The sequence below is a fragment of the Pan paniscus genome, chromosome 14 (assembly GCF_029289425.2).
Source record: "Pan paniscus chromosome 14, NHGRI_mPanPan1-v2.0_pri, whole genome shotgun sequence".
Lineage (NCBI taxonomy): Eukaryota > Metazoa > Chordata > Mammalia > Primates > Hominidae > Pan > Pan paniscus.
In genome coordinates this window covers 39,186,353-39,330,531 of record NC_073263.2, presented here as the reverse complement: position 1 = coordinate 39,330,531, position 144,179 = coordinate 39,186,353, and the positions used below count along the sequence as shown (strand labels likewise).

The 144,179-nt window shown below is 35.3% G+C and overlaps 1 protein-coding gene across 1 annotated transcript; it reads right to left on the bottom strand.

Moving 5' to 3' along the window:
- Positions 1-47,342: 47,342 nt before the first annotated feature.
- Positions 47,343-143,909, bottom strand: COG6 (component of oligomeric golgi complex 6). Its single transcript, XM_003806907.5, has 19 exons — positions 143,647-143,909; positions 140,023-140,166; positions 138,645-138,716; positions 134,358-134,416; positions 121,942-122,053; positions 119,897-119,979; positions 119,472-119,542; positions 117,261-117,354; positions 112,220-112,348; positions 112,052-112,143; positions 110,036-110,100; positions 105,142-105,233; positions 100,236-100,353; positions 80,491-80,622; positions 80,031-80,198; positions 76,387-76,494; positions 75,268-75,321; positions 72,281-72,360; positions 47,343-48,901 (listed from the first exon to the last, which is right to left on the bottom strand). The coding sequence occupies exons 1-19, from the start codon at positions 143,896-143,898 to the stop codon at positions 48,754-48,756; spliced, it is 2,073 nt and encodes a 690-aa protein (XP_003806955.3). The 5' UTR covers positions 143,899-143,909; the 3' UTR covers positions 47,343-48,753.
- Between the last annotated feature and the right edge of the window lie 270 nt (positions 143,910-144,179).

Below are 144,179 nucleotides of genomic sequence, written 5' to 3'. Positions count from 1 at the left end.
AGTTAGTTGGATGATTTATGTTCCAGATCCCTGAGGAATCGCCACACTGACTTCCACAATGGTTGAACTAGTTTACAGTCCCACCAACAGTGTAAAAGTGTTCCTATTTCTCCACATCCTCTCCAGCACCTGTTGTTTCCTGACTTTTTAATGATCGCCATTCTAACTGGTGTGAGATGGTATCTCACTGTGGTTTTGATTTGCATTTCTCTGAAGGCCAGTGATGATGAGCATTTTTTCATGTTTTTTGGCTGCATAAATGTCTTCTTTTGAGAAGTGTCTGTTCATATCCTTTGCCCACTTTTTGATGGGTTTGTTTTTTTCTTGTAAATTTGTTTGAGTTCATTGTAGATTCTGGATATTAGCCCTTTGTCAGATGAGTAGGTTGCAAAAATTTTTTCCCATTCTGTAGGTTGCCTGTTCACTCTGATGGTAGTTTCTTTTGCTGTGCAGAAGGTCTTTAGTTTAATTATAAATCATGCTGCTATAAAGACACATGCACACGTATGTTTATTGTGGCACTGTTCACAATAGCAAAGACTTGGAACCAACCCAAATGTCCAGCAATGATAGACTGGATTAAGCAAATGTGGCACATATACACCATGGAATACTATGAAGCCATAAAAAATGATGAGTTCATGTCCTTTGTAGGGACATGGATGAAGCTGGAAACCATCATTCTCAGCAAACTATCGCAAGGACAAAAAACCAAACACTGCATGTTCTCACTCATAGGTGGGAATTGAACAATGAGAGCACATGGACACAGGAAGGGGAACATCACACACCGGGGACTGTTGTGGGGTGGGGGGAGTGGGGAGGGATAGCATTAGGAGATATACCTAATGCTAAATGACAAGTTAATGGGTGCAGCACACCAACATGGCACATGTATATATATGTAACAAACCTGCACGTTGTGCACATGTACCCTAAAACTTAAACTATAATAATAATAAAATAAAATAAATTAGTTGGGCGTGGTGGCACATGCCTGTGTTTCCAGCCTCTAGGGAGGCTGAGGTGGGAGGATTACTTGAGCCTGGGAGGCGGAGGTTGCAGGAAGCTGAGATCACGCCACTGCACTCCAGTCTGGGTCACAGAGTGAGACTCTGTTTCAGGAAAAAAAACACAAAAATCCCACAAACAAACAAAAACCTTACATATTATTTCTTTCTTCTATACTCTTTTCATTACTACTTCTGCTGTTTTCCGTGTACCTCCATTTCCAAAAAAAAGATTTCCTAAGTAAAAGTAAAAATACTTGGGATAAGTTATACCCCAAATAAAACATGGCTGTTTACTAAATATAATAAACCACTTAGGAAAACCATTTTGGTAAACCATTGATTTTTGAAATTTAAACATTGGAATCAAGAAGGAAACAAACCTCTAAGAGGCTACATTCAGGTGAACCTCTCCAGCTTATTTGAGCTCAAACCAAAGTGATAGATTAGCTTAACAACAATCTTTCCAGAAAGTTGTATAGTTTCCCAATTACATTTTATTAGTTTGATTGAAATCTACTCTCTTTTTAACTACTTTTCTTCATTTGTTGAATATGTATTTGTTATGAACTGAATGTTTATATTCTCCTAAATTCATATGTTGAATTCCCAATGTGATGGTATTTGAAGATGGGACTTTTGGGAGACACTTAGGTTTAGATAATATCATGAGGGTGGGGCTTTCATGATGGAATTAATGCCCTTCTAAGAAGAAATATGAGAGCTTGCTCTCTCTCCAAGGCCACCACCTCACCTGCCATGTAAGGACACGGCAATAAGGTGGCCATCTACAAGCCAGCAACAAAAGCCATGCTGGTACCTTGGGCTGAGATTTCTAGCCTCCAGGAATGTGAGAAAGTAAATTTCTGTTGTTTAAGCTGCCTAATCCATGGTATTTTGTTATGGCAGCCTGAGCAAATTAAGAAGTATTTACTGAGCACTTTCTATGTGCCCAGTATTGGGGTAAATGCTGAATGTGAAATAAAAGTAAGACACAGTCATTGATCTTAAGAATCAGAGTCTGTCTTGGGCAACTGACATATAAACCAGTAATTTAATACCAAATGATCGGTGCTGCAGTAGGCCAAAACACAGAGCCCTGTGTGAGTACAGAAGAGAAAGCCTTCATATCTGCTATCATCCAGTGGCTCTATTTCATGTTCGAAAATGTCCTTAAGCCTCTTATAATTCAAAAATTCTGAGGTCCTGCCTGCATGATGGTGAGTTTTCATGTTGTGTGTTTGGGACTCATCTCCTATCTTTTAATGCAAGATGCATCAGTGCGTGAGTTAATGTCTCTGTATTTTCTTCCCAGTTTGGCATTTGACCAGACTTTGGGATAGTCACACCTCTCCAGCTTTTTGTCAGTTTTTCCATCTGTAAATTGAAATGTTAATATTTATCATAAACTTCTGTACATGGATAAATTAAACAATAGGATAGTGCTCAAAGTGGGAAGGGTAAAAACAAGCAAGAAGATTCGTATTCCATTAAGGTGATAAAAATGATGTAGGGCAATAAATAACAAATAAAATTGATAAGGCTAATTCTCTTAAGTCAGTGTTTGTTAGATTACAATGGGCACATAAAGCACATGCAGATCTTGTTAAAATGCAGGTTTTGATTCAGAAAATCTGGGATCGTCTCAAGATTCTGTGTTTCTAACAGGCTCCCCAGGTAGGCCGATGCTTCTGCCAGGTAGACTACACTATGAGCAGCAAGATTTCAATGATTTCAGGCCCTACTGTAAGTGCAGGTATAATTTTCACAATTTCTAAATGTTTATTTACTTACCAGAGCCACTAAGGCATCACTTAAGATGGTGGTTCTCAAACTTTTTGGTTTCAGAACCCCTTTTACAATCTTAAAAACTACTGTGGAGCGCTTATATCTACCTGTACTTACCACATTTGAAATTAAAATTGAGAAAATTTTAGAACACAAGAGTATATCACCACATATCGTATTATTTTTCAGACTCATCATGTTATTCCATATCCTGTAGCCTCAAGAAAACACTACTCTACACTCATGAGAGACTGAGAATGAAAAAGCAAATGGTGTTTACTACTATTATGAAAATTCTTTTGACCTCCCTGATCCCTTGAAAGAAATGGCTGATTAAGACATTTTCCTTCCTTCCTCCCTTCCTCCCATCCTCCCTTCCTCCCTTCCTCCCTTCCTCCCTCCTTCCCTCTCTCCCTTCCTCCCTTCCCTTCCTCTCTGCCCCCCTCCCTCCCTCCCTCTCTGCCCCCGTCTCTCTTTCTTTGTTTTTTGTTTCTTTCTACATAAGATCTCATTCTGTCACCCAGGCTGCAGTGTAGAGGTGCAATCGCAGCTCACTGTAGCCTAGAACACCTAAACACAAGTGATTCTCCTGCCTGAACCTCCTGAGTAGCTGGGACTACAGGTGTGTGCCACCATGCCTGGCTAATTTAAAAAAAAAAAAATGTTTTTTTTTTTGTTTTTTTTTTTTAATAGATAGGATCTCACTATATTGCTCAGGATGGTCTCAAACTCCTGGCCTCAAGTGATTCATCTGCCTGGGCCTCCCAAAATGCTGGGTTTACAGGTGTGAGCCACTGCACCTGGCCAAGACATTGTTCTTTCAATATACATAGCTGTACCACAAACACTACTAAATTAATCAGAAAACAATCTATGGTCATTTAATTAACTTAAAGATGCCTTTCTTGAGAACCTAGTATATACAAATCAAGGTATCCAAGTTTTCCCATTAAAAATGTATGATTAAAGCTGTAGTTCTTATCTCTGGGAGCTTTTAAAAAATATCAATCTGATCTCCATCCAAATCAATTAAATTAATATCCCTGGAAATTAATATTGTTTAAAAAACTAAGAGGTGATTCTAATTTGCAGCCAGAATTAAAAACCACCACTAGGTTAAGGAAGCAGGATATAAAGTACAGAGGCCCAAAGTAGAAGAAAGTGCGCACATGGGGTCAACATTGCTTAGGGGTCAGATGGACCAGGTCAGAGTCTCGGTACTATTGTTATCTATCTGTGTGATCTTACACAATATGCTTATCATCTCTCACTTTCAATTTCTTTAACTATAACTTGGGATAGTAATGGTTCAAACTTATATAGGGTTGTTGTGAGGATTAAATGAGGAAAAGCATGGAAAGCACATGGTAAATATTCATCAAATATTAGCATTATTAATAGAGACATTAAGCACTGCAAAATCTAACCAGACAAACTATGAATTAAACACGTTATGTTGGGATGGAAGGTAGGTTGCAAACATTTGATATGGACCTGGAAGGAAGATAAAATTAATCTGAAGGCAATTGCCACTCTTACTATCACCCCTGGCACAAATTGGCTTAACACAGCTTGGGGTATGATTGAATAGCGTGTTTTTGTTTTTGCTTCTTTAATCCTTGATGGAGAAAAGGAGCCAAAGTAGTAGATTTAGCAGCAAGGATTTTTGGCTACCGCTGATGGGTTCTGAAAGGGTTTGTTGATCTCCAACACTAGATCTTTCACATCCTGAGAAAGGAGCTCCCCTGAAACCATAATAAACCAGCCAGGCTATACTGCATAAACAGTCCCATTTACTGTTAGTATATAAACATTGCTTTGGCATTAATATAGAAAATATGAATCAGAGGGTCCTATTCATAAATACAATATTTGGATAAGAAGAAAAGCCACCGTAGAGTTAATTTGCCTGTAAAGTCAAAGGGAAAAAAGAGGTGGAAGTAGAAATTCTGCTGTCAGCTTCAAGTAATACTTTGGATACACGGCAATTATCTGGTTAATCTGGTCAGTGTGGAAAAATTCAAGAACTCTTTCAAATTGGCTAGCCACACCGACCAAAGTATTCAAATAAGTAACAAATCTCTACTTTGTATTGGGGAGGGGGGTAATGTTAAAAATATGTAATAAAATGGTACAATATGAAAAAATGGTACAGTATAGGAACTAACAATCAGAGCAGATAATTGCCCAAGCAGACCCAATGTCAACTGTAAATATATGGTTCCTCTGTACTTAGGTGTACCCACTAACTATCAGCTTTAGGGTGGGTGTCATCTCTTGTCTCTTTTTTCTTAGCACTCTTTCATGAAAATTAACTCTTCAAGATATGTTACCTAAATATTTAAGGATCCCAGCTGGTTTTATGTACTCATCATTTTAACCACTTAAAAACAACAAACATTCTTTATTTTTTATTGTAGAGACATCTGAAGCAAAACAAAGAATTTTAATGCTCTGTGTCTTTTCAAAATAAATCATTTAGAATATTGTTAAGATTGTTTTGCTGGGCATGGTGGCTCTCACCTGTAATCCTAGCACTTTGGGAGGCCAAGACGGGTGGATCATGAGGTCAGGAGTTCAAGACCAGCCTGGCCAAGATGGTGAAACCCCGTCTCTACTAAAAATACAAAAAATTAGCTGGGCACGGTGGCAGGCACCTGTAATCTCAGCTAGTCGGGAGGCTGAGGCAGGAGAATTGCTTGAACTCGGAGGGTGGAGGTTGCAGTGAGCCGAGATTGCACCACTGCACTCCAGCCTGGGCAACAGAGACTCTGTCTCAAATTGTTTTTTAAAATGGCAGAGTAAAACAACAAGGAAAGGTAATAGAAATGCAAGCTCCACCCATGGCAACACTAGGAAGTATATATATAACAATATATAAGAAGAGCTGGCAAAATCAGTGGAGATCAAGATACCAAGAAAAAGTGCTCAAGCTGCCAATCTCAGAGAAACAACAGAATACAGTTTTCCAAGGTTTGTCCCTTAAAGGGATAAAACCAACAATCTCTTGTTTGAAACAACATACATAAGTACTCTTGATAGCTTCAGGAAGCCTGGAAGGTATGGTTGAATGAGGAATCACAGAGAGAAGCCACCTTTGCAGGAAATGACCCATCAATTAGATTAGAAAGCGAAATACTGAGTTTAGTTAAAGAGATATAATGTTTCAGTAACTCATCACATACACACACAACCCTGAATATTAAGAAGAATATTTGCTAGCTTGAAACATGGCACTGATCCCTTTTCCCCACAAACCTCTAACAAATCGCTGATCCAGAAATAATTTATGTCCTTCAAAGATACTGCAAAGAGGAACAAGGGGTGAAACAGAAATTTTAAATACCACAGAAAGCACTTACGTCAGAAAAAAATAAGTTGCATTTAACAAATGAACATTTTGACCAAGTATATATCATTGTAAATTTTAAATCTTTAAGAAGCAACCACTTCTCTAAATCAAGAGCATAAAGCAGAAATGCAAGAGCTCAGAGAAGTTATAGTAGGACAATAGAAAGAGATGAAACATGAATTGATAACATAGGAAAAAGTGAAATGTAAAACTATAATAATTCTACAAACAAAGGTCAAACTGAAGCAAGTGAGAAATACAGTAAGGATTATAGAGAAGAGAATTGAGAAAAGCAAGTAAAAGTATATGAAAATAGAAAATACTATACTATAGTTAACAATACTGTATTGTACACTTAAAAATTTGTTAACAGGGTAGATCTCATATTAAGTGTTCTTACAACAATAAAATAAAGTTTGAAAAGCAAGCAAAAATTAAAATAAGGCTTATAAGAGTTATAAGAAAAATATAAATGGCAGAGAGAAAAGGCATAATTTCTATCTGAAGAAGAGGACAATATAATGAAAGTGGCAAATATTTATTAATATAATTGTTTTTAACTTTCAAGAATTGAGTGAAGATTTGATTCTACAAATAAAGGTGACATGCAATGCTGCAGGAAAAATTGATACAGAAGAATCATTGTTAAGATGGTCTAGTAAAGTCACTGAACTTCAAAGATAAAATATCAAATCAATTAGAGTGGAGGAAAAATACTCATGCTGTTCTCAGACAACTTTAATGCTATATTCACTACTAAAAATGACAGTCTGTAAAACCTACAAAGTTCTCAATGAAAAAAAGTAACCTAAGAATTTTATTCTTAGACAGGGTGAACAACTTGTCCTGGTTTACTCAAGACTGTCTCAGTTTTAGCACTGAAAGTTCTACATCCTAGAAGCCCCCTTAATTCCCGGGCAAACCTTCATTTCAAGTGTCCATACAATGCTTATTACAATGTCATGTATTAGGCTACAGTGAAGAGCTCAGTGAATTTCTACCTGTATAAATAATACACATAACATTCTCTAGTTACTTGAAGTAAACCTAGAAATTAATGTAAAAGCTAAAAAGTAGAAAAATCTCTACCATTGCCAATTTTCTTCCACCTCTGCCACCTTTGAGAGAGCAAGACCAATACCCCCTCTTTCTCCTCCTCCTCAGCCTACTCAGTGTGAAGACAATGAAGATGAAAACCTTTATGATGATCCGCTTCCACTTAATGAATAGTAAATATATTTTCGCTTCTTATGACTTTCTTAATAACATTTTCTTTTCTCTAGCTTACTTCATTGTAGGAGTACAGTATATAACACATATAACGTACAAAATATGTGTTAATGATGTTTATGTTATCATAAGGCTACCAGTCAACAGTAGGCTATTAGTAGTTAAGTCTTGGGGGATTCAAGAGTTATACACGTATGTTCAATTGCACGGGGGTTGACACCTCTAACCCCTGCGTTGTTCTGGAGTCTACTGTATAATGAAATAGTTGGGGGAAGAAAACTGATTTCTTAAACTACTTTGAAATAAGTCAACGCAGTAAGATGGATTGCTGGATAAACAGAGATAAATGTTACAAATGATCATAAAGAAAATGTTATTTGTAGAATCTATGAAATCAATAAATCTATGTGTTCCCTGTATAATTTTTTTCAACTTTGTTGTATGTTTAGAATTTTTCATAGCAAAATATTGACAAAAAATTATCTCAAGAAATTAGAAAGCAAATGACAAAAGGAAATTTTGGTAAGTATGAAAACTGAAATTGATAATGTCAAAACAGAAAAATGATAGAGTTAATAATTCCAAAAACTACTTTAAAAAATAATGAAGTGGATAAACAATTACCTAATTTAATAAAATAAGTATTAAGCAGAAATATGCAACATTTACAAAGATAATAGGAAATGATCATAGACACACAGACTTTGAGTTATTCACAGAAGAGTACTTCAAGTCTGCAAATAAGTTTGGGAACCGAGAGATAATGTATAATTGTTTATGACAATAGAAAATTTCCAAAAAATGACACCACAACAGATATAAAACCTTATTAACCATATATTTAAAATTTTGGTTGCCTCATTTTATTCAGCAGTTTTGTATATGTTCTGTAATGAGAAGGTTTTTTTTTCAGATATATAATCTACCCTATTGTCATAAATAGAAGTTTGCAAAAATCTCTTGTAAACTACAAACACTCTGCAAACATAGCACACAAAAAAGCAAACCCATAGACCATGGTCATTTATTAATATTGATGCAAAATCTTAAATAAAATACCCATAGACATAATCTGCTAGAATCAATGCCTAGATCATTCGATATTAGGAAATCTGTTACTAAAATACTATGGATCACATATTAATTAGTCGAAAGAGAAGAATCATACTTTCATTTCCATAGATGCTTAAGAGCTTCAATACAATATAATAATATCCATTCTAGATTTTTAAAATCTTAAATACCAAAAATAGATTCATCTTAACGGGAATCACACATATATGTCTATCTAAATCTATCTAGATATACATATAGAAAGTGGGTGTCTGTCTGTTTGTATGTATGTATGTAAGTATACCAGCTCCTTGCTAGCGAGATTGTCATTGAAAGCCTTGTTTTTAAAATCTGGAACAAGAAAGCAAGGCTTTTGTAAGCAATCTTATACTGTTCCTGAGGCAACAGTCCATGCAATTAGACAATAGAAAAACATTTTCTTAATTTAAGGTGGCAACATTATTTTTATAGGTGATATAATTGTTTACCTGAAAAACTCAAGAGAATCAACTTAAAAATATAACACAAATGATGTGAGAATTCAGAAAAAAGACTGAGAAAAAATTCATAGTCATTATATATATGAAGAACAACCAGTTAGATGATATATTAACAAAAAGTATCTAGAAATAAGCCTAATATAAAAACGTTAAAATTATACTTAGGGTCATAAACAAAGACTTTAAAATATGGACATAAAGTCCAATCTCGAACAGGAAGATTCAATATTATAAGGATGTCAGTTCTCCTTAAGTCGATATATTTTAATTCACTCTACTCCCAACAAAAATACAAACAATATTTTTTAACTACAGGAGATGATTCTTAGTTTATGAGAATGCAAAATTTATGAAACAGATGAAATAGAAATTTATAAAATAGAAAAGTAATGAGGAAGAAGAGTATCTATGAGATATTAAAACATATTGAAAAGTTACATTAATTAGTTTATAAATCTACAGATACTAGACTCATGCTTTGTGAATAGTAGAAAGATCAATGGGAAAAAGACTACAAAAGCCAGAAATAATAATAAGTAGAAAAGCAATAATAGCTTATGTTATTTAGAGCCTCTTGCATACCAGGCTACACAATTTTAAGCCTTACACAATTTTTACCTTGCATTTTGTTATGAACAATCTCATGGTGTTATTGCTATTTTTATCCTCACTTAGTGCATGAGGGAATTGAGAAAAACAAATTACATAATTTGTTCAAGTTTGTACCACTCGCAAATAAAGGAGATAAACTTCAAACCCAGATAGCTGGACTGCAGAGCCCACACTCTCAAATATTATGCCTTACTGCCTAAACACAAGGGAGAATTTAATAAATGAAAAGTGTATTTCAAATCACTTTCAAAGTGAAGGTTAGTCAATATAACCTACCTGGTTAAAAAATAGCAATGGAACCCTACCTCACATTTATTTAAACAAATTAATACCAGGTGGATAATATATTTAATATTTAAATAAACAAAAATTTAAAATAAAGATCAGGTATGTTATAAATAGTTTTGGTGCCACAAAATAAATAGCACTCAAATATAAAATTTTCTTTTTTTCTTCTCAGCAAGGCAATTTACTTCTATAGAAGGGTGCGCCCTCACAGATGGAGCAATGGTGAGTACACACCTGGACAAGGAAGGGGAAGGTGTTCTTATCCCTGAAGAACGTGGCTCCTGTTGCTGTGTCATTCATCTATTGGCTAGGTTAGACCACACAAGCTAAACTAATTCCGATTAGCTAATTTAAAGAGGGTGAGGGGGTGACTGGTTTGGTGGGAAAAAATGGTTATGGAATGAGTCAGGGTGGAGAATGAGACAGGGTGGAGCAGGTAATTGGAATAAGTCAGGGTGGAGCAGGTAATCGGAATGAGTCAGGGTGGAGCAGGTGATGGGAATGAGTCTGGGCAGAGGAGGTGATCAGAATGAGTCAGGGTGGAGCAGGTGATTGGAATGAGTCAACGTGGAGCAGATGATCGCAAAAGGTTGCTTTATGAGGAAGTGAAGTTTAAAAGTAGAAGGCAAAGAATTGAATGTAGTGACATATTGATTCTTCGAAGAGAAATTAAGAAATTAAGAAATTAAGAAATTAAGGTATATCATTGCCGCATGATTCTTAACAACAAAATCAAAATATCCATTAACTAAGGATTGGATTATAAATTGGAGTAAATTCATACTGTGTATTACTGTTCAGTTATTTTAAAAATCGAGGCAGCATTACTTATACGGCAGTGAAATATGATGCAAAACATATCATTGAGCATAAAAAGGAACAGAACATTGTGTGTAGTGTGCTATCATTTGTTTTAGACGTGTGAGTGGTCTGAGTGCAGATGCACAGATGATCTTTAAAGTATGCAGGGGAATTGGAAATTAGGCAACAGGGATTGCCTATGGGGAAGAGAACTTGATGGCTAAGGTCCAGGGTAAGAGGAACTTAATGTTTACTGTATATCCTTTTTTGCCTTTTGAGATTTTTACAGTGTACATGCTATTACCTAATCATAAATAATAAAATTTAAAACCAACAAGTACAAGTGAGTATATTTTAATCATCCCCTGCATAATGCTATCTCTGCCAGGTGAAGTAAGCAACTTTTGTGAAAACACAAAGAATAGTGAAGTTTAGAAGAAAAGAGTGGTGGAGAAAAAAGTTAATAATGGATTTTTAGGGCTTACTTTTCTTCAGGTCATCTTGTCTTTTAACAATCTATGAACACTAAAGTTATTTAGAAAGTAACACATATTTGAGATAAGAACAACAATAGTGATAACAGCCAACACAATTGGTGTTTACACTTAGACGGACACCATTTTAGTGCTTTGCGTACACATTTACTTATTTAAGCCACACAGCAACTCTACATGCTGTGTGTGTGCGTATTATGATCCGCATTATTCTGAAGAGTAAATCTGAGTTTCCATTTGGTTCATCCCTCACAGCATTTCCACCAGATGAAGAGTCACAGAGTAGACAGGGGAAGATGACAAAGCCATCTGGCCACATTTCTATAGCCAGTCCCCAAGGCAGAGTTTTCCGAGACATCACCTCCCACAACTGGAATGGCTCCAGAAGCACAAGGTCCTGCACTGGTTACAAGATGATGATGGGCCGTTGGGTGGACGCCTGTGAGCAAATGTCAACAATCAAAGACAATGTTGCTGATGGTGCAGTTTCCTGCTTTGAATACCTCACATTCCTGCATATTCACAGGGAGGGCTGAAATAAATATTCATCCAGGACCATATACTGATTACCATGTGGTGGAGTACGTGTGAAGATGGAAAGGGCAATTAAGCACTCTGCTTACCGTTTATTATTTTATAGTGGTAACAGTTGTCACACAGGAAAAGCTCTAAGCATGGCATTTCGAGAAAATTCCATGCCAAAATATAATTGCTCCACACCTCTATCCTAAGTGGCTGAAATTCCATAGCAAGGAAGCATAGTTGCCTTCTGTCTGCCAACTGCAACTTTTTAAAATGAAAATAAAATGAAATATATACAGTTTTCCCTCACTATCCATGGGGGATTGGTTCCAGGATCCCCACAGATACCAAAATCCACAGATGCCCAAGTCACTGATATAAAATGGTATAGTATTTCTATATAACCTACACACATCTTCCCGAATACTTTAAATAATCTCTAGATTACTTACAATACCTAATACAATGTGCTTAGTTGTTACGCTGTATTTTAAAAAATGTTTTAATGTTGTATTGTTGTTTTTTTCCCAAATATTTTCAACTAGCTGTTGGTTGAGTCTGTGAATGCAGAACCTGCACAAATAGAGAACTGATTGTGTGTGTGTGTTGTATGTGTATATATGTATATGTGTGTATGTGCATAAATATATATATAGTTAACACTTAACAAATAAGGTGAATCATATTAAAACAGCAAACACATAGGATTCAGTCAGTTATTTGTTCTGAGCCTCACTATGCCTCTTAGTAACTCTACGCAGCCAGGCAAGATTAGTTAATCTGTTTCTCATCTGTAAAATGGTGAAACATTCTCATTTCTTAGGGTTGTAGGGTGAGTTAATACACACACACACCACACACATCACACGCACACACACATCACTTGATACAGAATCCAGTTAAATGCTAAAGCATGCAGTTAAATGTTCCACTAACATCAGTTTCCTCCCACACTTTCCTACCAATTAACCCCATCTTCTTGGCAGGCAGTGCAAGAACACTTTGCTGAAACTAAATTTGACCATCTTGCCTGGAACTGGCTTTTTGTGCAGTGACCACCCACACTCTCTTTTTCACTCCACTCCCCTGACCCTTGACCCAGTCTGCTCATTATAGTTCACAGCATGATGAGCCAATCTCACAATGAAGAGGGACATTTCCTACCTTTGAGAAAAAAAATGGGCAGAGAACCAGCAGACTTGTGGTGCCTTCCATTTCCCATCTGTAAATTTCTCAAAATCCCTTCCAGTAAGCAATCTCTTGGGGCTCATAATGTGATTAATGGTATTAAGTGTCTCAGTTGTTTTGAGCATTTCAGATGCAAATCTTTCTTAATAATGTATAGTTATTGTATTATGGATGGGAGACAGTTTGATCAGGCTTCTTCCTCTTCTCATGCATGCTAGAATCTGAGGGGGCTTACATGAATCAATCAGTCAACCAACAAGTAAAAGTTTTGCTTCATTTCAGCAATGAGTTAATAGGGTTGCTGTGGGTCAAATCCAAGTGTCCCCTCTGGAATCCAGAGACCTCAAATCAACAGGGCTAGATAGAATTCACATCACAGAGTGGCTCTTCCTGGGAGCCCTATAAAAAATGATTATCAATTTCATATTTGTCTGAAATGCCACCGTTGTAAAGTTGAATCTTAAAAGTGCAAATATAAGTGAGTACCATTTTCTCTCTGCAAACCTTGTTTCAATATCACTTACCCTACTGGGGTTGTCATTTTCTTGAAATGTGATTTCCAAACTGTCCAGTCCTAACAACTGTGCATCTCCTCTCCACTCCCTGCCCATTGACAACAAACTCTGCAGGATCCCACGATCACCTAGAACCACATGCCCTTGTCCGGGCATCCACTATTCTCCTTCCACTCACTGTCAGCTGGATTAAAAGGGGCCGAGCCAGTGTTCAGCTGCCCTCTTTATCTGCCTCCCCATTCCTTCCTCCGCCTATTCATGCTGCTGCAGAGGTCTGGACCAACTTCCTGTAATCTCCTGGAGAGGGAAATTTCTCCCTTTAGCCTGGCCTCCCAAGCCTGGTTGTTTTGGGTCACTGATTTCCTCCTCTCTTCTCACTAGGGTTCAGTAGCTTCCTTTGCTAGCCTGCTAACCCTTCTCCACCAGTGAGGAGTTTTAAGCCCTAGGATTTCAGAGTGCTCCTATGTTTCCTGCTGTTGGAGTGCAGGATTTCCTGAGCCAGGGATGTATATGGTTGAGGCACTGCTGGGCTCTATCCTGACTGTACCTTATAGAGATCTTCCTACTCTCTGTACATCACATTTGTATCCCAGGGCATTGAGTTCTGTCCCTACTTTGATATATCATTTCCTTCACTCCCCAAAGCTGAGCAAAGTGGAAAATCCTCCATCCTCCAAGTACTCTTAACCCCTACTCTCTCCGTTTTGATTTGGGAGTGGTCCTTCTGCTTCAATTCCTCATCTGAAGGATTTAGTTTAAATACAAGATAAACTAGAAAAGCAAGATGTTGTATGAGGTGTAATCTTCCAGCTGAGATCTCTTCTGAATGCCCTATCAAAAATATTAAATAATTCAAAAATAAAAGGATTAGCAGAAATACCTGTTAGGGTAAATTCTCTGATCCTTTTTGTTTCTGATAGAGGAGTGTAAGTAGACACTTAACAATTTAAAGGATGAATTGTGTGTACGAGAGAACTCCTGAAGAGTAACTAGAAAATGACCATAGACATAAGTTAATTTTCAGTCTGAGAAGGGCTGGTCTGATGGTAGTGGGTTATCAGAATTTATTAACATTAGTGTCACCAAAGTTGGTATAAAACCCCCAACTGCTAAATTTGACTGGCTAGAAAAACTAAATAAATCTGAGAAGGTAGTATTTACCAGTGAAGACCCAAAGTAAAATACTTAATTTCTCACATGGCCAGATAACAAGAAATCCAACCCCTTTAATCCCTGCCTTACTACCTTCAGTTTTCTGACATCCTCACTATATACCCTGATATAGCCCAGAATGCCAAGGAGTTTACTAGAATTTCAACAAATTCTCAGTTTTCCAGCTTTATTTCTGGAGCAGGGACTCAGACGCACCTCTTTTGATGACCTTCATTGCTGTTGCAAAGCAAGTATCCTTCTTCCAAAGGTAGAGCTAGCTGAATTCCAGGCATTCAAAAAGGTTCTCTGTTGACTATGCCATAGCCACAAGGCTGAAGCATATTGCGGTTGGCCATGATCAAGGCCAAGGACCTGAGACTGGGCCTTCACTCCAATTCCTGCCTAGTCCCTGGCAGTTCATCAAGTTAGACTTGCTCTTCCCTAATACATTGCTCATTTAGGAGTTCCCACAACCAAATGACACTGAGTTGAACATGTTAGCCCTCAGACACATTTTTTCCAGGCTACCAGACTGTCCCCAGGATGCATGCTCATCTCAGCACCCATACTCTGGGAGCTCCTGAACCACCAGCCTTCAGAGTGGGAGCCCAGAGGTTCCTCTCTTTCTATTCTCTTGAAAAATTTATTTGAAGGACTTCACTGTTCTCCCCTGTTCCTGGGCCTTGGTTAAGGACATTATCTTCATCAAAACAGGTTTCCTTAACTTTGAATCTAAGAGAGCAGGAGCTGGAAATCTCCTTGTAGACATCTGGACAATTGCCACATGAATTATTCACTCCTTTACAGTAAACTAAAAGCTCTGGTTATTTACAGTTTCTAACAAATTCCAACTCAGTGAACTGTCTACTGTGTTCTAAACTACGAACTCCTTGTGAACTTCAGGTCTTGTTGACTTCTATATCCAATGCTTACTGCCCCTGGTGCAGAACAGTGTTCAGCAAATACTAGTTGGACGGATCTGAAGCCCAGAGGCCTCCTGCCTCTTCTAGGTAGTGGTGGTCTCCTCCAAGTCTCTGCTGGAGTTTCCCAACTAATCTAGATTCCACCACTCATTGCTCACAGCTATTCTAGGCCGTGCCATTACCCTCATAGGATGTTCTCCTGACGGGTTCTGCACCTGAGCTATTCTTTGCAGGTGAGGTCAGGTGTGCTGTACTCTGACAAATAGGTATATTCTAAGTGTTCCATGAATAGAAGCTCTTGGCTCATCAATGAAGGTGATGACAGCTTTTCCAGGCACAGCCTTCTCCTTACCCCTTCTTAATGTATTAAATGGGCTGTGTGGAGTGGACCGTGTTATGTGACCAGATGGAGCCGGCCCTGCATCAAACTTTGCAGCAACCAGCTTGCTTCCCTTCTCACCACACTTTCTCCCCCCAGAATCCATGCTGTTTGGGGCCACTTCCAGCCTAGCTTCCACTTCCTGTAGGCTAGAATGAAAAATGATCTCGCTTGCCTTCAGGTTATATGTTTATCAGAAGACCTTCAACAAAAGAGGAATGGAAAATGCCCTCGGTAAACTCAAGTTGGACTTCTATATGAAAATTGTGTTACAGTTGTATTTGGATGGCCACTTAGCTTGAGGAGCTGCCTATAGATAAATGATGTTCAGGTGTGCTGAGATTAAACTGAGACAGATTCTAGGTCATTTGTTGTTTGGGGTCAGAGTCCAAATTAGTGACTATATTTTATAATATTGAATATCTGGTCACTTAAGGTTAGTTTGGATTGGTGTGTAGTCTAACAGGCCTCTGGGAAGTATTGTCCTTTTCAATCTCACAAGCACATTAGTAATACTGCCAACTGTACCATCATTTTAAAATAAAAAAGATACAGTGCTTGACTCTAAGAATTTAACATCAAACAGAGAGAACAATTTTAAAATAAGGCATTGTGTTTATGACATTAGGAATGAAAAAAACAAAACAAAACAAAACAGAACAAAAATGAACAAATATTAGTCATCTGGTAACTAAAAAATCCAGGCTTTTGTGTTGTTGAGCATCATAAGTTTCTAAATAATACCATCCTACTTGCCCAATGGCTGCCACACTCTTGTCAAGGACAATATTTATTTCCATTTAAAAAGTAAATATTTCCTAACAAAGGGCATAGGATTGAATGATATAGCTTTGTCTCCACCTGCAGGAATAAAGAGAATGAATTCTTATTTGTTATTTGAAAATATGTAAGACCTCTAAGATCATCATTAAAAATATGAGGTGAAATCAATACTCGAGTTTTACTAATACATTCTTCTATAATGAAGTAATTGTAAAAAAGACATAATTAATGTGAACCACTATGCTTGTTTAACTTTTTGCTGAACTATAATATATGTATAGAAAAGTTCACAGTCATCAATATACAGCTTGATGAATGATCACAAAATAAACATACTTGTCTAACCATCATCCAGATCAAGGAACAGGACATTCGCAGCACCCTAGAAGCTCCCTCAAGAATCACACTTACTTTTCAAATCAGGATTCAAAGTCCTAGTTTTTAACCTATCCACCAGTCACATCCCATGGGAAAAAGGCATCTTATGGGCACGTGAGCCGCAGACTCCAGACATGCTGTTCCCCCCTGAGCACCGTGGTCTAGGTGCTGCCCCTAAGAAGGCCATTGCTAGCCCCTGTTGTGATGGGGGGAGGCAGCCCCTGACTTCCTATGGCTCCTGTCTTCTACTGTGGCTCCAAACACAATCAGCTTGTGCTCATGTTCAAGGACAGGTGTAGCCCTCATTTTCATTTCATCCTCAGTCTGGATGAAAATGAGGAGAGATTGAGGTTTTCTACTCATCAAAACCCATTTCTGGTGCACTTCTTGAAGATCCATGGCACACAGTATTTAGGGAGGACTCCTGTCTGACCTGGACAAGAGGGGGGCCTCCCACAGGTTACTACAAGCAGCATGTCCAACATTCTACACCTCCACCAAGGAAGAAATTAAACTCTTTTGCTGATTGCCCAAACTACAACTTCTAACTAAAATAGATCTGCATCTGCTTTAGGTTATCTTAAGCTACCTGTTGTCCAGTGTCTTGAAATGATTATTTCATAGTTTTTTCAGATTTTCGGTTGTTTCGGACAGAAGGGTACCTCTAGTCCCTGTTACTTCATATTGGCTGGAAGCAGAAAGCTGAAGAGTTATCCTCTGATGGCCCTCTGGCCTCTTGAAAAGAGCGAGGTTTCTAGAAATACAAAGCATCTGATGATTCCTAGGCTTTTCTGCACAATGGGTAATGTTTTCCCCTTTACCCAATATGTGTGGTTGCTTGTTCTGTGACCACAAAGTCTATAGATATTTTCAGATTTAGATTTAAAATCAATGAATGATATCATCTCCCACTGATTCAGCTGGGAAAGAACAAGTTCACATTGTAAGTTAAGAACCCAAGGGAAAAGGGTTCGAGAAGAGAGGAAATTAGAAAGAAAATTATAAAACAACCAATATAACAGGTTTAATTTTCTTCCCATAAAGTATTAATTAAAATCATTTGTTAGATTATTTCTAATATTTGTTAAAATTATTTGAAAAATATATTTGGATGTTTGTCACTCAAAGAGTTAAGCCAGGCACCATGGGGGGACTTGGGACTGGTGACCCTGCCAGGTGCTTTTGGTAAAAGGGAGGTAACAATGTGTCTAGTGCATACATATTGTGGGCACACTTCAGCTATTCAAACCCAGACAGAGAAAATGGGGGAATTGGGGTGGGAGAAGGATGGGGCTTAGAAAATGAATTAAAAGAGAAAGTGGCCCAAAACTCTTTGCTGTGGCTCTTCATGCAATGAAAGCCTGCATTGTGTCAAGCTGTGAGTCAAAATAAGAAGGTTATTCAGCGATCACAGCCTGCATCTAAAATATGAAATAGTTCTATTCCAGCCATTTAGTTTCTCATACTAAAAAAAAAAAAAACCCCTCCGCATTTGCTCCTACTTTTTTCTGCAGCCCACAGTCATTTCATATTTTCAGGGGAAAAACAAATGTTAACTTTTAAAAACCTCTCTTCTCTAACCTGTCAACTGATTTTGCATGTTCCAGTGAATTGGGATGAATGCTTGGACCTAATTTGATGTTTGCCAAAAAAGAGTCCTCCAGCCCTCTAATAAGCGCCCATGTATTATGTGGGTAGCAGCTCTCACCTCCCCTTCTCTTCTCTAAAACAGCTCCCCTCTGCATCCTTGTCCCCACCCCCAGGCCCTTCACCTCCATTTATTTTCCTTGGATGAGAGTCTCACAGTGAATAGGAAACATCTTTAAGAAGGGGAGAGGAGTTGTGAAAGAGATTTAGAGGCCAAATGGGGCTCTTGGAGAAAAAAGAATTCAGAACCGTTGATATAACTCAATGGCATTCATGCAGAGAGTTGCAGAGAGTAATGAACTTTTTACTTAGTTAGCAACAGTTCATCCAATGTCCTAGACTAATTTGAGGCCATTTTCCAAGAAGAAAAGAAAGCTATGCAGTTCACAGCCACGCATCTGTGCACAGTAACGAGAGCCATCGCCTTTCCTCGTGCAGATTTTTGTGCAAGGAAAAGACTAGCTCTTATCTTTGTTTCTCTGCCCGGGTCCTTGTGTGGCATTCTTTCATATGACTAAACACAAGGGGAAATTAAATGGCTCATATTCCATTCTGAAGGGTAAGTTTTGCCTGAAAAATTATGTGCTATAACTTGAAAATAATATTCTATGTCCAGATGCCCTCAGACCTCCCTAAATAATAGGAGTGTTTATAAAACATACAAGCATTTATCCTAAAGCCAAGTCTTCTATTAAGTTGGCTGAAAGTGTAATACGTTGAGAACCCATGGGGTTTCTTTTGTCATTTCTTCCATATTATTATGGATATTAGGCCAAAAATAGTATTTTTTACTTCTTGTATTAATAAATTAATAAATTACTTCACCCCAGACATTGTCTTTGAATAGAAGGGACATTTCTTTCAGGGAAGGGTCAGCTGCCGGGGCATGCATGCCTGAGGGTAACATTTAGACTACTGGTGGTCTTGCCTTCCTTGGTGCCAGCCATCACGTTGCTTTATATATTCAAAAGCAAAGTTCTGAACATTTAAATTTAATTTGGTCAGATATCAGGAGTTGGGATATTCTGATCCTATCAAACATCTTCTTTTCTCTTTTTGAAAGCAAGCTTGTTGGTGTGACGGCTGTACTTGAGAAAAATAGGCAAAAAAGTAGATTTTGGTTTCTAGTTTGAACTCAATGCATTTGTAAGTCAAAAATTCAAAACTCTTTTCTCAGTCAATTTCCTGACACATGTTCTTGGAATGTCACTGTGGACTTTGACTGGAGCAGATAGCAATTATTTTCTTTAAGTCCTGCATGGGTTAAAATTCTATTCATTCTTCATCCATCAGCAAGTTTCTTCCAATTTAAGAAATACTGTGACTTGCCTAGAGTAGGTGCCTAATAAATGTTTCTTAATTTTATTTAATCTAGGATAATATCTCTATGGACTATTTGGTAGCCAGATTCTTGAGCATTCTTGTAATGTTTGTTCATGATACCTCAATTCTCAGAGGTGAAATTGAGGTGAATGATGCTGAAGTGATTTCTGGCCCTGGGTCCCCTTCCTGTGATGTCAGAGACACAGCTTTCTGAGGTGACTTTAGGACAGAACCCTGGAGAGGTCTTCGTTCAATGAAGCCACGTTAAGAATCTGAAAGGATCTATTCAAGGGTTCCTGAATTGCTCCTCACGCCTGCAGCTGAGATTTATGCCTCTGATTTCAGCAGGACCCTGGGTGCCATTTGGTCTTTCTCATCTCCATGATGTTGAACCTGAGAAGTCACATAGCCTGGCTGGCACTTTTCCAGACCACTTCCTCTGATGAGAAAAGAAAAACAAGGCTTTGTGACACAGAAGAATGCATGCTGCCTGTCCTGGATCTGCAGCCTAGGCAAAACAGTATCCAGGTTCTGCAAAGCCCAATAGGATGATGTGGAGATAACACCGTTGCTTATAGGAATGATCGATTTAAGGGACACACATGACTGATGCCAGCATCTTTTGTTCTTGTCTCTGGATTAGCTCTATCACAGGTCAAACAGACTTAGAATAGAATTAGTAATCAGCATCATTGCTAATACTTACTGAAAGCACTTACCATACACCCTGCACTGTTTTAAGCTCTTTACATTGATTTATTTTATTCTTACAACTCTATAAAGCAGATACTAATGTCATTTCTGGTGAAAAAATTGGAGCATAAAGCTTTTAAATAGATTGCTCAAGGTCACGCAGTGTGACAGTTTACAGTAGCATGCAAATTTTTTGACACTCCTCTCTTCAAAAAGTGGAGTATAATTTTCCTTCTCCCTTGATTTGAACCAGACTTAGAGACTCAATTCTAATAAAAAGCGTATGGTGGAAGTGAGGGCATATGCTTCTTAGGCTAGGATGTAAGACACTACCCCTTCTACCTGGCATTCTCATGGATTTCTCACTTTCAAGGAAGCCAGGCATCATGTGGTGAAGACTCTCAGGCAGCCTGTGTGGAGGCCCACAAGGGGAGGACCAAAACCAGACCAACGTGTCAGCCATGTGGATAAGCCACCCTGGCAGTGGCTCCCCTCCTGCCCCAGTCAAGCCTTCAGATGACAACAACCATGATAGCCCCTGAGGCAAAACTGCCCAACTATGCCACTTCTGAATCTCTGACTTAGAGAAACTGTGAAATAATATTGTTTTAAATAACTAAGTTTGAATAATTTGTTCTGTTTTCACAGATAACTAATACAGCTTCTAAGTGGCAAAGTCAAGATACCAATCCAGGGGGGTCTGAAGGCAGAGTCTACACTTTACTGCTATATCCTCTCCTGATACTAAGGAGATTATCAATAAGCTCACATTCTGGCAATACATGTTCAGTAAATGTTTTATCTAAGCTGCAGCAAATTCTGATGTGTTTTTAGACACTTAGAAATCAATAATGCACATGAGCTACATAGTCCCTTCTTTCATTGGTTGTTATGAATTAATGCTGGTCAAGGCCTTTTGCCCTATGCTGCCTTTTCTAGGCTCTAGGCAGACACTACCTTTCCATTACACATTACTTCAGAGAAGCCTGTTACAATTATAATTAGTCAGATTATAGCATCCTTTAGGGTCCTTCCTGTCCTGAGAATACACCATTGTCACTTTACCCAAATTGGATATGTATTAAATCTATCAACCTCAAGTATTAACTATTTTTTATAAACTATTCCTTTTAGGCTGGGAGGAAAATATAAGTAACTCATCTCTTAGACAGGATAACTTCTGCACATAGTTATTTCCTATAATGTGTTGATTAGGACTGCTTAACTCTCAGAAGATTGACTCTTTGCTGCCACCTTGCTGATACCATGAATGTTAATGCCCATGGCACTGGGCTTTGCACAGAGTGGATATTCAGTAAATGGGTAGTTCTTGTTTCTCTCCCACATATGCAGTTAGGAGCACATTAGTCTTCCCAGAAACTGTTAGACTGCTGTCAGTAAGTAACCATTATTTGACATAACCCCACTGGCCGCAGCAAACATACATTCCCTACTACCCTTTTTTCAGTATCAAGGAAATGGAAATAACTACTCAGAGAGTTAGAAGGCACATGATGAGTAATTTCCTAGTCATTTAGAGTCAGACCAGATGGCCTTAAAGATACTCCAACCAAGAAGAGCTAACCTGACTCTGCGATTGCAACACTGGTGATCCCTCACCAGGAAAGATGCCAATCTCTCTGCTGCCCCTCCTGTGTGTTCTTCACATGGCAGCCTTATTTCTGTTCTTAAAATCCAAAGCAAAGTTCAAGTTTTCCACCAGGTAATACAAACCTGGCCGGTTTCTTCTCCTGGCCTACCTCATCTTCCAACAACTCTCACATTTTTCAACCTAATAACATTAAACTTTATGTAGCTTCCCAAGTAGCTATCCTCTCCAGCTCCATACCCCCTTCTAACCTAGTTAACTCTTATTCTTACAGGAATCAGGTTATGGGTCAACTCACCTGGGGTATCTCTCTCCCACGCCACCTGACCTCTGCCCTCGTTCCTTGCTCTTCACTGCTGGAGTGGACACCCCCCTCTGTGCTCCAGGATGACTCTGAAAATAGCCCCACACACTGAATATGCTGTGTTGACACTATCTATTTGAATGCTTATCTCCCCTACTACATTATAAGGCCCTGCCAACAGTGGCAGGGTCATATTTAACCTTGCCTTCTCAGTGTCTGGCAAAAAGAAGGTGCTTAATAAATTAGATAATGTATGCAAAGTAGTTAGCCTAACACTTGATGTAGCAAGTGTTGTTGTTAATTTGGTGATGGAACCAATTGTTACTTCTCACCTATCTACAAGCCAAAAAGCTGTTTTGGTTTCTTCCTGCTAACAACTAAAGAGAGAAAAGCTGAATGAACAAAAAAGAAAGAAATAGAAAAGACATGTAGAAATCAATTAAGAATCTAAAGACACTAAAAATAAGCAATTAAATAAACAAAATCAAATGAGACTAATGAGAAAACTAAACAAAAGCAAGGGGAATTTGACAAACTTTCCTAGCAGCTAGATAGTCCCCACTACGAAAGCAGCTTTGACAGAAGTGGTAAATTCCCTATAACCTGAGTCACTAAAGACCAGACCAGACAAACTGCTTGAAAGAATACAGCAGTAGACATCAGGGTACTGGCTGAATTAGTGGGCTTTTTTCATCTTCAATTTCTCTGATTCATTCATAAAATATTTATAAGAGGGCTGCAGAACATTTATTACATCTTTTCCCATTTGTTCTCCTTCATTTTCCAAAGGAAAAGTGTACAGTATTAATATTTACTTAGTTAACGTTACCAGGCAAGGGGACTGTGCAAGATCAGAAGGGCTAATATCTAACAATAACAATGGAGAAGACAGAGACAGCTATTTTACTGGAAACTTTTTTGACAAAACCTGATTATTCTGATTAGGTCTATATTGGAAATAAAAAACTTAGGGCAGATTGCTTCTGGGTGTTTGTTGATTTATTCTTTGGATAAAATTGGTCAGAATAAACTTCCTTAAAATAACAACCACACATAGCACACAAGTTGTATCCTCTTGCTCCCCTTCTGCCTACTCCTCCTCCCTCCTCTGCCTCTTTTTTTTCACCTCAGAGTTCCTAGAAACAAAGCCAAACACTGGAAGGAAAGTGCTGATACTACTATTCTTTTGTAGTTGTTTTCTTTATCTTTTAAAATATAGTTACGTTTTTCCAGCTTTTTGCTGATCAGAATTTTGCCTAAAACAAAACTTTCAACCGGGTGCAGTGGCTCACAGCTGTAATCCCAGCACTTTGGGAGACCAAGGCGGGTGGATCACCTGAGGTGGGGAGTTCGAGACCAGACTGACCAACATGGAGAAACCCCATCTCTATTAAAAATATGAAATTAGCCAGGTGTGGTGGCACATGCCTGTAATCCCAGCTACTCGGGAGGCTGAGGTAGGAGAATCACTTGAACCTGGGAGGCAGAGGTCGCAGTGAGCCGAGATCGCACCATTGCACTCCAGCCTAGGCAACAAGAGCAAAACTCCATCTCAAAAAAAAAAAATATTTCAGATGTATCTCTGAAAGATTATTTTAGGATATTTCCAGCTTTTACTGTAGCTGGATTCCAGATGCTTTAATTTGTTTCGGTATTGTATTAAAATGTAAAACTACATGAAAAAGAACTACATTATTAGGGCTTTGTGAGCCACTCAAGCAAGGTCACAGGATGTGAGGGGTGAATGGGAGCAGGGAGCCTTCTGTACAACCCCCCTCAGTTTTAGTGATGAGGAAACCAAAACCCAGGATGTATAGTAAGGTCAAAGGCTAGTGAAAGTCAAAGTCAGGACTGGATCCCAGATGTCCTCGTTCTTCATCTAGAACTTTTCCCATTATACCAAGTGGGTAGAGTGTGTGGAGAAAACTGAGCTGTTGTATACTTTTTCTTTTTCTCAAATCTAATCCTAGAAACATAACTATAATGAAAATAAGAAGAGCTAACATCCAGTGAATGCTGATTTTGTGCCCTCCACTGTTCTACACTTTTTACCTGTCTTAACTTATTTGAGTCACAACATCATTAGCCTCATCTGACCAATGAGGAAACTGAGACAAAATAGGTTATGTTACTTTCCCAGAGTAACTTACCTTAGGTAACAGATGACAAACGAAATGGAACCTCCAGGCCAGGCCTGGCTCCCGAGCAGACACACCCACCCATGATGCCTGACGGCCTCCCAGCAAAAGCAGAACTTCCTCCAAGGCTGGGAGAGCAATGAGCAATGGAAATGCCCATTCCCCTGCCTGAGTGTTGATATTTCATTGTCATTTTTGTAGCTTTGCATTTTTATAGCCTCTTTTAATGTAACTATTAATAATAAATTTGCAATCTCTCGGAATTTTCTGAATACAATCACACTGATTTTGCAATGGTGTGAAAATATAAACTTTGAAATTTCTTTCCAGCCAGGCGCGGTGGCTCACACCTGTAATCCCAGCACTTTGGAAGGATGAGGTGGGCAGATCATGAGATCAGGATTTTGAGACCTGCCTGGCCAATATGGTGAAACCCTGTCTCTACTAAAAATACAAAAATTACCTGGGCATGGTGGCATGCACCTGTAATCCTAGCTACTCGGGAGGCTGAGGCAGAAGAATCGCTTGAACCCGGGAGGTGGAGGTTGCAGTGAGCTGAGATGGCACCACTGCACTCCAGCCTGTGTGACAGAGCGAGACTCTGTCTCAAAAAAAAAAAGAAAAAAGAAATTTTTTTCCAACTTTGTGAACTTCCTAGATGTAGAAATATTTAAAATTCTGCTCCAAACCACTGATAAAAGTAAATTATAAACAAAAAGACTTACAAAAGAACCAGCATAAAAGTCTACAGAAGTGAAAAGAAATTTTTAAATATCCAACACCACCAAAGAGTTTTTGAGCATCAGTTGTAACAAATACTAAATATAGTTCTCAAATTTGTTTTTTAAAACAATGTTTAATAAATATCTTATATTCTTCTGTAAATACCAGAAACAACTGGCCTAACAATTAGGGGAAAAATGATTTTTCACTGGCAAAAAGAAGACTTCAAAATGTGTATTACCTTCATAAAGTTTTAAAATGATATGTGGTTTGGGAAAGAATAATGTGGAAGACTTTGAAAGTCAAGACTAAGGTTTCCTTTGGCAGCTATGAACTTGGAGCTTATTGATGAGCATCCTATAAATAGCACGCTCTCATTTGCCCTTTAAACATAGTCAGGGAAGCAGTCAGCCGGTCATTTCCTGCAATTTGACCATCCTGATCTGTGACTGTGGGGCAGTTTCGAAGCCTGTACAGTCAGCCCACACCACATACTCCTATGGATTTCTAACCAAACGTCTGCCAACCTTCACATTCCCTTGTATGATTAATTTCTAGGTTTATTTTGGTCAGTATTTAGACATGATTGGGTAAAAAAAAAAAAAGCAAAAATGTCAATAGGTTTGTAATTTCCATTTCCATCTGGACCAATTAGAGTACACCATGATAGGTTTTACATGTGCTATCCAAAGCATTTCTTATTCTAAGGAATGCATTGACTTTTAAGCAATAAGTAGCTGATTATGAGGTGGATAGAACTTAAGTCATAAAAAATAATTAACCTATTTCCTCAAAACTACTAGCTTTAAAAGAATCCTGATTGGAGTCAGGCTGGAACAGAGTTTCTACATTCCAGTGATTATTCTCTCTAAATAGAGTAACTCCTAAGTGATAGTGGCCCAGCTCTTTTATTAAATGGGTGCCGCCAATCTAAAATCATTCACTCTTCAGTTCAGGGCTTTTGTTTTCCTCTTGTTCTAATTGAAGCAGAGGTAAAACATACGCAGCTTCTAATAATTGAGAATTATGGTGTCCCTGCCTGTTTGGCTGTTAGTGGAAAAATGTAAAAATGGCATAAATTATCTTTCTCTTTGTCAGGAGTCTCAGAAATAGACAATCTCCAGTGCTTAAGATCATGTAAAGATCTTTCCCCTCACACTACCAAGGAAGTTGATTTGGAAAGTGCCTATTGTGGCTTCCATTTAGGCCTAAGCCTCTTCCTAAGAAATAAGTGTTTGTAAATATCCCAAATGACCTGCACCCTTGGAAGTCATCTCCTCCCTCTGGCTGCCTTGAAGACAGACAGGCTATTTTTCCCTTCCTGGCATTAGGATGGAGGGAAGGTGGAGAGGTAAGAGGAGTGGGGGTGGATAGAAATGGCTTTGATCTTGCTGTGCCACTGGGGCAAGTCCCTCCATCTCTAAAGCCCTTCCGATTCTCGACTAATAAACAGAGACCCAGGTCTACCTTGTCAGTTTGATGTTAGGAGGAGACATAAAATATACAAAGCTCCTGGCCCCAAATTGGTGATCCAAAATGGCAAATGTTCCGAAAGAAGATAGTCCCCAGAGACAGTGGCAGGAGGGCAGGTCTTCACCAGCTAGCAACTGCTTTGCAACTAGAGCCTCTGGCTGGAACATTTGGAGGCTCTGTAAAAGCCTTCAGTTCCTCAATGGGGGCAGGAGAGCCCAAGGTAATTGGAAGAAGGATGTCTGTTTCCTAAAGAGACCATAAGGAAAATCAAGTACTTGGCTACCTGGACCATCCTTAAGAGGTCAAGAACTGAGTTCTCAGGCCAGCACAGTGAGTCTGAGAAGAGCCCCTAGGCCAGGAAACAGATGATACGTGATGTGACTCCATGGTGCCAGAGAACTTTAGGAAAGCCTATGTCAGGTGTTTATTGACAGCTCCTCTAACTTTAAAAGACCAGTTCAACTGATGTTCAGAGGCTGGCGTCCTATAAAGAACACAAAGATGAGAAAGATCCAAACCTCAACCCTCAAACAATGGAGAGCTGAAGAAATAAAGACTACAAGCTCCCTGAGGGCAGGAATCATGTCTGTTTGGCTTAAAATAGAATGCTTAGTGCTGAGCCAAATGCCTGACACATGATAGGACTCAAGAGATGTTTATTGAATAAAATATGCAAAGAATTATGATGTGAAGCAGGTACAATATATTCTGGAGGCTCAGAGGTAGGAGAGTCATCAGTGGGTCAGGAGAGGAAATCAGGAAAAGTTTGACAACTACTGTAAGAGGTTAAGCAAAACTAGAGCAAGGGAAGACATTTCAGGAAACAATGTGAGCAGAGATGAAACACAAGATGTGTTCAGAGAACACATATCTTCCGATACATGCTCTGGGTTCTAATCACACCAAGCTTGCTGTGAGGACCAGCACCAGAACTGGACCAGCAGGACAGGGCCTTGCTGGGGAAGACCTGGAAAGGAGGCCGAGGCCTTTGTACTTAATTTGGGAGGAAGTTTTTGAATGAGACAGCGGTAGTTTTATTTCTACTCTGTGCCAGGCTTCAGCCTTCTCACCCCTACCTTGCACCCTTGGAAGGTATGTATCTTGCTCAGTGCTTTTTCCCCCAGCACCAAGTATAGCGCCAGGAACCTGGCAAGCGTTAGAAAAAGGTGTTGAATGGATAAATGAAAAAGTGAATCAGGCAGGGGGATGAGATGAGAAGGGCCTGTGGCCATTTTTAATAACCATAAGATCATATGTGCTTTTCAGTTACTTTATATGATTAAGCTTTCAAGTCATTACTTTCAGGGATGCTCAAAACAATTTGGTGAGGTGGGTAGACTATATATTTGTATTATCTTCCTCAGGCAAGTAAGAAAAGGCCAGTGGAGTTAAATGTACTTTGCCAAGGCAGCAGCCCAAATGAGAGATGGAACCAAGACTGTCCTCCTGCAGAGGACCATCCTTCTGTGCCAATGCACTTCCTTGACTCTGACTCCAGGGCCCAGTCACAAAGCTTACTGTGAAGACCAAGTGGCAGGACTGAGCAGCAGGGCCGGGTCTCCCTGGGGAGCCCTGGGCAGCGGGTGAGCCACCAGTTACCCCTCACTATAACTCCATCCAGGTGTCTCTGGGACACACACCTGGCTATTCTTGTCCAGTGTGGAGACGATGGACGAAGAAGTGCTTGGAAATCTTACAGGCGGGAAACAAGCCAGAAAGATGGTTGGATCTGTTACCTGCTGAGTGATACACAGAGGACAGGCCCTAAGTTGTTGGGAATTGGTGGCCCTGCCCATCAACCTTGTATGGAATGACCCTAAGCAGTGGCAGGCTTTCTTCCTGCTGATGTGGGAGGGGGTGGCAGTGCTCAGCAGTGCCACACGTGTCTGCATGGACCTGATCTGCAGCTACTTATATGACATGAGGAGCAGCTAATGAGGAGCAGCTAATGCTTGAGCCCCAGAGAATGTAGGATTTTCTTTAATGAAAGTGAACTAAAAAGACAATTAATGTTATCAAGTGAGGTCTTGTAGAAACAAGAAGAGAAGGCAATGAGGCGGTGGAAGTCCTTTTCAAAAAACCTCTTGGCAATAAAGAGTGCGGTAACTACACGCTTCAGCTGTTACTAAACTTTTCAGTAATTAAAACTTGATTGGGAGAAATGAAAGCCCGTGATCTTAGGCCTTTTTCATTTCAAATAAGCCTTTCACAATTAATTCTTGCACCATTCCTCTTTAAGCAAATTTGACAGTGAACTTTGTTCAGTATTCTGACTAATGGCTATAGCCACCTCTGGAGACACAAATGGATTTCTTTCTCTTTTTAATCAAATGGATTAAATTAAATAGCACTGAAAGGAAAAATGAATAAACACGATAAACACGTACTATGGAGCATAATACAGGGGGCAGGGTGAGGCAGTGGAAAAAAATACTGGATCCAGTGACAGAAGACCTGGGCTTCAGTCAAGCTTCTGTCATATAAGACAAATCACTTAATTGTCTCTTACTGTTGCTGCTTTATCTGTAAAAATTGAATGAGAAATAACATGTAACTTTGAGGACCTCAGTGAGGAGGCTAATGAGAGGCCATACATGAATGTGCTTTGTGAAAGCCCTGTGGAAATGTTGGCTGCTCTTAGCATCCCTGTTAGCTGTCTCTAAGGACACCTCTGTCAATGTGAGGGAGTCTTTGTGTGGCATGTGTTGTCTTCTGGAGTGCTGAGGTCAGTGGCATTCCACTGCAGCCCAAAAAGAAAACCCAACTAATATGTGTAAGACAATAGCAGTAGTCGTGGGTGTTAATTAGATAAATTACCAAACTGCCTACCACTTGCAATATGAACTGGAGAATATTTTTACTTCCCGATATTGATTTCTAATTTTCTTTGCAGGACAGATTTAAATTGTGTGTGGTACTATAAGGTAAAGAGTTCAACAGCATGACTGCTAGATGTTAGCTACTTGTTTTAGTTAGTTCAGGCTGCTTAACAAAATACCTTCGACTGGGTAATTTATAAACAGAAATGTATTGCTCACAGTTCTAGGAGCTGGGAAGTCCAAGATCAAAGGCATCAGCAGATTCAGAGTCTGGTGAGGGCTTGTTCTCTGCTTCAAAGATGGGACCTTCCACATGGTGGAAGAGGCAAACAAGCTCTCTCATGCCTATTTTATAAGGGCACAAAACCCTTTCATGAGGGATCCAGCCACGTGACCTAATCACCAACCGAAGGCCCCGCTCTCTTAATACCATTACCTTGGGGGTTAGGTTTCAACATATGAATTTCAGGGGAGACAGAAACTTTCAGACTATAGCAGTACTGTATTCGACTATTTCCCTCTACTCTTAACTTCAGTTTTAACATAAAATAATAATTTCTAATAATTGTTGGACACTATTGTGTATCTAGCTCTGTACTAGATTACCTGGCTTTGCACAGATTATTTTAGTTCTCACAATAAACCTATACCTTAATGCAATTTATAATTCCTACTTTGCAGATGAGAAAACAGGCTTAGAGAGAGCAAGTAATCTTTCCAAGGTCCCACGGCCAACAGCTGGAATTCATTTCTAAATGTACTCTTAATATCACATGGGACACAGAACATGGTAATCTGGAATACTGCAACTGCCTGGCTGGAGAAAGTATAAGTTGGTTCAACCACTCTGAAAAACAATTTGGCACTCTCTTATAATCTTGAACATTCTCATATTCTGTAACCTAGAAATTTCACTCCAAGGTAGGGAAATTCTCATGCATAACACTAGTATGTGTACATAGGAGTGTTATGGAAGCATTGTTCACAATGCTAAAGTAACAAAAGACTTTAGAAAAGCTCAGACATTCTGTTGACAGGAGGGTGACTAACTTGTCGCAGTGGATTATACAGCAATGAAGATAAATGAACTACAACTCCACAGAGGTGCAGAGATGAATCTTAACATTATGTTAAGTGGGGAAAAAACATTACAGAAGGCTACCTACAGAATAATTTTACCTTAATATGCAAAACTAAAAAATAATGAATAGGGATACATACATATGTGATAAAACCTTAAAAAAATCAAGTGAAAGGTCAGGGCAAAATTCAAGCAAATGCTTCCCTCTGATGGTAGGCAGGGGGTGGGATACATATGCACAGGTAGATGCAAGAGTATTTGAAACATTCCAGTTATTAAGTTGAGTAGTGAAGTCTATAGGTGCCTGCATATTATATATATTATGATATATAATAGTATCATATATTATTTTAAATGAAGCAGATATCACGTAATTACAACTTTCTTATTAAAAGTTACCACTGAGCCTTGACTGCAAAGGTAGTATGAAGATAAGTGTATTAGGAGTCTCTGCTTCTGACTCCCACCCCCAGGAACCTAGAGCCTAGATGACTAAAAAGAAAAAACATCAGATTAAGGGCATGGCTATGATTATCCAGGTTTGTTTTTCTGGCCCCTCCAAGCTAGAGGACTACCTGGGGCTCTGAGCCCTGGATAAACAATCCTGCTGGTACAGCAAAGCAGATGAGAAAGATCTAGGCCACCCACACAGCAATCAAGAGCTCCACTGGGTGGGCCAGGAAATTGCAATTGTCCCGCCCTGTGGCAGTGCTAAGCCACCTGTGGAGTGGCAGTAGGGGCCAGGAGGAGTGGCAGTGTTCCGGGTTCAGCTGCCCAGCTGGTCCCCAGGGACCAGCAAGTAAGTGCCAGTGAGATATCAACACCAGGGCACTCCAGCTGAGGCAATTTAAAAGAGTGCATAATTGCACATAATAGAGTTAAAATATAATTGCCTCATTAAAATGGGTTACTAAATCTCATTGTGTGTGAGTGTGAAAGAGATAGACATGTGTGTTAAACTGCAAGAAAGAGAAGTTACATAAATGAATGTGAGCGGGTAAGATCTGAGAGTGCCTGGCAGTGCCACCTAGATAGAAGAGACCCTGGTTCCTAATGGACAGCATGTGGAAACCCCCGGCTTGTGGCTGCTCTTGTGCAATGACAGCTCAGAGTTGGGACTGACTAAATGTAACCAAGTCTCATCTTTTGCCAGCAGGTCTCCATTTTTAAAATCAAAGCTCCAGTTTAGCAATGCTTTTCTATCCCTTTGCTGTCTCTAGCTCACCTTGGCATGGCTACCAGAGCGAGCTGTAAAATTGGGACTTTTCATATCTAGTTGCCTTCATGGCAGATTCAGAGCTGGAGTTGAGACTGTTGGCCTGAGTGACAGGAACATGACTGCAGGGGTGAAATACTTCCAAGCAGCCACACAAGTCTTTATCACCCTGTAAGGGAGCCCATAAAAGTAACATCTTCTGCTCCTTCCCTGAAAGTCTGTACACAATCAGGCTTTGGTTAGATTTAGTAAATGCTCCCACCACTAACACACACAGAGAGAACGCCCTTCTTTGCTAACATGTGGTACATAAACTACAATGTTTCCTGCCATTGCCACCTCCACTTCCACTCCGAAAATCATCAATGCCCCCAGTAAGAACTCCTGAAGGGGGAAAAATGTCACCTACTCACCTCCTTTAAAATATTTTCAAGAAAAAATCCGTAATTTCTGACAATAACCTAAAACTCTCATTATCCCAAGAGCCTCAAGTGGTCATGCTTCACTTTGTTCTCAATTTCCTAACATGAGTACAATCTGGCAATTAGCACAACTTAGTCCGGAAGGAGCAAAATTATTTTTTGTCTCAAAACCCTCACACATTAAAATGTCAAGACTAATGAGTTATTTTCTTTTCTGTTGTAGAAAGCAGATAAACGTTAACAATCTGGTGTCAGTAAGTGTCACTAAGAAGACCCAAAATATGCAGAGTGCTTATTGTAGGCACTTTTTAGGCAAGGAGATGAAGGAAACAAATAGAGAAGGAAGGGGGTAGAGTTCCATACCCCAGCCCTAACCTGTACACAAAACACTGATCATACCCCATCACCCTTTAAAACAAGAAATGTCAAGTCAACATTAGAGAGCTTAACTTCACCCTAACCAGCTTACGTGACTCATCTCTGCTGGTAAGCACCTGCCTTTAAATGCAGATTTTCACTTATATGCACAGATTTGTTTCTATGCATGATTAAATACTCTGTTGATTCTTCAGATAAGTTCAGAAGTGCAAAAAAGTAGGAGGATAAGCTTTTTAATTACAAGCAATTCAGCCTGGCAAATAGAACTCTCAACCTGTCCAAGTCCTGGACTTCCAAACCTTGCCAAGATCCCCATCTGCTTCTTCTGTGGGAGCTTGGGGAGGGGGTGCTGATTCAAGTTCCCACAGAAAGAATTAGAAAATCTTGGACCAAATGCTTAGTTCTAACAAATAAAGAGCCTCAGTTCTGGATAAAAGTCAAATTGTTAAGATATTCCACTGCTCTGGTTTTGGGATGGGGTTAGGAGGGAGTATGGGATGGGGTTAGGAGGGAGTATGGGATGGGGTAGGATGGGGAAATGACAGAACCAGATTTCAGCTCATCTTGATGAAATTTGGAGTTACAAAGGCTACTCTTGTTCCCCCAGGTTTTTTTGGGAATGGGCCAGGGGTGACTGGATGCCCAGAATCCTCTGAGTGGCTCTCCCTACTCCACCTCCATGCCCAGTTTCCTTGAGTGCCAGGATACTCCAGAAGCCTCTGAATGGAAGCCCCTGAAATGTTATGAAACAGAAATTGGCAACCCTTTCCTTTCAAGTTGCCAAGTGGGAGAAGTATTGGTAGGTGGTGGAGGAACAGGGAAGGTGAATGCAATGTGTTAGCTGGGAGTCATGACTCAACATGTAAGGTGTCCCCAACTGTGTAGCCACTGCTCAACTGACAGGCAGATGGAGGGGCAGATGGGCGAGAAGGGTGGAGACAGAGGCAGTACTGGGGAGAGGGTCCAGAAGCCAGAAGTGGCTGGGTGGCAGCTGCTGAGTCTCAGCCAGGCTGGCACAGTTATCAGGAAGCCTGGAGTGCCACCCTCTGGTAAGTGAGCCAAGGGTTGGTTGCTAAATCCTGTAACAGAACCCTCCCTACAGGCACTTGGCATTTGAGCCTTAATGGTTTTGGCACTTGGCCTAATTGCTCAGAATATGTGCTCGGTTAGAGAGTAATTCCTTCATTACACTCAGTAAGTATCTGCACACAGCACAGAAGCTGTGATATTTTTATTCCAGTAATTCCTTTGCCGACCACCAAAATTCTATGAAACCTTAGGCTATTGGATATAAACCAAACTCAGAGTTTTACATTAAGTTTAGGCTCCAGATTATGAATAATTTTTAAAGCAGGATGTCTACCCAGTAAGAAAACTGCTTTATTTTGTTCAAGAAACCACCTAGAAGGAAAGTTGCAACATACAGTTAAAAAAAGGATTCACATTTTATCTTAAAACACCAAAAGCTGGAAATCAATCTGACATACTTGCTTAAACTTGTTAATGTGATTGAGTACCATAACACATTTTGGGATTAAGGTCATTTCAGTGAGTGAAATAAGATTATTTCTAGTATATGAGATATCTAGATCTCTCAGAGATTAAAGTCATATGCTAGTATTCAAAAATCAGCTAGAACCAACAGAATCCCACTCACCCAATCCAGGGTTTGGGAGAGAAGGATAAGTGAACAATATGAATAGGGCCTCAATATGCTGTGAGGATTTGCTTAATTTACCATGGGATCAAAGCAAATGGAACTGCCAGTAATTCATATATCTGTGATTGGCTTAATTGGTAAGTCTACAGTTAATTTTTATAAACTGTGGAATAGGAGACAGAAAGAGAGAGATATCAGAGGGCATGGCAGAAGGAAGTCTCTTAGCGACTCTTTTTTAAGGAACAAATTTGATTGCCTTATTTCCTTGCTAAAAACTTTAATAGCAAAAATGCAAATAACATACTTCTAAGTAACACATAGTTCAAAGAAGAAATCATAATAGATAGAATTTATATATCTAGAAATAGCGTAAAAACATATAAAGCAAAAACTGACAAAACTAAAAATACAGAAAAATCCACAATCATAGTTATTTAACAAGTATCTCTCAGTAGCTGATACACTATGCAGATTAAAAATCAGAAAGGCTATAGATGATTTAAACAAAGATTAACAAAATTTATCCTTTTACCATATGCAGAGCACTGCACCCAATACTACAGAAAACATTTCTAAATCTAGAAAGAACAATTTACTAAAACAAATCATATGTTGGACCATAAAGTACGTATGAATAAATATCAAAAGGTTAATACTAGGAATATATTTTCTGGTTATAGTGGAATTAAGCTTGAAATCAGTAATATAAAAATAACCAGAAAACATTCATATGTTTGAAAATATATTTCTAAGTAATCTATGAGTCAAACAATAAATCACAATGGAAATTAGCAAATACTTCTGAAGTAAAAGGTAATGAAAATATGACATATAAAAGCTTATGGATATAGCTAAACCTGTGCTTAGATGGAAACACAGATGAACACATTAAATATATTTAAATGAATACATTACAACAGAAAAAGGTCTGAAAATCAATAATATAAGCTTCCATTTCAAGAAAAGAAAAAGAGGAGAAAATAAAATACCAAGAAAGTAAAAGGAAGGAAAAATATAGAGCAAAAATAAATGAAATAGAAAACAAATATACAATAAAAAAAAATCAACCAAGTAAAAAATAGGTTCTTTGAAAGGATAAATAAAATCCATAATTCTTCCAAGACTAACCAAGGAAAAAAAGAAAGAAAACACAAATTACCAATATTAGGTCTACAGACCTTAAAAAACTAAAATGATAGAACATTATGACAAAAACGGTTAGTTGAAATGGACATATACCTTGCAAAATAAAATTTACCAAAACTGACACAAGAAGAAATAGAACAACCAAACAGTTTTACATCTATTTAGAAAATGGGATTTTTAATTAAAAACCTTCCCACAAAGGCATCTCCAGGTTTAGTTGGCTCTACTTGAAACTCTTCTAAACATTTAAGAAAGAAGTAATAACAATCTTACATTCTTCCAGATAACAGAGAGAATATGTACCAATTTGCTTTATGAGGCCAGTATTATCCTGTTATCAAAACCTGACAAAGACCTTTAAACAAAGGAAAATTACAGGGCAATCTTTCTCATGAACAAAGATGTAAAAATCCTAAATGAAGTGTTATCATATAAAATAAAAAGATATATAAAAAGGATAGTACATTATGACCACTGGGTTTATTTCAGAAATGCAAGGCTGATGTTTGAAATTCTCCATATTAAGTAAGTAAAAGGGGGGAGGCACAGATATCAATTCTCCCCAAACTGATACTTAGAGTCAAAGTAATCCCAACCATATTCCCAACAGTTGTTGAAGAAATATAAGTGGATTCTCTATTATTTTTCTGTATTGATCTCTAAATAGATACAGAAAAAAATTTGATAAAATTCAATACTTACTTGTTATTTAAAATAATCATGACACACCAGGAACAGAAAGGAACTTTCTTAATTTGATAAAGCTTATCTACAAAATACCTATCTAACAATTGAAAGCTTCCTCTCCTTCCCCACATTTTGGAAAAAGACAAGGGTGACCGCAATTACCATTTCTATTCAACTTTGTAACATTGTAAATGGTTAAACATTATGTAGTGCCACATAGCAAGAAACGATAAAAAGGTAGAAAGAAAACTGTCACTAATTATATAGATTGTGTGCTTGCCAATTTAGAAAATACAAAATAATACACAAATAATGCTTACAATTAATAAGTAAATTTAGCAAGGTCGCTACTAAATATACAAAAACATACAAAACTAAATCCAGTGATTTATACAGAAAGGGAAAATAATATGATCAACTTAGGCTTATTTTGGGAATGCAAGAGTGATTTAATGCCAGGAAAATTATAAATATAATTCATCACATTAACAAATAAAGGAGAAAAGCCAAATGATCATCTCAATAGATTCTGAAAGTCACTTAAAATTCAACGTCCATTCATAATTAATAACAGCATGTGAGAATACAAAATAACTTCCTCTCTGATAAAGATTATCTGCTGAAAACTTAGAGCAAGTATAATTCTTTATGGTGAGATACTGAAATCTGAATTAAGAAAAGTAACCATTATCATTGCTATTAGTTAACATTCTGCTGGAGGTTCTAGCCAGCATAAAAGAAAAGAAAAAGAAATAAAGGGTACATAGGCTTCAAAGAAAAAAAAATACAAAACTCTTATTTTGTCTCAAATAGATCTATATAGAGAAAACTCAAAGAAAAATCATGGAAAATAATATTATGAAGGTGCCTCGATCTATTATAATCAACATATAAAATCAATTCCACTTATTTTTTAATTGTACATATTTATGGGGTACAGTGTGATATTTTGATACATGTATCCATGTGTAATGATCTAACAGGGTAATCAGCATGTCCATCACCTCAAATGTTTATCATTTCTGTAAGACACATTCAAAATCTTCTAGCTATTTGAAAACATACAATAGATTGTTGTTAATTATAGTCACCCTACAGTGCTATAGAACACTAGAACTTATTTCTACTATTTAGCTGTACTTTTGTATCCATTAACCAACCTCTGACTATCCCCACTCCCATCTCCTTACATGTCCCTGCCTCTAATATCAATTATTCTACTTTCTACTTCTATGAGATCAATGTTTTTATCTTCCACCTGAGTGAGAACATGCAGTATTTATATTTCTGTGCCTGGCTTATTTCACTAAATATACAATGTCCTCCAAGTTATCCATGTTGGCACAAATGAGATAATTTTGTTATTTTTTATGGCTAAATAGTATTCCACTGCGTATATATGCCACATTTTCTTTATCTACTCATCTGTTAAAGGACACAAGTTGATTCCATATCTTGGCTATTGTGAATAGTGCTGCAATAAACATCGGAGTAAAAATGAAATAACTCTTCAACATATCCATAATTCCCTTTAGATATATACCCAGTAGTGAGATTGCTGGATCATATGGTAGTTCTATTTTTAGTTTTTAGAGGAATCTCTATACTGTTTTCCATAGTGGCTGGACTAATTTACAACAGCATATGCATTCCCATTTCTGTGCATTCTTGTCAACATTTGTTATTTTTTCTCTTTTTGATAATAGCCAAAATGAGATAATATCTCATTGTGGTATTGGTTTGCATTTCCCTGATGATTAGCGGTGTTCAGCATTTTTTTTTTCATATACCTGTTGGCCACTTGCGTCTGGTTTTCAGAGATGTTTATTTGGCTCTTTCGCCCATTTTTAAAATTGGATATTTTTGTTGTTGTTGCTCAGTTGTTTGAGGTCCTTGTATGTTCTAAATATTAATCCCTTGTCAGATGAATAGTTTGCAAATATCTTCTGAAGGTTGTCTCTTCACTCTATTGATTATTTCTTTTACTGTGCTGAATCTTTTTAGTTTGATATAATCCTATTTGTCCATTTTTGCTTTTGTTGCCTATGCTTTTGAGGTTTTCTCCATAAAATCTTCACCCAGGCCAGGGTACTGAAGTGTTTCCCATATGTTTTCTTCTAGTAGTTTCAAACTTTCAGGTCTTACATTTAAGTCTTTTATCCATTAGGGGTCTAGTTTCACTTTCTGCATATGAATATCAGTTTGCAACTGCTGTACATAGAAGTCAATTCCATTTCTATATACAGCAACAAATAAGTTTAACTTAAGAATAGATATCATTTACACTCTTAACAAGAACTATAAGTTTCTTAGGAATAAACACCAAAGTTTTCTTAGATCTATATGAAGAAAATTACAGTGTTTTTGAAGGACATTAAAACTACCCTAATAAGGAAATTTTGACATGCTGTGATTTGGATTAATCTTATAAAGATATCAATTCTTCTCAAATTGATACATAGAGTTGAAGTAATCCCAACCATATTCCCAATAGCTGTTGAAGAAATATAAGTGGATTCTCTATTATACTGACAAATTTACATTGCTATTTGTGGAACGGCAGAAAGCCAAGAATGGCTAAGGCACTCTAGATGAAAAAAAGAAAATGAAGCACTGTGCCATATATTGAGACTTTCTATAAAGTTATAATAATGACATTCGTTGTTGGTGCAGGAATGAATAAACCTATAAAAAGAGTGCAGTAAAAATACATAAATTTATTCACATATGGGAATTTGATGTATGACAGAGATGGTACTAGCCTTCCCCCACCATTATCACACACAGAAAGAAGGAAGCAATACTAATTCTGCACCATTCCCCAAAGACCTGAGGTTACAAAGAGCAACACTAGAGCTAATGATTTACCACTTGCAGAGAGTCTTTTGGTAAATCATAGTAGTGTGTTTGCACATTTTTTGGTTAATGCAAATTCTATTATGGTTTGTTATTATATGATTCATTATATTAACCTATTAATACTCAGTTCAGTGAAGAAATTATTTTCTTTTTTGTAAGATTTAGAATAAAGGCAGGGTACATTGAGATGTTCTTTCTGTTTTTGTGGTTTATTTTCTTTTTTAGCAGCACCTTTTTGGCTTTTTAATGCTTGGCTTGCTTATATCTTTGTCTGTAAAAGAATCTAATAGTTTAAAGCAAGAAAAATTCCTAGTCTGCAATTAAATACGTATGGCAACTATGTGGAATACTAGTCAAATCTTTGGTGTCCTTTCTAAGGTAAATTCATTTTTCTACCTCAGTTCAATCTTCATTATCATTTTACATTCCACTGGAGGCCCAGCTAGCACAACAATGGCCAGCTCTTGCCTGCATCCCGAAAATTAGACTTATATAAATGATACCCCCAGAAAGACTCAGGGCAATCTCAAAACAGGAGACCAACTTTTAATGCTGACTTGCATTCTTGCTTCTTGTCATTTTGCTTTTAGTAGGCCAAAGCTAATATTTCTCCAGTGGAATTTCAGATGTTGACATTGATGGAAACAAAGAACATATTTAAGTAAATTAATTTCCTGGTAGTAAAGCTATAAACTTTGAAATCCTAGACTGGCTTAAACTTTCACTGTTAAATTCACAATAATGTAACACTTTGCCAAAAGATGCTATATACCCTCAAAGCAAGCAAGTAAAACATATTAATACTTGTGGCCTTATCAACAATTTCCCCAATTCAGCTAATTTTTGTAAGCTTAGTACCATTTATTTTTACTTATTAAATTGTCAGTGCTAAGAAAGTTTTACTTTTAACATTCACTGGCATTAAGGGTAGTTGGATTTGATAGACTAATATGCTGTTATTAATCTGATTATTACTATTACATTCATTTCTCAGCTAGTTGATAGAAATTTCATATTTGGACCTGCAAAAATACATAATTATATTATCTATCTTCCAAAGCACATTCTCTCAGAGGTGAAGTAAGTATGCAAATTCAAGATGATAGGTAATTGTGCTTAATATAATTATAGCCCCAAAGTAACCATCTGTAGGCCTATTTATTATTCTAAATAGCATATTTAACTAAATTAGGAAAGATTAACTGACCTGCAAGTATTCAATATTATTATATGACTCTGCATTTTACTTACATATTTATTTTAAAGTCCATAGTGTATAAAAAAACTGGTAAATATTCCAAGACTGGACAATTATATATCAGTACTATCGCCAGGTTCAAGGAAAATATTCCTCAATTTTTGGTTTTCAAAAGAGGCCATCAGATCACAAAACCACAAAAGATCACAATTAAGACATGAGAACAGGCCTGTTTTAATTCCATTATATTTGCAATTTACTTTAAGAAAAAATTCATATAACATAAAATTTACCATTTTAAAAAGGGCACAATCCAGTGGCTTTTAGTATATTCAATGCTGTGCAATCATCATCACTGTGTAATTCCAGGACATTTCTATCACTCCAAAAAGTACCTGTTAGCTGTCTCTTCCTGATCAGTTCCTCTCCCTGTCCCCTGGAAACTGCTAATCTACTTATACGTCTCTGTGGATTTGCCTATTCTGGAGATTTCATTAAAATAGAATCAAATTATATATAGCCTTTTGTGCTTGGCTTCTAATTAGAATAATGTTTTCAAGATTCATCCATGTTGTAGCATGTTTCAGTAGTCCATTCCTTTTTATAAATGAATAATATTTCATTGTATGGATATACCACATTTTGTTTATCCATTCATTAGCTGATGGATATTTCAGTTGTTTCTAATTTTCAGTTATTATAAATGCTGCCATGAATATTCATGTAAAAGTCTTGGTAGACATAAATTTTCAATTATCTTGGGTAAAAGCCTAGGCATAGAATTGCTAGGTCATATCATAACTCTTTTGAGGAACTGTTTGTTAAACTGTTTTCCACATCAGCTGTACCACTTTATATCCCCACCAGCAACATATGGGAGTTCCAATTTCTCCACATCATACCAGCTTCTAAAATTACTAACATTATAGCCACCTTAGTATGTGCAAAGTAGAATCTCATTGTGATTCTGACTTGCATTTCCCTAATGACTAATGATGCTGATCATTTTTTCATGTTAGGGTTAGGGTTAGCTATCTGTGCATCTTCTTTACCTATTCAAATACTTGGCACACTTTAAAATTTAGTTGTCTTTTGTTTTGTTTTTCAAGGAAGAACTTGATGCCCCAAAATTATTATTTTGTAGAGATGGGGTCTTGCTATGTTTCTCAGGCTGCTCTTGAATTCCTGGCCTCCAGCAATCTTCTCACCTAGTGCTGGGATCACAGGCATGAGCCACCGCGTCCAGCTCGTCTTTTTTTTTTTTTTTTTTTTTTTTTTTGAGAAGGCATCTCGCTCTGTCGCCAGGCCGAAGTGCAGTGGCACAATCTCGACTCACCGAAACCTTCACCTCCCAGGTTCAAGTGATTCTCCTGCCTCAGCCTCCCGAGTAGCTGGGACTACAGGCATCCGCCACCATGCCTAGCTAATTTTTGTATTTTTAGTAGAGACGGGGTTTCACCATGTTGGACAGGATGGTCTCGATCTCCTGACTTCATGATCTGCCTGCCTCGGTCTCCCAAAGTGCTGGGATTACAGGCATGAGCCACTGTGCCAGCCCTCGGTTGTCTTTTTATTGTTGAATTGCAAGAGTTTATTTTGGATACACAGCCGATCCTTGAGCAATACGGGTTTGAACTGTGTGGGTCCACTTATACATGGATGTGAAACCACCAGTGAATTCACCAGGGAAGCAATTCACTGGGCTTTGTTCTTGTTGGGAGTTTTTTGATTACTGACTCCATCTTGTTGCCATAGGTCTATTCAGATTTTATATTTCTTCTTGAGTTGATTTTGGTACTTTGTGTTTTTCATTTGTCCACTTCCACTGGTTTGCATATAATTATTAATAGAATTCTGTTATCCTTATTTCTGTAAGTTCAGTAATGTCCCGTTTCATACTTTAGTAATTTGAGTCTTTTTTTTTTATTGTTCAGTCAGCTAAAGATTAGTCAATGTTTCTATCCTTTCAGAGAATTAACTTTTGGTTTTATTAATCTTCTATATCATTTTTCTAGTCTCTATTTTCTTTGTCTCTGTTATAATCTTTATTATTTCCTTTTTTCTTGCATTAGGTTTAGTTTGCTCTTCTTTTATGTTTCTTAAGGTTATTGATTAGGTTAATTTATTTCTTTCTCTTTAAGGTAGGCTATAAATTTCTCTCAGAACTATTTTTGCTGCATTTCATAAGATTTGGTATGGTGTTTCATTATAAACTTTCATCTCAGAGTATTTTCTAGTTTCCTTTGTGATTTCTTCCTTGGTCCACTGGGTTAAGAGCATCTTGTTTAATTTCCACATTAGTATATTTTAAAAATTTCCTTTTGTTATTAATTTACAATGTCATTGTGGTTGAAAACATACTTTGTATAATTTCAATCTTTTAAAATTTATTGAGACTTGTATTGTGGCCTAACATATGGTCTATCTTGGAAAGTGTTCCCTGTGTATTTGAGAGGAATGTGTATTCTGTTGTTGTTGGGTGGATTGTTCCACTGATGTCTATGGGATTTAGGTGATTTAGAATAGTTACTGAGTGTTCGATTTCCTTGTTATTCTTTAAGTCTTTTGTTGATTTTTTTGTCTAGCGTCCTTTCACTTCAGCTCCAAGTACTCCGCTGAGCAATCACTTAGGGCAGGTTGGCCAACAATGAATTCTCAGTTTTTGTTCATCTGGGAATGTCTTAATTTCTCCTATGTTTTCACAGTTTTGCCAGATACAAATATGTTCCCCCGCCACTGCCACCCCCCGCCCCGCCCAGAGCTCTTTGAATATACCAGCTAATGCCTTTTGGTTTCTACAGTTTCTGATGAGAAATTAGGATATTCATCTTATGGAGGATCACTTGTACATGATGAATTACCTCTCTCTTGGTGTTTTCAAGATTCCCTCTTAGCCTTTGGCTTATAACAGTTTGATTGTGATGTGTCCCAGTGTACATATTTTTAGTTCATCCGACTTGGAGCTCAGTGAACTTCTTGGATGTGTAATGTTTTACACCAAATTTCTAGTATCCTGACAATATTTCTTCAAATATTCTTTCAGACTCTTTCTCTTTTTCTCTGAGACTCCTATTGTCTGTGTATTGTTGATGGTGCTCCACAGGCCTCTGAGGCTATTTTCTTTCATTCATTTTTTTTTCTTCCTTTTCCTCAAACTGGAACATCTCAATTGACCCATCTTTAAGTTTTCTGAGTTTTTTCTCCTGCCTGCTCAAAATTGCTTTTATCCCCTATAATGTATTATTTATTCTGTGTACTAATTCTCATGTCCAAATAAGTTTTTCATAATTTTTATAAAGTGTAACTTTAAATTATAACTTTTAAAATTATAAATTTATTAAAAACTTCCTTTTTATAATTGTATCTCTTTATTATATTCTGTATTTGGTGAGACACTCTTCTCATACTTTAGTTCTTCAGACTTGGTTTCCTTAAATCCTTGAACATATTTAAAATAGTTAAAATCTTTGTCTAATAAGTTCAATATCTGGGCTATCTGTTGGAAATCAGATTAGATTCTCTTGCCCCACCCCGTTTGTTGTTGCTGCCTTTTATAGCTGTGATTATATTTTAGTGACTTTCATGAACTCATTCTGTAAAATCTATATTCTTTGTCCTGTGTGACCACTTATGTGTCCGATTCATTAGCTTAACTGTCAACTAATGATTAGATGAAGAGTTCCTTGAATGCCTAAACCAAAAAATTGCTCAGTCTTTGCTGAAGGACTCTGTGTGTCTGTTGGGACATGTCTTGGACACTCAGCTAGGAGGCTTCTAACTTTCCTTCTGCCTTCATTCCCTGCTTGCTCAGATCCTCAAGGTCAGGCAGAGGTGAGAGATTACGGTCTCTCTGTTCATTCATGAACATGCACACAGTCCTAAACATGCACAGAGCCTTCTAGATTCCCAGAAATATGTAAGAGCTTTTCAAAGTCCTTATGAACATCTCATTCCCAACCTTTCTTCCAAAGCTTTCTGGTTAGTTTATTGTTTGCTCTAACTTTTACCCATTGCTTCATGTAGCAATGACAGGTAAATGTTTTCAATAAATTCCCCACCCCCACCCCAGTAGAGGGTGAGTTCCATAACAGGCAAGATAAAGGCCAGTTTTTTAAATAGGTTTTCCTGGGAGCTATCAGACAGATCAAATAAGGATAATCTGCAAATAAGGTCCATTCTGCTCTTTCCCATACCATGAATGTGGCGTGTTCTTTTCAACACTACTGCTGAACTAGGGAGCAAGGTATGGAAATGGCATAAGTTAAAGCACCAAAATGCTTGCTGTTATTACTAACATTTGGCTTTTTTTTCTCTTTTTTTAAGTAACTCAGGTTACTGTGATCTTTTGATTAGTTTCTCGAGTCCTGAAAAAGTTGACTTTGATCATTTTTTGAAGGCCAGTTTTATTGCTACCTTTATGAAGGGACAAAATTTTAAAATTCCTTAATCCACCATTTTTCCTCTCACCACACTATTACATAATTTTACATCTTAACCAAATAGTTAATAGAACCTAGTCATTATGATAATCTCAGACTGAACAATGTACAGTTGTGGTTTGAAACTTTGTTTTCTGTGCTCTCAACCTCTTATACCAAGGACATCCGGCTGAATTATAAAGGATGATATTAGTTCATTTTTTCTTCTTGCCAACATGCACAAGCACTCTACCAAATTTCATTATGTTTATTTACAATACATGTAAGTAACTATCATTGTGCAAGACAGGGAATTCCTCAACGGGAAACACATAATTTGGTTATATTTTTAAATGCTTATCACAAAGCCTACTACCTAGTAGGTACTTAAGAAATGCGTTTAATGATAAGACTAATGAAAAAAAATAGCTCTCATATATTGAGTTCTAACTTTAGCCCAGGCCCTATGCCAAGCAAATTTCTAAACTATTTTTTAAAATTGTAAAATATATGAACAGAAGTTTATGTAACATATATGAAAAATTTTAAAGAATATTTAAGAGTACTAACAACCTAGCATAAGAATAAAACATTATCAGTAACTTCAACACATCCTGTGTTTCCCTCTCCATAATCTTAAATTGTATTAATCATTTCCTATATTTTCCTTACACCTTTACATGTATCCACATTCTATAAAATGAGTATTATATTATTCTCTTTCTCAACATTATGTACTTGAAAACCATTCATTTTCTCACTGCTGTACTCCATCATATGGATATATCTAAAGACATTTAAGCTAACATTATTCTGGATAGAAAAGGTTGAAGTAACAAATCCCTAAAGGAAGGATTAAAAAAAAAAAGTATCCAGGATCAAGCCCTAGAGTATGCCAACTTTTAGAAATCATATAGAGGCAAAAGAGCCAGGGAAGAAGGTCAAAAGGGGGTTGGGCTAATGAAATGGGAGGAAAATTAGGAGAAAGTGGTGCCATGGAAGACTGGAAAGGATAGAATTTCAAACAGAAATGTGTAGAATGATACTGAGAGTTCAACAAATAGAGATACAGAGGAATCTGCTAGATCTGACAACATATAGCACTGATGAAAAGCTTATCAGGTTAGTTTCGGTGTAGTAGTGAGAGACTGAAACTATATTGGGATACTTTAAAGACAGAATGAGAAATAAGGAAGTAGATGACAGCATGTCTAAACCAGGAAAGGAAGCAGAGAAATGGAGGTGTTAGGATCTGAGTATAGAGTTTTTAAAAATACTATGAACATTACAACATTATTTATGACATTGAGAATAATCCTACAGAGAGGCCAGTTGTTGCTGAAGCAAAATGAAGGGATAACCCAGAGACAGAAGGATCTAATAAGAAGATGAGAGATGTGAGCCAGAGCATAATGGAGGGAATATCCTGTCATAGAAAGAGAGATAACATCTCAAGTGCAAAACAAGGAAGGAGAGGAGATGGGTGTGATGTTTGAGAATAGGAAAATGAGGAAGAATAATCTAATAGTTTCTATTCTTGGTGAATTATGAAGGATATTAACTGAGAATGTGGGTGTAAAAGTCCTCTGGAAACATGGCAAGTTAAGAGTAGAATTACAAAGCAATATTGAATGTCTGTCTTAGTTCATTTAGACTGCTGTACCAAAATACCATAAACTAGCTGGCTTATAAAAACAACAGACATTTATTTCTCCCAGTTCTGGAGGCTGCGAAGCCCAAAATCAAGGCACCAAAAGATGTGGTGTCTAGTGAGGGCCCACTTCCTCATTGATGGCTGTCTTCTCACTGTAACGTCACATGGTAGAAGGGACAAGGATCTCTTGAGCCTCTTGAGTAAGGGTACTAATTCCATTAATGAGGACTTCATCCTGACAACCTAATCACCTCTCTAAGGACCCACCTCCTAATACCATCCTCTGAGGGGTGAGGATTTCAACATGAATTTGGGGAAACATAAACATTCCAACTACAGCAGTGCCCATTTGAACACTGTAATCATGAATTTCGAGTAAAGTCAATTAATCCATTTGTGTCATCTTTTTCCTCAGGTAATATCCACCTGCTCAAATGAAGGCACAGAGAAAGAAATGGAAAAGTTCAACCACATAAGGGTTTTGCCATTCAAACAACTTTCCTCTCTGAAAGAAGGGCAGACATGCCTTTTCCAGGTTATACTTATGCGAAATGAAAATAGTTCAAAATGCAAACTATGGAGTAATAGCAAATTTAGGTGTTATATTAATAGATTATTACTTACAATGTTTTATTTTGCCTTAGCTCTCAAGATCATATATACCACATTTTGCCTGTGAGTCTTTCACTGATTACCTCAGTTTTGCCCTATGTTGTATTTCCTTTTCCATTAGTGCATTTTCTAAAAACACATCAATAGGATATATATCTACAGGACAGCTGCAATAATTGCTGCTCTAGAAATATTTTAATATTTTATTTGAAAAAACCAGGTAAAAAGCACAATAAATTTTCCCTATAAAACAAAGGAATTCACTCATAGCAAGGTATCAATCTTCTTTCTCTGTAGAAATAAATTATATAAAATTTAAGCTCTTGATTTATACTTTATTTTCTGTCTTTATATGTAACACATACTAATCAAAGGGAAAAAACTAAAAATACAGATTTATACCCAAATGGATAACGATTATATAATCATTCTTACTCCAAAAAGAACTGTATTAGGTATAAACAATTATAAACTTCAGATAAATAGGTCATATTCTATAAATACTAATTTGTTATATACAACACATAACCTTCTACAAATACTAGTTTTATGTTATTACTTTTCAAAATATTTCAAACTAGTTATTTTTTTCCTTGTGCTTCAATTTTCTCATTTGTAATTTAGGGACTTACCCGTTTTTATAGATTTACTAGAAATTAAGTTTTTTTTTGCTGACAAGAATGTCAAATCAGGCACACTGGGATTTATTCCTTTAAAAATACAGTCATTTTTAATCTTCCTAATAGGTAATGGTCTAAAGTCAGAGTCCAGTTACAACATGGAGATAAGACACACTGCCAATTGGCAACTCCTCCTCTGGCAGTTTTTTTCTCCAATGTTTGAGTAGATCATTGTTTCTTTGGTTTGAACACCAGATAAAATGTGTAGTTGGTTGGATTTAGGACCCATATTGTATAACAAATACCCATCTTTAAACACCAGACTTAGACACAGCTCAGGCTATCTACATGCTTAGAGCTCATTGGAAAGGCTGAGCTCCACCTTGAGTTCCATCGAAGGCTCCCACAGAGTGGAATCCACCCTGTTTAAATCACTTTTCTCTCTCCTTTTTTTCTAATTATTGCTGAGTGTATACTTAAAATTGCATAAAAATGTACACAGTCAAATATATATAGTATGCTAAAGTAGAACAGAAAGGAGATTCACTGCCGTATACACCAGGAGCACATTCACTGTTATTTTTCTCTCTGCTAACAACTCTTTAAGGGCAGCTATTTTGGGGACAGAGACATAGGCTAGGTTCAGAAAAGCTACTAAGTATGCCTACTCATATTAAAAGAAAGCAAATGAATCTTTAGGTAAGGAGACATTTATTAGGTCATATCCTTATACTAATTATTAAATTTAGACAAATTTTTTATAAGCTGTTAATTTAGAACTAGTCTTGTAAAAAAAAATTCTTCAAACCTTTCATACTACTTTATGCTTCCTGAATACAGTGAAAACTGCAGAGCTGGAGAGATGGCTAGCAAAAAAATAGATCATCTCATTTAGAGTAGATACACAGCAATACTAGCTCAGGTCAACATGTTACTTACTTCCCTGTTACTGAGACCAAAAAAAAAAAAAATTATCGGGACTTACAATCTTATGATACAAAGAAAACTGTAACTATCAAATTATAAAGTAAAAATTCAAAGAATAAAAAATAACCTTCAGTGTTTTAGGGAGGTCATATTTTGCTAACACAATGAAATAAGATAATCAGGAAAGAAGCGTCTGCACTTGCTGCGGCGATCGGTGAAGAATGTTCTCTGGATCTTTGTATTCATTGATTGGATTCATCACGGCTGCATACACTTCACCATAGGCTCTGCAGACTAATTCTGTAGATTGTTTTACGATCTGCTCTCTATTGATAAGCAAACAAAATGTAAACACATCATTTGAAAAAAATATATTTACTAAGAATTGTAAGACAGCTTGACACTTCAATCAATACATTTCATTTTCATTATCATCACACATACACTATTTAAGAATCACTATATGGCTACACAGTTAATCCTGATTTTGGGATAAAATATAATTTTGTATTTATTATTTATTCAATCTTTCTCCATTACTATATAGGTTGCAGAGGGCATGGACTGTGTTTTGTTCCTTATATTGGACTGCTGTATATTTGTGCCTGATATACAGGACTGCTAAATAAGAAACAAAAACTGTGACCCAATGTCAATGTATTGATTTTGCAAAAGTGGTAACACATTAAAGAAAGATGCTTACAATTGTTCCAATTTATCAACACTTTTATCTCTCAGAAAACTTAAAGTAAACTGCTCTTTCACCTTATAGCTTTTACACTAACAACCACATCTCCTAGCTTTCTCTTCATCTCTCTATATCACCCCAAGCTAAAATGTGACACTTGCCTGCAGCAAATCACAGCTTTCTCACAAATATACATTTCTACAAAAGCACATAAAGAATGAGTCCTGCAAATGTTTACAAAATTATCCAGCTAGAAAAAACAGTATTGGTTCATTAAATGTGCAACAACTCTCTGCATAGTTCCATGACATTAACTTCCTGTCATCCCTAGCTACTCATACTATTCATGTATCACCATGAGAAGATGGTACTAACGGTACTCATGGTTCTCATGGTACTGGCCATGAGAACACTGGTACTAATTTTCTGATTTTTACAAAAACTAAAATAAAAATGTGTGTCTAAAGCTTTGCTTCCAAACCTCCTTTTCTTGTAGTTTCCTACTTCTGTTAATGGCATAACAATGTTGTATCACTTCAGCTCAGGTTCTAAAATGACCTCTTGCCTGGAGTACACACAAACTCCTATCTATCCTTCCCTCTTTCAGTCTCTTCAATATTCAATCCATCCTAGGCACTGTTGTTAGATCAATCTTGCTGAGGCATACTTTCTATCACATCTCTCTCTTACCTGGGGCTTTCAAAGAGCTTCAATGGCCTCTTTTGGTTTCAGAGAAGCCCAAATTCCTTCTACCATTCAAAAATTATCTAACACTTTCCCTATCACTATTCTAATTCCAGTGCAACCCTTGACTGTTCTCTGGGCTCTGGTTTGCTGATCTCAGTTCCTTTGCTCCTACTTCATTTTCCTAGAGTGCCTCTTTCACCACTTTTAAATGCTCTTAATGTTCAACAAAAATGTTCTCTCTTATCCATGAAGTCTTGTCTGATCTGTAGAGCTAGAAATAATTACTTCCTTTGTGGACTGTCCATTGCACTTTTTCTGTTCCTTTCATATAGCTTTTACCACTCCTAACTTACAATAAAGCTTCTACATTTTCTTGATGTTCAGATCCCAACAGCTTTGTATTAGGAAGGGGTTAGTTCTGCATCAAATGGATATGACTGCAATATAACCCAATTTCCAAAATGTACTTAAAAAATTGTTTAGGATTACAGAAATACATGTTGTTCATGTCTTACCTGTCCTACAAAATTTCAACTAACTTGACACTGTTTATGTTCACATGTCCCTTAAAACCCAGTATATTTTGAATATGATGGATGCTCAATAAATACATGTTCACTGAATGCTTGATGGAGAAAAAGAACTTTTTCCTTATTTACAGAGTCCTATTCTGGGCTCTTGAGCCACCACTGTTTTCCATAAATGCTGAATCAGTGGCTATTTCAGGAAAACTGTTTCTTCACATAGTCAAGAGTACATGATTGTGACTAGCTAGATTAACGTAATAGTTATAGCAGTAATAGTAATACTGTGTTAAGTTGTCACACAGGTCAATGTCATGAAGTCATCATCAACAGAACACATTCTTTGTTTTTCTAGGAATTATGTTCTTTTTTAATAATAATGGATAGAATAATACATTTTTAAGACTATCTGTGGAAATATATGCATCTGTGGTCTAGAAAAGAAAATAGTTGGATGGAATAAGGAAAGAAGTCCACTTAAGATCTTGGAACATCTGTACACTGTTCTAATGGGGTCCAAACTCTTGATGAGTTGGAGTAACTTGACATTTTCCAAAAATTGCTAAAGCTTCCAAAATGACAGTGAGTAGAAGAAAGACATGCTGAGTAAATTTTCTGAGCAGAGTAGACTGGTGCTACTGGTTGTACTACCTTTCTGCTGAAAGGGAAGGGATGATGGTAGAAACTGGTTTAGAAAACTGCTTAACTAAATGAGGCTTGGGGATTTTTTTTTTTTTTCTTTTTCGAGACAGTCTCACTTCTTTGTCACCCAGGCTGGAGTGCAGTGGCATGATCTTGGCTCACTGCAACTCCTGCCTTCCCGGTTCAAGTGATTCTCCTGCCTCAGCCTCCCGAGTAGCTGGGATTACAGGCATGCACCACCATGCCTGACTAATTTTTGTATTTTTAGTAGAGACGGGGTTTCATCACGTTGACCAGGCTGGTCTCAAAATCCTGACCTCAGGTGATCTGCCCACTGTGGCCTCCCAAAGTGCTGGGATTACAGGCATGAGCCACTGTGCCCAGCCTGGAGATATTTTTTGATCTATTGATTAGTGGTCTTTCCTGTAATTAAATTTGCTTGACAATGAATGTAACAAAATAATGCAAAAATTATTTTTCATTAAAAACTACTAGAAACTAGTATTTTAAAACTTTGTTAGATATAACATACATTTGATATCCACTTTTGCAACAAGTCAGATACTGGATTTTAGAAACAGTGTTCTTAGTTCTTTTCTAAGCGCAATAACATAGATTTCTGAGAAGTGTGTAAAGCATTCATTACTCATGCCTCATACTCAAGTCTATACTCAATCTCAATACAGCATATATTTGATCGTATATACGGAGTACACAAAAATAAGGCTATTTCTTCTCATAAAAAGTATAAAATAAGAATAATGTACAATTATAAATATTGAATATGATTTTTAAAAGTTCAGAGTAACTTGTAAATGTAGTATTTAACTTGTAAATGTAGTATTGTTGAAACTTCTAAAGTAGTGAAATTTAAATTTCATTTTCAAGTAACAGTGAAAAAATTTAAAATTTACTGAAATTTAGTTGTAACTTGACACATTTGTTTCTAAGCTATATAAATTAGCTCACGAATGTCTGTAACTAACAATACAGCTGAAAATCCACTGTAAGTCTGCAATAGATAAAATAAAGCAGTACCACATAAACACAGATAATTAAATAAAATCAAGCCAGTTAAAACTAAACGAGTGTTTAAAATTCATTTTAAATTTTGGTGTTAGATGGTATAGTATGTCTTCAATCTCCGCCTCAGCTTAAAAAGCCACTGAGATATGGAAGGGGTTAAAAAAAGAATATGCATATGGTGGAGAAGATGAAGAAAGCAAAGCCGGTGGATAAAAAGAAATCTTCATGTATTACATGAATGAAGGGGGAAGGAAAAAAAGCAAAGAATAAGGAACTGCTCCTCCTGGCCTGCTAACTGCCTGCTAAAGCCAACAGGATAGAAATAAAATGAAATAAAATAAAAAGAAAAGGGAGATTCTCTAAAGTGAGTCTGAGTCCAACTTAAATTATAAAGACCAAGAACTCTGGCTGACAGTGTGATTCCACATTTCTGAACAAATATGAGTTCATTTATCACTACCAAAGCAACAGGTTCCTACACTCACTTTTATTAAGTATTTTCTAATCAGTTCTATATGGTACAGTACAGATAAAATGGTATAGAGGAGTAAATTACTGTTAGAAGGCTTACATTCTAGTTGAAGCTCTGCCACTTATTGTTGCCTTGAACAAGTAATTTAACCTCTCTAAGACTGCTTTCTCCACTATAAACCAAATATTGAACTAGTTAATCTTTATAAGGTACTTTAAGCTTTTAAGCTATATTATTCCACTGAGAGTTAAGAGTATTTTAATGAGTTATTGTTTTAAAAAAACTACCTACATGAATAAATACATCACATATACATACACATACATTATTTTAGAGAACTAAGTTTCCCAAAATATGATTTATAAAAGCATATCAGTTATTTGTATATAAATGAATGTTTCTATAGTGCTAAAACCATTTTATTCTCTTGCCAGTTTACTATATTTTTATTTACAGTAATAATTACTATGTAAATTCATCCTTTATCTTAAAAAGTATATTAAGTATCTGTCTATCAATCAACTGATCTATCTGTCTATATTGTCTGCCTGGTCTTAGCCCAAATTATTCACTAATTACTAATATCACATATGAAATACACAGTCTCAAACAATAATGAATCATTATAGTAACAAGTAATCAATGTCCAAAATGTAAAAGTTTCAAGGATTCTATGACTAAATCCAAAATGACCAACAAATCATCTCAGTTCAGTCATATGCTTCTGAAAGTTGGGAATGTCCTTATCAACTAAACACCCTATGTACAGGCAGTGAAAACAGTGAATTTTTTTGTTGTTGTTGTTAGCAGTGCATGCTGAACACTGGTTCTAGCATGGGCATGCACTTAATTTTACTTACTTACTATTTTGATCAATCACAGCCTAGCCCATAGCTGACGGGAAGTACTTTCAGGACTGTTTCTGTCCTCTTGCTTTTCACAACACCAAAAGATATGCAAAAAGACCAGTTGAAAGGGGGAAGTAACTTTTTTTTTTTTTTAATGATACTTTAAGTTCTAGGGTACATGTGCACAACATGCCAGTTCGTTACATAGGTATACACGTGCCATGTTGGTTTGCTGCACCCCATTTACTCATCATTTACATTAGGTAGTTCTCCTAATGCTATCCCTCCCCTGCCCCCCACCCCATGACAGGCCCCAGGGTGTGATGTTCCCCGCCCTGTGTTCAAGTGTTCTCATTGTTCAGTTCCCACCTATGAGTGAGAACACGTGGTGTTTGGTTTTCTGTCCTTGGGACAGTGTGTTTAGAATGATGGTTTCCAGCTGTATCCATGTCCCTACAAAGGACATGAACTCATCCTTTTTTATGGCTGCATAGTATTCTATGGTGTATATGTGCCACATTTTCTTAATCCAGTCTATCATTGATGGACATTTGGGTTGGTTCCAAGTCTTTGCTATTGTGAATAGTGCCTCAATAAACATACGTGTGCATGTGTCTTTATAGTAGCATGATTTATAATCCTTTGGGTATATACCCAGTAATGGATTCACTGGGTCAAAAAACTAGTTCTAGATCCTTGAGGATTTGCCACACTGTCTTCCACAATGGTTGAACTAGTTTACACTCCCACCAACAGTGTAAAAGCATTCCCATTTCTCCACATCCTCTCCAGCATCCGTTGTTTCCTGACTTTTTAATGATCACTATTCTAACTGGCGTGAGATGGTATCTCATTGTGGTTTTGATTTGCATTTCTCTGATGACCAGTGAGTGATGATGAGCATTTTTTCATGTGTCTGTTGGCTGCATAAATGTCTTCTTTTGAGAAGTATCTGTTCATATCCTTTGCCCACTTTTTGATGGTTTTTTTTTTTCTTGTAAATTTGTTTAAGTTCTTTGTAGATTCTGGATATTAGCCCTTTGTCAGATGGGTAGATTGCAAACATTTTTTCCCATTCTGTAGGTTGCCTGTTCACTCTGATGGTAGTTTCTTTTGCTGTGCAGAAGCTCTTTAATTAGATCCCATTTTCCTACTTTGGCTTTTGTTGCCATTGCTTTTGGTGTTTTTGTCATGAAGTCCTTGCCCATGCCTATGCCCTGAATGGTATTGGCTAGGTTTTCTTCTAGGGTTTTTATGGTTTTACGTCTAACGTTTAAGTCTTTAATCCGTCTTGAATTAATTTTTGTATAAGGTGTAAGGAAGGGATCCAGGTTCAGCTTTCTACATTTGGCTAGCCAGTTTTCCCAGTACCATTTATTAAATAGGGAATCCTTACCCCTTGTCAGGTTTGTCAAAGATCAGATGGTTGTAGATGTGTGGTGTTATTTCTGAGGCCTCTGTTCTGTTCCATTGGTCTATATCTCTGTTTTGAAACCAGTACCATGATATTTTGGTTACTGTAGCCTTGTAGTATAGTTTGAAGTCAGGTAGCGTGATGCCTCCAGCTTTGTTCTTTTGGCTTAGGATTGTCTTGGCAATGTGGGCTCTTTTTTGGTTCCATATGAACTTTAAAGTAGTTTTTTCCAATTCGAAAGTCATTGGTACCTTGATGGGGATGGCACTGAATCTCCAAATTATCTTGGGCAGTATGGCCATTTTCACAATATTGATTCTTCCTATCTATAAGCATGAAATGTTCTTCCATTTGTTTGTGTCCTCTTTTATTTTGTTGAGCAGTGGTTTGTAGTTCTCCTTGAAGAGGTCCTTCACATCCCTTGTAAGTTGGATTCCTAGGTTATTTTATTCTCTTTGTAGCAATTGTGAATGGGAGTTCACTCATGATTTGGCTCTCTGTTTGTCTGTTATTGGTGTATAGGAATGCTTGTGATTTCTGCACATTGATTTTGTATCCTGAGACTTTGCTGAAGTTGCTTGTCAGCGTAAGGAGATTTGGGGCTGAGACAATGGGGTTTTCTAAATATGCAATCATGTCATCTGCAAACAGGGATGATTTGACTTCCACTTTTCCTAATTAAATATCCTTTATTTCTCTCTCTTGCCTGATTGCCCTGGCCAGAACTTCCAACACTATGTTGAATAGGAGTGGTGAGAGAGGGCATCCCTGTCTTGTGCCAGTTTTCAAAGGGAATGCTTCCAGTTTTTGCCCATTCAGTATGATATTGGCTGTGGGTTTGTCATAAATAGCTCTTATTATTTTAAGATACATTCCATCAATACCTAGTTTATTGAGAGTTTTTAGCATGAAGGGCTGTGGAATTTTGTCGAAGGCCCTTTCTGCATTTATTGAGATAATCATGTGGCTTTTGTCATTGGTTCTGTTTATGTGATAGGTTATGTTTATTGATTTGCGTAGGTTGAACCAGCCTTGCATCCCAGGGATGAAGCCAACTTGATCTTGGTGGGTAAGTTTTTTGATGTGCTGCTGGATTCGGTTTGCCAGTATTTTATTGAGGATTTTTGCATCGATGTTCATCAGGGATATTGGTCTAAAATTCTCTTTTTTTGTTGTGTCTCTGCCAGGCTTTGGTATCAGGATGATGCTGGCCTCATAAAATGAGTTAGGGAGGATTCCCTCTTTTTCTATTGATTGGAAGTTTCAGAAAGGATGGTACCAGCTCCTCTTTGTACCTCTGGTAGAATTCACCTGTGAATCCATCTGGTCCTGGACTTTTTTTTGGTTGGTAATCTATTAATTATTGCCTCAATTTCAGAGCCTGTTATTGGTCTATTCAGAGATTCAACTTCTTCTTGGTTTAGTCTTGGGAGGGTGTATGTGTCAAGGAATTTATTCATTTCTTCTAGGTTTTCTAGATTATTTGCATAGAGGTGTTTATAGTATTCTCTGATGGTAGTTTGTATTTCTGTGGGATCAGTGGTGATATTCCCTTTATCATTTTTTATTGCATCTATTTGATTCTTCTCTCTTTTCTTCTTTATTAGTCTTGCTAGCCGTCTATCAATTTTGTTGATCTTTTCAAAAAACCAGCTCCTGGATTCATTGATTTTTTTAAGGGTTTTTTGTGTCTCTATGTCCTTCAGTTCTGCTCTGATCTTAGTTATTTCTTGCCTTCTGCTAGCTTTTCAATTTGTTTGCTCTTGCTTCTCTAGTTCTTTTAATTGTGATGTTAGGGTGTCAATTTTAGATCTTTCCTGCTTTCTCTTGTGGGCATTTAGTGCTATAAATTTCCCTCACACACTGCTTTAAATGTGTCCCAGAGATTCTGGTATGTTGTGTCTTTGTTCTCATTAGTTTCAGAGAACATCTTTATTTCTGCCTTGATTTCGTTATGTACCCAGTAGTCATTCAGGAGCAGGTTGTTCAGTTTCCATGTAGTTGTGCAGTTTTGAGTGAGTTTCTTAATCCTGAGTTCTAGTTTGATTGCACTGTGGTCTGAGAGACAGTTTGTTGTGATTTCTGTTCTTTTATATTTGCTGAGGAGTGCTTTACTTCCAACTATGTGGTCAATTTTGGAATAAGTGCGATGTGGTGCTGAGAAGAATGTGTATTCTGTTGATTTGGGGTGGAGAGTTCTGTAGATGTCTATTAGGTCTGCTTGCTGCAGAGGTGAGTTCAAGTCCTGGATATCCTTGTTAACTTTCTGTCTCGTTGATCTGTCTAATGTTGACAGTGGGGTGTTAAAATCTCCCATTATTATTGTGTGGGAGTCTAAGTCTCTTTGTAGGTCTCTAAGGACTTGCTTTATGAATCTGGGTGCTCCTGTATTGGGTGCATATATATTTAGGATAGTTAGCTCTTCTTGTTGAATTGATCCCTTTACCATTATGTAATGGCCTTCTTTGTCTCTTTTGATCTTTGTTGGTTTAAAGTCTGTTTTATCAGAGACTAGGATTGCAACCCCTGCCTTTTTTTGTTTTCCATTTGCTTGGTAGATCTTCCTCCATCCCTTTATTTTGAGCCTATGTGTGTCTCTGCATGTGAGATGGGTCTCCTGAATACAGCACACTGATGTGTCTTGACTCTTTATCCAATTTGCCAGTCTGTGTCTTTTAATTGGGGCATTTAGCCCATTTACATTTAAGGTTAATATTGTTATGTGTGAATCTGATCCTGTCATTATGATGTTAGCTGGTTATTTTGCCCGTTAGTTGATGCCGTTTCTTCCCAGCATCAATGGCGTTTACAGTTCGGCATGTTTTTGCAGTGGCTGGTACCGGCTGTTCCTTTCCATGTTTAGTGCTTCCTTCAGGAGCTCTTATAAGGCAGGCCTGGTAGTAACAAAATCTCTCAGCATTTGCTTGTCTGTAAAGGATTTTATTTCTCCTTCACTTATGAAGCTTAGTTTGTCTGGATATGAAATTCTAGGTTGAAAATTCTTTTCTTTAAGAATGTTGAATATTGACCCCACTCTCTTCTGGCTTGTAGAGTTTCTGCTGACAGATATGCGGTTAGTCTGATGGGCTTCCCTTTGTGGGTAACCCAACCTTTCTCTCTGGCTGCTCTTAACATTTTTTCCTTCATTTCAACCTTGGTGAATCTGACAATTATATGTCTTGGGGTTGCTTTTCTCGAGGAGTATCTTGGTGGTGTTCTTTGCATTTCCTGAATTTGAATGTTGGCCTGCCTTGCTAGGTTGGGGAAGTTCTCCTGGATAACATCCTGAAGAGTGTTTTCCAACTTGGTTCCACTCTCCCTGTCACTTTCAGGTACACCAATCAAACGTAGATTTGGTCTTTTCACATAGTCCCATATTTCTTGGAGGCTTTGTTTGTTTCTTTTTACTCTTTTTTCTCTAAACTTCTCTTCTTGATTTCATTAATTTGATCTTCAATCACTGATACCCTTTCTTCCACTTGATCAAATCGACTATTGAAGCTTGTGCATGCGTCACATAGTTCTCGTGCCATGGTTTTCAGCTCCATCAGGTCATTTAAGGTCTTCTCTACACTGTTAATTCTAGTTAGACATTCATCTAATCTTTTTTCAAGGTTTTTAGCTTCCTTGCAATGGGTTCGAACATCCTCCTTTAGCTCAGAGAAGTTTGTTATTATCGACTTTCTGAAGCCTACTTCTGTCAGCTTGTCAAAGTCATTCTCTATCCAGCTTTGTTCCATTGCTGGCGAGGAGCTGTGATCCTTTGAAGAAGAGAATCTCTAGATATGTAACTAAATTAAGATATTATTCTCATTTTAAAATATGTTCAAAGAAATTTACTGTATTCTAAATAATTATTTAAAACTGAACTGAGATAAGAAATGAACTGCTTACTTCCAAAAATCAGTGAGCTTGTCATTAATCTGTACTTTAGGATTTTGGTTGCCATAACAACATGATACAACTTTCATCATTACCATAAACCCAGCATTTCCAGAAATAGACTATTTCAACATCAGATTCTGTGATCACTAAAATTGAGTTGTATTTTAGCACCGCAGTTAAGAGTGCAATCAAATGTGCCACAGGAGAAAAAAAGGCGTTAAGCCTATAAGCCCAAGAAGAAAAGACGATAATATCCTTATGAAAAACAGATTAGTTAAAATTTTGATTTTTCTTCATTACCATATAAATATAAGAAATGTCACAATGGGTCAAGACAATTTTTCATCCTAGGTCAGCTATGTGTCTATAAATGAAATTAAAGCATATTTTTTATGAGGCCAAGCTACATATTTCAGATAAGCGTCATCTATCATCATATATGCCAGACGTCTATGAGCATTCTTTAAAAATAATAAAATAATCTCAACACAGAAAGAGCTAATAAAATACAGTATAGTCTAGTGTTGAAGAGAATAGGGTCTAGAATCAGAAATGTTGGATTAAAATCATGGCTCTACTTCTTACAAATTTTTTGACCTTGATTCAATTACTTAATCTTTCTAAACAATATCCTCTTTTAAATTCATCGAAAGAATTGAACTAAGTAATCTATTAAAGGATCACTCTGAGTGTTCAGTTTAGGCTGCAGGGCTTGGGTGGATGGTGGTGGAGAGGGCAAGTGTGAAAATGGAAAAGTTCAGAGGTTAATGTGATAAACCAGGCACAGATGATGCCACCTTGGGCCAGAGTGCTAATTGTGGAGATGTTCAGAAGTATGAGTCCTCTCTCATATACTTCTTAGATAATTATTTAATGAAATGATTCCATGAGAATTTTGATTAAAGTTGGAGTTATTTACAGATTAACCTGTTACACTAGTAAATTTTTCAGTCTATGAACAGAGTATGCCTATTTAGTCAGATCTTTTAGAATTTTCAATAAATTTTTATAAGTTTCATTATATAATTTTCCACGTATATTATCAAATTTATTTCTAGGAAACAATCCTGTGACTATTATAATAAAGTCTTTTACTTTTCATTGTTATAATTAGATATTGCTGGTATACAGAAGAGGTACTAATTTTAGTATGTTAATTTTGAATCTGGCCAAGTAACAACTCTATTTTAGTTCTATTCGTTTGTTAATTGCTTGCCTTTTTTGTTTTTGGTACAGACATTTAAAATTAATAAGTTTTATTAATTCTTTTCAATATTTATGACTCAATTCATTACAATGGCTAGAAGCTCCAAGGTAAACAGATGTGACAGTAACTATGCATATCTTGTTTTGAACTTTAATGAAAAGGTTTCTAATGTTTCATCATTAAGTATTATGTTTGCTGTAGATTTTCAATATTCCAACATAGTGTCATGGTACTCTTCTCTAACTGGTTTATGTAGTAAATTCAAGTAAGATTTTTCTTTGTATGCTTTGGCTATAGTGTTTCCTCTCTTGATGCAACAGAATGTTTGGTTTTTTTAAATGATTTTTTATATCTTTCAGGCTTTTTACCTAAGACCTACTTAAGCATGACTTTTATCAATATAAAACATTTCCCTTTGACCTTTTATTGACTTACACCCTGAATTCAATTTTGCCTGTTAATATTGCAACTCTTTCTTTCTTTGTATGCCACTTTGTTGTAAATGGTCTCTTGTAAAGGGCATATAGGTGAACTGTGGTTTGTTTTTTTTTTAAAATCTAAACTGACACTCTTGTATGTTAAAATAGGGTAACTTAAGTTATCCACATTCATTGTAAAAACTGATTTAGCTTGGAATTTATAAAGAAAAACTTGCTATGACTTTTCTAGTTCTTGCTATGAACTTTCTAGAACTAGAAATATCTAGTTTGAGTTCTTACGTTCATCTACTTAGGATTTCTTATTTCCTTTTTTGCTCATTCTTACATTAGTTTCATGAATGTTTTATCCGTACTTAAAAACAATGTGTATTTTCTATAGTTTGTGTGTAGTATTTTAAATATTTCTATTAGGTAAAGATTGGTAGTACTGTTCAACTATGAAGCATCATGTTAATTTCCTATGTTTTTGTATCAATTACTGAGAGGAGTATGTAGAAATATCTAACTGTATTTCTTGATATAGCTATTCCTCATCAATCCTGTAAGCTTATATTTCATGTTATTTGCAGCTCTGCTATTAAATGCACAGATATACTACTATATTTTCTTCATGTATTAATCCTATTATAAAATGTCACGTTTTATCTCTGGTATTATTATCTGTCTGTAGTCTAATTTTTCTTATAGTAATATAGCTACTCCAGCTTTAGGATTAGTGCTTGCATGGTATATCTTTTGTCATCCTTTTAAACTATCTCCACCTTTATATTTAAAATGGACTTTTTTATAGATAGCAGATAGTTGTACCATGCTTTTTCATCCAGTCTAACAATTTTGTCTTTTAGTTCAAATGTGTAGTACTTTCACATTTAGTACAGTTACCTATTAGGCTGCAATTAAGTCTATCTTCCTGCTACTTGTTTCATACTTGTCTCATTTGTTCTTTTACCCTCCTTTTTCACCTTCTTTTGATACAATTACTTTTTAAAAATTCTATTTGTTCTTATCTATTGGTATGCTAAATAACTTTATTTGTTTCAATGGTTGTGGGAAGGTTTACAATCTACCTCCAATCAATATTATATATTTCATGGATAACTTAATATCCTTACAATATTAAAACACCAAACTTCCACTTCCCTCCCACTGCATCTTTTGCACTTTCGTTGTCATATGTTTTATGTGTTTAAAATTCCACAATTAGAAGATGAGCAAATAGAAGCCTCCAGAGATCGTCCCCCAAGCAGGAACGCCAAATCTATCCACACAAAAAATCACCTTCCTAAGAACCAAAAATCAGGTGAGCAATCATAGTACTTGGTTTTAACATCATATTAAGGAAAGAGGAACTAAAGAGGATAAGAAAGATAGTCTTGAATTGCCTACACCATCCTTCCCCTAATCCCTGGCACTGGCAGCATGGCGCGGAGAGAGAATTTATGTGCTTGTGGAAGGGAGAAAAAAGAGTGATTGTGGAACGTAGCACTGGAATTTAGTGCTGCCCTGTCACAGCAGAAAGCAACACCAGGCAGAACTCAGCCAGCATCCACAGAGGGAGCATTTAGACCAGCACTAGTCAGAAGGGAAGCCTCCATCCCAGTGGTCAGAACCAGAGTTCTGGCAAGCCCCACCACCATGGGATAAGGTGCTCTGGGATCTGAAATAAACTGAAGGGCAAGTTTTGGGCCATAAGGGCTCTAATTCCTGGGCAAGCTTCTGTGCTGTGCTGGGCTTAGAGCCAGTGGACTTGGGGTGCACGTGATCTAGTGAGACACCAGCTAGGGCAGCCACGGGAGTACTTGCATCACTCCTCCCACAACCCCAGGTGATGCAGCTTGTAGCTCTGGGTAAGACTCCTTCCTTCTGCTTGAGACAGAAGCATGGGAAGGACTTTGTTTTGTATCTTGGATGCCAGCTCAGCCACCTCAGAACAGAACACCACATATAATAGATTCCTAAGGTTCCTGACTCCAGGTCCTGCATCCCAGACAACTTCTCTGGACCCACTCGGAGACAAGGGAAACTCACTGCCCTGAAGGGAAGGACACAAGCCTCACTGATTCATCACTTGCGGACTGCAGAGCCCTTGGACCTTGAGGGAACATAGGCAGTAGTCATGCAGTGATCCCTGTGGGCCTTGGGCAAGACCCAGTGCTATACTTGCTTTGGATCTCACCCAGCGCAGTACCAGTGGTGGTGCCACGAAGAGGCATGTATCACCACTCCCCCAGCTCCGAGGCAGCTCAGTACAGAGAGGGAGACTCTATTTGCTTGGGGGAAAGTAAGGGAAGAGAACAAGAGTCTACACCTGGTAATCCAGGAAGTTCTCCTGGATCTCACCCAAGACCACCAATGTAGTACCCTCATTGAGTCTGCAAGAGCCACAGGGCTTGAGGTGTTCCCTAATGTAGATATGGCTGCAGTGACCAAAGACTTAATTCACAAGTCCCCTTGAATACTTGGAAAGCCTTCATAAGAAGGACAGGTACAAGGCTCAGACTATGAAGACTATAACACCCACCTCTTCAATGCCCACTGATGAACATCTAGAAGCATCAAGACCATCCAGGAAAACATGACTTCCCCAAACAAATTAAACAAGGCACCAGTGACCAACCCTAGAGTGACAGACATATGTGACCTTTCAGACAGAGAAATCAAAATAGTTGTGCCGAGGAAGTGCAAAGAAATTCAAGATAACACAAAGAAGAAATTCAGAATCTTGTTTTTTGTTTTTTTGAAATGGAGTTTTGCTCTTCTTGCCCAAGCTGGAGTACAATGGCATGATCTCAGCTCACCGTAACCTCCGCCTCCCAGGTTCAAGCGATTCTCCTGCCTCAGTCTCCTGAGTAGCTGGGATTACAGGCATGCACCACTACGCCTGGCTAATTTTGTATTTTTATAGAGACAGGGTTTCTCCATGTTGGTTAGGCTGGTCTTGAACTCCTGACCTCAGGTGATCCAAGTGTCTCGGCCTCCCAAAGTGTTGGGATTACAGGCGTGAGACACTGCGCCTGGCCAAAATTCAGAACCTTATCAGATAACTTTAACAAAGAGCTTGAAATAATCAAAAGGAATCAAGCAGAAAGTCCGAAGCTGAAAAATACAAGTGACATGCTAAAGAATGCATCAGAGTCTCTTAGCTGCAGAACTAATCAAACAGAAGAAAGAACTACTGAGCTTGAAGACAGGATATTTGAAAATACACAGTAAGAGGAGACAAAAGAAAAAGGAATAAAAAAAAATGAAGCACACATACAAGATCTAGAAAATAGCCTCCAAGGAGCAAATCCAAGAGTTGTTGGCCTTAAAGAGGAGGCAGAGAGAGATTAGTGTAGAAAGTTTATTTGACAGGATAACAGAGAACTTTCCGAACCTAGAGAAAGATATCAATATTCAAGTAGAAGAAGGTTACAGACCACTAAGCAGATGTAATCCAAATAAGGCTACCTCAAGACCTTTAATAATCAAACTCCCAAAGGCCAAAGAAAAAGAACGTAAAAGCAGCAAGAGAAAAGAAACAACCTACAAAGGAGCTCCAATAATTCTGGCAGCAGACTTTTCAGTGGAAACCTTACAGGACAGGAGAGAGTGGCATGACACATTTAAAGTGCTGAAGGAAAAAAAAACTTTTATCCTAGAATACCATATCCAGTGAAAAGATCTTATAAACATGAAGGACAAATAAAGGCTTTCCCAGACCAAAAAAAAAAAGGGACTTCATCAACACCACATCTGTCCTACAAGAAATGCTAAAGAGAGTTCTTCAATCTGAAAGAAAAGGACATTAATGAGCAATAAGAAATCATCTGAAGGAACTAAACACACTGGTAATACTAGGTATACAGAAAAACACAGAATGTTGTAAACTGTAACCATGGTGTGTAAACTACTCATATCTTGAGTAGACAGAATAAAAAGATGAACCTAGCAAAAATAACTACAGTAACATTTCAAGTGACAGACAATATAATAAGATATAAGTAGAAAAAACAAATATTAGAAAGCAGGGCAATGAAGTTAAAGGGTAAAGAGTTTTTATTAGTTTTCTCTTGGCTTGTTTGTTTACACAATCAATGTTAAGTTGTTGTCAGTTTAAAATAATGCAGCATAAGATATTATTTGGAAGCTTCATGGTAACCTCAAGTCAAAAAACATACAACAGATATACAAAAAATAAAAAGAAATTTAAAATATACCACCAGAGAAAATCACCTTCACTAAAAAAGAGACAAGAAGGAAGGAAAGAAGGAAGTGAAAATCACAGAACAACAAGAAAGCAAGTTTTTAAATGGCAGAGTAAGTCCTTATCAGTAATAACACAATGTAAATGGACTATGGTCTCCAATAAAAAGTCACAGAGTGGTTGAATGGATTAAAAAAACAAGACCCAAAGATCTGTTGCCTACAAAAAAAATACTTCATCTACAAAAGCAGACATAGACTGAAAAAAAGAGAGATAGAAAAAGATACTCCATGCCAGTGGAAACAAACAAAAAAATAGGAGTAGCTATACTTATTTATATCAGAAAAAATAGATTCGAAGGCAAACATAAAAAGAGACAAACAAGTTCAGTATATAATGATAAAGGGGTAAATTCAGCAAGAGGATATAACAATTGTAAATATATATGCACCCAACATTGGAGCACCCAGATATACAAAGCAAGCATTATTAGAGATAATGAGAGAGACAGACTCCAAAACAATAATAGCTGGAGGCTTCAACCCTCTACTTTGAGCACTGGACAGACTTCCCAGAGAGAAAATTAAAAAAGAAATATTGGACTTAATCTGCACTACAGACCAAATGCACCTAATCAATATTTGTAGAGTATTTCATCCAATGGCTGCAGAATAAACATTTTCTCTTCAGCACATAGATCATTCTCAAGGACAGACCATATGTTAGGACACAATAAAAGTCCATAAAATTTTTTTAAAAATGAAATTATATCAAGTATCTTCTCTGACCACAATGGAATAAAACTAAAAATCAGTAACAATAATAATTTTGGAAAGTATACAAACACATGGAAATTTAACAATATGTTCCTGAATAACCAGTGGGCCAATGAAGAAATTAAGAAGGAAATTAAAAAATTTATTGAAACAACTGAAAATGGAAACAACATACCAAAACCAATGGGATACAGCAAAAGCAGTACTAAAAGGAAAGTTTGTAGCTGTAAGTGCCTACAAAAAAAAGTAGAAAAGCTTCAAATAAACAACCTAATGATACATTTTAAAGAACTAGAAAAGCAAGAAGAAACCAAACCCAAAATTAGTAGAATAAAATAAAGATCAGAGCAGAAATATATGAAATTGAAACAAAAGTACAAAAGAGTGATGAAACAAAAGGTGATTTTTTGAAAAGATAGACAAAATTGACAAACCTTTAGCTAGACTAAGAACCAGAAGATCCAAATAAATAAAATCAGAGATGAAAAAGGAGACATCACAGCCAATACCCCAGAAATTCAAAGGCTCATTATAGGCTACTATGAGCAACTATAAGCTTAGAAGAAATGAATAAATTCCTAGACACATGCAATCTGCCAAGACTGAACCATGAAGAAATTCAAAACCTGAAGAGACCAATAACAAGTAATGAGATCAAAGCCATAATAAAAAGTCTCTCAGCAAAGAAAAAGCCAGGAACTGATGGCTTCACTTCTGAATTTTACCAAATAATTAAGGAAGAACTAATGCTAATTCTACTCAAACTATTCCAAGAAATAGATGAGAAGGGAATACTTCCACGTTCATTCTATGAGGCCAGTATTTAACCCTGATATCAAAACCAAAGACAGATTAAGAAAAAAAAAAAAAGTACAACAAAAATACAGGCCAATATCCCTGATGAGCAATGATGTAAAAATTCTCAAAATAATAGAGAAAAGCATAGAAAATGATTTTAAAGAATTCTTCCTTTTTGGCCGGGCACAGTGGCTCACACCTGTAATCCCAGCACTTTGGGAGGACGAGGTGGGCAGATCACAAGGTCAGGAGTTTGAGATCAGCCGGGCCAACATGGTGAAACCCCGTCTCTACTAAAACTACAAAAATTAGCCGGGCACATTGGCAGGTGTCCATATTCCCACCTACTCAGGAGGCTGAGGCAGAAGAGTTGCTTGAACCCAGGACGCAGAGGTTGCAGTGAGCCAAGATCGCGCCACTCCACTCCAGCCTGGGTGACACAGCAAGACTCCGTCTCCAAAAAAAAAAAAAAAAAAAAAAAAAAAAAGAATTCTTTCTTTTTGTACCCATTTCTTACAGTGCATTATGCTGGGGATAAACCTTCTCTACTTTCGTTTATTTCAAAACATTTATTTCACTTTCAGTTTGAAAGACACTTTTTTTTTTGATCGATCATTTAAAGTTGACGTTTTTATACTTAGCTTTTCAAAGGTGATGATATTCTACTGTGTTCTGGTCTGCGCTGTTTCTGACAGGAAGTCAGTAATGCCACTGTTCCCTGCAATGTCTTTAAAAATTTTTCTCTTTATCACTGGTTTTCAATAATTTGATTATGGTATACTTTGGCATTTAATTTCTTGGGTCTGAGGGTTCCTATTTGCCATAACATTTAGAAAAAATTCCCCTTTTATTCAAATTTTTCTGCTTCAATTACACTATGATATCTAATTATACAGGTTAGACTGCTTAGTATTATCTCACAATTCTCTAAGACTCCATCTATTTTCCAGCCTTTTAATTTTTTTTCTATCTGTGCTTCAGTTTCTATTGTCCTCTCTTCAAGTTAACTGATCTTTCCCTCTGGAGTGTTCAACTGGCCTATAAGACAATCCAGTGAATTTTTCATTTTATATACTGCATCTCTGAATTCTAAAATTCTAATTTTGTAAAATCCCCTATTCTCTCAGGGTCATGTTTTCCTTTACATTCTTGAACATATTTTTAACAGCTTTTTAAAACACCTTATCTGCTAATTCTGTAAACTTTACCATTTGTAAGTATGTTTTTACTGACTGATTTTTTCTCTAGGTTTGGCTCATATTTTCCTGCTTCCTCACTGCAATAGCATTTTATCACATGCTTAGCATTATAGATGTTACACTGTTGATTGTCTGTAACTGTCATCTTTAAGTATGTATGTTTTGTTCCGGAAGGCAGTTAATTTAATTACAGATCAAGTTGATAATTTAGAGGCTTGATTTTAAGCTTAATTAGTATGAATCTAAATTAGCTCTGATAGTTAATCTTAAGGGTTAACTTGACTGGATAAGGGATACCTAGTTAGTTGATAAAGCATAATTTCCGGGTGTGTCTGTGAGGGTGTTTCCACAGGAGATTGGCATGTAAGTTGGAAGACTGAGTGAAGAAGATTCACCGTCAATGGGGCGGGCTCCATCCAATCAGCTGAAGGCCTGAATGGAACAAAAAGGCAGAGGAACAGCAAATTGCTCTTTTTCTCTCCTGCAGCTAAGATACTCATTCTTTTCCTTCCTTTGACATAAGAATTCCAGGTTCTCCAGCCTTTGGAGATTAATCCTGCTTTTAAGGTTTGGACTTTCTGAGGTCTCTAAAGCATTCAGTTCACAGCTATCCAGTAGTTCTCTTCCTGGTAGTATTTTTTTTTAATTTTACCCCAAACTTGCTTTATTTTTGTCTATATGGATATTCCTGATAGTACAAGTGAATAAAAGAAGGTACTTAAAAGAAAAAAAAATGTTCAATTTCTCTCAAAAAAATTACTCCATTATAGGTACATGCTTTATTTCTAGCATATTATTTCTATAATGGAGGAAAAACCTTGAATAAAAGAGTTATCAAAACTTACCCATTTTCCCATATGCTCACTTTAGGAAGCATCTGCATTCTCTTTATTTCTTAAGTTATTATGGAAGTAACTGTGACTCAATAAGCAAAGATTTATTGAGAACATTTTATATATGCACAACTGTGGTTTCTGTAGTCCAAACTCTATTTTTGTATTGCTATAAGGTGAATATTGGAGATTTTGCATTGAAAATAGAACAAGAAGCTTCAAATTCACTCCAAAGGGAAGAATTCTTTAAAACCATTTTCTTTCTCTATTCTTTTCCCTATTTCCTATACCACCTTGTTTCCTAGCTACTTAAATGTATTCAATAGCTTATTCCAAGGCTGAAGTGCTAAATCAAAATCTCCTTTGAAAGTCAGTCAAACTAAGACAAGACAAGAAAAAGGGAGACACAGGTTATAGGTGTCCCAAAGGTATTGCAACTATGAAGATAAACAAAGTTCAGGAGAAGAGAACAGGAAAAAACCAAAAACAGATAGTAGGAGCGCAATTTAAAAATTTGCTTTAGGCCGGGAGTGCTATCAAGCCTGTCACCCCAGCACTTTGGAAGGTCAAGGCAGGTGTATAATTTGAGGTCAGGAGTTCGAGACCAGCCTGGCCAACATGGTGAGGCCCCATCTCTACTAAAAATACAAAAATCAGCCAGGCGTGGTGGCATGCACCTGTAGTCCCAACTACTCAGGAAGCTAAGGCAGGAGAATCACTTGAATCCAGGAGATGGAGGCTGTAGTGAGCTGAGATCATGCCACTGCACTCCAGCCTGGGTGACAATGCCAGACTCTGTCTCAAAAAAATAAAAATAAGAAAATCTCCTTTAATGTTAAATCTTTTTTTTTTTTTTGAGATGGAGTCTTGCTCTGTTGCCCAGGCTGGAGTGCAGTGGTGCGACTGCGGCTCACTGCAACCTCCACCTCCCGGGTTCAAGCGATTCTCCTTCCTCAGCCTCCTAAGTAGCTGGGACTACAGGCACGCACCACCACACCAAGCTAATTTTTGTATTTTCAGTAGAGACAGGGTTTCACCATATTGGTAAGGCTGGTCTTGAACTCCTGACCTCATGATCTGCCTGCCTCGACCTCCCAAAGTGCTGGGATTACAGGCATTCAGTGAACCACCACGCCCGGCCTGACGTTAAATCTTAAATGTGTAAAATGCCCTATATTTTCAAAGCAATCCTGATTTGAAAATAAGTAGCTAAATTTATACCATAATTTCTGTTCGTCTAAACAAATATTGAAAATTATGTTGCAGATCACATTTAATTTTCCAATACTTTGCATATAACATTTAAAAATATTTCTGAATGAAAACAGAGGTAAATAGGTACTAAGAAATTTCAAATTCTTGTTTGTAGTATTAATACTTATATAAATAATATGCATATCTCAATTTTAAATGCCATTATAAATAGTAAGAATTCATAATAGGATGTTAGGCACATATCATAAAATAATTTTAAAAACTAAATTAAAAATTCACATTTAAAAAAAGTATCAAAACTTGTTCATTTGTCTGATAATAAAATAACAAAGTTTACATTGTTACCGTTAGACAACAGGACAATAAAAGTAAAGGAGAAACTAAAATATTGTCTTCAATAATGGAAGACAAACATTTAATTTCAAAAATGATTTAAGCTTAGGAAATCTGACAGGTTTCTGAGGCAAAGGACTCAAATAGATCCATACACAATACTCAATCCCACTGCTGGTTCAACAGTTTTTTTAAACTATTACCAAGACTAAGAAAGAAAAATAAAATTTTAGAAGAGCCTAAGAATGTATAATTTTGAAATTTTGTGGAATGTTGCCAAACTGCTCTTTGAAAAGATTGTACTAATTTATACTCTCATTCAAAAAAGTCTGAAAATGCCCACTTTCTCAGACCTGTTCCATTAGTATGTAATAAATGTTTTATTGTCAGCAGTCTGATAGACAAAAGTTCTCGTTGTTTCAGTTTGCATTTTTTGATAATTACTATTTCCTCATATATTTACTTGCCATTTCCATTACTTCTGTGAGTTGTTCAAATATTCAGTGCCTGTTTTTCTACAATTTGTATGAATTTATAGGATCTTACTATATATTAAGGATAATATATTAACAATAATTTATCTGTTACATATTTTGCAAACATTTTTCCATATTATTGTTTATATTTCAACTTAGTTTATATTATCTTTTTCTGTAAAAACCTTAAAATGTTACAGAGCCAAATCTGTCCATCTGTTTCCTTTACAGCAGCAGTTCCCAGTGTTTTTGGCAGCAGGGACTGGTTTTGTGGAAGACAATTTTTCCGTGGACAAGAAGTTGGGGGATGGTTTTGGGATGAAACTGTTCCATCTCATAAGGAGCACACAACCTAGATCCTTCCAGGCGCAGTTCACAGTAGGGTTCGTGCTCCCAACAGGCCACAGACCGGGGTCCCTGGCCCAGGATTGGGGACCCCTGCTTCACAGCATCTGAGCTACATGTCATCTTTTAAAGTACATTAAAATCTCTCTTCAATCATTATATTATGAAAAGAATAACAGTATATTTCACATGTAGTGACATGGCTAACAACATTCTAATATTACGTACTGAGACACAGTTAAGTTAAAAATAATTACAGGTATTCAGTTAAAAATTTAATAATTTAAGAAGCACATTGGCCGGGCGCAGTGGCTCACACCTGTAATCCCAGCACTTTGGGAGGCCGAGGCAGGTGGATCACGAGGTCAGGAGTTCAAGAACAGCCTGGCCAATATGGTGACACCCCATCTCTACTAAAAATACAAAAATTAGCCAGGTGTGGAGGTGGGCGCCTGTACTCCCAGTTACTCAGGAGGCTGAGGCAGGAGAATCGCTTGAACCTGGGAGGCAGAGATTGCACTGAGCCAAGATCACTGCACTCTAGCCTGGGAGAAAGAGCAAGACACCGTCTCAAAAAAAAAAAAAAGAAGTACCTACAAACAACCTGAGTCACAGCATAACAGTTTCTTTGGTAATCTCTTAAGTCTTTAGAATTCTGGTTATGTAAATAGTATAATATCTTTTAGAATAATACAATATAAAGGTCACAAAAAAAATTAAATTCATTTACTCTAGTCACTCACCTAAAATGGAACTTTCCTAACTCTGTGTCTGAGAAAAAAAAAAAAGTGGTCCATCGATTTCCAGCCAATTCTAATTGATACCAAATTCTGCATGGTGAGTTAAAAAGCTGCTTCTTTGCTCTATTTTCTGCTGTAGTTCTATACTCAAGAACAGAAAATAAGTATATCACCTCTATAACATTACATTCTTTTAGATATCTGAAATGTTTTGTTCAATAGTTCTTTCCTTACTGTACATTTCAATGTAAATATTTGTTCGCATGTTTAACTGACCTATTAGGTTATAAGCTCCGTGAAAACAGTGCAAATGTCTTTTAAGCCTTAACTCCTAGTGCCTGTTATGTAGAAAACACTTACTGCACTGCTGTTTGAATAGAAAGAAAAAAAAATATGTAGATAATGTTGCCTAATTTCTTACCTATAGACAATTTTGCCAATATTTTTCTTAAAATCAAGAAAGATCATATAATCTCTCCGCTTCTTCTAATTGTTATAGTCTAATATTTTAATGTATGATTTGGTGTCCTGAATACATTCCTGATAAATGATATTGAGTAATTTTATATCTACAGAACACTACCTTAGATTCAAAAGAGTCTATAAATCAGTTCATCTGCATTGCATAATGAATATATTATTGATTTTCCATAACATATTCAACATTATTCTGACATGTTTGTTAACATAAGGGAATTTGGTATTACAGCTATATAGCTTCAATTATATTCAAAGTAATTTTAACAATCATGTACTAATTAGAGATTTTGGAGTGACATATAGACATGGAATAAGTACAGACATGTTCAGATCTCATCCTTTGGCATGCCAAGGCAGAAGAAAGGTTGAGAACTATAGATTTTCAATGGTAAATCATTTATTCTTGAAAATAAATTTTTTTCCAAAAAAATGTACTTGATATTTAAAAATATGTGAATCTTTACCAACTACTTGGGACCAAAAATACTTACTTCACTGTGGCACTTAGAAGAAAGTTCAGCTGTGGTATCAATAGGTTGTCTGGGGCTGACAGATAACGATCAAACTGAACCTAAATGAAACAGAGAAATACAAAATATAAAGTACATACATGTGCTAACAAACGTCTCAAATATAAACATCTCTTTTAAGAATTAAATACTTGAGAAAAATTCCATACTCTAAATAACTAGATTGTTGTGTTCAAATTGTGTATTTTCTAAACATTCTAACTAAAACTCCCTAAAACTGTCAAATCTGTAATATAGTCAATATTAGCAATACTTACTTTCAAAATCCTGAATCCAAACCATTCATTTTAGTCTTCCTCACAAAGCTTTTAAGTAATAATATTAACAAGAAGTCAAGTCATCAGGTTTCAGGTCTACCTGTTTCTTGATTTTACTATATTTGTTCATTTGTTCATTAATGCATTCATTAGTTCAACTAATACCTACCATTGAAAAGGTACTATATTAAGTAATGGAAGTATAAAAATGAGCAAAAAAAGGATAGTCCCTAGCTTCACAGAGCTTATGGCCTAGCAAGAGAGGTGTTAAACAGATAATAATATAAATAAATATATAATTACAAACTTTGTTAAATGCTATTAAGGAATAAAACAAGGTACTATAAAGCATAAATCAAGGACCTAGTCTGTGGATTTGGCAAAAGCATCTCTCAGGAAAGGACATTTGAAGTGAAACGTTAAAGATGAATATACATTAAGTAAGTGGATTGATGGGTGGGGAGGTTCAGGGAGAGGAGACAGCATGAAGACTTGAGGTGGGAAGGAAAACATATAAGTAGAGATCATGTAGGACTGGCATGCTTATTTAAGGACTTTAATTATTTCAAAAGCATTAGTAAACCATTGAATTTAAGTAAGGGAGAAATCTGATTTAAGTTTTAAGAAGCTAAATCTGGCCATAGGAAGACAGAATGGAAGATTGCAATAATAGATACAAAGACACCAGTTAGGTACCTTAGGTACCTACTGCAGCATTTTTAGACTATAGGGGCAATCAAGGTGAAAGACGTAAAGATATTTGAGGACCATCAGGACTTGGTTACTGACAGAATGAAGGGATGGACTCCCAGATTTTGGATATGTATAAATTAATTCACCATATTATCATAACACATAACTGTACTCTTCATTCATTTATTTGTGTAGTAGCTGCATCCCTTACTAGATCATATCTGTTTTCATCCCAATTCTTAGCATGATGCCTAGAAAATAGCAGAAACTCGGTTAATAACTATTTAAATGATAAATGGATAGAAGGTCTTACAATTTTCTGAGTTAATAATGCCTGGAAGAGGACTTAGGTTTAGGCTGGAATGCGCAGAGTTAGTTTTGGACATGCTGAATTGAAGTGCCTTAGAAACCCCTAAATGGAGACAACAAATGGTTGTATAATCACGTATTAAATAGAAAACTCAAGCAAGATTTGTTTCTTTAGAGACATCGTATATTCATATTCACCTTAATTGTTCTGAAAATTAACACCAGGAACATGAAGAATTTTTAATGGCATTTCAAATATTTTATGAGTTGTATTACAGACTGGATATGTGTCAAGAGAGAAGGAGAAACAGAGGAAGGGAACATATATTTGGTACTAACTAATGTTACAGATCTAAGTGTGAGCATAGATCTTCATTTTTGGGGGGTAAATATCTTGAAGTGGAATTGTACTGGACAGTATGGTAAGTGTATATATAACTTTCTGAAAACATATCTTTTAATGAATCTAAAATTCATTTTCATCTATTTTTATTTAAACTTTTTAATATCGAATTTTTTTTGCATTTCTAATTTTTGCTACTATGTTTTTGTTTTATATATAGAAGTTATAACTGTTGCTTCTATATAGTGTCTTTTATCACGACATAATGTTTCTTATTTGTCTCATTTAGTCTTTTTAAATTCTACTTTATCTAATAATCATATAGATAGCTCTACCTTCTTCTTTGCATTTGTTAGGTATCTTATGAGCCTATCCTTTTGTTTTCAGTTAAACTGAGTTCTGGAAGATAATATATAGGAAAGCCTTGGCATCAAAAATTGTTGGAAAATTTAAAAACCTTCCTACAAGACTATCTATGAAAGTCAGGCCATTGTGGTAGTGAGTATACGTGAGTATTTTAAATACTTAGGATCACTAGTTTAGTACAGTAGTTAAACCCACAAGCTCTGTAGGCCAGCTTCCTGGATTGAATGGGGTTGTCATGAGGATTAAAGAGTTAATACACGGAAAACACTTGCTATGCTAATGTTAATGGCTGTTGTTCTTCCATATTATTATTACTATTACTAGTAGTACTATCATAAAACTTCCAAAAGGGATCATTCCTATGAGGGATAGAGCTATATGACTTAAATATCATACAATGAATGGTTATGCATATGAACACTATGCATATGAGGAAAGTATATACATTTAAGACACAGAAACACACTACAAAAAGTAGTGATCATGCAAAAAGGAAGGTACAAGATCTTCACCTGTAAAGAAGGAAGGTAATAAAGTGGAAATTCAGTGAGTCTCAAACTAAAGAGTAACATACTGTTTTAAGAGTGGAATCTAATTTCGATTTTCACGTCAGGAACTTTAAACGAAGGATCAAGGTAGTAACAAGTTTATAATGATATACAGCCTAATTTCTTCATATCTGTCATTCCTGTTTCTCACTTAAATTAGGAACAAAACTCTAAAAATAAAGAGTAAACAGTAATCCTAAACAGTAATGATGAGACTATCAGAGCATAGTGGAACACTACTATGAATGTAAGACTTGGCCAGAACTGTTCAATTAAAGTAATACAGGCTCAGTCATTATTATTGGACCCAACGTTCATACAGCACATCAAGAGATAAAAAGTGTCACCCAGAATGAAATTATCACACAGCAAAAAATGAAGACTATCGATCCATAAGGAAATCTAAATTAAAATGTTTTATTATACACTTACCATTGCAGCCTTCAGTGTCACAGAATCTAGGTTGGGCATATTAGCTAAAGAGCCCTATTTTAAAAAAAAAAAAAAAGCAGATCCAAGATGTAAAAAAGGAGATATTCATTTCATTTCACTTACTGAATATAGTTCATTAGTGCACTGCCCAAATTTGGAAAATCATTTAGCTTATTTCCAAAGAACTCAAGTGTAATTTCTTCAACCTCAATAAGATCAGGGACTATGATTTGTTGGAGGGAGCAAGAGGTGCTCAAGTTTATTAACAACAGAAATATCATGATACTTCAAGTTTACGCATACCCAAGAAAATGAAGGCAATGAAGCACTGGAAGATGCCAGTGACACATGGAGGCTTGAACAGTTTCACTTTGATACTTTTAGAAAGTACAGAAAGGCAGTAAAATTGGTTCCTACTGGTAGAAATTTGCTTACCACTTCAGCAAAGAAAGAATTGAAAAGTTGTGTTTTAAGAGCTTCATTTAAGAGTTTCTGGGCCATAACATAGTCTTCATGTTAATGCTGTTTGAATGAGTTCTTTGCTTTCTTAAGAAAGATGGCTTACATGGTTTTCTAAGGTTCCCACCACTCCTTTATTTCTACTAGGGTTCTATAATTTAACAAGATCATATGCTGGCCCCAGAAGTGACTACCTTCTCAAAGTAATGGGCAACAATTTGCTAAATTAAAAAGAAGATGACTGCTATTTATACAGTAATCTATGCATTCAATTAACTAATAGTGATATAGGAATCTGAAAAACTTACCAGTATGAATATTCTTTAGACATTTTATAATACTAATTTTTGTATATTTTCATTACTTTTAACAAAAACTATTTTTAATAAAAAGGATTGTTAATACTGTGGGGCACTCTACCATATTTTAGGAAGTCATCTAAGAACTATGCATGTATTATGTCTTAAGAACAACCCTATGACACAGATACTATTATTACCCCCAATCCACAGGTAAGGAAACAGATACAGAAAAATAAGTCACTTTCCCAGGAAAACACAGCTAATATGTGGTAGAGCCAAGAATCCAGAGTGCAGCTCTAGAAGCCATACTCTAAACTGGCATGTTCTTAGAATTAGGAAGGAACATCTATGCACTTACCTGTTCAGGTTTATGTTGCTGTACATTGTTATAGATGTAACTCAAGCCTACCCTAGTTAAAACATAAGAGGCTTGCTCATTTATAAGTGTGTCCAAATGTGCTTCGATCTAAAATAAAACACAAAGAAAACATTTTAAAAGAAGAATGACACTGATGAGAGTAGATGCAGTGCCTTGCATTGGCACTGATGATGAGGCACAGGGATCACCTCTGTAACAAAGCCTCTTTCTTCCCCCAAACAGTAAGTCTTTCTATGAAAGGGGGAAAAAGTCTTACTTTAAAAATTATAAACAAGGAGGATTCTAGGACTATCCTCCAGTCACAAAATTTGGGTTGCTTCTCAGCCCTTTTAAAAGCTGGTAATAAACAAAACACAAACAAAAAACACTAGTAAACAACAACAGTATAAAATAAAATATTTAGGAAGAATTCCAAGATAAGGGCCTGATGTTCCTGACCTCCTGTCCTCCTCATGCTCCCAACTTTCTAGACTGACTTAACAAATCAAATATACCATCTGGAGAAGCCTAGAGGAAATCCCACTACAGCTCAGGTAGTAAATTCTCCTGAGGATAAGGCAGGTCTGTGACAAGTAGGGAAGAGCTGAGGGCCCAGTAGAAACTTGACTAAAGATTTCAGGTTCAGGAACTGCCTAAGAAGATGCAGCTAACAGATGTGAGTAGTATGGGCTCCCCAGCTTTGTGCTATTTTGGGGGATTCCAACTAATGCTAATGGAGATAAAAACCACAGAAGAGAACTACCTTGATGGGTTGAAACATTCCCTGGTGAGAAAAAATCTTGTTCTTTTTTTTTTTTTTTTGTGCCAGTACAATCCTGAGTCTAGAGGTCTTCCTTCTATTCCTCACCAGAATGTTCCCCCAGATTTTACCAGTTTCCTTGCTAATGACACAGTACACTGTCAACTATGGTATCTGTTACCATCTAAATGATTGCCATTTTCCAAGCAACTCCAATAGCTCTGCTCGTCCCCCTAAAAAACTTAGAACTGATTTAAAAGAGGTGAGGAAGCTAAAAGAAAGCCCTTGTGAATAATCAGAACAAGTATGGTTTCTTTCCTGAGGCAACACTACTGAAAGACATAAAGTACTTTCATTTTTTTTTTTTAAATAAATGCCCAAGGAAGTACAATTAGAGCCCTTACTTGCTGGATTTACTAGAAACCAAAGAAAAACAAAGTGCGCAAAGGTAAACACTCAATGAAGGTGAAAAAGAGTTACTGCGAAGCATCAAATCAGCGATCTGAAAGAAAAATGGAAGGAAAGTAATATAGAGCAAATATCAAAGAAATAGATTAAAGTGAAGAGATTTAAAAAGAAATTAGATGGCAGATCCGTGAGATAAAACCAACCAAGGACAGGGGCTTCAAAATATAAAAAGTAACACATAGAAAAGTGATGATTAAAGAAATAGAACTCTTTACTAAGCAAAAGAAAGGTTTGAATCTTTACATTGAAATGGTTCTCTGAAGTCCAAGATGCAAATAGTTTTTAAAAAGAGACATACCAAAAATATCCTGGGAAAACATATAAACTCAAAGGAAAATCCCTGTAAGTTTCCAGATGAAGGGACTAGATTACTAAAAACAAGAGAATCTGACTAGCCTGGACTTCTTGCTTGAAACACTGGAAGAAGCTATATAAGAGTGGGAAAAAAATAATAGGTTATTGGTAGTAAAGGTCCTAAAATCAAGACTCCTTTACCCAACAAGGTAAATTGTTACTTTGGAGAAACGTGATAAACCACACCTTCACATATCCACACCTTTGTATTGTCCTCTATCACACTGAATCCAGGCTGTTCTATGTGGCCAGTCTTGGCTGACAGCACACTGACAAGCATAATGCAAGAACAGGCCAATAAGCACTTCCACACTGTGATTTGTCCACTTGGAATACCCACTCAAGAGACTGCCAGTGGGGTCTGAAAGGGCACTGGGAAAATTGCTACTGGAGTCTGGAGAAAGCGGAGCCTGAATTATCTGCTGACAGAACAATTACTGAAAATGCTGCCAGGACTAATAAAGATCTGGCTCAAGAGATCTCTGGAGAATGTTGAAACACATGTAAAAGTCCAGTTGACACATCCAATGGTGGCAAAAATAAGCAAGGACATAGATAACTTGAATAAACTAATAAGCTTAATTTAGCACATAGACCAAGAAGAATTTTTACCATGCATAAAATAGCTATGGAACACATAAGAAACATAGATAATTGGTGATAAAGCAAATTGATAAACACCTGACATATCTTAACATCTTAAGATTTAGATAAATGGCAGGGATTTGGGCTTGAATTAGTGACAAATACAGAAAAAAGTGACATTTCTTAAATAAAAATGTTATTAATTCCACAGAAAATGAAGAAGTTATCCAAGAAAGGTAAATTAACCATTCTTCATTACATGGCTCAGTCACCAATAATGTTTACATAGGAATAATAATTCAGCAAAACATTGATCTAACCAAAATTTATAATATAGCTACATTGGGAGGATGGGAAAACTCTTAAGTATGACCATATTCTTATCCAGGGGGGTTGGGGGAGTGGCAGTAGATAACTAAATTTTCATTGTTCATTTCATTTCACAATGTATTAGAACATTTCACAATATTCATTTCATTTCACATAAATGTATCTAATTTAATACATTAGATAAAAAACTAAAAAAAATCTATACGTGGCAATACATGTAAGTGTTTAGAATTACAAATATAAATAGCAAAAGAAGCAACTATAAAAACTGAAAGAAATTGTGCTTTTGAGGGAGAAATGAGAAAGAGATGTTGGGGGTGGAGAGGATGGTACACTGGTGGCTTTTCATAAGAAGTTCTGTAGAATTATTTGACTTTAAACCACAAATATGGAAAATTCTGATACATTTATTTTAAAAGAAAAAATTAAAAATTAGAAAATATGAATTTAGATATATCAAAACTCATTCCTATACCCACTGTCAAACTGTTGATATATGTGTGATAGCACAGAACATTCAGAGTTGTTTTTTTAAAAAACAGTATATTTACCAATAATCACTGCTTAAAATTGGAATCCAACTATCTACTAAATTTTACAACTGGCTTTGTTTTAGTCATCATATACTCTCTTAAGTGATAACCATTTGCTTTATAGGACTCAAGAACTCAAGTGATTGGTATAGCAATTTGTAATGTTTTGCCTAACACTGGTTTACACATAGATAAAAATATATCTGTCCTCTGTAACACATTTTGCATTAACTATGCAGCTTGAAAAATATAGCATATTATTCACAGTTCAGAAACTAAAATCCACATACAGACTAACTGTTCAAATTAATCAGAAAGCTTCAATCTACTATCACATATTATGGTATGAATCAAGTATTTTAAACATTACACATTCTGGTTCCTCTAAAGCTGAAAACTGAAATACTGAATTTGTGTGTGTGTGTGTGTGTGTGTGTGTGTGTGTGTTGTGTATGTGCGTGTGTTGTGTATGTGCATGTGTGTCCTTTCATCAGATGATATCAAGGGATCTATAGGAATTAGGTCATTAAAATTAGTTAAGCCAATAACTTAAAGCTATCACATAGAGAAAAAGATTCAATCATAGTCAATAGTCATTTTATAGAAAAATTTACCTGAAACTGTAGCATTTCCAGACGTCTGTCAGTGAATTCAAATAGAGCTAATGTTGTCTTCATCATATATAGTGAATTGACCATGAAAGTGGCCATGTCAGCTGTGCCTAAATTGCTGGCTGATACAGTACACATCTGTAGGAGAGGATCCAAGACACATGATAAAACCTACAAATGAAAAATAAAATGAATTCTTTATTTCTCAATCACTGATATGGTCTTGGGTTAATGATATTTAATGCCAAACTAATTGGAAGGAAGCCAATTTATAGAAGCACGTAGGAAAAGATTAAACATAAATCAATGCTTTTTAAGTTATGATAACTGGTTTAATATTTGATGGAAAATCAACAGTAAGAAAGAGACTGTCAAAGTATATGAATTACAAAATTCCAGAATTGAAACACAGTGTACAATAGAAGAGCAAAAAACAATCATTAAAAATGAATTTATAACATACCTGCACAAAATCAGCTTGACGAGCATCTAATGGTACAACTGAAGAATCGTGAGATGCTAAAACTTCACGCAGCAACATGAGTGTCTGATTTAGTGCAGAACTTGGTCCAAGATCAGGTGGTGGGAGTTCAACCTAAAACAAGAGATGATTTACCCACTCCTTATATTTTTTCCACTAAATTTTAATGTATAAATGTAAGTTCATAGTAAAAAAATGTAAAAGTTATAAAGCACAGACTCACACATTAGAAACCTATAATTTATCAATAGCTTACTTTGAACTATATTAACAGCACACAAAGTGAGAGAAAAGTTCTTTGTCAGATTATCTCAGAATATGTCACCTTGTACTCTAAAATTCAAAAAATTAATTTGAAAAGTTAGTGTTCAATTGAATTGTAGAATTACATTTTAATATGGATTTAAAATGGCCTACTGTTTTATTTTTTAGCCCAAATCATAAGAAAAAAGCAGTCTATAGACCAGCACTATCCCAACTATAATATAATTGAGAAACGTCACCTACTCTCAGGCCCAAATTTCAGAGATTTTAGTTCAATATGTATAGGTTAGGGGTTCAGGAATTGACAGTTCAACAAGCACCCCAGGAGTCTCTCAAGAAGGTAACCCATGGGTCCCACATTTTGAAAATCACTTCACAGAAACAGTATAACATTACCATTAATATCTTGGGCTCTAGAGTTAAACACATTAAGTTCAAATCTTGGATCTATCACTTACTAGTTGTGTAATCTTCAGCAAGTTACTTAAGTTTTCAGAGCTTCAGAGGGACTCTGTAAATATTAAATGAGATTGTTGCATGGCTGAGTAACATGCCTTGCACTTACTAAGTAGAAGGTATGCCAAGTTCACTATCCTTATTTGGTGGCACCATGATACATAAAAAGAAGTGCCTATGAATTTCTTTAAAAATATTTTCAGAATACTTACAATGTTAATAAAGTAACATTTTGTAAATTTTTTAAAAATAGCACTTAGAAGACAAAGTAAGAGACTACATCTTAGTGGCAGGTAGGCAGAAAGGTGTAAGAATTTTCACATATCGGCATTTATTATAAGATTGTTTCATGTAGAAAGTTAATACATAAGTGACATCACCAGGAATAGCAAAGTAAGCATGTCCAAAAATACTCTCTCCTTCATAAAAACAAGAACAAAAAAATCATAAAACATGCAAACAAACAAGAAAATACAGTCCATGCACAGCATGCACAGAAAAACACCTCAACAGAAACATTCTCTGAAGTCCAGATGTTAGATTTACTAGACAAAGACTTTAAACAAGCTATTTTAGATATGTTCAAAGACTGAAGAAAATCATGTCTGAAGAACTAAAGTATGAAAACAATGTCTCACCAAATAGAGAATATCAATAAAGAGACAGGAATAATAAAATACAACCAAAGAGAAATTCTGGAGTCAAAAAGTACACAACTGAAATGAAAAATTAACTATAGGGTTTTGTTTTTGTTTTTGTTTTTTGTTTTTGACAGGGTCTTTCTCTGTCACTCAGGATAAAGTGCAGTGGTGCAATCACAGCTCACTGCATGCTCGAGTGATCATCCCACCTCAGTTTCCCAAGTATTAACAGCTAGGACTACAGGCACATGCCACCAAGCCTCGCTAATTTTCTTTTTTGTAGAGATGGTAGTCTTGCTATGTTGCCCAGGCTGGTCTCAAACTCCTGGGCTCAAGTGATCCTCCTGCCTTAGCCTCCCAAAATGCTATCATTACAGGTGTGAACTGCTGTGCTTGGCCTTACAGCAGATTTGAGCAGGTGGAATAAATAATCAGTGAACTTAAAGACAGGAACTTAAAGATTATTGAGTCTGAGAAATAGAAAGAAAAAGAATTTGAAAAAATGAACAGAACATCAGAGATAAGACACCATTTAACAGTATAAGTATAAAGGGGAAGCCCAGAAGGAAAGAACAAAGAAAAAAAGGCAGTGAAGAAACAATGACAGAAAGATTACCAATTTTGATTTTAAAAAACATTAATCAACATCCAAGAAGCTAAATGACCCCAAGAAGGATAAACTCAAGAGACCTACAGTAACACACATCATAATCAAACTGTCAAAAGACAGATAATCCTGAAAGCAACTAAAAAGAAATAACTCACTATGAACAAGGATTTTTGACAAGATCAATAGCTGATTTCTTACCAGAAAACATGCAGGCCAGAAGTCTGCATATTGGATGACATATTCACAGGCTGAAATAAACTGTCAACCAAGTATTTCAAATTCAGCAAAACTATTCTTCAAGAATAAGGGGGAAATTAAGACACTCCAAATAAAGGCAAAAATTCTTCACTAGCATACCTGCCCTACAAGACATACTAAGGAAAACTGGACACTAGAAAGTAACTCGATCCACATAAAGAAATAGAGCACTGGTCAAGGCTCCAACAAAGATAACTATAAACAACAGTTTTAATGTATTTTTTGTTCATAACTCTAATTTAAAAGAAAACTGCATGAGGCAATAATTATAAGTCTATGTTGATGGGCATACAATGTAATAAGATTTAACTGTATTAATAACGGCATAAAGGAAGAGGAGAATGGAGCAATGTAGGAGCAAAGTTTTTGTATACTATTCAAAGTATGTTGTTATAAATTAAGATGCTAATTGTAATTCCCAGGGCACCACTCAGGAAATATAACTAACCCTATACCCACATACATATATGTTTAAATAAGGGAATTAAATTAGTAGACTAGAAAGTATCTACTCAGTGTAAAAGAAGTAACAGGGACACAGAGAAAAAAAAAATCATTTAAGACATACAGAAAACAAAAGGGCAAATTGCAGACATAAATCCTACTCTACCCTCAATTAAATTAAGTGTAAATGGATTAAACATGACAATCAAAAAGCAGAGACTAGCAGATTAATTTGAAAAACCACACCATGTACCAACTATATGCCAACTTCAAGAGACACACTTTTAAGACAAAAATAAATTAGATGTACAAGGATATAAAAAGATATACCTTGCACACAATAACTGAAAGAAAGCTAGATTAAATTAGCTACACTAATATACTAATATCAGACAAAACAGACTTTAAAACAAAATTACTAGAAATAAAAGATTCTGATAATGATAAAAGGGTCAATCCATCAAGAAAATAAAATAATTATAAACATATATGCACCCAACAAAAAAGCCCCAAAACACATAAAGCCAAAACTTACAAAATTGAAGGAAAATATTTCTTGGGTGAAGAGATACATATTTCAAGTTCCACAGTTTCTTCAGTTTTGTCTCCTTTTCTTTCATTAGATTCAAATAAATGTGAACTTTAAAAAACCTCCAGAATATGATCTTTTCTTCACAAAAGTATTCTATTTATCATTCCTACTTCAAATGATATCCAGACTGTTGTTAAACTGATTATAATAAAGTTAACTAATGTTATTTCCAAGAAGAGGGTTTTTTAAAATTTTTCATCTTTGTGCTCTTCTCCATGGTTTAAATTATGCATAAATATATGCATATCAGTTTTACAAAATTAATAGAGTGATCTCTGCCCCCTAAAAGAAACAACCAACTACCAAGCAGTTAATAACAGTCAATTCAGGGTGACAGGATGTAGATGAGTGTTATTTTCTTGTGTTTCCATTTGTTTTTAAAAATAAATATACATTTAATAGAAATCAACATACTCATAATTCCAAAAATTTAAATATAAAGCTATTCCATATATGTGCATGCATATACATAAGAAATATAAACTGAAGATACTCAAATTTTTTTCAGTGGAATCTTTAGCTTAGAACAAATCAGAAAGATCTGCTAGCATTCTAATAGCTATAATATAGAAATAGACAGCTATAGAAACCAGAGCAAACACGTTATGTGTCAGTTCCCAATACCTTTCATAAACAGAAAAAAAAAATCTAATAAATCCTCCAGGGAAGCTAGATGAGGAGTACAGCTCTAGTAGAACTACAAACCTTGTATGATTAAGAACCTAAATGTTTAATGTGTAATTTTCTCTTCTAAGTTATAAACTATAATATATAGTGTGTGTGTGTGTGTGTGTGTGTGTGTGTGTATACAGAGAGAGAGAGAGAGAGAGAGAGAGAAGAGTATATAGTGTCTTTTGGAAGCAATAAATCTTAAAAAATTTTTTTTTAAATTTTAATAGCTTTTGGTGTACAAGTGGTTTCTAGTTACATGGATGATTGTACTGTGGCGAAGTCTGAGATTTTAGTGCACCCATCATCCAAGTAGTGTATATCGTGCCCAATATGTAATTTTTCATCCCTCACTCCTCATCCTCTCCCCCTTCTGAGTCTCCATAGTACATTATATCACTCTGTGTGCCTTTGTGTACCCATAGCTTAGCTCCCACTTATAACTAAGAACATACAGTTTTTGGTTTCCTATTCCTGAGTTGCTTCACTTAGAATAATGGCCTCCTGCTCCATTCAAGTTGTTGCAATTTCTTTATCGACTGATTAGTTGATGGGCACTTAGGCTGGTTCCATATCTTTACAACTGCAACCGTGCTGCAATAAACACATGTGTGCAAGTGTCTTTTTGATACAATGACTTCTATTCCTTTGGGTAGATACCCAGTAGTGGGATTGCTGGATTGAATGGTAGATCTTTTAGTTCTTTAAGAAATCTTCCTACTGTTTTCCATAGAGGTTGTACTAATTTACATTCCCACCAGCAGTATATAAGCATTCCCTTTCACCATATCCACATCAACATGTTTTTTTTTTTTTCACTTTTTAATAATGGCCATTCTTACAAGAGTAAGGTGGTGTCTCACTGTGGTTTTAATTTGCATTTCCTTGATTAGTGATGTTGAGCATTTTTCATATGTTTGTTAGCCATCTGTATATCTTCTTTTGAGAAATGGCTGTTCATCTCATTTGCCCACTTTTTGATGGGATTATTTGTTTTTTTCTTGCTGATTTGTTTGTGTTCCTTCTATTCTGGATATCAGTCCTTTTTCAGATACGTAGTTTGCAAATATTTTCTCTGTGGGTTGTGTGTTTCCTCTGATGGTTATTTCTTTGGCTATACAGAAGCATTTTAGTTTAATTAGGTCCCATTTATTTATTTTTATTTTTGTTGCACTTGGAAGCAATAAATCTTAAAAAAAAAAACTTTCAAAAATTAACACAAGAGATTTTTAATTGCCAAACAAAACAGAAGACCAATGATGTAAAACTTACACACAGATGGGAGAAAGTTGAAAGGAAATTTTTTTCTCCCTTGAAATAAGGTCTTTAAGGAGTTTAAATTTAAGGCTAAAGTCACACTTTGCCACAGTTAGAGTTGATGGTAAATCATTGCAAGCGAGTGCTACTTGAACTCAAGTCATTCAACAAACTGCCATTCTATGAGGTGTTTTTACACACATCCATTAGATCGGCAACAAGGTAAGAACCACACTTCTAAAGCTAAGTGAAAATTATGGCAGTTTTTCAGATAAACAAACTTTGTGACTATAAAATCCTGTAGCAGAATAACAGAAAGAAAATCTAAGGAGGAGAAATAGCTCACTTTTGTCACTTTAGTTTCATTTTGTAAAATTCATTTCTAATGGTTAAACTTTGTAAGAGACAAGTCTATATTTCTTTTTCTTTTTTTTTGAGACGGAGTCTCACTCTGTTGCCTAGGCTGGAGTGCAGTGGCATGATCTCGGCTCACTGCAAGCTCCACCTCCCAGGTTCATGCCATTCTCCTGCCTCGGCCTCTCGAGTAGCTGGTACTACAGGCGCCTGCCACCACGCCCGGCTAATTTTTTTGTATTTTTAGTAGAGACGGGGTTTCACCTTGTTAGCCAGGATGGTTTTGATCTCTTGACCTCGTGATCCACCCGCCTTGACCTCCCAAAGTGCTGGGATTACAGGCGTGAGCCACCGCACCTGGCCAAGTCTATATTTCTTTTGAAGTCCCTCCAATGCATTCTTGCACTTACTTTATACTAACCATAATCTCCCTTAGGGAAGAGACCCTCTTTACTATGTCTTTCATATCTCCATATAAGGCTGTGGAGGCCAAATACTAGAATTAAGTGGGCTTTTTTATTTAGAGAGCCTAAAACAAGTAGTAGCAACCATTAGAAACAAACAATTTATGAACTTCATGTAAAACAATAATCATAATACAGAAATTCCTATAAGCTTTAAGCTGTGTAGAAAATCCAAGTTTATTCACACTCCACTTCCTTGGAAACCAGTCAGCACCAGTAAGTGAGTGGCAGATGCATCCTCAGAATGATGTGACTGGGAGAAAGAGGTGTTAATATTATCACTGCTACTTATGCCAGGACTTGAGCTATTCATAGAAATCTTACATACTGACAGAAAGTTGAAGAAAATGTGAACTTTTGCCTTACAAATAAAGATTTCCCTCTTTCTTATTCTGTATGTTTGACTTTTCCCTCTATTTTTGTCATGATCTTAAACTCTCAAAAATCTTAAGTAGAGTTGTAACCTGACGTTGGCCACATGACACTTCGCTGAATATCTACAGCAGGCATGCAAGTACTTGCTCAGGCAGGTAAGCTTTGTTGCAAACATGGCCACATTACTTCCAAATACCTATATCATGGATATGTACCACTAACCTAAGTACGTTCACGTGAATGAATGGATACAAAATAACTGGTTATATTCAAAGCATACTCCCTTAGGGACAATAAGCAAACATCTTTGCTTGTTTTTAAATCCAAAGTACAAGGCTACTAAAATGACATGTGAGAACGTCTACTTCAAATAGATTAGACTCCTTATTTCAGGCACATATCTTCTTAACTGCTCTTTCACAATGTTTTAAGCATAATGGATATCAATAAAAACTGTTGACTATGGTCACTTACATTCAATTTATGTTCCTGCAGAATAGTTACAACATAAAACATATACATATACCACTATATATTTAATCAATTGTTTTGAAATACCAAGGGACTAAACAGTAAGTCATTTCTTAATAAGCCTCTGGACAATAGACATGTTCCAACAGTACTATGAGGGAATATTTTTGGCATTATAAATGCTATTTAATAGGGAAAATGAACCAAAATAATTCATCTAAAACTGGCTTCTACGTGGAAGAATGGGATCCATAAGTACAGTATTAAAGATGTTTCCAAAAAAAAGAATTAAGATTTTATTAAGCCCCAATAATATGTTAAATGAAAAATGCAAGATACACATCAGGGCTGGGCATGGTGACTCACGCCTGTAGTCTCAGCACTGGGAGGCCGAGGCGGGCAGATCGCCTGAGGTCAGGAGTTCGAGACCAACCTGGCCAATATGGCGAAACCCCGTCTCTACTAAAAATACAAAAATTAGCTGGGCATGGTGGCGCATATCTGTAATCGTAGCCACTCGGGAGGCTGAGGCTGGAGAATCGCTTGAACCCAGGAGGTGGAGGTTGTAGTGAGGTGAGATTGCACCACTGTACTCCAGCCTGGGCCACAGAGCGAGACTCGATCTCAAAAACAAAAACAAAGACAAAACTGTATGCACATCATGTGTACAGGTGTGTGTACACTCATATTTTTAAAAAATTGAAATATTAAAAATGCTGAATGTTACCTATAGTCATGTTTAAACTTTCTTTATATTTCTATCTTCAAAATGAGTATTTTGTAATGTGAAAAAATAATCTAAAAACTGTACCATGTACTTTACATGTGATCTTCATTTAATCCTAATGAGCCTAAGGTATATATCATTCCCATTTTACAGAAGATGAGTAAGACTGATGAGAAGGAGGAGGAAGGAATAATATCAAATTTTATATATGAGGAAACTAAAGTAGGGACAGATTAAATAACCTTCCAAAGGTCCCACTGTTCTTAGAAGGGGCAGAGCTTAGACTCTCACCCAAGCATTGACTCCAAAGGTCACGCTTATAACCACTACACCAAAGTGTTAATTTTGATTTTCATAGGTGATATTTTTACTTGAATTCTATAAAGTTAATTTTTTCAGAGAGGATGCTGTAGATCTTAGATTCTTCTGTAGGGAATCTATGATAAGGTGCTATTAACAGCTGTTTCTTAAGATCATGACCACATTGAAGTCTATGAGCACTAATGGCCCCAGTATCTTACAACCTATTTGAGGCCTTCTTCAAGTTTACATAAAGCATCCTTTCTTCCTAAATGTTTTGCTACATTGAAATTTTGCTAGCTAATTTTATATCCTTGTGACTCATATGCTTTAAACTTTTCAAACCGGTGATTCTTACATGTTACAGGTGGAGGAGGAAGGCAGACATCTTTAAGAATATCATTGAGTTTACCATTTGTTTCTCAAAAAAAAAAGATAAACATGGAAAATTACAGAAACAATTATAGATTAATAGAAGCCCACTCATGGGCTCCAATGTAATCTTAAACAAAAGTAAAATTAGATATACTGTTTTATAAGTTAATATTTTTTAAAAGACAGAAATTAGCATTATATGGTAAAGTTAAAATTTTTCTTTCATCAAAAACAAAAGCTAATGTCAAAAAAAAAAAGAAAAGAAAGAACCAGCTAATGTCTTCACTGCCCTATTTAAAAAAGAAAAATCTTCTAAAGAACTTAGAGTTTGTATGAAATACAAAAGGGAGTAGGAACAATAGTTATCACTTTTTGTTTTACAAACATTAAATGGGGGTATTTAAGCACTAATGATATCCAGTTAATCAGATCAACAACTGAAAAGTATTTGTTGATTTTTTTCTTTTCTTCATTTCCCTCATTTAATTTACTGAATTATCTCTAAACCATTAAAATATATTCCAAATGCAAATGCTCCAAATCATCCTATGCTACTACTCTATAGTAGGCCACTTTTGCCAGGTTTACTTACTCTAAGAGTCTCCTAAGTGGTCTCCTTTCTTCCAAATTTGCTCCTCCATACCCACTTTCCATTCTCCATACAGCAGTCCCAATGATATTTTTAAAATGCTTTCAAAAATGAAGATGTGAGACCAAATCTTCAATGGCTTACTCTTGCACTCAAAAACAAACTGCCTTAAAGGTATGTGGAAACAGAATCAACGATCAAAATCAACTCTATACTAGAAATACATATGTGTAAAATAAAATTTAAAAAGAAAAATAAGTTTCAAAAGCATCAAAAAAACCACTCAATAACTGGGAATAAATCTAACAAAAGATGTGCAAGGCCTGAACACTATAAAAGGTTAGTGAGAGAAACTAAAGACCTAAGTAAATGGAGAGATATATGATATTCATAAATTGGAAATCTTGGTATCATTAAGATATTAATTTCTCCTCAACTGATCTATAGATTTAATCAAAGCCTCAGAAAGCTTTTTTATTTTAAAAATGCACAAGTTGATTCTAAATAAAATGAAATCAATGGAATAAATAAATAATCTAAAATAAATCAATGGAATACACAATTACCAAACAAATCCACATACATGGTCATGTAATTTATGACCATTTCCACTTCACTGCAGTGAGAATGGATGGCCTTTACAATAAATGGTGCTGGATCAAGTGTATATCCATATGAAAATATGCACAATAGCGAAGATACGGAATCAACCTAAGTGCCCATCAACAGATGACTGGATAAAGAAAATGTGGTGTGTGTGTACATATAACACATATATATTTGTGGACACACACATATATGTGTTACATATCACATATACACACACACCACACATATACACACACACATATATATACACATACATACACATACACTCACACCATGGAATACTATTCAGCCATGAAAAAGAATGAAATCATTTCTTTTGCAACAACATGAGTGGAACTTCAGGCCATAATCTTAGGTGAAATAAACAAAGTCAAATATTGCATGTTCTTATAAGTGGGAGCTAAATAATGTGTACACATGGACACAGAGTAGAATAATAGACACTGGAGACTCAGACAGGTTGGGAGGGTGGGAGGGGAATGGGGGATGAGAAATTACCTACTGGGTGCAATATACAGTACTCAGGTGATGATTACACTAAAAGCCCAGACTTCACCATTACATAATATATAAATGTAACATGACTGCATTAGTATCTCATAAATTTATAAAAATTAAAAATAAATAAAAGGAAAATGTTAAAAGGAACTATTATATATGGAACATCCACCAGGAAGTAGGCACAGGCTTAGCAATTAGGCAGACCTGGATATATATTCACCCTTAGTGACTATGTGACCTAGGGCAGGTTAATCTACGTTGACTGTGCCGTAATTCTTTGTTTTACATTTAGTAAAAACTCAATTACATAGTGACAACTTATTGAAAGTCATAATGATTGGAAAAGTTAGAATTTGAGTACAGCTCTATCAGACTCCAAAGCCCAGGATTTCCCCTTGAGCCATATATTGCCTTTCTAATGCGGAGCCCCATCAATTGCTCACCCGAGATAAGTATCCCCAACAAACTCAGACTGAATCTTTAATTTAAGAAAGGCTATACCTGCATCGCAGCACAAAAACCACCTGCAACTACACTACTGGTACTAAGACAACCAATTATTAAATATCAACTTAACTGGAAAAAAACATAAAAGTCTCAGGTAACCTAAGAAATACATATGTAGCTAAGGACAAAGATGACTGAGAAGATTAGCTTCTAAGGCTCTTCTAGTTTTTCAATCTATCAAACATCTGTTGAAGACCTACTATGAGAACATGGTATTAGGTATCGTTATATTTTACCAGACATTACAACACGGATCAAGGCCAAAGGCAAGAAAAATTGAAAGCAAGGAAAATAAAGTAATTTAAACAAGACACACACACACACCAATTAAACTTGACCCCTACCTTCATACCATACTCAAAAATTTGAGATGGATTGAAGGCCTAAATGTGGAAGCTAAAATAATCAAGCTTCTTAGAGAAAAATACAGAAGAATGTCCTCATGACCTTGAGATAGCCAAAGATTTCTTAAACAGGACACAAAAGGAACTAATCATGAAATAAAAGCTTGTTATACAAGACTGAATTAAAAATTGAGAATTTCTGTTAATCTAATACATGACTAAGAGAGTGAAAAGACAGTTCAAAAAGTGATAGAAAATATCTGTGATGCTTATTATTCCATAAAGGACTTGTATCCAAACACATGTTTGAAAACTCTTATAAGTCAATAAGAAAAAGGTAACAACCCAGTAAGGACTCTCTGCAACAGTCTTTAAAAGACAACTTCAAAAGAAAGTACATCCAGCAGCCAATAAACATGAAAAATTGTTCATCACCATTAATCTTGAGAAAAATGCAAACTACAAGCAAATGAAATACCACCACACACTTTCTACAATGCCTAAAATTAAAAAGACTAACAACATCACGTACTGGAGAGAATGTGGAACAACTGAAACTCCCACATTTCTGGTGAAGTGATCTAGGACAATTACTTTGGAAAAATACTTAGCAATATCTAGTAAAGCTAATCAATCTTATAATCCAGATATTCCATTTCTAGGCCTACATACAAGAGAAATAAAAACTTATGTCCACCAACACATGTATAAGACTATTAATAATAGCTTTAGTTACAATATCCAAGAACTAGAAACATCCCAAATGTCCATCAGTAACAGAATGAGTAAATTGTGGTGAATATATATAATGAAATTAATACACAACAATTAAAAAATGAACTACTGAACATGCAAAATATATGAATCTTACAGATATGTTAAGTCAGGGCCAAAAAAGTATACACTGTATGAATCTATTTACATGAAGTTAATAGCAGGCAAAACAAGAGACAGTAGTCAGACAGCAGTTTACACCAGGGTTAGATATTGACTGGGAAGGGGAAAGAGGATGCCTTCTGAGGGGCTAGAAATGTTTTATATCTTATCTAGGTGATAGCTAATGAGCATATGCAAATACAAACATTCAACTAACTGTATACTTTAGACTTGGGTACTATATCTGCAGTTAAAAATAAAGCTTGGCTGGGTGCAGTGGCTCAGGCCTGTAATCCCAGCACTTTGGAAGGCTGAGGCGGGCGGATCACGAGGTCAAGAGATAGAGACCATCCTGGCCAACATGGTGAAACCCCATCTCTACTAAAAATACAAAAATTAGCTGGGTGTGGTGGTGCATGCCTGTAGTCCCAGCTACTCAGGAGGCTGAGGCAGGAGAATCACTTGAACCCAGGAGGCAGAAGCTGCAGTGAGCAGAGAGATTGTGCATTACACTCCAGCCTGGTGACAGAGCGAGACTCTGTCTCAAAAAAAAAAAAAAAGTGAGCTCATTTGTTCTTCTTCTTCTTTATATTATTGTACATACTAAACATCAAGTCATTATTATTACTTATTTCAAAATTTGAATATTTTCTAAGTGACAAAGTTGAAGTATACAGAAAAATTTCACATTTAAAAGCATTTAAAGGCCGGGCATGGTGGCTCATGCCTGTAATATCAGCACTTTGGGAGGCTGAGGTGGGTGGATTGCTTGAGACCAGGAAATCAAGGCCAGTCTGGCCAACATGGTGAAACCCTGTCTCTACTAAAAATACAAAAATTAGTTGGAGATGGTGGCGGATGCCTGTAACCCCAGCTACTCGGGAGGCTGAGACAGGAGAATCGCTTGAACCCAGGAGGAGGAGGTTGCAGTGAGCCAAGATCACACCACTGAACTCCAGCCTGGACGACAGAGACAGACTCTGACTCAATCAATTAATCAATCAATACATTTTTAAAAAAAAGCATTTAAGCTATTGAAAACTTCATATTCCATATATTAGAACCTCTCTTTTTTTAAATGTGTAGAGCTGTACACAAAAGTCCTCATTGTTCTTGTGACTATTTACTTTTTATCCCTTCTGTAGTTTAGGTGCTCTGACTTTTACTAGAGAAAAATAAAAGGGTTGCACCATAAAAATTCCAAAAGCTGTTCCTACAACTTCATCCCACTACCAACTTTAGTTTTATTCTTTCAGCTATCTTCCATTTAAGGTCCTATAATTTTCTGCTGTGTAGCTTCTTAGAAGGCCCTTCGCCCATTTGCTTTCAAAAAATAAAGACTAGCCAACCAAACACAAAGTCCTCATATTTTTAAACTAATTTCCTCATTCTCTCTCTATATATATTTAAATATATATATACACATATATAAAGGAGTATATATATAAAAGAAGTGTGTGTGTGTATACATATATATAAATATATACATTCCTTTTGCTCTAAATACGTACATTCTAGTAATTGACAATATGTGGAATTTAAGTTTTTAAGTCAATAAAATTGTCCAAGATAAATTTAGGACTACAAACTAACATGTTTGAAATAATTTCAAATTACAACTTATTTTACACACTTTTATTTTTTTAAATATTAAAGCATTTCAGATAAAAAAAATTTGGTTTTTTGTTTGTTTTTCCTGGCAGAATCATCTGTAAGGAATAATGTAAAACTCAAACTATTCAACCAGAACAGCACCTCTCAAACTATAATGAGCACATGAACCTCCTGGGAATCTTATTAAAATGCATAATTCAATTCAGTAGGTCTGGAGCAGGACCTGAGATATCTGCATGTCTAGTAAGTTCCCATATAATGCCCAAGCTGCTAATCCACATACTATGCTATGAGTAGTAAAAAGAGATTCAAAGCAGTAACCATATCCTAGAATTTAAATGACAATTTATTTAAAGAATCATTTGGGGTTTGTTTTTTTTTTCTCCAGAGGACTGGGCAAATCAATCCTGACTACTATTAACTTGATATGGGTTTCATTTAAGACAGGCTATATCCTTGCAATTAGAACTGCACTATTACTATAGTGAGAAATAATTTTAGAAAATGTCAGTCTAGCCTAAATTGACACAACACTGTGTCTTTTGCAGTATAGATACATATTCTCTTTAAACTTCACTAGATTTGTAGTTATGAATATTTCAGGAGAGCTTGATAAGGAAGGGAGTATGCCTACTTGAATACTCAAGTGCTTCAAACTGCTTTGTTAGGGAAAAGGTACATCTTTCAATAAAATTATGTCCTTGAATTTCCTTTTTCTCATGCTAGATAAAGAATTAGCTCCCAAGTATGTCCTTTTAAAAGCACAAAAGCAATCATATTTTTAAAAATTCCTCTCTGGCTATACCTTTATTTTAAAAGCTATTCTTTCTAACAATTATACTATTCACTTAAAATTCTATTAACAAAAATTTCCACTTGGGTGCTTTGCTAATGAAGAACATTCTACAATAAATATTGTTTTCTTCATAAAGCTACAGTGTTTTTAGAGGAAGTGAAATCATTTACAAGAAGCAGAATAAGTAAAAGATATAACTAATATAAAATTATGGAACATTAAAATTTGATGAAAGGAAGATATTCTTGCAAAAAACCTGAAATGGTTGTAGATACAAGCAACATATGAGTTGTAAAGAGAATCATAATACAGTCGCAATCTAATGTAAAAATAACTCTAAATATGGCCCAGTTCATATCTGAGAAAAACATCCAGGGTTCAATTAGTAATAATGACAACAAAAACAACAACAATAATGATCAGAGCCCATTCACTGCTATAAACTCATATAAGCTGCAATATTGATTGGTAATTAATAAATTCAGATTACAATTACTTTCTTTCCTCATTTTCATCCCATTCTGTTCAAAGTTTTAATTGGAAGATGTCATCCTTCAGTTGCCTTTTACTATCCATTACAGATGACCCTTAAACAACACATGTTTAAACCACAAAGGTCCACATTTACATAGATTGTCTTCTCCCTCTGCTACTCTCTGAGACAGCAAGACCAGTCTCTCTTCTTCCTCCTCCTCAGCCTACTCAATGTGAAGACAATGAGGATAAAGACCTTTATGATGATTCACTTCCATTTAATGAATAGTAGATATATTTTCTCTCCCTTATGATTTTCTTAATAACATTTTCCTTTCACTAGCTTACTTTATTGTAAGAATACAGTATATAATACATACAACAAAAAATGTGTTGACTGCTTATGTTATTAGCAAGGCTTCCAGTCAATAGCTAATTAGCAGTTAGATTTTGAGAGTCGAAAGTCACACGCAGATTTTTTCAACTTCACAGGGGTCAGCATCATAACTCCCATGTTGTTCAGGAGTCAACTGTATGTTTTCCTGTTTTGTTGCAACTTTCATTTTAACTTTTACATGACTAATAAAATATATAGAAATTTACTATTAGGGGAATAAAATAAAATAAATGGATAACCACTTGGGAAAGAATAAGATACTAACTTCTCAGTCTGAACAATAATAAACTTCAGTAGATTAAAAATTTGTTGCAAAAGTGAAACCAAGACTAGGGCCAGGTGTGATGGCTCACACCTGTAATTCCTGCACTTTGGGAGGCTGAGGCAGGAGGATCACCTGAGGCCAGTAGTTTGAGACAAGCCTGGGCAACATAGTGAGACCATGTCTCTACAAAAAAAAAAAAAAAAAAATTTAAATTAGCTGGGCATGATGGCATGCACCTATAGTCCCAGCTACTTGGAAGGCTGAGGCAGAAGGATGGCTTGAGCTTCAAGGCTGCAGTGAGCTACGATCCTGGGCAACAACAGTAAGACCCTGTTGCTTAAAAAAATAAATAAAGTGAAAACATAGAAACACCTAAGAAAATACATCTAAATAAATGTATTAAACAATCTATCATTTCCCCACTAATAGATGCTAACTTTAATATATATTAAATTCTAAATGTTTTTTCTTGTGGGAATACTTTCAAGCATGGAATGCTCCCAAGGGAAAAAAACTATAAAAAAAGTTCTATTGAACTATAAAAAAATTAAAAGTTGATGTGTCAGAAAATACTACAGGCAAATTTTAAAGGCAAATGATAACGTGGAGAAAATGTCTGTAATATATATGATGGAGTTAATATTCTTAACGCATAAAGAATATCAGAAATGAACAAGACAACCCAATAGGAAAATGGCAAAGGACTTGAACAAGCAATTCACAAACAGCCAAAAACATATCTTAAAATGTTCATTCTCACTAGAATCACAGAAATCCAAATGAGAAAAACAACAAAATGTTGCTTTTGCTTGTCATGTTGGTAAAGATTTTTTTTTAATGTCCATTATCCAGTTTTAGCAAGAGTTGGCACTTTTTCAGTAGGAGGTAGTATGGTAGATTTGAGGAAATGGGTGAAAATAAGTGAGGTAAATGTGAGTGGCTGCCAAAGGACAATCAGTATTTGCTGGACCTCCTGGAGGGCTTTCCTGATGTTGGAGACAATTTTTAGTGATTCCTGTCTGTATGATGTAATTTTCTTTAGCAGAGCTCAGGAAAAATTGAAAAATTGAATTAACTCAAGGTGGTTTTGCAAAGTGAATGTGGTAAAATGGCAAGGGTGCAAGAGATTTAAAGCTAATGGCAAGATAGTGATGGAATATAGGCCAGCAGAAAATGAACTGAACCATTCATGTTACCAGTATTTATTGAGCACCTCATGAGCTGGTATATAAGAAAATTAATTACATTTGTATATTGATCTTTTCACCAATGACTTCACTAGAATTCATTTTCTGGTTGTATAGCTTTTTAGTTGATTCTCCTAGGTCTTCAAAATAGACTATCATAACATCCATAAATAATCTAATGTCTCCTCCTTTAAAATATTTACAATTCATTTCTTTATCTCATCTTTCTACCGTGGTTACTATTTAAAAGTATTGGCAAGCATTCTTGTTCTTCACTTAAATAGAAGAACCACTAGTGTGTCAATATTAATTATGATGTTGGCTGTTAGTTTTATCTCTCTTTATATGGTTAAGGAAGTATTCATCAATGACTTGTTTTAATATTAAGATTTTCCCCAACGTGATCAAATATGAGAATATAAAATTTATTTTATATACTCATTTAGTATATTTCCTAACACTGAAACATTCTTATATTCATGTAATAAACCATTCTTGGTTTTAATATATAAATGCTGAATTTTGAAGTTTTAAAACTTAAAAAGTGACTAATCTATGGTTTCCACTACTATCTTTAAAAGGTTTTATGTTGGTGTTATACTACCTAAAACAAACTGGGAAGCTTTCCATATTTTTTCATGTTCTGGAGAATTATCTGTTCCTCCTAAGGATGAATGAAGTTCTCTATATAATCTGAACTAGGCTAGGCTAGGCTAGGCCTGGCAACACGTTCTTTAATAACTTTTCTTCCTTCCTTAGGTATATTCACACTTTCCACTTCCTTTTGACTCACATTTTACCAATTTATGTCACCTTAAAAAGCATTCATCTTATTCTGATTTTCAGATGATTAGCACAAAACTGCACATGGTACTCTCTACGTTTTAATTCTCATCTGTGGATTGTCTCTAATTTCTAAAAACTTCTAATTTTCTTTTTTTCTTGATTAGACTTGCTAGAAGTTTGTCAATTTTGTTTATCTTTTCAACAAATAATTCTGCTTTTGTTTTCTAATTTGTCACGGAAATTTAATTCCATCCTTTCCATATATCTTTATTTTATTGCTCTGTTTCAAATTTCTTAATACAAACGCCTAATGCATCTATTTTCAGTCTTGAGGCCCATATGTTTTCTAATTGGTAAAGCTTTGGGTAATATGCTTACCCATGAACTTTTCTAAGTACTACAATCTGGCTCCTATCTCCACCACAGGACTAAAATTGCCCATTTAGGTCACCTATCACATATATATTGCCAAAGATAACAAGCCTCCTACTTGAACTCTTTAAAAGCATCTGTCATTATTAACCATGCCCTCCTTCTAGAAACTGTCTTCTCTTGGCTTTTCTGATAAAACCTTATCCTAATTTTTGTCCTGCCTCTCTGGCCATCCTCTCTCAGCATCATACTGTTGATGTTTTTCCTTCTCTTAAACGTCAGTGTTTCCCAAGACTGTGTCCTGGTAGCTCTACTCATAAAAAAGAATTATTCCTAGTGACTTCATCCAAACCCATGAATTCAACTATCTCTTATATGTAAAACTCTCTAAATCCAAATGTATCACTCCCTTTTAGATTAGACCAATTCCAGAGGGATCTCTCATAGGCACCTCAAACTCAACTTATCTAACTTAGATGATACCATCTTTATCTCCCAAATTGTACCCTCTTTCTGCATTCTAGATATTCGTGATTAGCCTAGGAATTATTCTAGATGACTCCCTCTCACTAACCCACATTCAGTCATCAAGTTTTGAAGATTTTACCTTTACCCTTCACGAATCTGTCCCCTCTTGCCTATTCCCAGAGTCTTTCCCTTAGATCATGTATGAATAAAAACAGTTTCAATACTCCTTTAATTTTCCTATTTCCAACCTAGCCTCCCCACTTATATATATAAAACACATCACTTTACAAGTGATATTTTTTAATAAATGAAAAAATTTTTTATAGGTAACTCATACTCATGTTCTAGCATATTCTATTTCTTTCTTCTATTTAAGATGACCTCTATGCACTCCTTTCCTCACCTATCTAAAGCCTACCTGTCCTTCAAAGTTCAACTCTATTACATCTCTCTATGGAAAGCTTCCTCTCTGTAAAGGAGTACAGATAGTTTGCTAAATATACTCCTCCTTTGCTGCTAGCATATACCCTAGGCACATGTCTTTCATAAATCATAGAATTCTATAATAACCAGACTTATTTGGTCATTTTCCACTAAAGGAAAAGCAACCTTAATGAGGCCAACAGATGTTGAGTGTTCATCCTTGTACTCTCAACAGCTAGCACATATTTGTTCATGTTTAATGTTTGTGTATCATGTATAAATTATTTTAGAAGAGTTCTGTCTAAATAAGAACTCATAATAACAAATATAACCAGAAATGATTGTTAGTAAACTGTTGATACAAACAAAAATACACAAGGCAAGAAAAATTAAGGTAGATATTCCAGCTCCACAAATTCATGTTGCTTTTCCAAATGAATCTGAGTCATGCATGTGGGTCAGGAAGTAGACTCCTATTAAGGCTTAGGAAAGTGAAGACTGAACTTAGGAAAGTGAAGATTGACCAGGTATTCTGGACTAAATTGCTACTGACTATTTTATACCATATTACAAAATCTGGGCCTAATATAGCTAGCCTATTAGATAGAGTAGTACAATTAAAAAGCCAGCATGGTGATTGTGACACATCCTTGAAAAACTCATGTTCTCAATAATGAAACAAAAATAAAGAAGGATTTGATCATTGTAAGTCTATTCCTTAAGGTCCTGCCAAAATACCCTGCTCAATTTAAGATATTAGATCTTACAGGACTCTTTGAGGATTTTGTTGTTTGTTTTTTTGTGGGATGTTTTCCCTTGTTTGTTTTCATAAATAATTATATAACTCAGAGGAGCATACATTTCATAAGGACAAAACTGTAACATCAGGGGTAAAAATATAAGCTGTTTGGAAAAAATATTTTGTAAGAGTTCTGGTTTTCCAATCTGTATGTCATCTTAGCCCCCAGCTAAATACAGTAAGTTTGCTTTAATTATACAACTTCTGTGATAGAAAAAAATGGTAGTAAAATTGGAGCCTGAGATGCCATCTCCAATTATAACTCAATGTTATACTGTTTCAGGAACAAAGACTATCAACTTAGGTCCAGTAAGCCATCTCAAAATGAAAGTTGTTGGTGACAGGAAGAACTCAAAAGAACAAAGAATGTAATGGGAAAAGTTATCAATCAATACAAAAATCATTAAAACATCTTTAATGTGAAACATTCACATAATTTAATAATTACATTTTTCAAACATACCTTGTCCATTAATTTACTTGCATGAAGACTCAAGCTATTGAAGAATATTTTTTTGCTTAGCAAATGCATTTCTTCAATGGTAGTCAATAATGCAGTTGCACTATTTCCAACAATACCACTAAAAGCAAAGAATATTTCAGGTTGCAAAACAGAAACTGAAATAAAACAGTTCCTTAACTGAGTAGAATGCTTTAAAAGGATCTAGATTTAAATAAAAGTTTTTATGTAAAATATAACCTGTGAATTAAAAATACTCTAGTTTCATATTTTAAAAATCAGGATTTTTGTTTTTCTTTTGAGTTAGGTGATGAAAAAATAAAAACAAACTACTATGTTTTCAATATTTCACAATCTCTTTTAGCAAAACCGTGGGTCAGAACAGATATTTGTGATATATAAAACCCTATCTCTATTTTTCCTCTATTAGAGTAAATATATGTCTCAATTATCTAAGACAGTTAATTTTAATTTTAAGAAGAGCACTGAATCAACAGCTCTATTGATAAAATATTTAAATTGTATAAATACTGTTATTCTTTTAATTAAAACTGTTATACTATATCAACAACACACCTATAAATCAGTTTCTCAATTTTTATACAGCTGCCTACAGAGCAGTATATTTAGACTAATTGAAAAGTCTGATAGCATTTTGAAATGGCTAATTACATTAGTACATTCCATAATCCTCAATTTGCTATTGTATAAGGCTATTTCTTAGACCCATTCAAGGAGGTTTCCCATTTTTGCCAAGATCTAAGACAAGTATGTATATAAAACAATTCCCATTTTTTTCCTCCTAATTCACATACTAAAAGTGATTTTAACAACCTTCTAGAGGAAAAGTTTCATGTGGTTATGAAAATATGCTGTAATCCAGTAGGGAATTATAATTTCTAAAGGCATAACAACATCTTCCATGCCTAAAAAATTTTAGATTGTTAAAGATGAATATAATGGCATTAAATACTACTAAACAGTAAGCTAAAACACAGCAAATTTACTGATAAATCATATACCACATGTATTATAAAAGCAAATACTAATATTTGCAAATGTAATATTTCAGTACAATTCCGAAACCAAAATAAATTAGGTAAATTCTTACATAGTTCATGAAAACAATGTAAATTATTAGTAAAGTGCATATATATAGCAAACAGCAAAATACTAGCAAATTACTAAACCAGTAGCCATAATACTTATATTTTAAAGAAACAATAAGTATTTCAGTTAAAAATATTGTAAGCCAAATACTAAAATAAACTGGATAGAATTCCCACACATGCCTGCACATGCAATAAAAACAAGTATTTCTCCGAATAAAAGTGTACATCAAGCAACAGAGGAAGCAAATTAAATGAAAACAAATGGAAATAATTTAATGAAAAATTTGGAGAGAACTCAACATACATTTACATTCATTTTTTTTTTAATTTGGAGTTATCAGCTGTACTTTGCAGTTATTCAGATCTAGAATTTACTGTTTATTGAACACTCATTATGTTCCAGTAACTGGTACAGATAATTGTAGATGTTTCTTCTGACATTTCATTCCATATTTCTATCCAACATGCTTATACTCCCATTACTTGATTTTTCAGTTTTAGGTATTATCTACAAATTCCCTGATGTAGAAGATGAGAGTTAAACTCTCTTATACAATTCTCCTCCTCCACCACAACACACCCAAACTTCACCTTCCCCAGGCTTCCTAATATAGCCAAGGGCACAGAGTTCTGGTAAATAACTATTCAATATTTACATCATTACACTCATGTAAATACTATTCAGAGCTGACCAAAGAATCAGGGATACCCAAAACAAGCCAGTGAACAGGCTAGTGAAGAAGATAAATCCCAGTGTGACAGCCAAACAGCTTGCAGTAGGCCTAAAGGGCAACACATCTAGACTGGAGGGGAATGAGGGCTCCAAGAAGGGTATCAGACAGGGGCAGGAGAGAGGCGGATTACTTGTTGGACTACATGGTGAGACAATGCAATGTTGAGTTCTCTTAAATAGCTTGGATCCAAAATAGTGATAAGGGCATAGGAAAGTAAACAAGTACAAAAGCCAAGTGTTTATTAATTCCAGGGAGAAAAGTTTTACAGGAAAGGATATATAATCCAAGCATACTCGAGTCCCTGTTTCCTGGATTCTATATCTTCCTTTTGTTAGGAGTTTTAATGTATGAGAGGTAAATTTTTTGAGATCTTGCATGCTTCCTGCTTCTTCCCCAACTTCACCGCTATTCCTTCCCAGTTTTCTTTGTCATTTCTCCTCTTCTTGACCTCAAAATATTGGAGTTTCCCAGGACTCAGTCCTTAGCAACCATTCTTTATCTATACTCATTTCTTAAGTGATCTTACCTACTCCCATGGCATCGTGTCATCTATTTTCTGAAAACTAAGACATTTTTAGCTTCAGCCCTGATTTCTCTCTGTATTATTTGATCACTCATAATCTCCTGTATATTCACAGATACATCAAATCTGACAAGGCCAAAACTGAACGGAACTCTTCATTACCCACCACTCCCATCAACCAGTTCCTTTCCAGCATTCCCCATCTCAGCAAACAATACCATTCACCCAGCTGTTCAAACCAAAAGCCAAAAATTCATCCTTGACTCCTCATACCTCACCTATCTAGTATGTATACATGTCCTATTGGCTGTGACATAAATTATCTCCAAAATCAACTACTGTTTACCATTTCTAAGACCATCACCCTAGTCTAAACATCATCATCTCTTCTCAGGAGCACAAACTGCTTTCTAAATATCTTCCTTATTTTCCCTTTTGTCTCACTACACTACATGATTCACAGAATATACACAGTAACCTTATAACACAAATCTGCTCAGGTCACTCAAAACCCTCACATTTTCCCCAATCTTATCCACTCAGTATAAAATCGAAATATCCACTATCGCCTTCAAAATCCTGTGTGAGCTGGCCTCTCTCTACCTTTCTGATTTCATCTCCCCCTACTCCTTCCAATTCACTACACTCCAATTCCTGGTCTTCTTTCTAGTCCTCCAAAATGCAAGCTTTTCCTAGCTTCAGCACCAGAGTGTATTTTTGTCCTGGACACTCTTCTCCATGATCTTTTCATGCCCAACTCCTTCATATTATTCACATCCATATTCAAATATCACCTCTATCGAATGGCCTCAAAAACAGTCACACACACATATATCTTCTCATGTATGATCACTGCCTATACTTTCTACTTCCTTTTTCCTGCTTTTTCTTCAGTACCCTTACCACTACCTAAAATTATTATTTTGTACTTGCTTGTCTCCCCTACTAGAATGTAAGTTTAAGCTCTGTTTTGTTAATTACTGTTTCCTTACCACCTAGAAGAATGACAAGTATACAGTCAACTGTTTAATTGACTAAATGAGGAAATGTGTGAACAAGTAGACAAAGTACATGCAAACAATCAATAAAAAAAATTTTAATTGTCATCTTCAGTATCATCTTCAAAGATAGAAAAATTATAATTCTCAGAGCCTAAAAAAACCTGTTGTCATCTTCAGAATCTGAATTATTTTATTTCCAGCATTTTCTAAATTAGAAACTAAGATATCAATATCTTTAAATAATAAATTTCATGTAGTCCCATCATGGACATTATTAAATAAACAATTTTTAAAATTATTTTACCAGCATCTTTTTATAACACAGCATTTGCTATGTCTAGCTTTCAGCTGCCCTTGTGTTTTCTAAGTATTTATCATTCTCTTATTACAGGATGCTATAATATTACAACTGAAACTAATTCATTGCTTTTGAATTATGGGAATGATGACAACAAGTTTATATCTAAAATATTAAGGGACTAATCCAAATCCTATCTCTGATCATTTTTGTAGACTATGACTTGTTAGTTTTGTTTGAAAATCTACTAGTAAGATGTGAAATCCATTCCCTAGCTGTTAAGTTCTGGGTGGCTACTCTCTGTCACTAAGGGGTAGGTGATAACCTTACCACAGTTTTTTGGTACTCTGTAAACTAGTGCTCCCTGAACCTTTCCTGGTAATGTTAGTTACATCCTTCTTAGATTTTTAACAGTTGGCCTACTATTCCTGATACTGGCATACTGCATAACAAATAACTTTTAAATAATTATTTAATGGAAAAATATAAAAACTATCAAAAATATGGCTTGGAAAGACATTGTTTTAACATAACTACATATATAACAGTCTTACAGTGACAGTTATAATAAAACTCAAGGGTATACCACCAAAACACGTAAGTAAAGCAAAAATGAATGCATATTTTGGAGTCAAAGATCACATTTTATATAAGACAAGTGGTTCCTAATCAGATAAAGTTGCTGTTATGTAGAGAAGATAAAGCTATGGCTCTATTTTATCACTTATAGTAAACTAAATGCTAAAGAATTTAGGTTATTTACATCCAGAATAGAACATTTCATTCACTATGCCCTATTGTGAGTATATGGTAGGTTATTTACATCCAGAATAGAACATTTCGTTCACTATGCTCTATTGTGAGTATAAGGTATAGTTGCTTTAGTTGCCTTGGATGTCTTTTACCAATGCAGGAAGACTCAATAAAGACTTACATTATAGACTTATATTGCTATATAAGGGGTGGGTGTGTGTGTGTGTGTGTGTGTGTGTGTGTGTGTGTGTGTGTGTGTGTGTAGTTAAGCTTGGAGAAAAAAGGAGAAAGGAAATAATAGACCTTAAGGCATAGCATGTATAATATGCATATAATGATTTACATGGTGTGGAAGTCCTACTAGTTACGCTTAGTCTATACTTAGTGTATAATTACTATACACAATATAAAAAAAAATCTTATACTGTGCTCTAACTGAAAGAAATATCACACTGGATTTAGCAAGCACATTTTGCCATTCTACTTACCTGATTGTATGGTGATAAAATTTGAGGAGATTAGAAATTTTATATAATAAAACTGCCCCAGGTTCAGCAACTATTACTTGCTCAATTCGAACCTATTAAAATATGTGAGAGGAAAGTAAACATTTCTTAAAAGTATAACTTTTCTTCATTAATAACATATGGTATGAATAGCATAACAAAGATAAAATTTTATTACTGCAGAGATCACAAAATGCCTCCTAATTTCTGAGTAGTAAGTCATAGAAGATGGTAAAGTAACAAACATTTTAACAGAGATATACTCTACAAAAAAACTGACCCATTATTTGCAGAATTTGGTTCAAGGCAGTTGTTACCAGGAATGTCAATACATTGAGATCATTTGAGATTTATCACCAGTATATAATGGAATTTGGTTCAATACGAAATTGCAAAGGCAACTGTTACATCCCTAAAACAGATTATCAATGAAAACATAATGCTTTATTGCTAAATATTCAAGAAAAAAATAAAATAAATTCCAGTCTATAAATTATTATATCAAGTTTGTCTATTAATCAAAGAATAGAAAACTAGGCAAATCTTGAATTAGCACCAACATATTTGCCAAATTATAAGACTACCAGGGAAAAATCAGATCTACTTCAAGATTAACTTGATCTGCCTCAAGATTTAGGAAATATGAATCTTTTCTAATTAAATTCCATCCCTCACTGATCCTTCTTTTACATTCTCTCATTAATGAATACAATCTAAACTACACTGATAAACGTTTACTTAAATATTGTATCTGTCCTTAAGCTACTGCTTACATTCTATCTTCTTGCTTTCCTAACTAGTTTCTAATACAAATACAGTATAGACATTATGTCTTCTGCCTATTTTACATCTCTGTAGCATCTGGTAGAACAGTATACACACAACAGATGTTTAATATATGCTTTTAAAAATTGAACTTTCTCTGTATTTAGATTTTGGCATATGTCATAAAACAAATGTGATTTGCTAAAATGAGATTTTATATCTGCATACGAAAACCTCTTAGATTACAGAAATCAATTTACCTTTACATTAATATGTTTATGAAATTGATCTGTTGGTATAGGTGACAGACTATCTAATTAACACAATATCATGGATCATGAATGGCATTTGAACTTAAAAAATATATTTTTCCATGATTTATTTTTAAATCAAGGCCTTAACAGTGACTTAAATTATACATTACATCAATAAAAGTGATATTTTCTTAATTTTAATATAATTATTACAGCAAAATATAAAAAATGTTAGTTGTAGGCAAACAGCTCTTTACTAGCAGATTTTAAACAACATCTCAGCTATCCGGCCAGCTGCCTTCCAGAATTTTGAGGCATCAAGAAAATATTCTTAGTTCTGACTCCCTTAAGAAAGAGAGAAAAGAGGGGAGAGAAAGAAAGAAAGGAAAAGCAAAGAGGGAAAGGAGGGAGAAAGGAAGAAAAAACAAAAACAATTTCCAACTCTCTCCATGAATATAAAGGTTTTGAGGGAAAGTGGCAATAAAGAATACAACAGCTACAATACAAAATACAACAGAGAAAGGCTGGAAAATCAGGAGACTGACAAATAATACACCAAGAATGCTTTGTTTGCCACACAGAAATAAACACTCTGTCTTATGAGAGCTATATAAGAGGGTAACCATTTTCAGCAAAACCCAACAGTCACAGGAGAAACAACAAAGGACAAGAGAAACGAAAAGTAAAAAGTAAAAAAAGGTCAAAGAGACTTAAAGGAGTGGTGGTAGCAGCAACTGACTGGAAATTATCACTGTGATGACAGTGGAGGGAAAAATCATTAGCAGAGCTGGAAAGCAGCAACGGGAATAATGGCTCAGATATAAAGTATGTTGGAACAGACCCTGGCACATCATAAGCACTCAATAAATCCTAACTGCATTACGAGAAGCAGCATCAACCATAAAGGCAGATATTAAAAGTAGCAAAATGAGCTTCAGGCACCCTGACAGCAGAGAAGGTAGGGAAGAGCTGAAAGACAGAACAGTGGCTCTCCTCTCCAAGGCCAGAGAGAAAGCTAGAGCAAAAGCGAGAGCAAGAGAAAGAGAGTGGGTTTGTGTTCATGAAGAGGACACGGGAAGAAGGGAGGACTAAAAAAGATGATGACAAACCTACTTTACCTTAATATCACAGACAGCTGCTCAGGGTAGACATCTGTTCCTATGTATACCTCAATCTGAGGGTCCAATGACTATATTGTGTACAATATTCAGCTTTATTTTCCATGTCATTGATCTTTTACATATACCTGCTTTCATAGAACCCACCATAATCTAAGGTCTGTAGCATACACTACACTAAAGTTTTTATTAAAAGAGAAAATTCAAATGATAGCTGGTAATCTCTCAGCAATCTAAAACATTCACATAAAAGAAGGATTTTATACCCATGGGCTTGAAAAAAAAATTTAATATATTAGTTCTGGTCTTTCTAGCTACAGTTTTGGAATAAAGACATGTACAAAGTAATAAGGTTGATGCTGATGAGCCACGGTACCCCCTACACAACATATGCAATCTTAAACTTAGAGCACAGATTCTTTAAACTGGCAATAGGTTTACAGATCTTATCTTAATGCATACATTTACAAATATTTAATCTACTACCTATGATGTTTCACTTTACTAAGACGAAGATTAAACAAGGTAGAATAAATCAAATATATAGTTTCTCAAGGATTATCTCCCATTACCACTATAACCTTTTATGTTTCTAAAAATCAAAATCTCTTATTCTAAAAAAAATTCATATCTACAAAGAATAATGATGGACAGAAAAGTAGCCATAACATCCAATATCATATGTCATTAGAAAAAGTTTAGTTGCTTATCAATTAGGAAGAAGAAATTTTGTATGAGTGGGATTACAAGAGCAGATTGATCACTAGAAAAAATCAGAATTATAATTGCAAAAGAAAATAATTAAAGTTGAAATTTTTTTCCTCAACTAACAACTATCTCACTGAAAACATAAGATACTCAAATAAGGTCATACAGAAAAAAAATTCTTAAAATACTGTAACACTGTCTATCAGTATATAAGGAAGGGAAGGTATGAGAGTTGCTGGATTACATATCACTATCAAGCTAATTTGATATGTAACTATTGTGAACACCTGCTAAATATTCTCTGGATGCAATACATATTATCATCATATGGAAAGATTTGAAGTTTCTGCCATTTCAGAAAAGGAATTTTTCTTCATTTTACAACAAAAAGATGCTTGTTTGCTTACTAGTGTCTTCTTTACCTTTGGCAACTTACATTTAAATTTGCCAGCAGATCACAATAATGTCCTACAATTGCCATAAAGATCTTTCTGGGTATGTACATTAAAGGAAGATGAAGTGAGAATTTCTAAGTACATTTTAAAACAAAGGCAGACTTCAGTATATAAAGTCTTTATACAAGTGGCTGGTATTAGTTTAAACATTTTTAATATAATAATTCTTACTCAAACCAGGACAGGAAACTGAAAAGTCCATTATAACGCTTAGATTCTAAAATTACAGTATTTATAAAATTACTTTTTAAAAAGAAAAGGAAAAGCATACACCTACTATGTACCCACAAAAATCAGAAAAGTTGTAAAAAGAAACATAATTACATAAGCAAGGAAGGGGGGAAGGTAAGGCAGATAAAGTAAAATTTACTTATCAAAGTGACTAGGAGTTTAATTTAACTATATGAAGTTATAAAAAGGTATAAAAGCATAGCAAAATAAATTTCATTTTATTCCTCCTCTTCTTCTACCTTTCCAGTAACTGCCAGTATACAAAATAAACAACATTTATATAAGTTATATATGTCTACATCAAACTATGACAAGTAAATATTTCATTTGGGAGAAATAAGTAAAATAATTTCAAGATACTTTGCCATTTATTTACTGAATATACAGTTAGGTCCTATGAGATCAAGTTAGAGTAACAGTTAAATTTGTCAATATAATCAATTGTCACAAAGTGTGTCATCTGAGATTTCCTTGCCTGAAGCATATACCAAAAAAACAAAAACCTTAGAAATAAAATAAAATTAATTTTAAAGTTCATTTCTTGAAAAATTAATTATTAAACTTCTGGATTTCAATTTCTATGTATGAAATTAAAGTCAATCAAGGAAGTTGGTTTACAAGGAAAAGTAAACCAACATTGGCCAAGTATTCTCTAAATATTAATAAAGGAAAATAAAGGTATTTACCATCTGCTAAATACTTAGTATCATAAACTATGTACTTCATCTACACAGTCATCCTCACAACAACCCTGGATGATAGGTGTTTTAATATACAGGTCCCACCGGAGCATATTTCAGGTGCAGAAGAGTTAAGCGGATGCAATAAGTAAACACAATTAAGTGGCAATATGGGAATTCTAACTCAAATTTGATTCCAAATTCTGTTCCTTGCACTATAAACAGTATTGATGATAATACCAATACATATTATTTTATCCTTGGATTAATCATTATTTATTGCTATGACAAGCAAAAACTCTTCTATGCTTGAAGCAATCAAGTAAACAAAATATTCTTAGTAAATCTCTCTGTTAAGAGTTCATAGATTCGCTGTTTAAATTTAATGGATTTTTTTCTCAATTGAATAAGAAAAATTACTACAGGAAATATAATCTGTAAAAAATAGGTCAATATATGCAAACTACAAATATTTCCAATTTTCTTTCTCAGAGAGAAAACTGGCAATTATTATTTTAAAATGTTTCTTATTAGTCTACATTAGTGTGCTAATTTGAAAAAATTATAGATTGTATTTGAGCTGGTATCAGTTTCTTAAGTTTCTATAAATAAGGTAATAATTTAAGCAGGTACCATATAGCATATGTAAAAACAAAATATTTTACCTTTAGAGGCCTGCACACACCTTCAGTGATATGCCCAACAACTTCTTGAATATTTTCTTCAACACCTAAAATTAATTACTACATAATTAATATTTGTTTCCATATTATACCTTGCTTCATATAAGTTCAAAAAACTAACAAATAATATATAATACATATAATTAATGGCACTAATGACTTTTAAAATAACCATAACAATATTTTAGTAAGTTTGATATCTCTTGGGACATTACTAATTGTGTTAACATATTAATTGAGATAATACCTAATGTGTCTAGAAAGCCTTGTTAATTCATCTGACTTTGAGTTAATAAAATGAGTATTTCTTTGTGAAAAAGATTAAAGTTATAAGACAGAGGAAAAAAAGAGTGTGAAATGTATTAATTGAATGAAGTGATGCCAAGATGTATTAGCATTTGTTTTACAAACATCTTGTTCCAGGCAGCGCTGCTTAGCACATACACTGAGGGTATAAAGATGAAAAATATACCTTGAAATCTTATAGAAAACCTGGTATTTTCAAAACACCAACTATTTATCAAACTCTGTACTGGGTATTTGACATTTACTGCTTGTAATCACCTTCATTTTCACAGATGGAAAAACTGAGGCCCAGAAGATTGAAGTCATTCATGTAGAATAACCTACTTCAACTAACTACAATCTATTTACTTCCTTAATACTGCCTTATACTTTTCTAAAACATCTTTAAGGAAACACATTTATTTAAACTGGGTAAGGAGAATAATAACAGAAAGAGAACCTAACGATGCACACTTTGTGCCAATCTAACATATATGCTGAGTCTAATCTTGATACTGAAGAGTTAGAAGCTATAAAGTTAGTATTACCACCAATTTGTAACACTGACTCATCTTGCAGATAATGTGAACCACAGAGATGTGTGGCTGAGCTATGTAAAATAGTCAAGTGATACCAAGCCACAGTGTCTCTCTTAACTTCCTACCAAAAATAGAACATTTTAAAATCATACACTAAACCCTCAAACTCTAAAACAGGCCTCTTTAGGTAATCACAACTAAGAAGATTTGGAATTCTGTAAACAAGACATCAGCAACTCTCAACTACAGTTATTTTTCTTCCTTGACATCAAGACAAAAATTTTAAGTACATTTAGTACATATGGTGATGTAGTTTGGATGTTTGTCCCCTCTAAATTCAAGTTGAAATGTAATCCCCAATGTCGGAGATGGGGGCCTGTGGGAGATGTTCGGGCTATGGGAGTGCATCTCTCATGAATGGCTTGGTGTTGTCCTGACAATAGTCAGCGTTGCTTAAAAGTGTGTGGCACCTCCCCATCTCTCTGTCTTGCTCCCTCAATCACCATGTGACATGCTGGCTCTTCCCCTTTTGCCTTCCACCATGAATCTATGCTTCCTGAGGCCTTCACCAGAAGCAGATGTTGGCATCATGCTTCCTCTACTGCCTGCAGAACCGTGAGTCAAATTAAACCTCTTTATAGGTTACCAATCTTCAGGTGTTCCTTTATAGCAATGCAGAAACATACTAACAGATAGGATAATTGTCTTAAAATTTTAAAACAGTGCCATGAGAATGAAAAAAGAGGCTGGGTAGCAGAAATGAAAGAATTAGTAGCTTAAAGACCTAAAACAAGTCACTCAGCCTGTTTACACACAGATAAAATTAAGATAATATCACCTTGTACCTTTAAAGTGTCATGCAGAGGATTTGAGAAAATGTATGCTAAATATTCCAGAAATTTCTTAAAAGTGCCACAGAGGAGTCTAGGTTTGATATGAAAGGTCACTAGGTTTCACTATAAAACTGAACAGTTGAGTGACAGGACAAAGGTGATGGAAGAGAAAGTCTATTAGCAGAATGAGGGAGAATCTAGAGAAGAGAAAGAGTAATCAGGATGCTTATTGTACCATCAAGGTGTTTATCTAAGTGAAGAAGATGGCAACAAGAACAGAAACAGAGATGCTTGTGTTATTTTCTATATTTAGGCATTAGCAATACAATTGGTGGACCCACCTTGTGTAGTTACATGCTTTAAGAGAGCTTCAAGGTGTTCCTTTTCAGAAGCAGTAGCTTGATGGAGCCAAGCCAACATATCTCCTACATACCTAATGAAAACTAAATGTTAATGAAGATTTCCTTTGGAAAAACATCAACTCCTCTTCTGCTGTCTGATTACTATACCTCAAAGGGTCATGAGAATGCATTTCAATTGGTCTAGGTGTACCTCCGGGGCCCCCTCTTGTGAGCGCATCAATAAATCCACGAACAACTGTACTTCTTCTGGCTGTTCCAAATTCATCTAAGGTATATCTAGAAGAAACAAGTTATATAAAAAATGGTTGGGGTTGTTTCTAGTGGCTGTATCAGACTATTCACGCAATTTCTGAGACAACCAAGTACTTAAAAAGCACTTAAAGCTCCTTTAGACATTCGGTCACGCAACATTGCTTTCAAACAAGAAAAAAATATTTAAGAGATAACTTCAGCTCATTGAAAATTCAATCAAAAAGTAAAAACTTTTACCCCTCCTAAGAAACAATGCTGGGATTTGGGACTAAAGCAGAGGCAGCAGTAATAAGGGATAAAGCAATGGACTTAGTAAAAGTAGGAAAATCAAGCCAAGGTGGGAAGACTTAACTTTTTAGGTTTCAGTATATTCACTATACTAGGTTTCGGTATATTTCAGTATACATATTTGCAGTCTAAAACATGATGCTCTACTGTTTTACATAAAGCCATAACAGTTCTCAAAAACTGATTATAATTAGAACTCTGCAATCCAAGGCTAGGTGCGGTGGTTCACACCTGCAATCCTAGCACTTTGGGAGGCCGAGGAAGGTGGTCACTGGAGCCCAGGAGTTTGAGACCAGCCTGAGCAAAATAATGAAACCCTTTCTCATTATTAAAAAAAAAAATAGCCAGGCATGGTGGTGCATGCCTATAGACCCAGCTACTCGGAAGGCTGAGGTAGGGGGATCACTTGAGCCCGTGAGGTTCAGGCTGCAGTTAGCAGTGACTGCTCCACTATACTCCAGCCTGAGCCACAGAGCAAGACCCTGTCTCAGAAAAAATAAAAGAATTCTGCAATCCCAAAATTGACATTAAAAAAGTCTTCTTTACACATACTATCACAATCTATCACCAAAATTTGCTCCAAAAATTGCTATCCATTTTTAAAAGCTTATCTTGACTCCAATATTAGACATAAAAGACGTTCCTTAAATTTACTGACCAAACACATATACAAGCAAATACCTTTTTAAAAAACATGTATTAAGAAGTCACCTATTATAATTGAAAAGGCATGGAAAGGCTTTCTAAGGTGAAGGAACTGGTAGGGAAGGAAAGCTTTTAACTGGGGAATAGGACAATTTGGGATTCAATTTATAAAAATGGCCTGGAGCTCTCTGGAGTGCCCATTTCTTTGACTTGACTCAGCCTTGTTTTCCATTATCACCACCATTCCTGACATCCATCCCTCAATTGAAAGTTCTTTCCATTTTAAAAGTATAAAGAAAAACAAAATACATTTTAGCAGTCTTGATGTCAGCAGATTCTAGACTAACTTTTAAATCTCTAAACAGTATTCTACCATACTAAATTTTAAGAATTATGTCAATAACCTATATATAAACAAAAATTACCAAAACTTCCCAAGATACCCAAAATAATTAATATCTTAGGCTACATAGCTTTCTTTCATATGCTGTTAATTGGATGAAAAATCCACATTTTGGTAAACATGTGAAAGACGGTTTATTTCCAAATCAAAGAGAAAGTCTGTAGAACTGGCAAATAGCTATAAATATTTAGGAATATGAAACTTTTTTGAGGACTGTTTACTATTAACTAGACTATGGTTCTTTGTGGGTTTGTTTTCCGTTAAAAAGAAATGGTTTTGAGATTCCCTGTGGTGACATACTAGTACAGAAAAGGGAAAGTGCAATATCCAGCTAAGTTTTGCTAAATTGCATAATTGCCTTGCATTTACTTTCTATTTTTTAAACAAATTAGAACCAAAATGCTCATTGCTATTTTTTCCCTCATGCTCTTAAATTATTAATCCATTTAGTGTGAAGAATGCCTTCTTTTAAATGATCACCTGATTCTCTGAAATAATGAACTTATGACTGCTTATCACAGCATAAAATTCACAAATGTTTAACTTTTTAAGTATATATAGCTAATCCTCATTCCCAAGACCCTACTAACTATATTAAAAATAAACAGCATAATTTGTTTCTAGGACTGTCCACTGGGACGACAGTTGTAACAGAATCCAGTGAATCTTAAAATCCAGTGTATTTTAAATAGGGGGTAAATTACCAAGCCTGGCAAACACTGGAATTTCATCTGTTCAATACTATAAAATATCAATAAACATTAATATTAATGTCAATCCTCCTATAGAACAAATATAATTTAAAGCAAAAACAGCATAAGCCACGTGAACCTTCAATATCTTTAGACATGAAACATCCTTCCCAGAGACAGAAGAAAAAGTCTTTGACCAAAATCAGACATTCTTCCAACAATAATCAAAAATCAAAATGGAGCTTTTTCAGAGTGAATGTTCAAATTATGTAAATATTCTCAAATACCTCAAGTTAAAATTAAAAGTCTCATTTTAAAAATTGTGTTTAGCTACAGTTAAAGAAATTCTGGTCAAAAAGCAAATTAAAAGAAGAAAAATTTTTATCAAAAAGTAAATTAAAAGATAATAGTAAAGAAGTGCCTCTTTGAAACACAACAAATACATAAAGAAGGAAGAAAAATCAGCATTGTATGTATTACTACATTTTAAAATAACTTATATTCTAAACGCTTACCAAAGAAAATAAATTATCAAATTTTTTCATTTCATTTATAATTGTACATGATTTATTATTAAAAGTCAATAATGCATTAGCATTCCAGTTATATACCACATAAGAAACACTGAGTATGGCAACTTTCCCCACGGATTTCAATAATTGACATTTTTCTTGTATATAATACTTACATTATTTGAGACACAATAATGGACAGTGAAACTTTTATACATTACTTATTAAGTTCATATAGTGCCATCTGGTGGTTAACATGATACATTATTAAGTTTTCCCTAAATGTAAGGAAACTACCACTTTGAAAATAATTACTTAATGAAAGGCCAATTTTCTCTTTTTTAGCATTCATCTTGTTCTAATCATCTGGTCTTAAAAACTTACTTTCCTACTCAACTTCTAAATGTGTCTTAAAATCTTCCAAATTGCCATTACTGCCCCCTGCTTCTTAGCATATGCCCTTCACAGATAAACCTTCTTTGCCTATTATAGTTCCATTCTTTATCTTTCAAGCTTTTTCCCAGATTGCCATGTAGCCCTCAAATACATCCCTCCTTAGTTGAAAACTTTCTAGTCATCTCCTCTCAAAATAAAAATAATATCTAAAATTTAGTGATGTACCAAGCATTACACTAAGTGCCTTAAGTGAACGATCTAACTTAATCTTCACATCAACCCTGTAAAATAGGCACTATTATTATCCTCATTTTACAGCTAAGGAAACTGAAGCTTATAAAGGTACAAGGACTTCTCAAAGAAATTTGACTCAAGAACCCACCTTATAGCCATTTAATATTGCTCCTTTCCAAGTTTTGATAAAGAACTATAACTCAGTGAAAATTTATTTGCATGGCAGAAGTCAGCTGTTGAAAACAAACAAAGGTGCCCAAAACACAGAAAGGCTTTTTTTTTTTTAAATACATAAAAGATTAACCTTGTGAATAAATTAATCTGTAGACAATGCAACAGCTGTTAAAATCAAACGCCAAATGTTTTAAGTGCTAAAAGACTCATAATTAGTGTCAATATGTTAAAGTGAAAAAGTTGGGAAAGAAATTTTAAAGCAGGAATAAACTGTTAAGCTGCTGATCAATGGTAAACATTAACTTATCTTATGTATATGCACAACATTCAGGGCTATTATGATCCAGCTGTTGCTCCTAATTCAATAGCCAGTGCAAGCTTTTACAATTAATTTCCCAAAGGTGCATTATCTCTCAATGTATATCTTTGCATTACTGTTCCCTCAACCTGCAAACTGTTCTTCCTTTACTTCTAGGAAAATGCCTATTCAGCCTTCAGAACTCACTTTATACCTAATTCCTTAGGAAACTTTCACTGATGCTCATCTCTTTCCCCTACACCAGAATACTTGAGCCACACAGCATCTGGCACATGACTTCTAGACTATCAATTAGTGTATTCAATTAAAATGCATTTGTTTATCTCTGGTTCCATAAAATAAAGCAGTTTGAGGGCAGTGCTTTACTGACGTTATGTTTCTAGAATTTAAAATGGTGCTTAACACATAGTACTCAGTAAGTAACACTGGGGTGTTATTATTTTACACAGCTGTTCAGCATTTGTGTTCTGTGACCTGATGATAGGATAAGTAGTGTTCCAATCAGAAAGTAATGGGGAGGTCCTCTAAAAATAGTATAAACAGATTCTGAAAGGGATGATTCAAAGCAGGATGCACTACCTTGGTAAGAGTCCCCTCGTTTCCTGTTTTCAGAATTATTAATATCATCAACCCCTACATCTACCTAAAGCTTATGCTAATACTACTCCAGGCATTAAAGAAAGTATTTACCTTTTATTTTATAAAAATTAAGAGAATAAAATTAAAATATAAAATAATAAAAAACATATCAACAAATACAAAATGCATTAAATTCTTATCTAAAACATTACCACATAGCTCTTGTTTGGCATCAATTACAGGATCAAAGACCTGGGCCCTCTCCTCCTAAATCCTATTAACAGAACCTTGATATTAAATATTCTTTTTTTCATCTCTGCATAACCATATTTCTCAGTACTGATATGACTTCAGTCTCTGTAGGGAAGCATTCATACAGGAGTTTTAGTTACTTACAATTCTAAGGGAGTTAATGAGACGACAGGGGAAAAGTCACTGAACCTCTATATAAGTAAGAGGTAGTCTACATACAGAGACACTTTGGTTTCTCTTTCCATATTGTATTCTATAGTATGTAAAATTCAAATAAGCTGATACCCCATGAAACAAATTCAAGTTAAGGTGAACAGTACTGTTGTAAATTATTATAAATATTACTCAAACTATTATATACGCTTTTGATAATACTAAAATTTAAAGTAAGTTATCAAAAGAAAAGTAGGCTTTCATTTTTAATTAAGAAAAAGTCACCAACTTATATAAGACAGGTCTGTCCTGCAGGGCTTCCATTGCCTGTGTCAATACTGGAGATACATCACATGATTCTTGTGTCAATGTTCTGCATTCACCTGAAAAATAATTAACATTATAACTTTTGTTAAATTCAGCTTAGATGTTTATTATGTCTGTTGCATTCCAGGAGTCTAAATTCTATGGCAAACACCCCATAAAAAAAATCCTCAGAAAAACCTAGAGAATACACCAATCAAAAACGAATTTATGCTGTCAACCAAACCAAAAAGTTAAGCTTAAGTAGTTATATAACTTTAAATGACCACATATGCTATCAGGTATGCCCCAAAGCTGTATTTTATTATTATAAAACACTATAGAGTCCTGAAGAAACCAACCAGTGAACAAGTATTTCCTAATAACTGCCATATACATGACAGTATTAGGGAGGCAGGGAGGAGTACTAAAAAGATATTATCAGTTCCTTCGCTGGGAAGCAATCTTTAAACAGTTTGCTAAAATTGTTAATGTGGTTAACTAATATATAGTGATATAATTTCAAAAGAGTTTGAATTTTAAACTCTTAAAAATTTCTACACCAACTTTTCTTTATTATTCTAATTTTATCTATAAAATGCTCACAAGTGCCTAGTACATGCAAAGAATTTAGAACTTCTCAGAAATTCCCAACCTTTGGTACACAAGGACTTCACACTAGCAGTATACTTTCTAGCATGCACTGACTGAAAACAAAATATGCATAGAGAATTGAAGACACCTTAAAATGACTTCATAGTCTCCACAAGACAGAGCCCACAGTAGGGAACCACTATGTAAGATGTTGCACAAAAAAATTTGAGTCAATGTCCATGCCTTTGAGGAAGTAGAAAACTAGTGAGATAAGACATACATGAAAAAAATACAATGAGATGCAATGAGAGAAAGGCAGACAACACTCCAGATGGAAGCAAACAATGTAAAGAAGGAGAGAGGTAGAAAAACAAACAGGTTTTAGAGATAAAGACTTAACCAACCAGATCAGAGAATTCCATTTGCGCAGCATAGTACAGGAGTAGCTGGTTAACCAAATTTAATTCCAACCCCTTCCAACAGTCAGTTGGTAACACCTATTAAAATATGTGCTCCTGTTCCATGCTTGCTTGTTTTAAATATCTTCTCTGGTTTTAACAGGCTATTTTGCAAAAAATCTATTGAAACATTTTCAAACAAAACTAAAGCAAATAAAGCATTCCTGGTAGGCAAAATAATGGCCCTCCAAAGATGTCCGCATCCTAATCCCTGGAATCTGTGAATATGTTACCTTACATGGCAAAAGGGACTTTGTAAATGAAATTAAGGCAGTAGACCTTAAAATGGAGAGATTTTCTCAGATTACCCAAGTGGGTCCAAGGTAATCACACAGGCCTCACAATGGAAGTGGCTGGCAGAAAAGTTAGAGATATGAGATAGAAGATGAGGCAGGGTAGAATCAACATGAGAAAATGACCTGACATTGCTGGCTTGGAAGATGGAGGAAGGGGCCGCAAGTCAAAGAATGCAGGCGCCTCTAGAAACTGGGAAAAACCCTCAGTGACAGCCAGCAAGGAAACACAGACCTCAGTGCTGCAAACACAAGGAACTGAATTCTGCCAACTAACTGAATGAGCAAGGAAACATTATCCCTTAAAGCCTACAGAAACAAATGCAGGTCTACCAACATTTAGATTTTAGCATAGTGAGAACCACATCTGATTTCTGACCTACAGAAGTGTAAGGCAACAAATATGTGTTGTTTTAAGCCACTCAGTTTGTAATAATTTGTTACAGCAACAGCAGAAAATCAGTTTACCACTTACAACTTTACAGTTATGTAAACAACAAGAGATACCTAATCTGCTTTAAAATAATCTAGGGCAGAAACTGTCTTCATTGTTTTATTCTCACACTTAATCAAGCATACTGCTTGGCTGATAGCTGGTGCTCATGATACAAACACAAAAAACAGTGTGCTCAAATGTGAAGTTTGTTTTTCTTTTTTAAAATATTTTTGATTACTAAATCAAAATGCATCAAAGACCAAGTAAAAATTTAAAAACCAAATACAAATACTATTTTTATTTTTAAAAAATGTTTGATTACTAAAATCAAAATATATCAAATAAAGACCAAGTAAAATTTTAAAAAACAACTACAAATGTTCATGAATCTAGACAACATAAAAGAAATCACTTACTTTGAGCCCATCGGTAAAGTCTTTCATAAGCCGTTTCTTGAAGTAAGGCCATCTGTTCCATAATTTCTAAACTAAAAAAAAATTAATGATTATAATTTAAACTTTAGTCAACAGATACATCTAAGCACCTAATTATTTTGTTTGCATATTACATATTACAGCATATTAACTTTTTATCATTTTATGGGATGATTTTTCAATAATTTTCTACAATTAAATAAATGTCACATTTTAACCATCACTTATTTATCAACTGCTGTTTTAGCCTAAACCTGTCAGAGTATAACTTCACCATTCTCTAAAGATAAATAAAGATTAAACTTCTATTTCACAAAATGCTATATAGTTCACAAACAATCTAGAATATCTTTAAAATTTTGGAAACATAAGCAGCAATGCAATTAGTTCAGTGAGCAGTTACTCACCCTGCCGTTTGTTGATTTGTACGCAAGAGAACTTTGACATCATTATGAATCTGTTTTACTCTTCCCAGTGCCTTGAAAAAATCCTTTAAAATTAAGAATGTGACTTTATGTCCATGCTTCAGGCAAAATTACATTATTTAAAACTGAAAGGTCACTACCAAGGGCAAACAAACTCTTTCACCTATTTTAGGGAAGCCTTCCTATACTGATCTCAACTTTCTCTAAGTTTTCATAGACGGTGTAACTGGTATTTATTCACATTTTAAGACATATTAATATATTAATTCAGTTTCTACTATGTGCCAAATAGTGTTGACAGTTGCCAGGAAAATAAAATTTATAAAGACAAAAATCCCTGTCCTCAAGAAGTGTACGTAGTCTAGTGAGAAATGCAAAACTAAAAATTACTACATGAAAAAAACGTATTGTGTATTACACACCTTATTACTTAAGCCTGGCATTCTTATTGCTGAAGATGATGTTTTATGTATCTGTTGTATACTCATTATTGCTCCCTCGTCCAAGAGTAGAATGCAAAGTTAAATATATAGGAGGTGACAGATGCCAAACTGTTGATTGATATTTAAATGTACTGGAGGCTTAGGTTTCAGAGTGCCACAAATAGTGTTCCACCCATGAAAAATAATGGATGTGTTATTTTTCTTTGATGAATAAAACTTAAAATAATAATAATAATAATAATAACCTTCATTTTCTAATTTCTACCAAGGGGAGAAAAAATGATATGTCAAATATTTCATATGTGCAAAGTTCCTCAAAACATGAGGGCAGTACATACTAATACATAATATCTCTATTAATTCTCTCACCTATTTACCTCTCTACACCCAAATGACTGGTTCCATTTTAGCCAAGCCAGTAAAAGTGATACCTACTCAGAGACACTCAGTGAGAACCCTTCCCCACCTCAAGAACCCTTCTTGCCCTCTGATCCCACAATGATGACGATAGGCTTAAGTTTACAGTTCTTCCCAGCTAGAAGACCAAAAGATTCCTTTCTGGAAAAATTGAATGTCTTCAAGGAAAAAAAAAGAAACGAAACTTTTTCTTGTTATTTAACATTTTGAGAGGTTATATAATTCTGTCAGCCAGTTTGGAAAAAATGGAATAGCTTAAAAAATTAATTAGATGAAAAAACAAGTGATTTCTAACCCAAGGAAAGACACAAAGTTATAAAAGAGAGAACATGCAATCACTGTAATGTCACTGTAATGAAAATGAAAAATGTGTGGGTAGGTACTATGGCTCAGACCTGTAGTCCCAGCACTTTGGGAGGCCGAGGTAGGCACATCGCTTGAGCTCAGGAGTTTAAGACCAGCCTGGGCAACACAGTGAGATCCTATCTCTACTAAAAATTAAAATTAAAAAATCAGCCAGGAGTGGTGGTGCATGCCTGGATACCCTAGCTTCCTGGGAGGCTGAGATGAGAGGATCACTTGAGCCTGGGAGGTTGAGGCTGCAGTGAGCTGTGTTCGTGCTACTGCACTCCAGCCAGGTTGACAGAGCGAGACCCTGTCTCAAAAAAAAAGGAAAAGAAAATAGAAAATGTGGTCTAACTGTACTATGATGTATGAAGGAGATAAAGAGAACATATGTGTGTACTATCTGTGTTGGGGGAGGAGACAGAGTGGGTAGAAGGCTAAATCCTCACATTTCACAATAGAGAATCAATAGAAAATAGTTAACATAGATAATCAAAGCATATTCTTTTTAACTATAGATCTAGAATATAGAATTTACAAAAGAAGCAATTAATAACATTGAAAATGGTTGACAAAAGACCTAGAGGTGAGGAAGAGTAAAATAGGTGACATAGATTTTCTTTTTATAACTTTGACTCTTTTTAAAAAGTACATGTATTACTTTGAAAAATATAATTAAAATACACATCTTAAATTTCCAAATATAAAAATATTCTCAGATGAAACTTTTTTTAATGGGAAAATAAAGCTTCAAAAAAGCAATTTCTCTCTAATATCTGTAACTACTAAACTTTAAATGATTATAACACAAAGCCAGGATACCTCAGTAATGGGTCCTTCTCTTGTACCTCGGAGAAGACTCATTTCATCAGAAGTCAGTTGGAACTTGGATAAGAAGGCATCTGCAACTTGAGCTCTTATCTCTAATTTTTGGCTGTAATTTTCAAAACAAGCAATAAAAATCAAGCATCTTACACAGTTGCATAGCTTTAAAACAAATTCTGTCTCAGACATAATAAATTTTTAAAACAAAGGTATGAAAAGTTCTCAATATTTTCAAAAGTCTTGTTTCTGCCTCAAATATTAGAATTTTATCAGACATGTAGGTGATAAAATTAGCTAATATTGTTCTATTTCAGATACTTGCACACAATAAACGGAGTTGATCATTATGCAAAAGAACAAATAAGTCCATGCATGGTCCCTGCATTACAAATTTGCAGCCACTTACAAGTACTTAAATAGTTCACCTTGCAGTTTGCTAGATGCTTTTATAAGAGAGAAATATGTACCTGTTTTCAACCAATTTCTTTTCAGTCACTAAAACAATTCCTAAGCCTTTTAAGTTTTCACATGACGTACATATCAAAAATCAAATTTATTAGTTTATTTTATGTTATAGAAGAACTCCTTTATTAATTCTCCATAAATTGCTAGTCACTTATCCACTTTGGTCTTCCCCACTTTTTCTACAAAATATAGTAATAAAAACAACCTTTTAAATTATATGAGTGCAACCTATCTAAACTAGCTGACGGAAAAAGGCACACTCAAGGACCTATGGGACTGAGAAGAATCAATACCCACAGGCAAGTTAGGATCGCAAACTACTTGAACAGAAACTCAACATTCCTGGTTTCTGTATCTCAGAACTGAAAATATATAAATAAAGTTATAAAAGTATTTCACTAGCAATATTCAGAGAATAGTAATATTCCACAATTAAACAAAATTCAAATAAGAATGAACAAAGATAAACATAAACACTATTTGTATAGATGGTACAATGCATCTGCCATCTCTGTTTTATTTGCACCTTTGGGATGGAGGTTTTAAATTCAAAGTTGAATGCTAATGCTCCTACTGAATAAAGAAATTTACAAGCAAAAATCCTCCAGGTGGCAGCAAAGATCTGTTTATTTCAAATGATAAATCACCTAATTGAGTATACACAGATTTAAATGTCATGTTCTTAAACATCTTATTATTGATATCTAAAAGTTATCTTAATATTTATCTTATTTTTGCTCTGTTGCCTGTGCTTTTGAGGTCTTATTCAAAAAATTCTTGCCCAGTCCAATTTCATGAAACAATTCTCCTATTTTTTTTTCTGGTAGTTATACAACTTGGGGTCGTATAGTTTACTCTTTAATCCATTTAGCGTTTATTTTTATGTATGGTGAGAGATCATGGTTATCAGAGGTTGGGGAAGATAGTGGGGAGAAGGGGACAGGAAGAGATTGGTCAACGAGTACAAAGTTACAGTTAGGAAGAGTAAGTTCTACTGTTCTATTACAAACTAGGGTGACTACAGCAAATAACAATGCAGTGGTATTTCAAGATAGCGAAGAGTTTGAATATTGTCACCACAAAGAAATGATAAATGTTTAAAGTGATAGATATGGTAATTACCTTGAAACATTACATTGTACCCCATAAATATATATAATCATGATATGTCAATTATAAATTAAAAATGAATTTTTAAAAGCTTAAAGAGTTACCTTAACAGGTTTTGTTTTATATTTTTAAAAGTTCCAGTCATTATCATTAAGAATTTAAAGTAATTATAAAATTTCATCAAATTCCTTGAGACTATGCAAATTAACCATGTGAAATAAAATGTTTTTGGGAGCTTTTTTGGATCTATCTTTAGAATCAATTTATTAGGCACAAAGGAAAATTTGTCTCTTTAGTTTATAGTTTCATTTTGTTGTAACCAAAACAAATGCTACCCACCTTGATCATACCCCTTAATCATTACAATTCATTCCAAATAATGTGGATCTAAAAATCAATCATGAGATAAAGACTGAAACACAGGCTCTATATATAGCTACAAAAGAGATGGTGCAAAAATATTTTTATAATGGGCACAGTACTAAAACAAGAGTTTAATATATCAAGATGGTAACTTTAAAAGTAGTGACAATAAATTCTAATATATTTTTTATTATCATATTACTCTAGTTTTACCACATGTATTCTTTCCAGGTAAATTTTCACAACCATTCTGATAGGAAGTTATTGTTAGATGGTCCAGTGATTTGGTTTGGGAATATTCACTCATTCAAATAACATTATTGGAGACTTACAATGTATAAGGCCTATGCCAGAGACGAGTGTGATAAAAGGCACTTATGACACAGACCTTGTCCTTACTTTACATCAACATATGAAACTTTTAGAGGGCTTTCAATATCTAAGTAAAAAGTATAGGAGATAAATATTAACATAACATATAAATTATAACTTCTAGCGTATTTAAGATTATGTTTGTGCAATCACTGTATATTATATAAATAAATAATATGTGAAATATACACTATGGAAAAATACGTAATAGATCAAACTGAGGTAGATCTATATGTACTAACAAAATGATCCATAAGGCATTTTATAGGTATAAAAAGTTGCGAGAAAGTATCTATAGGAATCCCCACTTATTTTTAAGAAGTAATTACAATGGTCCCCCCTTATCCTCGGGGGATATAGTCCAAGACCTTCCAGTGGATGCCTGAAACTGCTGACAGTACCAAATCCTACATGTACTGTTTTTCAATCTGATAACTGAGATGGCTACTAAGTGACTACTGAGTGGTGGTGTATATAGCATCACACATTAGAAAAAGGGATGACTGATGTCCCACCAAAGTGGGAGCCAACCACTGGAGATTTCATCATGCTACTCAAAATGGTACATAATTTAAAGCTTACAAATTGCTTATTTCTGAAATTTTCCATTTATTACTTTCAGACTGCAGTTGACCATAAGTAATGGAAACCACACAAAGCAAAACCATAGACAAGGTTGGGAATTACTGTATATAAACACATGTACATCAATTTTCAGTATGTCCAGTCATATACTGCCTAAGTATTTCAAATAAACGGACTACTTAATTTTCATGATTCCTTCAAATCAGCCCAGAACATGATTTATGAATCCTGTGGTACTTTTCTTTTTCTTGAAAACTTATCTCTGTCATATCTTAATTCTACCTCTAGGTTCACCTACACCAAATAATTTCGAAATAATTTTTTAAATGGACATAAGATATAAACCAAAACAAAAACAGTAAAGAAATATAAATGGCAAAACAAAATGAGAAACATGTCGATTCATCACTATTCGATGATATGTAAATTAAATGGTGTGATACCGGGGCCTGTCGTGGGGTAGGGGGAGGGGGGAGGGATAGCATTTGGAGATATACCTAATGTAAATGACGAGTTAATGGGTGCAGCACACCAACATGGCACGTGTATACATATGTAACAAACCTGCACGTTGTACACATGTATCCTAGAACTTAAAGTATAATTTTAAAAAAATTAAAAATAAAAATAAAAAATAAAATGGTGTGATAATATTTTTCATCTACATTGGCAAAGTTTTTAAAGATGATATCTAATGCTGATAAGGGTTTAATAAAATAGACAGAATGGAAGTAGAAATTGTGATAATCTTTTTTGAGAAAAATTTAGGCATTATATTTCAGGACACTTCCAAAAATGATCCTCTTGATATAAAAAATCATACGAAAATGAACATAAAATATTAAGCGAAAAAAGTAAAATATTAACAATACACACACATACTCACTCTGGAAGGAAATATACCAAAATATTAATTGTGGTTCTATCTGAGTGGTAGAGTTATATATGATTTTAGTTTTCCTTAAATTTTATACAATAGATTTATATTAACATTATGTCAAAAAAATTTAAGAAAGAAAAGGCAGTTTTTTACACTTAAAAGATTCCTTTTACCTAATTCATATGATGGAAAGATAAGTGAAATAACCTGTTTGACAGGATCTTAAAGAATCTGCTTATCAATTACAATCCTTAAGAAAAAGCATTTCTATAATTTTTTTTGGTTCTAAAATAGAAAAAAAGAAGAAACTTTTCATTTTAAGTTTTTATAAAGTATCAAACTGAAAGTTAAATGTTTTTGAAAGACTGGTTAAAACTCAATAGAGATAAAATCCTGTAATGAGGTTGTTTTCTTGTCAGCATTTCCAGTATCATGCCATGATTTTAAAACCTGATAAATTTCTAAATTTTTATCTTAGTATTTTAAAACAAATAGATAAAATAACTTCAATACAAAAATATATTGAAAAATAAAGCACATACAAATGACAAAAAAGATAAAGCGAGCTACATCAAAATTTAAAATGTGCTATAAATGATATCACGAATGTGAAGATAACCCAAAAAATGGGAGAAAATGGCTGCAAATAATGTATCTGTTAACAAACCTATATCCAGAACATATAAAGAACTTTTACAACCAATAAATAAAAACACAAATAACCTAAATTAAAAAATGGGTAAAGGACGTAAATAGACATTTCTCCAAAGAAAATATGCAAATACCAATAAGCAAAAAAAAGATGCTTGACATCATTAGTCATTAGGAAAATGCAAATCTAAACCACAATGAGTAGTACTTCACACCCAGTAGCATGGCTATCATCAAAATGACAGATTAAAAACAAAGATGTACAGAAACTGGAATCCTCATATGCTGCTTTTGGAAATGTAAAACTGTGCAGCTTCTTTGGAAAACAGTGTGGCAGTTCCTCAAACACTTAAAGAGTTATCATATATGATTCAGCAATTCTACCCCTAAATATATACCTAAGAGGAATAAAACATGCCCACACAAAAACTTGTAAACAAATATTTACAGCCAGCATTATTTGCAATAGTCAAATAGTGGAAATAACCCAAATGTCTATCAACAAGTGAGCGGGTGAACAAAATGTGGTGTTGCTATACAATGGAATACTATTCAGCCATAAAAAAGGTTAAAGTAACATGGATGAATCTTAAAAGTATTTATCTATGTGGAAAAAGCTAGTCAAACAGGGCCACATATTGTATGATCTTATTTGCATGAAAGATTCAGAATAGGCAAATTTAGAGAGGCAGAAAGTAGGTTAATGGTTCACTAAGGCTGGATAACTACTAATGGTCAGGAGTTTTCTTTCTGGGATGGTGAAAATGTTGTAATTCAGATCATAATGATGATTGTACAACTCTGAATATACTAAAACCAATAAACTATATACTTTAATTTTATGATATGTGAATATCTCAACAAAGATGTTTTTATAATAAACAAAAAAGGATCTACCTTTTGAATTACAATTACATGTATTATTATAACTGTACAAAATACAGCTTAAAAGGCATCTAATACATTCTTCCAGCTTGATACTTTCCACTCTTTAATAACATTTAGTGAAGTATATATGCACACTTGCTATTACTCTTATAAATAAGAGTCTCAAATATTAACAGGCAATGTCAGCTGTAACTATTTAAAATGTTAAAGTAACCATGTAGACATATTCAGTTGAAAAGTTTTCTGTGTAGAAAGGAGTGGGTACAAAGAGCATTAATACACTGCCTTTGCTATCCAGTTAAAATAGTCAAAGACCATAACGTCCAGCACTGTTGAGAAATCATAGGGCAGAAAATAAGTGCTAGAAGAATAATGTGTTGTGGGAGTACAAAGAAGGAACTAATTAATTTTTTTTCTGGTGACTGAGTAAAGGTTCCTGGCTAAACATGGAAAATATATAATAAAACTGTAAAGTACAAAGGTGAAATAAATTTCCTATAAGCTGAAGTATTTTTTAAAGTAAGCAAGACTTTCTTTGAAACATATATATGTACATACATATATACATTCTCAAGGAACATGTACATGCATGTGTGACACAAACATACACATACATGATAGCCTAAAATTCTTAAGTTTTGTAAAATATTTTGAAATATATGATGGGCATAAACAACAGGGAACCTCAAAGGACAAATGAGTTTTCAACAAATTAATTTTGGGAAATGGAATTCCAGGTAGAATGAATAAGAATATAGAAAAAGTCTACCTGGTTGATAAATGTAGTTAAATCAGGAAATAAACAGCAATAGCCACTTTAAATGAAGCGTGCCCACAAAAAAAAAAAGGAAGGAAAAAAAAAGCTCTTTTGTATTGGTGGGGAAAAAATGTTAGGCAAAAAAAAGCTCTTTTTCATTGCTGGGGAAAATTTGATCAGACAAAATTTTCATTTAAAAAAAATCCATACCATCTCCAAACCCAACTTTTAAAATACTTAAACCAAAGATTATTTCTAAATTTTTCCTCATACTATTTCCCTTACAGCATGATCATAATCACAAGAAATGGATAAGCCATACTGTGCCTTACCCCCAAATTTTCATTTCCAGTCCAATATGTGTGACTGAAATAAAGTTGTTATAGCTTATCTCAGTCAGGCTCCTGCATGTCACTGGCAATATTTCCTTTTGGATAGCTGCTACTATGTACAAATGAGACAGGAAGAAAGAAGAAAGGAGATGTGATGCTCCCGTTTTCCCCTAACCTTTTATTAGGTAATGAAAGAAAATGTGCCACATACGCTTCTGTAATATACTTTTACATGCAATATAAAACCATTTATGCAAGATAAAGTTTTATATTTTTATGCTACCAATTTCAAAACCTGAGTTAAAGTAGTTTACAATGCAATAAAAATAAATTAAAACTATTAAAAACTAAAATAGTAAGAAATAAAGGGAAAGGCTGAGAAAGTAAATCATACATCTGAGGAAAGCTATTGCAATTAAGCACAAAATAGCTCTAAGCTTCCTAGATGACAGAGCAAAAATAGAAATAAGATGAGTGACATAGATTTCTTTGTCCAATAAAATGGGAGGACTAGGGAGGGGCAACAGTCTTTAATGTATGCCATGCAGTGTGTTCAGCAACTTACGTAAATAATTTAGTTATCTCAAAAACCCCATGACATAGATATTTTCCCCTTCCTTCTTTCAGACATAGAAACTTAGGTTAAGGGAGGTTAAGAAATAACTGTACAAAATCAAAAATCTAATAATCTCTTACCCAAGGTTTCGATTAAGATTCAGGTTTTTGTCTTAAGTCCTATATTCTTTCCATTTTAACATACTGAACTTAAAAAAATACACACACATAAACATTCTCCAGAGATTATTTTTCTGAGTCCAGAGAGAATTCTGGCCTTTATAAGAGATAATAAAAATATAATAGTGATTTTAGTGGTATTTAAAAAATACAAAGGTATGTTCATGTACATATAGTCTTTCCTGATTATCAGTGAAGCCCATCGTCTGACTACCAATGAACTATTAAGGGGAAATGCTAACCTGCAGTCCTGTGAATAAAATTCTACATTAAGCTTTATCTATTAGAGCATCTCAGCTGTCCTGACGACTGACTTCCTTCTCACTCAGTTGGAAAAATATTCATATCATTCATACATTTGTCTGAATAAAAGTATCGTATTATTCAAATAATCCCATATAGAAATAGATTTCTATTTCTAAAGCTAACTGCTTGTTTAACAAAGTTTCTTGTTAAAAAGATATTTTAAAATGAAAAAACAACTCCCTGCCAGCCCCCAGAGACCTGTTATCATAATTTCTGCCTTGCAATTTTCCTAAAATACATTCACACAAACGTTCACTTGGCACATCATATCTATAGCTCTTGGGATACCAGAATGTCATAAATTTTCACTTCCCAAAAGCATATCAGGCCAAAACACTTCCACAGGCTTACTAAAATAATAAACATAAACCTTGCTTAAATAGTTTTGAGAATACATGAACAGAAGCACAATGTTCTAATATTGTCTCCTATATACATTATTTAGAGCCCCATATTACAAGCTCCAATACAATGCTTATTTTTCAGTTTTATGTTCCTTTCCTAACATTATAGTTGCTTTCCATATTCATTTACTCAAAAATTATTTATTGAATCTGTAAAATAGCAGGCACTGCAAATACAAAAAGGAGAATAAGAAATTGTCATTTTTCTCAAGGAGCTCACAGTTTAGGAGAAACAGAGACAATCAAATCAACGATTAGTTGAAAACAACTGTAATACCTATTACACTAAAAATTAAAACAAAAAGATTTAACTGAGAACAGGAAAAGTTTAAAAAGGCTTTGCATACAGGATTATTGATCTGTTATCCTCTTAGTTTTAATCACAATTTTCAATTAAAGTAATGCTTGTTTTTGTGTTCAGCATTAACTTAGAGAAAAATTAATGTCAAGGTCTCTAACAGGGAATGTGTTTTTCTAGGGAACTTTTCTTTCAAAAGAACTGTTATAAAATGCAATCTAATTTTATGGTGAAGGCACAGGCTTAATTCTGATAAAGAAATTTAACACTGCCTTTCCTCACAGAGCTGGCTGCTTTGCAGAGTCAACCATCTCCCACATGGGCTTAGTCTGCAACTTTTCTCACGCTGTCCACCCACCAACAGGACACTATTTGTGGTGATGGAACTGTACTATATCGTGACTATGGTGGCGCATTCAGGAATCTACAAATGATAAAATGTATAAAAATAAATACACCAATGAGTAAAACTGCAAAATCTGAATAAGACAGGTAGATAGTATCAAGGTCATTATCCTAGTTGTGGTACCATACTATAGTTCTGTAAAATGTTACCTTTGGCAGAAACAAGGTAAAGGTTACCTTGGATCTCTGTATTGTTTCTTTCCTTTTCTTTTTTTTTTTTTTTTTTTGAGATGGAGTCTCGCTCTGTCGCCCAGGCTGGAGTGCAGTGGCGCGATCTCAGCTCACTGCAAGCTCTGCCTCCCTGGTTCATGCCATTCTCCTGCCTCAGCCTCCCGAGTAGCTGGGACTACAGGTGCCCGCCACCACGCCCGGCTAATTTTTTGTATTTTTAATAGAGATGGGGTTTCACTGCATTAGCCAGGATGGTCTCGATCTCCTGACCTCGTGATCCGCCCACCTTGGCCTCCCAAAGTGCTGGGATTACAGGTGTGAGCTACGGCGCCTGGCCTTGTTTCTTACAACTGCATGTGAATCTATAATTATCTCAAAATATACAGTTTAACATTTAAAAAGTTAAAATGTTTTTTCAAAGTTTACCAGTTAGGAGATGAGAGAATTAAGGTAGGGGAGAGGGACATTCCACAAAAAATTAAAAATATGAGTAATATTTTGTCTAAGGCCAGGTGTTTCAAATTAGTCTCTGGACCACTGCATAAAAATACCTGGGATATTGTTAAAAGGGCCGAATCCTGAGCCCAAATCAAGATTTACTGAGTCATTAATCAAAAAAACACAGTTGCTTACTTTTTTCAGTCAGATTCTCTGAGGATGGAGGCCAAAACTTGTCATTTTATCAAGCTCCTTGGTGGCTCTTATGTTTACTGTGATAAGGTGTGGATACATGAATCGTAATGTAAAAGACCAGAAAGGAAAACTGAAATAAAAGATGGCTCCAATGACACCTAACATAAGACTAAATATTTCCAGTGATTTAAAAAAAAAAAGCTTTGAAGAACTAATTGTTCAAATTGTAAGGGATAGAAAATTCTTGCTTATCGTTAAGTCAAAATTTGCCTAAATTTCTCCTTTAAAACTCAGTTCCAAACTCAGCAGCAATATATAATAAAATTTAGCCTTTTTTAAAACAGGAAAGATCATCAAATATTTGAAGACAGCCATCATGTCCCTCTTAGTCCTATACTTCTAAATAAACAATTCTGTTTTTTTCAACCCTACATCATTTTTGAGACCCTTTATCATCCTATTCACCTATTGCCCAGCCCCACTTTTTCTTAAAAGCTTGATTCTGTTGATACCTTACACTTAACATTCCATACTTTGTGTCATTCACAATTTTCCAAGTAAGTTGTCTATATGTACACTAAAGTCTTTGATTAAATGTTAAACACAAAAGGATTGGATTGAAGGTGCTCTGAAAAGTACTAGAAAACTGACTTATAGGTCAACATCAAGTAATTAACCACCAATGTGGGGGATATGATCATTTATCCAGCTATAAAATAGAGAATGACAATATCAACAAGATAAAAGGGAATTTAAGGCCAGACTTCCTAAATTTAATTTCTATCCAGGCAATTTGCAATTCTATAAATCTGAGGACAACATCAACTTGCTCTCATTTTGGCTTGTAGAAAACACACAATGGGTAAAAGTGGATTTTTAGTGAAAGAGAAGGTAGTTAGTAAACAAAAAGGGGATTAAATGCATGAAATTATGATTAAGCTTTTATAAAGCTTTGATACTTAGTTGTTTTTAAAGATTTTTCTCTGGCATGAGGAATAAAATCAAAAGACTATTTTATTTGGTATTCTACCTTTCAACTAGTCTTAAAATTGTGCAATATTTTTATATTTTCCTGCTGTCAAACTCTTTTTTCAAACAAAATCTTACATGGAATCCTAATATATTAAACAAGTAAAAGTGAAACTGCTCTCACTAAAATTAGGGTGAGAGAATCTGACCTCCAAAACTCCATTATCCTTCTACATCTTGCAAAGAAACCCTGAGGTTCAATGAACTATGGTTTGAAAGCCACAGGTCTAAGATAAGGTACATGTTCCAATATCCAATAATGTACTTCCTATACGTGTAAAGAAAATGTTTTCTTTGTTTTGTGCTATTAAAGATAGTATTTTTTAGATGATATTGGTACATATATTTTATTTTGCTAATTTTGTCACATTTTCTCAATGTTTTTATAAGACAGAAAAGTAAGTTACATTGGTTACCATTTTAACTGCAATGGATCATTCCAGTTGATCTCTGAGTCCTTTGTAGCCCTAAGACCCATGATATCCTTTTACACAAGTAACTTTACACCTCTGCACTCTTTATAATTTCCCATTCATCAATCTTAGTCTGAAGAGAATTGTGTTAAGAAGGATTAAGGGCTCAAAATAAAAGAATGTCGAGATCAGTGGATGTAAAACTAAGGAGTTGGGGGTCATGTACTTGCCATTTTTGGTCTAGGGCAGTGTTTTTCAAACTCTTGATTATGACCCATAATATTAAACCATTTAAAACCATTACCGAAACTGAAAGAAAGGCTTCACAAAATAATATTCACTCCAACTATTTTTACTTATTTATTTTTTAGAGACAGGATCTCCTTCTGTCACCCAGGCTGGAGTGCAGTGGCACTATCATAGCCCACTGCAACCTTGAACTCCTGGGCTCAAATGATCTTCCCACCTCAACCTCCAGAATAGCTGGGACTTCAGGTGTGCACCACCATGCCCAGCTACCCAAACTATTTTCTATTTTATTTTATTCTAATTTATTTTTTAAGGCTAGCTATGATCGATTTAAATAGTAGTAATGATTGATAAATCATAATTTACAACCCATTGATCTTGACCTGAACTACAAAAAAACACTAGTTGGATCAGAAGTCACAGACTTTTTCTGTAAAAATCTTGATAGTACATATTTTAGGCTTTGTAGGCCACATATGGTCTCTGTTGTAACCACACGACTCTACTGCAGTAGGGTAAAAGCAGCCATAGACAGTATGTAAGCACAACCATAGCTGTGTTCCAATAAAGCTGCATTTACAAAAGCAGGTGTTGAGCTGGATTTGGCCTGTGGCCATAGTTTGATGACCTGTGGTCTATACTATAGTATACTGACCTACCCCAAAATCAGCAGTTAAAGTGGTAATATCTCCATATTACTGATGAAATACCTAGAATACTAAAAGGTTTAAGTGATGTACCAAACTACTGAGCAGGAGACAAGTATACTGCATCATAATATAATGCTTCTCCCCCTCTATACTACTCCACACATGAGAGATGCAGTTAATGAGTTTTAGCATAATTGCTATGAGTTTTAGCAATACTGAACACAACACATTACACAAATCCAGATTGTACTCACCTTTATTCACTCACTCACTCATTCATTCAATCAACCAATAGTATACCTATTGTATAAACTACAAGGAGAATTTATACAATTAACTCTTAATTATACCAGAGAGGATATATCATAGCTTAAAAATAAAAGACAATGATTGTGAAAAAAAAGTAATAAAACTATTAAAAAGCTGAAAACATTTACATTTTAAAAAGCATCATTTCTGAACTCCACAGCAAACAATAACGATACATCATCACCTCTCTTCCAAAGAAGGAATAATCTCTCAACCTCAATGTCAAGTTTAATGCTCCTAAACTACTGTCTTTATGCTTAAGTTACTATTGGGTAATATAATAGTTTAGGACCTTATGAACCATGTTTTTTATTATTCTGCTTTAATTCTGATTTGGAGTTATATATAATTTTCTTTGACTCCAATCTCCAAATTATTGAAAAGGTGGTTGTATGAAGAAAAACTTACCTTTCAGATTGAAGCTTAGTGGTTTTTACTATTAAATCTTGAGTCTGTTCCTTTGCTGCCTAAAATTATAAACATATCTAATATAAGTAAATTCCAATTTTATTATATTTCAGAAAACAAATACTACCACTTACTGAAATTTAGACTTAAAACAAATGAGATCACTCTATGGAACTCAAAAGCACAATAAAATGAAATACGTAGATGTTTCAAGGCTCATCCACTGGAGGAACACACTCAGTTCTTAATATACACATAATGCTAAGGCTTACAAGAAAGAAAAAGGTATCCAGATACTGATGAAGGAACTTAATAGTTCATGATGCTTTTTAGTGCAACAGAAGCACTGGAAAAACAAGTTAAAAATGAAGAACATGACTTCAGGTGTGGACATGTTGAACTGAGATACCATGCAACCTTTACATGGGGTTGTTAACTAAGTCACTGAAATGCTAGTGTGGAGCTCAGTAGAAATGTGTAAGATGGAGGTAAAAGTTTGAAAGTTGTAATATACAAACTACCTGCCATATAAGTTTTTGGTGAGGATCAGAGCTAGCCCCATCTAAAGGACACAAGGCTGTTCCTAATCAACTTTCATTCTAAGCAATTCTCCCTTCCCTAAGCCAGAGTTGAAAGGATCAAAAGTGAAAAGTCAATTAAAAAAGCATCTTATCCAAGATTAGAAAACATTCATGAAGTGGCTTTAAACAAAAGACAATGAGATTCTCTCCCAAATATCTGAACTAGGGAATATTTACAAAAATAAGGCAATAAACAATAAGAAGAGAAGCAAGTAGTCATGAGGCACGTAGAGAAATAGGGTCTGTGCCTTGAAGAAATATTAAATGAGCCAGAAAGATGCATAAATTAAGTCATTAGTAAAGCGGAGAAAAACACATAAAATAGAAGGTGAGTCAGTCTGTTAAAGAGAAAATACCAGAGCAAACACCTGAAGACACTGGGTCATTTTCATGTTGGAATACCACAATAAAGAGTCAAGCTTCTGCTACTGCGGTTTCTTTCTAGAGCTGCCTTAGACCTAGACACCTCCAGTTCTGGGTTTTAGAGGCCTAATCCTCTACAAACTCAGTTTTCAGACTGTGAGGGAAATTCTCTGTCTTATTGCTTTCTAGGTATCCTGTCAATAACAGAGCCTGATTGCCACCTCAAATGAAGCTATTTTGAGTGTATGTTCCCAGGAAATAGATTTTTTAAGAAAACGATTTGAACCTAGATAATTTTGCATATCCCTTATCTTTTTTTTTTTTTTTTTAAAGAGGCAGGGTCTCACTCTGTCACCCAGCCTGGAGTATGGTGGTGCAATCTTGAGTCACTGCAGCCTTGACCTCCTGGGCCCGAGCAATCCTCCCACCTAAGCCTCTAGAATAGCTGGGACTATAGGCATGTGCCACCATGCCTGGCTAACTTATTAAAAGTTTTTGGTAGAGATGGGGTCTTGCTATGTTGCCCAGGCTGGTCACAAAGGATCATTCTGCCTCAGCCTCCCAAAATGCTGAGATTACAGGTGTGAGCCACCACGCCCAGCCATTTCACTGACTTTTAAGGAATGGAGCTCAACATGATAGCTCCCAAAATATTCTTTTAGAATTATTAGACTGCCAATAAGTTCTTCAAATGCTCATACTTCTTAAACGCTAAAGTTCCATTTCCACCCTTGTACAGTCTTGCCTTGTGCAATTTTTAAAATATAGTATCCCCTCAAGTCAAAGATATGTTTACATTTTAATATTTCTGAAAAAAAGAATGCTTCACAAAATCAACATCAAAAAACCTTTACTAGCTTTTTAGGCTAGTCGTTATTGAGGGTGCACCTTACAATCAACACCATTTATTAATCAATGAAATATGATAATTTAGCACAATGTTATATAATAAGAATTTGCAAATATTTTTTGCATATTTCCTGATTTTTTCATTTATAAACTATGGTAAGAATTCCAAAGTAATATTTAACAATATTAATGAAGATTAACCTCAATCTCCATTTATCTTAAATGTTAAAGATGATTATTTTTGAGTTAATAATAAACATATGCATCTAAATGCATGTTTATTATTTAAACATATGCAAGGAAAACCACAAAGGAATAAATATTAACATATATAAAATGACTGATTACATTTTTAAATGTTTTCTAATAATTTCTAAAAGGTACCATAGTCAAAGCATTTCAGAAAATATTAAATAATTAAATGACTCATTATAACAACATTCTATAAGAAAAAGGGAAAGTGAGGATACTCTAAGAAACACTTTTCTTTATGAATAACTTAAAAACATTAGAGTTGATATTATGAATGTATACTATTAGAATTCCAATAGTGCTATATCCAAATAAATTAGCTTTAAGCAAAATTTTAAGGAATAAACAAAACTTTCAAAATCATGGACCTCCTACTATTAGAAATGATATGTGGATCAAAAACAAATGTAAACAATAGGCAGTATCAAATATTTTTAAATATTCAATCAGAAAGCTATGAGGCAATCTTTTATATGTGATAAAAATGTTCTGTATCTTGATTATAGTTGTTGTTTCACAGGCATATAAAAATGTCAAGCCTATCAATTTGAACACTTTGAATGGATGCAGTTTATTACCATTCATAAATTATTCCTCAATAAAGTTGATCTGAATAAAGAAAGAAAATAGGCCCATGCCACTGTAGAAGAAAAAATAGGATGTGAGGTGGGTGCAAAGAAAATATAAAGGACTGGCCGGGCATGGTGGCTCATGTCTGTAATCCCAGCACTTTGGAAGGCCGAGGTAGGTGGATCACTTGAGGTCAGGAGTTCAAGACCACCCTGGACAACCTGGCGAAATCCTGTGTCTACTAAAAACACAAAAATCAGCCAGGCATGGTGTCAGGCGCCTGTAATCCTAGCTACTTGGGAGGCTGAGGCAGAATTGTTTGAACTCAGAAGGTGGAAGTTGCTGTGAGCCGAGATCACGCCACTAAGGATACAGCGAGACTCTGTCTCAAAAAAAAAAAAAAAAAAAAAATACAAAGGACAAAACAGAAAGAGACACTTTGGTTGTAATTTAAAATATTTATAAACTGTTTGAAAAATAGCACAAATAAAAATACTATGATCTTTTTATATTTAAATCTCTCTATGATGAAAAGTATAAAAACATAATTAAGGATACAAATTTAAAAATAAGAGATACTATCACTAAAGATCAGAAACTGAGTAGTCTAATATAACAAAGCATAATGTTATTTAAAAAACACAAAAGTACAATATAGAAAACCTTATAAAGTATAATTTGAGAAAAGGCATTACGTCATGGAAGCTAAAAGAGGAGAAAAGGAAATAAAGTTAAAGAAAAAGAAGGGTCAAACAAAATCAACCACTGAGGAATAAAGTAAACATATGCCAAAAATGTGAAATGGCCATTAATAATTAGTACATATTATATAATTATTTAAATATTGTCAAATTAACAAATATCTAAATATTGGACTAAGAGACAATAAACATGCCAATAATATCTGATAGATTAGTAAGAATATCAAAATTTAGACAAGACCAGAAAAGATAAAATTTTAGAGAAACAAGAAATTAACTCGTCCTGCAAACTGACGATGCAAGTAGCCTGTGATTAATCTGTAGAATATGCATTAATGATTCTTCCTAGAATCACTGTTGATGTCAATCGTTCCAAGAGACACTTAGAGATATAAGTTCGCTGTTAAAATGTGAAGGCAGTAGACATAATCATGATTGGCCCTTAGGAGGAAACCGTTCTATGTACTATTCCAAAATTAGATGAATGAGGTTAATTAAGTCAAATGCTGATTCTGCTACCAAACTATAAGTTTAGGATTGCTTTCATTAAAAGACCTAAAAGTATACATATTTTCCCAGAATTTTTTAAGGTTATGCATAAATCAGAATTAAGCTAGGTCTTTATCAGGCACAACTTTAGTGTGAAATTATTCCTAAGGCTTCTTACTAAAAAAAATCATTACTCCTAGATTTCTAGAATATTACGGAATTGAAAGGTTTATCAAAATTCTACGTAGTTAGCTCTGTACTGGCTAGACCAAAATATAAATGCTCTAAAGTTAATTGAACAATATTAATAAATCATTATCCAAAGAAACACAAAGATAGCTACAATTTTTAAAAATAAGGATTATATTTATACCCAAATTTCCTACAGGGCATTATGGATTAGATATCTACACATTTTGTCAATAATAATTTTTGAAAGTTTATAGCAGGAACTATGCCAAAATCTAGCCATTATATAATACCTGTAGGCGACTTGTCATATCTTGACAACAGTTGCTCATTGCTTGAACATCTTCGCTTATGCTTTCAAGTTCCTGAAAAGAAGAAAAGTAACATCAAACATCATATATACAGCAAGAAGAAGATTCTCTTCTGTTAGCTAAATCCTTATTTTAGTTACATAATTTTTTATTTTTTTGGTCAAGGCATGACAAGAGATCCCATATTTAAAATTGGAAATGATTAAAAAGAATAACATCTAGTGTTAGAAAAAATGTAAAGAAAATAGTCCATTCCTTTTAGAGAATATGACCACAGGAAAACAGCAAATGCTTTATAAAACTGAATATCCCTTTATTGCTAGTGTTATTCAATTGCAGTTACTCTTATTGATGTTCAAATAGTCTTATGTTTGGCCAGTAGAAGAATCCTCTTCACATTAGCTCCAAAGTCCTTTTGACATGTATCCAATAGTCTCAGATAGCATCTTTGCTTTCTGATACTGGTAAGATTGTTCCTTTTAGTAGGAAATGATGTTTAAAAGAGCCAGGCATGGTGGCAGGCACCTGTAGTCCCAGTTACTTGGGAGACTGAGGTGGGAGAATTGCGTGAGCCCAGGAGTTCGATGCTGTAGTGTACTATGATCATACCTGGGAACAGCCACTACACTCCAGCCCAGGCAACATAGCAAGAGTCCATCTCTAATGTAATTTTTTTTAAAAAAATCCTTTCCAAATTATTAGTCTTCAGTCAATAAAAACCTACCAAGGTGTCAAAAACAACCTATTTTTATTGAACACTCATTGAAACCATTTGCAACACTTCCATAACTCACATAGAAATATATTAGTATTACAATGTATTAAAACAGCTAATAAAATATTACATAATAAAGATATAATAACATAAATAAAATTTATTTTCACTCTGTGGTGAGTGGACTACACTCTCAAGTATGATGAATCATTATTAATACATTGAAGTTACTGATCTTAATCTGAAATTTTCATATTTTAGGATATAGTAAAAGTAACTCAATTCTAATTAATCTCCAGTAGAGAAGTTGTTATCCAAGAGAGGTTTATGCAATGAGGGGATATTTCTATTGGAAAGCCACTCAGGGAAATGTTAATTTTTTTGTTAAAAAAGCTAAAATTCCTAAGATAATCTTCTAGAACAATGTTAACTTTCTAAGAATTAATATTTGTGGAAGTCACAGATTCATAAATCACATTAATACAAATAAAGATCTAGATGCAGCAAGAGAAATTAGCTAAGCTTTCTATTTGGGCATAGTATACAAATAGCAAATATATCAACCTAATTCAAAAAAATACTTAGCACAGAGCCAGGCATAATAGTAAGTTCTCAATATATGCTAAATGAAAAGAGTTTACATACCTCCTTCACTTCCTTGAAAATGCTTACAAATTCTTCATTGATGGCTAAACTTTTACGTTCAATATCTCCACGTAAATTTCTTCGAGTCCGCAGACTATTTTCAACAAAAAAGGTTGAAAGTGCCTTGAGAGCTTCTAACATCTCCTATACAATTGGTAACAGAAGACAGTTACTGGAACTAATTTTTAAATGGTTTCAAATCTCAAGACAAAATGTAATGAAATCATTTTCAAATGATTTGTTTTCATTAACCAATCCAAAAAATATTGAATGACCTTCAAATTACTGAAGCATGCTTATTTCCAGAACACAATAAGGGTATACTTACTTGTGTATAGTGTTATATATACAAGATTATTCACTGCAGAATTGTTGGGAATTGCAAAGACTAGAAATAATATAAATGTCCATCTAAAAGGGATTGGTTAAATAAATTATGATATACCCATTTACAAAAAAAAATCTTTATGCACTTACGTAGTATAAGCTTTGAGATATGTTAAGTGAAACATCAAGGCATAGAAACAGTTGTAATACCAACAGTTAAAAACTTAAAAGGAATATATACATGCATACTTACTTGTGTATACCTAGTTGACACATATATAATGTGCACATTAACTATCTCTGGAATGATCTATTTAAGAATAAGTACTGGAATCCTCCAGGCTAGAAACTGAATAACTGGAAGTAGAACTTGGAGAAACTTAAAGGGGAAGGCCTCTCTGAGGTGACTTTGAACTGAGGCCTCAGTGTAGGCAACAGCCAGTCATGGGGACAAAGCCTTCTACACACAGAGCAAACAATGAGTACAAAGACCCTAAAGTGGTAGAAGGAAGGCCACTATGACTGAAGTTACGAGAAATTATTACGATTTTAGGCAGGGGAGTAATGTAATATGATTTATATCTATAAAAGTTTATTCCAACTTTGTAAGGAAAATGAATGGTAAAGGGGTACAAGAAAGGAGGTAGGTAAGAGAAAAAACTAAAATAATCCAAGTATGGTTTGATAGTGGCTTAGACCAAGATGGCAGTAGTACAAATGAAAAAGAGATATTCCAAAACATGGCACGGTGGCTTACACCTGTAATCCCAGCAGTTTGGGAGGTCAAGTTGGGAGGATAGTTTGATGCCAGTTCAAGACCAGCCTGTATAACATAGTAAGACCCCTATCTCTACAAAAAAATCAAAAAATTAGCCAGGTATGGTGGCATGTGCCTGTAGACCCAGCTACCTGGGAGGCTGTGGCAGGAGGATCGCTTGAGCCAGCAAGATCAAGGCTACAGTAAGGCCATGTTCTCTCCATTGGACTCCAGCCTGGGCGACAGAGTGAGACTTGGTCTCAAAAAAAAAAAAAAAGATATTCCAAAAATATTTTTCAAAGTAGAACCTATAAGATATGTTTGTGGATTTGACAGGAGATGTAAAAAAAAAAAAAAAGTGACAAGAATCCAAAATTATTCATATGCTTCTTGCTTGACTGGGTAAATGGTGATGTTCTTTAGTGACAGCGGAACCAGTTTAGGGAAAAATCAAGAGTTCCGCCCATGTTAAGTTCTATGACGTCAATCAGTATCCAAATGGAGGTATAGTATAGACAACTAATTCTACAAATCTGGAGCTCAGTAGATGTCAGAAACAGAGTTATAAATTTGAGAGTAATCATGCTTTTTGCTACTTAAAACCATGAAAGTACAAGATTTTTCTTACAGAGAGAACATGAATGGAAGAGAGAGCAGAGAACCAAGCCCAGGACATCCCCATAGTACACTAAATTCTGCAGATATACATTTCTACACCTCCACTACTGTATATTCTAGTAGGCTTACCTTTTCATGTTTCTGTTTGTTATTTTGAAATAGTGGCTGGATTGACAAAAACAGTAAAACTATTTATATAAATTCAATTTAATATTTCAGAGGAAGCAAAAATATGTTTACAACTATAAATACTTACTGTACAGAAAAAAAAAAACCATGAAGTGAAGCAGTTTCTTTAGACTATAGCCTTGAAATGTCCTAAGGTCTGGTTCAAAGAAGTAATCAGTAATGTTGAACGAATGAAATCACAGACTCAGATGCAAATTTCAGTTCCACCAGTTACTAGTTATATGACAACCTAGCTGCACTCTCTCCATGCTTTATTTTCCTCATGGTAAAAAGAAGGTTATGTGGCCGGGCGCAGTGGTTCACGCCTTGTAATCCCAGCACTTTGGGAGGCTGAGGCGGGCAGATCACCTGAGGTCAGGAGTTCAAGACCAGCCTGACCAACATGGAGAAACCCCATCTCTAATAAAAATACAAAATTAGCCAGGCGTGGTGGCACATGCCTGTAATCCCAGCTACTCGGGAGGCTGAGGCAGGAGAATCGCTTGAACCCGGGAGGCAGAGGTTGCAGTGAGCCGAGACTGCGCCCATTGCACTCCAGCTTGGGCAAAAAGAGCAAAACTCTGTCCAAAAAAGAAGGCCATGTTATCTATATCAGAGCAAGTAGCAGTCTTAAATGATATAATAAATATCAATATGAGACACATTAAACACTTCATAAATTTTATGATAAAATTAATATTTGTTAAGAAAGAGTAAGTGCCAGGCTCTTTGCAAAGGACTTTACCTGGAGTCTCTCACTGAGTCCTCAAATAACAACCATGAGAAACTTAGCAGTATTCCTAATTCCTAAACAGAAGCTGAGATTAGTGAAGGGACTTATTCAAATCATGATGCACACATTTAGTGGTTCTATCTAATAAGTGGTAGCCTCCAGAGCCCTAATTTCTTATTCATTACATTGCAATGTTTTTTTTTTACATATCGGAATCAAATTGTTATCGACAGCTTATTTTCAGTTACCTACATATTCACCTATAAAACTCTCTAACTTTGACATATGTTCTTCTTTATGTTACACTGTCATGACCAATTTACCTAGCGACTCACAGAGACAGAAGAGATGGCTGGGTATGTGAGGAGCTGTAAAGTCCAACTTAAGTTTCAGGAGGTACTTGTGAGAGCATGCTGTCAGTTTATCTTCTAAAGAAATAACAGCCTGAGCCCACAAATCATAGCGCTTGGCTCAACAAAAACTAGTAGATATGAGTTCATTTCAGCCACGGGCAAAGGTAGTTCTTTCGCGCTGCAAATTATTGCAATTGTTGTCACTTGTCCGTGGAAATGCACCCTTATCCCTACCACTGCTCTCTTGGTCTCCCGACCCCCATTTGCGCTACCTTATCTTGGAATCTGCTCTTTTGCATCTGTTTCATATCCAGTCTCGTGCTCTCCTCCACTCTCCCAGCTCACACAGCCAAACGCCTCCAGGGGTGTTTGGAGGACACTTCTCGAGGCGCCACCGTTCACCAATCCCATCCAGAGAGCCTTGAAGGCACCTTTTCAGGTGGAGAGAACACCCAGGAAACCCCTTCGCTTTTCCGGAGGTTGCTGGGGCTCCCCCTTCTCACCGCCCCTGGCGCCCGCAGAGCAGCGGAGCCCGCAGGTCTGGGGTCACTCGCGGTCCCTCTGCTGCCGGGACGAGGGAGACCGCGGTGGGTCCCTGACAGACGCCGCCCCTGGCCCGGCTCAGCCCCGCAGGAACCTGTGACTCCGGCCCCGCCAGCCCCGGTTACCTTGTCGTTGTCCAGCCGCGTCTCCAGGATCTTATGCAGCTTGCGCGACAGCGGGTTGCTGGTCGTCGCCGAGGTCCCGCCTGCCCCATTGTTGAGGCCGTTGGCAGCCCCGGTCGCAGACACTGCGACCACTTCCCCGCTGCCCTCTGCCATAGCGCTGCGCGTCCCGCCCCCTGCTGCCACCTCAGCCAGGCAGGGACCACGGAGGCAGCGCGAGTATTGCGCATGTGCAAATCGGCCGCGCATGCGCATCGGCCCCGGAAGTCTTCGCCGGGTAACCCTGCTTGGGCTCCCAGAAGCGTGAGGGGCGGAGAAGATGTGGGGGGCGGGACAAGACCCGCAGGTAGAAGGAGAAAATTTATAGGATTAGAGAGGACTTCGGAATTATGGATCTGCGACCTTCAGAGCTAATTAGATGACAACCAAATGTAATATGTAAAATACACCAAGACTTGTGCCTGGCATATACATTCAATATAAGTTAACTGAAAGTTTAAATTACATTTGCCTTATCTGAATTCATTTTTTTGAAA

Coding starts and splice junctions, on each gene's coding strand:
- COG6 (XM_003806907.5), bottom strand. CDS start 143,898: ATGCGCATGCGCGGCCGATTTGCACATGCGCAATACTCGCGCTGCCTC. Junction 138,717..140,022: donor TTTTCAAGGAAGTGAAGGAG/GTATGTAAACTC, acceptor TCTTCTTTTCAG/GAACTTGAAAGCATAAGCGA. Junction 110,101..112,051: donor AAAGCATGTAACTACACAAG/GTGGGTCCACCA, acceptor AATTAATTTTAG/GTGTTGAAGAAAATATTCAA.